Source organism: Trichomycterus rosablanca, chromosome 8 (genome assembly GCF_030014385.1).
Source record: "Trichomycterus rosablanca isolate fTriRos1 chromosome 8, fTriRos1.hap1, whole genome shotgun sequence".
NCBI lineage: Eukaryota > Metazoa > Chordata > Actinopteri > Siluriformes > Trichomycteridae > Trichomycterus > Trichomycterus rosablanca.
In genome coordinates, this window is record NC_085995.1 from 14597076 (window position 1) to 14724781 (window position 127706).

At 40.5% G+C, this 127706-nt stretch overlaps 2 protein-coding genes across 2 annotated transcripts; one reads left to right on the forward strand and one right to left on the reverse strand.

The window, feature by feature from the left end:
• The first annotated feature begins 14352 nt into the window (after positions 1–14352).
• On the forward strand, positions 14353–44866 carry si:ch211-203d1.3 (protein phosphatase Slingshot homolog 3). The gene is made up of 15 exons (XM_062999875.1): positions 14353–14432; positions 18029–18066; positions 23368–23536; positions 29898–30013; positions 30187–30255; positions 31378–31443; positions 31666–31939; positions 34174–34302; positions 36037–36083; positions 36170–36316; positions 38208–38408; positions 40448–40622; positions 41345–41425; positions 42222–42317; positions 44386–44866. The coding sequence occupies exons 1-15, from the start codon at positions 14385–14387 to the stop codon at positions 44542–44544; spliced, it is 1815 nt and encodes a 604-aa protein (XP_062855945.1). The 5' UTR covers positions 14353–14384; the 3' UTR covers positions 44545–44866.
• Positions 44867–55396: 10530 nt separating this feature from the next.
• mrpl18 (mitochondrial ribosomal protein L18) lies at positions 55397–61214 on the reverse strand. Its single transcript, XM_062999876.1, has 4 exons — positions 61001–61214; positions 59000–59168; positions 58572–58806; positions 55397–55547 (listed from the first exon to the last, which is right to left on the reverse strand). Exons 1-4 carry the CDS (start codon positions 61080–61082, stop codon positions 55476–55478), a joined length of 558 nt encoding a protein of 185 aa, XP_062855946.1. The 5' UTR covers positions 61083–61214; the 3' UTR covers positions 55397–55475.
• Positions 61215–127706: the final 66492 nt, after the last annotated feature.

Sequence of the window (127706 nt, forward strand, 5' to 3'; positions counted from 1 at the left end):
TTATTAGAGCAGAGAAGTTTTAAAGTCTGGGTTGGGGACAAGGCCAAAGTTTAAATGTTTAAATCATCATAAAAAATAGAAATAATAATTATTTTGGTATGTAATTTTTTTTTAGTGATGCAATGAATGATCTTTTTAATACCTAAAATATTTGTTTTGTAATAAAGTATTGTTAACACAAATTTATTGTCATGTAGCTATGAGTGATTTTACACATGTACACAGATCTTAGCGCTTTTATACAATTTTAAATAAACTGCTGACAGCTGGGGTTGCTCAGAGGGTAGCACTGTCACCACACAGCAAGAAGGACCTGGGTTCAATTTCCAGTTGAATTGGTCTTTGTCTTCTCTGTGAAGTTTGCATGATCTTCTCATATCTGAGTGGATTTACTTTGGGTGCTCTGGTTTCCTCCCACAGTCCAAAGACATGCAGTCAGGCTAATAGGTCTTTGTCACTCACGTGTGTTTAGTGCCTGTGATGTCACCGATGCGCCATTTTGGAGGTATTGTTTTAGTCAGCGATACAGTGAAAGTAACAGCAAAGACACGCATTACATTTATACTTTTTCGTAGCAGTGAAAACTGGAGAGACATAAGTGAAATGAGAGGATACAATACCGGGACAAACTCAGCATCAATAGCAGGAATTGTTATTTGGATAAATTATCATCTATTGACAGCAGTGATGAGCTAAGTAGTTTGTGAGTGGGTGGAACAATGATGATGTTGCCACTTGCAGGGGTAAATGTTTGTATTGTTGATGCTGCTTATTTTGCACAAATATGTGCTGTTCTTTACAAGGGCAAATAAAGTACGGATATTTATGTTACTGTATTTGATTACTGTCCACCACTGATGTGTACACAAATTTAAAACGATGGTTGTTCAGTCAAGACCTATCATGTCTAGTGCTGTAAATGAAAACGGTTCTATGTAGCACCTAAAGGGGTTTTGTTATTGTTATGGTGTAACAACTGGTTTCTTTAAGAAAACAGCAATGCTCCAGCTTTAATACATAACTACTATGTGAAGAGCAAAATCTGTACCCATGGTTTAGTAATCTGTACTCTCAGTTTACAAACTGTACCCTTAATTTAGCAAAACAGTGCTCACGGTTGTGTAAATCGTACTCTTAGATTTAAAATCAGTGACCTACATAACCAGCTGGTTCTTCTAAGATTTCAGTGCATCCGTGGCCACATATGTACGTATAATACCCTAATATTTAATGATACATGTATTTATATTTATTATTGCTTACGTATAGGGGCGGCATGGTGGCTAAGTGGGTAGCACTGTCACCTCACAGCAAGAAGGTACTGGGTTCGATCCCCAGGTGGGGCGGTCCGGGTCCTTTCTGTGTGGAGTTTGCATGTTCTCCCCATGGCTGTGTGGGTTTACTCCGGGTGCTCCAGTTTTCTCCCACAGTCCAAAGACATGCAAGTGAGGTGAATTGGAGATACTAAATTGTCCATGACTGTGTTCGATATATAACCTTGTGTGAACTGATGAACCTTGTGTAATGAGTAACTACCGTTCCTATCATGAATGTAACCAAAGTGTAAAACATGACGTTAAAAAAATCCTAATACACAAACAAACAAACAAAGCTTACGTATTAATTAACGTAAGTCTGCTATAACCACCATGTGAACCTTAGAATTGGTGACATAGTGGGTACAGTTTATAAACTGAGAGTACGGATTAAACCATGGGTACAGATTTTGCTCTTTACTAATTTTTTTCTCGTAAGTGACCCCTAAGGCACTCCGTACATAACAGACTTGACCACTGAATACCTCCAAAATGGCATCTAACCCACAATCCACTTCGGTTTTTACCTCACTGTAGTAATTGCATTTAAATTTGTTAAATTCCTGACACCAGTTAATCATGGGGCTTGATTTAAAATCTCAAGAAGGAGTACAAAGAAATGAAACAAGACATTTTTACATAACCTCAGTGTATGCCAATAAGAAACCGTGCCCCTTTAATGGCGAAGCATCGCTCCTGAACCGCCTCTTCCATTTATGGCTATACGGGTGCGTACACATTCGTATACTAACATACTACGTAGTATTTGAACATACTACGCCACCCAAACCCCCATTAGTATCGTAACATTCTACTTAGTATGCTAGTATGTCGCGTTGGACGTAGCCTGCAAAACCCGAACGTTAAAAGTGACGCGTCATTATCGCTCGCTCGTTTAGGCGGGTGTGAGTGACGGTAGGAATAGTGTAAGTAATGCTGTGGATACTACTTAGTATGCTAGTACGCTGTTAATAAGACACGCATACAGTCGTAGTATGTACGAGTGAGTGTGTAAGCATGTGAGTGCGCGTCTCGGCTGTATTTTGCTTCCTGCTTTCATGAGCTGAGCTTCACTCTCCTTTAAACGCAGAAGTTTGGAGAGAAGCAGCTCGTACAAACTGAGGATTATTTATATGAGATTATATTTGATTAATTCTATTTATCAGGTAAGAAACACGCGTTTTATGTTTATATATTTTAGGATTTTTAATGAGAAACTGAAATAGCAGCTGCAAGACTTCGACATTAAAGAAATCATTCAGAAATGCAAACCCTTACCAACGTTACCTCATTGACACATACATTATGTCGTAAAACACCCTGTATTATTATTATTATTATTAGAACTGTACATTGTTGTTACTGTACTGTTACTTATTTGCATCAGAGCTGTCAGGGCTGGACAAAATGACCATCATATTGCGATATCACACGCATTGCTCTCTTAAGACGTCGCAATACAATTAAAAAACCTTTTTAATAAATACATAAAAACTGTATGCCTTAACACACACACTTTTTATTGTATACACTGTATGTGGACTCCCCGACTATTAGCTGGTTGGCTTCCAATTCCAAAATAATAATAATAATAATAATAATAATAATAATAATAATGCATTAACGTGGGCATTATGTGCCCCCCTGTCTTTATTCAGCAACAACAGACCACACTGTTTTATAAAAGCATCCACAAGCTTTCAGGACGTTTCTGTGAGGTCAAAATGACCAAGCTCCTGATGCTGGTGCTAACCTTTCTCAAGGGAGGCGGGTCTGGACTGCAGACATGACATTCTAGCACCTGCACTCTAATACTGTGAAGCCTTACTATAGGAATGTACAGTACAGATTGTCTCCTGAAACAAGGCATATTGTTTCTCCAAAAACATTGTCTAGATGGCAGCATGTTTTTCAAAAAATGTGTACGTACCCCTCAGAAATAATGGTGCCTTCAGAAATGTGCAAGTTTCTCATGTCACTGGCACTCAGACATGCCAGTTTAAATGACTTTTAAACTTTGCGGTGGTAACAATTATGGTGGTCCCAAGGGCTGGGCGGTGTATGACAGTACATTCTGTATACCATCTTTAATTCTTCATACCGTATGGATTTTTTTTGAAATACCGTTATACCGTAGCATAGTTAATACAACAGCTGTAGGCTTTAGTAGGCAGCAAATCGTATAATATTCCTCTATAGACAGTCAAGAAAGGAGCTTTCAGAGCAATAATCACAACAGTGGATTCCAGGTATGTCTTATGGGGCGAAAATACTTCAGGTCAGTTGTTAAACCAACGTTATAAGTGAACATTTATTAACCAAAGCTTATAGTACTGTACTGAAAATCTTCACTATATACATGGTCAGTTTAACTTTTTATATTCTATGTACTTATGAAGGTAGGATAAGCCACATACATAAAAAGTCCCAGTAATACAACTAAAAAACATACCGTGTGGTCCCTTATATTTTTGCCTGGGGAAAACATTATTTTCAAAAACAATTTGCAAGACCACAACACACACTTCTATTTAGTATTCATGAGTTTCAGATAAGCTTGAGCCCAGAGTAGATGGCCATTATATTTCTGGGTTTTGTTGATGTACCACTTCATCTCTGCATAGTAAAATTATGTACTTTGATTTTGTATTTGTAGAAGTACCAAAGTATTTTTTAATGCTGTGCCGTCTTAAATATAAATAAGTCATGGGAGTACAAGATTAGTTTTTTGCCAGTTGTTTAGTCTTTTATGGACAGATTTCTCTGGATTTACTGTAATTTATAGACTGTAGATTTGTCATTTTTTTATCAGCACAGCTAAAATTTCGTTGACTTCATCCCATGTGTTACAGACATTAAATTAGGAACTGGCATATATTTACAGTGGTTAAGATACTTGACTAGTAACCAGAAGGTTTCTGGTTCAAATTGCCACCATTGGACCCCTAAGCAAGGCCCTTAACCCTCAGTTGATTTCATTGTATTCAGTCACAATTTTAAGTTGCTTTGGATAAAATCTGTAAATGTTATCCCATTCTTTATGTCCTGTGATGGACTCGGCCAATGCGTTAGACAAACCATGACACTGACCAGGATAAATAAGTGGCAAAACAGACAACGAATGAAAAAGGTCAATAAGGAACTGTTACTGTGGGTCTGTTCGAAAACCTAGTGAGCTGCCTTGCTGTCTTACTGACTACATAGGCAGCTGCCTAATGCACAACGCGCTAGCAGGTCAGCTAACATCTCCCTCCGTGTACCGAAAATGGTTAAATTGACTGACAAGCCTGAATTTACAAATAAAAACACTTGTGCAAGTTTATACAAATGCGTTAAAAAAAAAGTCAATGATAATTTTTTACGTTTGAAAATAACTTATTCAATGCTCTGCACTGGCTGGCATATTTCTAAATTTTTTTGTGAGAAAAAGTGTGCCACACTGAATGCTGGGATTGCCTTTACTGCTAAGGTAGCATCAGATGCTCCCTCATTATTCAGTCAAAATACTGTTCAGATTTAAGGTGCCTAATTAGACAGCATTTAAGGCATGTAAGAATTTGAACAGCCTCCTTCTGGGGAGCGCGCGTAGGATGACGTAAAATGCGTCTATGTAGAGAGCTCACTAGGTTTTCGGATACACCCTTACTGTCCCCAGTTTTTGAAATTGAGTTTGTTGCAAACATTACACCTGTCTACACTTTATTGCTGCTAAATTGAGAAAAGATCTGTAACTTGCACATGAACATTAACAAATATATAAAGCATGTACACACATACATTCATAAATAAAACATTTAAAACTTTTGCACATGCCAAATTTTTAGCTTGTTCTCGGAAGAAGGGTATGAACAAGATCTTGTGGTCTATTTAAATTTGTCCACTGTGGACTGTCATTTCATGTCATTTCATATATAACTGTGACAGTGTTGAAGTACCAACTGTCATTTCATATTTAACAATGACAGCATTGAAGTACCTGCTGAAGGTCCAGCTTGTAAATGAGCCAGGAGTGGGTGCGTATTGTATTGTTACAATTGTTACGTATTGTTACGTATTGATAATGTTATAACAGCTGTGTTGAGTGTTAGTGATAATAAGCCATAATAGGGTTGGTTTGTAATATATTCATATAAACTGTTGCATAAAATGATAATAAACTTAAAGCACTTTATTTGGTCCCACTGTGAACTGCAAATTGTGTAGAAATGAGGGTGGAAAATTGGATCACAGCACTAGAATGGATAGGACACACTCATGGACACCCACTGATTCCTCTGAATGCATTTTCAGAAATGAGACCTTAAAGATGTACAAATTAAAGATTGAGCTATGGATTAAAGAGACATTATTGTTTTGCGTATGCACCCATTGTTGGCAAATTTTAACCTCTAGCCTTTTATACTGGACACATTTCCAGTCTTGACCACTTGTTGATCACCAGCCCATGGATATCACAACCAAGACTGAAGACATGACACACCCTTGACATAGTCTAACACCTGTCTTAAACAACGTAAAATTCTGACACAGCCTTCACTGCACTTAAACCCCATGTTCAGAAAAAATGGTGCATTCTGTCAAATGCAATAAAAACAAGTTTGATAACTCTTTTGAACCTTACAAAAAAATGGCTGATTGTATTTTGTAAATAAAAAACAATGAATTTGATGCCTTACTCAAACTAACTCAACTAACTTACTCAAAAAGGTGTAATGGGGCAAACATTCCACTATAAGCAGGTAAATTGGTAACAAGGGAAGCTATTATGACTGGTTATAAAAAAAGAGTCCAGAGAACTCTCAGTCCATGTAGAGCAAGGCCAGAAACTGACCTCTGAGCCTGTACTGGTACTGGTACTGTGATAAATTCCATGGAGTTCTTTGGAAAATAGTTTTCACTTAACATAATCTGATGCTGTAACAGGATATTCCTTTGTCAAAACAAATAATAGCAGGTGTGACACCCTTAACAAAAGCATGGTTTTGTCTGGTTTACTCAAGAAAAACTATGGATTGCTTGATGTAAAAAAAAGTACAAATTACAACACTACTAGCCTTGACACAAGTTCTGCATGTCTTAGGTACCTATGCTGAATTCTCTGTGCCAGTGATACAATTTGCATATTTTGGGAATTATTTAAGGTAATAGGTCAGTTAATCTGCCTCCCCTTTCAATATCTTTTATGCTGTTTAATTTAATGTATTGTTGATCTAAGTTGGGGCTTGTATGTGTTGTTGACTTATTATAGTGTAGATTGTGAAATGGCCACAAAGAAGGAATGTGTGGAATGTAGTGTGTGAATGCTGCAGGTGAGGATTTTCCTTACCTGATCAGGTGTGATGAACAGATAGTACAAGAGAGAGCAATAGGTTCTTAATCAGGTTTAATAGAAATGCTACACCCAAAGATGTAATATGCAAAGCACAACGATTTATTTTAGTATGTGTTGCTTAAATGGTTTAAAAAAGGGACATAATCTGCTACTATAGTAAGCACTACAGCCAAAGTTCCACTTCTGAATAAATAAAAGGGTGCGTGGTATGTACTGTTCATGTTGTACTCATGTCTTATGCTCACAGTTTCTGGTAGAGCTTATTAAAGATTAATGAATGAATATGTCTGTGTATGTTTTCATTCATTCAGGTCATGGTAGTCTTGAGTGCTTAAGTTGAGGGCAGCTGGACTTCATTTTCAAGTTTGAAGACACTTTACCTTTCACCTGAAAGGCTTCTTCAGTTCTAAAGCTAATAAGCAGTTCTCAAAGATCGGAATCGGGGCCGATCAAGGCATTTTTTAACTGATCAGTATCGGCTTTACTAAGGCCGATCCTAATCCCGATCCTTCGTTTTATGTCAGCATGTTCGCTGTGTGGAAAAACTTTAAATTGGAAAGTGAAACAAGTCCAACAGCGAAGTGTAATGTCTGCAATGCGAGCGTTTCACGAGGCGGTAGTAGCAGAGCTGCGTTCATTACTGTAGAATTTTACTATTTATATGGTGTGTGTGAGTCAAGGATCACACCGGTTTACAAAACAACGTAGTGATGCACTTGCTTAATAAAGAAATAAATACACGGTATATTCACAAAGAGTCATCGCGTTAGCCAAGCACGCTATTCCATGCACTATGTAAGCCCCAAAGGGTCAAAACACACTCACTTTGCGTAGAAACATCCATCAAACCATTGGCACAATACAACCACAGAAAAGTTTGTTACAGTTACACCACGCATACAAGTACGGTGGCTCATAAGAAACAAACCAGATATCATTTAACCAAACCATCTACAATTACTACCAATCTGATTCGGCACCTAAAAAATAAACACTCAGTCGAATACAGCGAGTTTATTATTATATGATGAGAAGAAAAACCGGCTGTCCGCTAACACGGCAGAGATGCTGATTTTTCCTCTTCATTTTGAGTGTTCTAGTTTTACTACTACAATGCTGCACTAAGTTTGTTTACTTTTATTTTGTAAAAATAAAAGAACATTAAGCAATAGCTTGGATGCAGGCCATTCTTTTCCTACAGCACTGCAGAGCTATTCAGTTGTTACACATATACATTGGATTAATTTGAATAACTGTAATGTACTTGAAGTGTGCACTGTGTGAACAGTATTATCTAGGTTTTATCTAGACAATATTTAGAAAATACAAGTATCGGTTTGAGACTCGGTATCGGATCGGGATCAAAATTAATGATCGTGATCGGGACATCCCTAGTCGTTGACCCAGCCTGCCAACATGTGAGTCGTTAAGATCACAAAACAACATGTGAAACAACCCACTTGTGATGGTACTTTGATTTTGCCATCCTGGAGGAGCTGGACTACCTTCTAACCTGCAAGGACTGCAGGTACCACCTCATACTACTAGTAATGTAAAGGACACTAGCAAAACGCAAAACTATGGAAGAAAGAATAAGGAGAGAGAAATTGTTTGTGGTCATCCCCTTTAAAACCCTTCATTCTTTTATGGCGGTTGTTTTGCTGTCACTTTCATGTTCACCAAAGTAAATGAACTTGATTCACACTTATGTTTCCTACCTGGACATCCTCAAAGGGGAGAAATCTCATTCAGTTTAGGACAAGGCCATAAAGCACTGTCAAATGTGCCTGACATTCGAGCCCTCAGACAGCAGTGCCTGGTAAATGTTATGCTACTCTGATAAATATAGTTACATGGGCTCGGGAGTACTCTAAAAAACCATTGTCTCATAACACAGTTCACCGCTGCATCAGGAAATGCAACCTAGGAAATGCAACCTAAAACTCTGATGCAAAAAAAAAAAAGCCATTCATCACCTTAGTGGAGAGCATAGCTTTTAGACCTCAGATAGACTGAAAGACTGGATAAACGTGTGCTGTGGACAGTTGAGTTCATGTTTCAGCTGGTTGTTTAGAAATGCAAATGCTGAATTCTCTGTGCCAAAGACGAAAAGGTCAATCTAGATAGGTGGCACTGAATAATTGTGTCATGGCAGTAGTAACAACATCCTGCTACTCTAAAATACTACATAATTTGTTTACTTTGTTAATTTGCTGGTTTATTCATTTAATAAAGGCTTAATTTAAAGCCAAATCTTGCTCCGCAGAAAAGTTTCAGTTGTAAATCCTTATTTTCTTTGGGGGGTTAAAAGTTTTTTATTTTAACCGTAGGACAGTAGGATTAACTGCGGGTTGTAAGTAGGGCTGGGCGGTATGACGGTACATTCGGTATACGTCTTTGATTCCTCATACCGTATGGATTTTTCAAATACCATTATACCATAGCATAGTTAATACAACAGCTGTATGCTTCAGTAGGCAGCAAATCATATAATATTCCTCTATAGACAAGAAGCTTTCAGAGTAATAATTAAAACAGTGGATTCCAGTTATGTCTTACAGGGCGAAAATACCTCAGGTCAGTGGAGATATATAAAGTTGTCCACTTTTCTACAACAGACCAGTTTTGCAAAGGGAGAGCTAAGGGTAATTGTACAATACTTAAATATTAAATAAACACTAAAAACTGTATTTATTGCAACAGTTTCACTCGTACTGATCCCATCATATATTGTCATTTTGTGGGGCCAAGTAAACCTTATAGTACTAAAAACCTTCACTATATACATGGTAATTCTGAACCTTTTTATATTCTATGTACTTATGAAGGTAGAATAAGCCACAGACATATAAAAAGTCCCATCATACAACTAAAAAACATACCGTGATATACCGTGAAACCATCAGAATCTTAAAAAATACAGTAATACAAATTTTTGGTCATACCGCACAGCTAGTGCTGGACAATAATTCGATATCGATATATATCGCGATAGAAAATGTTTCAATAACGGTGATATGATTTTTAAACAAATTCGATGGATATACATGATGTCAGTGCGTGATGACGTACGCCACAGGCACGAAGCCAGTGCTCAGCATTACCGCTCTGATTACACTCCGCTACAACACGGTGGATATTAGCGGCTAAATGAGTTCAACAGCTGTGAGTGAGTGAACGAGCATCCACAGTTAAAAAAGAAGCAGTAGAAATAGTTGATAAGAGAGGAAAGACTAGACTCTTTTTTTCTGTGTTCTTTAAGCACAACACCTGCTGCAGCAAATTCTGCAGCAACTCTTAAGCACTTTTTCTATTATTTATCCTGGTTGTTCGAAAATGTTTACATACAAATAATAATCAGTCCATGTTGTGGATTAAAGTTAGTTAAGACCAGAGGTGGAAAGTAACGAATTACATTTACTCGCGTTACTGTAATTGAGTGTACTTTTTTGTTTTTTTGTGTACTTATACAGTAGTGTTCAAAAAAATAGCAATGATTTTAAAAAAGTGAATAAAGCACAAAATCATTATAATAACTTTTATTTCCATAAATGCAAATGCACTGAAAATACTACACTTTTAATTCTAAATCAAACATTAACAACATTTAGCCAGTTTGTGTTAATCCTTTACAGAAAGTTAAGAAAAATGAATATTAGGCTGTTCAAAATAATAGCAGTGCCAGCATTTTTCTTTAAAAACTCAAAAAATGTATCTATAAACTGAAAATGTTTGAGGTTTCACTTTACTTTAAATTACTGAACTAATATTTAGTGGCAGAACAATTGTTTCCAAGATCTGTGTTGCATGGAGTCGACCAACTTCTGGCACCTCTGAACAGGTATTCCAGTCCAGGATGATTAGACTACATTCCACAATTCTTCTGCAATTTTGGGTTTTGCCTAAAAAAAACACATTTCAGATATCAGCCCACAAGTTCTCTATGGGATTGAGGTCAGGGGATTGGGCTGGCCACTCTATTACCTTAATCTTGTTTGTCTGTAACCAAGATGTTTTGGGTCATTGTCATGTTAAAACACCCATTTTAAGCGCATTTCTTCTTCGACATAGGGCAACATGATCTCCTCAAGTATTCTGATATATTTAAACTGATCCATGATCCCTCGTATGTGATAAATAGACGTAACACCATGGTATGAGAAACATCCTCATATCATAGTTTTGTACCACCATGCTTTACTGTCTTCACAGTGAACTTTGGCTCGAATTCAGTGCTCGAGGGTCCTCTGACATACTGTCTACGGCCACTAGACCCAAAAAGAACAATTTTGCTTTCACCAGTCCACAAAATGTTGAGCCATTTCTCTTTGGAACAGTCAATGTGTTCTTTGGGAAATTTGAACCCATTCAGGACACGTCTTTTTCTTAACAACGGGACTTTGCAAGGAGTTCTTGCTGGTAAATTGGCTTCACTTAATCATCTTCTGTACTCACTGGGAACTTCAGATGTTCCTTGATCTTTCTGGAGGTGATCACTGGCTGAACCTTTGCCATTCTGGCTATTCTTTGATCCATTCAAACAGTAGTTCCACGCTTCCTTCTGCATCTTTCAGGTTTTGGTTGTCACTTTAAGGCATTTGAGATCATTTTAGCTGAGCAGCCAATAATTTGCTGCACTTCTCTGTATGTTTTTTCCCTCTGAAATCAACTTTTTAATCAAAGTACGCTGTTCATCAGAACAATGTCTGGAACAACCCATTTTACCCAGTATTTCAGAAGGAAATGCACTATGACCAACCTGTGCAACATTTGCCACCCTCCTACATTAAATAAGGGCCAAAATTGACACCCGTTCTTCTGCAGAATGAATGACTTCACCAACTGAACTCCTTACTGCTATTATTTTGAACAACCCCCTTTCAATCAATGCTTCGATTACTCAGAATGAGCGGCATGCATGTCCTAATTGTTGGGTTTGTTTTGTTTTCAATACTCTACTACACTTTCAAGTAAATTTTTTGCTATGTAGAAATAGCATTTCTACTAAAAACAGTGATTTATCAAGTTAATGGTGTTGGACTGCTATTTTTTTGAACACCACTGTACTTTTTAAAGTAGATTTCACAGCCTGTAATTGTATGTTTTGTGTTAAGAATTGTTATTCGCTACATTTTAAATAACATCCGTTACTGAGTAAAATAATAAACGCTAAAGAAATCGCGTCTGGGAAACTGCTGCAGTGAATTCTGCGACGGGGAGTCGGATCTTTTGTCTCGGTTCCTTTTAAAGAGCCGTATATATACAGGGGTTGGACAAAATAACTGAAACACCTGGTTTTAGACCACAATAATTTATTAGTATGGTGTAGGGCCTCCTTTTGCGGCCAATACAGCGTCAATTCGTCTTGGAAATGACATATACAAGTCCTGCACAGTGGTCAGAGGGATTTTAAGCCATTCTTCTTGCAGGATAGTGGCCAGGTCACTACGTGATGCTGGTGGAGGAAAACGTTTCCTGACTCGCTTCTCCAAAACACCCCAAAGTGGCTCAATAATATTTAGATCTGGTGACTGTGCAGGCCATGGGAGATGTTCAACTTCACTTTCATGTTCATCAAACCAATCTTTCACCAGTCTTGCTGTGTGTATTGGTGCATTGTCATCCTGATACACGGCACCGCCATTGGATGCACATGGTCCTCCAGAATGGTTCGGTAGTCCTTGGCAGTGACGCGCCCATCTAGCACAAGTATTGGGCCAAGGGAATGCCATGATATGGCAGCCCAAACCATCACTGATTCACCCCCATGCTTCACTCTGGGCAAGCAACAGTCTGGGTGGTACGCTTCTTTGGGGCTTCTCCACACCGTAACTCTCCCGGATGTGGGGAAAACAGTAAAGGTGGACTCATCAGAGAACAATACATGTTTCACATTGTCCACAGCCCAAGATTTGCGCTCCTTGCACCATTGAAACCGACGTTTGGCATTGGCACGAGTGACCAAAGGTTTGGCTATAGCAGCTCGGCCGTGTATATTGACCCTGTGGAGCTCCCGACGGACAGTTCTGGTGGAAACAGGAGAGTTGAGGTGCACATTTAATTTTGCCGTGATTTGGGCAGCCGTGGTTTTATGTTTTTTGGATACAATCCGGGTTAGCACCCGAACATCCCTTTCAGACAGCTTCCTCTTGCGTCCACAGTTAATCCTGTTGGATGTGGTTTGTCCTTCTTGGTGGTATGCTGACATTACCCTGGATACCGTGGCTCTTGATACATCACAAAGACTTGCTGTCTTGGTCACAGATGCGCCAGCAAGACGTGCACCAACAATTTGTCCTCTTTTGAACTCTGGTATGTCACCCATAATGTTGTGTGCATTGCAATATTTTGAGCAAAACTGTGCTCTTACCCTGCTAATTGAACCTTCACACTCTGCTCTTACTGGTGCAATGTGCAATTAATGAAGATTGGCCACCAAACTGGTCCAATTTAGCCATGAAACCTCCCACACTAAAATGACAGGTGTTTCAGTTATTTTGTCTAACCCCTGTATATATATATATATATATATATATATACATAAAGCGCGAATTGATTCCTTTATTTCAGTTTAAAGGGCCGTTCAATAGATTCAAATAATTCTACGACACATCACTAGTGGTTATACAGTTTAAAAAAGTTTTATGGGACTAAAATGACACATTACACACCCCTAAATGTTTTAAATGTTGTATCAACATGTTTCTTCTATTATATTTGAATTAAAAACAACAATTGTGAGATTAATATCCACTTGTCCTGTTTGCATTACACAGGAGAGACCCCACCTGCTGTTAATAAAGTAACAAAGGAAAGTTTACTCTGATTTTAAATGAGTTACCTTTTACTTGAGTAGATTTTTAGACTAGTAACTTTACTTGTACTTAAGTAAAAATTCATTAAAGTAATAGTACTTTTACTTGAGTACAATATTTTAGTACTCTTTCCACCTCTGGTTAAGACATATGTTAATATATTATATTATATATTGTCAAAGCTTATGTTTATTTGAGAATGATGTCGTGTTTTTGTCTGTATACAAATGCTGAATACAAGTAAAAGGTGAAAGCTAATTAATTTGTATTATTATTATTATTATTATTATTTCTAAAATATTATGTAGTTGTAAAGGGTGAGATTTCATAGACTTTCCAAATAAATTTTTCTAAGGTTTGCAGGTACAGCCTTTCAATGTTGGTGTTCCTGGCAGTTTTTCTGATATTTGTATTATTCATATCGATATCGGAATTATATCGCACAGCCCTAGTTGTAAGTAAATAATTCAGCATATCTAATGTAAATATGGTTTGGTTTTTAGAACTCTGACAAAAGCATATCATTCAAGCAGCTGTTTCTACCTGTTATACAAAAGTACTATAATGTGAATTGTACAGTTTACATGAGCTGGTTGGAGATCCCAATTTAAAACTGTCTTGCTATGTTGTGACAGATACTTAAACACTCCTAAATTAGGAGTGGTGTCCACATAATTTTGGCTATACCACTTATACTCGTTAACAGTGATTAAAGCTTAGACAGTTTTCAAAATATAAGATGTCCTATAGAACAAGTAAAAAGTTCTGCTACAGTACCAACATCATTGTTGCATTTAAAACATGTAGTGAAGTTATTATTATTAACTCTTTGCTGAATGTTTTTTCTGACTGTTCCTAAACAGGTGATTGAAGTCCTTCCTATGAGCCACAATCCACCTGAGAATTGTTCTGCTAGTTAGAATGGCGTTAATGACTGTGCATAGAACACCGTCTGTCTGCACAACAACAGTAAGTTTTACAATGGAACAATAGCTCATACACAGTTGGGTTTGTATTCATTTATTTATTTTATTTAATCAGCAAAGCAAATGTAGATTCTCAGACATTACATTATTCTAAACACCTGTGGGTACTTCTTGAATTTACTGACCTGAGGCTTTTCAGCCACACCCATTATTAACAGTTGAATAAAACCAATTATGTTTTTAAAAATCCATATAAAAGTCCTTTCCTGTTCCAGCATGACTGTACCCCTGTATACACGGTCCATTAAGACATGTTTAAGAAGTTAGATTTTCATTCAAAATGCAGCTGCTCGCCTGGTTTTCAACCAACCTAAATGCTGCCATCTCACCCCATTGCTGCCTTCTCTTCACTGCCTTCCTGTAGCTGCGTGCATTCAGTTTAAAACAATGATCATCGCCTACAAAGCCAGAAATGGACCAGCTCCAAACTACCTTAGAGAACTCATCACACCCCGCTCTGAACCACACAACCTCCGAGCCACTTGTCTTGCTCTCATTGATCTTCTACCCAGAACTCAGGGAAGACGTGTATCAAGGCTTTTTTCTGTACTAGCATCCAAGTGGTGGAACGAACTTCCCCTGTCTGTCCGAACAGCTGAGTCTCTCATTGTCTTCAAAAGATGATTAAATACCCACCTTTTTACTAAACACTTAAGCTGAGAAATAACATGTACTTACTAATGCTCTTATTCATTTCTTATTTCTTTAAAAAAATGTTCTAACAGGGTTTCAGCAGATTTGTGTTCTTGGACTGTTGTCTACTTAAACTAGAGTAGAGAAATGTTTACTGTGGAAGCACTTCTGTAAGTTGCTTTGGATAAGAGCGTCTGCTAAATGCCGAAAATGTAAATGTAAATGATATAGGCTTTCACCTGCCCGAACAAAGTGTGCCCTCCGAAATGCCCTTTTAACTGAATGGGCACTTTTAACTGTATCTCCATGCCAATAGTAATGACTTTAAATTGGGATGCCCATTAGCTCATGGTGAGGTGACCACATACTTTTGCCCATATAGTCCAAAACAGTGTGTTGTTACTGACTGATAACACTAGGGAGCATGGAAAGACCAAGTTCGGGTTTAAACAGAAACACCTTAAGAAACCTAAATGTAAAATAACTTCTTAATGATTTTATTTTTGGTCTTGTGAGTTAACATTATACCATCTAAAATAATTGATGTCTTTTTAAAGCCTACTATTGTACCATTGATAAAGCTGTGAATTACTGTTTGAATAGCCTAGAGACCTACCAAGCAAAAACTGTTTATCATCCATAAGAAGGATCATTTGTAGATTTGCTGAAGTCAGTCTTAATTATTTTATAGTTCTAAAGTGGTACAATAGGTTAAGACAGACGTTTTCATAAATATTAGGTGGACAAGACACCTCACAGCTGTATTTTTAGCAGTGCTTTATATATTTAACATAGTTACATTTTTAACTTTTTTAGCTGTTTAAAGAAGTAAATTAAAGAATACTAACTTATACTTAAAATCTACTTAAACGTCTATGTAAAAAATCACCCATTTTGCTGCTGATTCACTATGACAATATGATCTGAGAACATTAAAAATGTAAATAAGGTTTTTTATTTACTAATCTTTAACATTTACACTATATTTACACACACAAGCTCCTATTAAATTAGGGTAGTTTTTGGTATCTTGCAAACATACGAGGTATCTTCAAAAAGTTTTCACACTTTCTCATTTTTCCCAGCATCATACCCACTTTGTAATGCCATCAGCAAAAAATGTTTTTGGTTGAGCATGTAGCCACTGATGCACCACTGCTTTCACATCATCATCACATAGAAATCTTAATCACATAGAAGTTTCTTTGAGCTGTTCAAAAAGGTGAAAATCAGATGGTGCTAAATTCGGACTATAAGCTCTCTCAGTCTCTCAGACCAATTACTACTCCTCCCACCCTCAACGTTTCCAATCAAACTATAAAAGTCCTTTTTGATCGTTTTGAAGATCCCTAGTTTCGTTAAATACAAATTTAAATTAAGACTTTAGAAGATGAAAAATAGTATTGTTAGCAGCATAAACAACTTTTTCTATTGTGTCAGTGTAAACAGATTTAATATCTGTATGTAATATGCAACCAATATGAATTAATGTCTATACCAAAATATCTGCAAAAGCAGATGTCCAAATTATGTTTTAGCAAAACAAATTTCTGCGCTGTCACACATATACAGTATGTTCTTATCACAGCATGTAATTTGCAAGAACAGATGTTAGTACTCTAGTATAAATAGATGTTGTACAGTTGATGTACAGACGCCAACAGATACACAATATTAGCATGTCCAGATGTCAGTACAGTGTTTTTTACTTAAACAGATGTTGGCAGGCGTGATCCATGTAAACAGCGCAACTTGTTGCATTGAGGGTTAATAGATCCAATAAAATATATTTACATTCACAGAATTTAGCAGATGCTTACAGTAACTTGCAGTATACAGTCTAAGCAACTGAGGGTTAAGGGCCTTGCTCAAGGGCCCAACAGTGGCAACCTGGCAGTGGTGGGGTTTGAACCAGCGATCTCCTGATTACATCATGTATTTTTAAACTAAAAACCGAAACTAGTATGTTAAAACTGATAAAATATATGCAGTTAAGTAGGATTTGTTGATGCATTATTGCCGATGTAATCATTAATTAATATAATTAATTAATATAATATAATATAATGAATATAATCAGTATTAAAATAAACAACACACCACATCATTTCAGTGTAAAGAGAAGTGCGTAGTTACAGTCTCATTTGTCTGAACATTTGCACACCCATCCCATCATCTTCATTTGCTTCCGTCATCTCTTTCTACCTGTTTACTTTTGAATCTATTACTTTATTGCTTTTTTGTACAACCATTCGGTTTGTGTTTTATCGGACACACATTGGAACCTTATTATGTTGCACTTCTCCTTGGTATGTATTAATGTTACCATGTGACATTCTATTTTCTTTAAACATGTCTGTTGTAATCAAATTTGTTTTTTCCCCCCTTTGTTCCAATATGTTTGCTTCCCTGCAAATGTTTGTTTCAAGACATACCTGTTGACTTGCTGAGATAAATGTTAAGTGCATGTTGCTTAGAAGTGTTCACCATATTGGATTAAGTTAGTTTCCTGCTGGATTTATTGCATGTAACAAATAGGTCTTGCATGTGTGTACTCTTCCCCTCTCCGTTCTTATTCTTGGCCTCTATGTCTGGACTTGTCAGTTGCATAACAGGTAATGTTGCTTTCTTCATTCGATTCTGTTTTCCTGCTGCTTACTTTATCTTATCTTTTTTCTAGACAGGTTTCCTTGGAGCCACGTCATACTACGCTTTGTAATCATACCACACTATTAAACTTGTGACATATTTGTGGTTTTCTTAGTTTTTCTTTTTAGTGCTCCCTAAAAAGTCTTGCCCCAGCCTGCCCTTTTACTTAACACTGACATACTCAACTGGTTGATACACCAATTTTCATACTCGGTTTACCTGTTACAGTATTCTGTGTACTAGCTCAATGCCAATCCCTGAATACTCTTCATAAATACACTTTTTTTTATTTTTTAGGATGAAAGCATTACAAGAAGAGGGAAACTTCAGAAGAGGTAAATATTTAATATGCAAAATTATTGTACAAAACATATATACAGTAAAGAAAATAAAAAAAATGTTAAAAACTTACTATCATTCCCACTCCAAAGCCTTATTTAAACATCAACCTAATAATCTAGTAACACAGTGTAACAAAATCAGATCTAAAGAAAGCCACAAATAGTTTGAATGATGTAGTTAAAATCCTAAAGTTTCAGCCACACCCATTGCCAACAGGTGTAAAAGATCAATTCTCTAAAAGTATATATAGAAACTCGGTGTTGCCACCGGTCAGCTGGGTGCCATCTAGCAAGCATAATTGGCAGTGCCTGCAGCAGACACGGTTCTGCTAGGGTGGGATGACTGGACTATGTGGGTGGGGTTTTTAAACGTTATGTAAAGACCCTAATTGGCAGAGAGAGAGTCTGTGCATAGTGCATAGGTGAAAAAGGATTCTGCGTGTCGGTTGGAGGAGGTGTGAGCAGCAATATTCCCACCTCTACTGCAATCAGGGATCCCCCAGCAGCAGAAGACAAATTCACTATGCTACATTTGGAGAAAATGGGAGGAAATGCATAAATAAAATAGAAAAAAAGAAATAAATAAAAGTATACAACAGCTGTTTTCTTCTTCTAGAATGCCTGTGCCCCTGTACTTTTAATATCTTGAAGCATAAGCATGGTTCATAAAACCTTGGTTCGAGTGTGGTGTTGTGAACTGCACAACCCTTACCTCAAATAGACACGCTTTAAAGCTGTTGTCGAAATTATTATTATTATGATTATTTTTTTGCAGTTGTAAATACAAGCAAGAAATTATACAATAAGCTCTTTGTGATTTTTTTTGCACTGTTGCCCAGTTGCGGATTCCAAACAGGGAATGAAACTCAGCATGACCTACTCAGTCAAGTTACCAACCATGGTTTAAATAGATTTTAACAACTGTAGTTACTACAGAATTGCAATGCCATGTGTCAGGTTTTATAGGGAGATTTCAGCTTGTCAGGAGCACCAGTCAAAGGCTGTGCAGGACCAAGATACAACATTTACATTAATATTCACTAAAGACTACAAAAAGAGCAAAGCAAATCCTTTGTCATGCTTGTGCATTTGAATCAAGAAATGGTAAAGTTTTAAGTCATCAGTTACTGACATTGCTTTAAAGTGACATTTTAGTGAGCAGGGATGTCTCATATAGAAAACTTACGAGACATTTTCTCATCCTTTGCTCATGTCCTTAGCAGAAGGAAGCACATTTAAAGCAAACAGGAACTTCTGATGAAGAAAATGATTTCGACTTCAGTATTGCTGCTGTTTTTAGCTATGTTAGTACAGTTTTATTAAAAATGTGGTATACAGTACCATAATCCACACAAGCAAAACTGGGTGTGAAATGCATACGAATTTGGTTTTTAACCATGTTTGGCCAGAGACCCAATTCCCATAGCTTTTTAGTCTATTGCTTTATAGTAAAAATTTATATTTTAAAATTTTTTATTTTATTTAAAGATTAAATGTAATAATCCCAACAAATCAACCTATTATACGAGGGCTCTTCAAAAGTTTCCGGACTTTTTTTGGTTTTGGTTGGAAACGGTGAGCGTGGGAGTAGTAGTAATTGGTCGTGTCAGAGACTGAGAGAGAGCGTATAGTAAGTGGTGTGCGATACTGCAAAATTTGGTATCGATCCAATACCAAGTAAATACAGGGCCACTTATTTTTCTTAATAATTAAAGTAGATGCATCATCAAATTGCTAAATCTGAATGAATTTTTATGACCTTTAAGTGTATTATTGTAATATATGCATGTACAGCAGCTGCTCTCAGTAGGGCTGTAAATAAATTCAGTTCTGTTTACATTTATAAGCACAAAGTCAAAAGAAAAGATCTCTCAACCACCAAAACACAATCACACAGAATGAGAGCCTGACTACATGCTCCAATTTATTTGCGTAGGATGCGCAAACTGCATAAGGTACGACCTTATAGTTTACAGTATTATTTCCATAAAATTTACCCTATTTCTGCATCTGCAAAGCAAAGTATTCAAAAACTTACAATCTTCCAATGCCTACCAATGTACTGATGTCTGTTAGGATTTTAACAACGTGACGGTACCACAACAAAACACAGCAGAGCAGGAGGGGAGGAGCGAGGTGTGCATGTTAGATGTGAGAGGAGCGCAGTCTGTACAGACATGGTCTTGACTTTCTGATGAAATGGGAGAAACATGCTGAATGTTGCAGAGAAAAAGTACAACTAAAGTATCGATCCCATCACACTAGTATTGATCCAATACCAACGTTGGTATCGATAATATCGATATTTGGATCGATCTGCCCACCATTACTTATAGTCCGGATTTAGCACCATTTGATTTTCACCTTTTTGAATGCTCAAAGAAGCTTTAAGGGGAAGAAAATTTTATGTGATGATGATGTGAAAGCAGCGGTGCATTAGTGGCTACACGCTCAACCAAAAAAAATGTTTGCTGATGGCATTAAAAAAGTTGGTAAGAAGCTGGGGAAAACGCATTGGAGGGTGACTAGAAAAGTGGTCATTTTATTTATTTTTTAATTTTTTATAAATAGAGTTAAAAAAGTGCAGAAACTTTTTGAAGAATCCTTGTATAATGAAACAAACTTCATTTAAAATAGGTGATATCATGAGTATGAAAATAGCATGGCATTAAATGAATTGCTTCAATTATTAAAATAAGATTCTTACCAAATATTTAATAACATTGTCCATCTAGTAATCCATATTAAATGTTGTCCAAATAACATCTGTGAGCCGATATGCATCTCAAATGACAGTACATTACTACTACGGTTGATGTTTAGGCTTTCTTTACTAGTTACTTATATTAACTTAACAGTACAAGAACAAAACGTGATTGACTAACATTTGAGTAAAGGAAATTTTGTAAACATTATCCATCAATTGATTCAGCGGCCTAATATGCTAGTCCATCAACACATACCCAGGTCTCATTTGTTTTAGCTGATTGACTATACTAATGCAATCCTTGTTGTGATTGAATTAACAGGTACAACTGGAAATCTGAGGGGAGGGAGGCAGTTAAATTGGGATGCAACTTAGCGAATGCTAAAAATACTTGATAAACAAACAAAGAAAAAGCAAAATACTCAGTTTTTGAGTCATCAATCAGCTTAAAAAGAAAGACAAATTTAACTTAGCTTTACATTTATTTATACATAAACAATGTTTAGCTCCCGGTTTCATCCCTGACACTACAGTAATGTCACTTCAAAAGTGCTTTCATGCTCGATATATTGCCATGCTCTAATGGCTTTCTGCCACGTTGCCTACATACTATAACGTTTTTTCCACCACCTTCCTCCATCAGTATATGTTACAGGGAGGCCAACATGCTTCCATACATGTGATTTAAACAACACAGGAGGCTTTTCAATTTCTTTCTCTTCCCTAGCAGCCATTACTGACATTGTTAACTGCTTATGTAAAAGTGGGCACTTTGTCTGTATCTTTCCACTGCAACTTTGTTACTAGGTAACAATTGTGTGCCTTTAACTAAGTAATATATTTGTAAAATGGTTTTAACACTAACACTATAAAACTGTATTCCACACTATTATGGTTAAACTGGCTATTTATCTTCAGTTGTTGTGTAAACCGAACCGTGGGGGTGATCTGTTTGGATCACAGATTATCCATGGCCCGTTACACCACTAACTGTTAGTCTGTTAGGTTAAGTTAGGTTAAGTAAATTAGGTTACACAATGATTAAACCACTGTGAACTTAATAACCACACTTAATTTGCTTCAGCTGTGATGTGCTATATAAACACTGCCCAGAAATGTGTTTGAGGTGTGATGGAACTATTGTGAAAACTAAGGAGCTGTCACAGATAATTTTATTGCACTGTAAGGATTCTAACACCTTGAACATTCCCAGATACAGAATTGGGAGTGCTGTCTAAAAACTTATGACACAGCAGCAAACCTGTCAGGCTATGTGAGAAATCTCATTGTTACTGCAAAAGACAGAATAGCTTAATGAAGGCTGGGATAAATGTGTTAGTGGCAACTATAAAAACCATTACTTATAGTTTGTTTGTTTATTAGGATTTTAACGTCATGTTTTACACTTTGGTTACATTCATGACAGGAAATGATAGTTACTTATTACACAAGGTTCATCACTTCACAAGGTTTTATTGAACACAATCATGGACAATCTAGTGTCTCCAATTCACCTCACTTGCATGTTTTTGGACTGCGGGAGGAAATCGGAGCACTCTGAGTAAACCCACGCAGACACGGGGAGAACATGCATACTCCACACAGAAAGAACCCAGACTGCCCCACCTGGGGAACGAACCCAGGATCTTTTTGCTGTGAGGCGACAGTGCAACCCACTTAGCCACCGTGCTGCCCCATTACTTTTAGACAACCACTGACTTCATGGCTGGACTCTACTCTTGATCAAAAAGCACAGAAAGTGTCAAATGGAACTTGGATAGGCCTGCAGTTTTGGGACACCATTTCTATGGAGTGACGAATCAAAACTGGAGCGTCTTTGCCAGTTCCTGCAGCAGAAAAACTCAAATCATCACTGACCAAGCTTCTATGTTTCTGGTCATAAGCCTCACCTTTCTTGTTCCAAATCACTGATCAATATGGCAATCTTGACCATGTAATCGGCCTCATGGATTCAGAATAATGCCTTGGTATTTTGGTAAAATTGGAAATGATTGGACTTTGATCAAGACAGTGATCCCAATTACATATCTAAATACCAAATGCTATACACATCCCCATAATACATTTTAAGGTGAGAGGTGTTGATTATTTCTGATTGGAACTGTATGTAAACACTCAAAGCATTGTAAGACAGCAGTATTGGAAGGATTATTGTCTACTATTGTCTTGCAATAGTTATGGTGTGACAGTAGTTTATGCATAAATATGTGGGTACATTTAGAATGTAGGAGAGCAAAGTTTGTTAAATTATGGTTTAAATTATAATGATATAAAATATACACAATAATGACATTATTTTGTTAAGGAATGTTATCTGTTATAGAGCAGCAGCAGGTAAGCCAGTATAACAATGAAAAGTGCATAACCCTGTTGTTTCTATAAGGCTCAATTGGTGTTTCTGGTGCATTTTGTAAGTGTTAAGAAAGCAAAGTACCAGTAGGAAATAAACACAGACACAATAAACGAGTCAAATTTCCAGAGGTGGTTAAAATCCAGTCACTTAAGATAATTATTGTTTATAGTAATTGACTTCAAACGAATGCTTTCTGTCTTCTTCTTTTTTTAAGGGAGAGTTTTGCCTTCATCAAGGGTGCAGTACTTCTGCTAGAGGAAGGAGCCAGGGTGGGGCCACATGAGGATCCAAGCACTTGCGTCGTGGGTGGAGCCTCTAATTCTAAACAAAGGCATTTGCATGCCATGGTTTCATTGCTAAGGCCAGAAGACACTGTCAAACTGGTGAGGCATGTTTATTAAAGCACATACAACAATGTTTTGACCTACAGTTAGGTGCAAAAGTCTTGCGATTGAGAGCTGTTTGTGTTTATTAAATAATAATAGATTTATAATATTATGAACAATGTGGTGAAGAAACAAAGCATTAGTTAAATAGAAATGCACAATAAAATTTGGCATCACATTGGTATAGGATCATAAAAAACTGATTTGCATTAGTCCGATGTATAGAATTGGTTGATATTTGTATGTGATGTGCTTATTGTATTTTGGGAGAGATGTCAGACAGTGCATTGTTCTTTTACTTAAATGTGACGTTTTGCAGTTTTCCAAGCAGAGTTAAACAGAAATAAAATTGCGCTGTACAGTGGTACCTTGTAACTCAACGTCCCTTAAACTCAAAATCTCTTAAAATCTTTGAAACTTGACGCTCTTCATCGAGAAATTTGTACCCTTAAACTTGACGTGTGTGGGATTGCCGTTTTGTTTAGCGCTTGGCTTGAGTGGTGTGGTAAAACGTCATCAAAGTGCGAATATGAGACGAATCTGCATTTGTGTGGAATAACTGTCAAATCCACTCCAAAAGTGTCCGCATGTATTGGTGTTAAGCTGGATTTTCCCCGTTTCACTTTTAAACTTGTGTTATAACTCGGGGTTCTGAGAAATTGTGAGAATCAGCTTTTTCGAGAGAGTCTAAAATGCGTGAATGTCAATAAGTCACGTTATGCCGCTTCTCACATGAATGTGCCTTTACTGAACGAAATATGCTATTCCAAGATCAAGCTTCTCCACAATTAAAAAGCGTTAGGAAACAATAAAGAAGTAAAGGTAAAGAGCAGGTTTTATTGTATTTTGCAGTTGTATTTGTGTTTTTTATACGGAGTGTCTATTTGCACCCGGGTACACATAGCATTCCCCACACAGTACAGCTATTCGTACCCCAAAAAGAAAAAGAGCAAACAAACTCAACTGCGCATGTCTACCAACAATATATAAACACTATACAGGTACATGGACATGCTAAAGGTCAAGGGATAGCAGTAAATTGATCATGAAGTGGCGTTATCTGGGGACGGCTTGGAAATGCCCATATCTGTATAAGTTGTGAGGTATTATCTTGTGAGTAAGGCTGACCACTGGTGCTCATGGCAAGGCGATGCAAATTATTGGCGTTTGAGTGAGGCAATATTGTGGGTACCAGACGGGTGGGACATTTAACATTCCTTAATCCAGTGTCACATGTACTGGGAATATGTCATAGAGGGACCAGAGATCCTGCACCTACAAATACCACTGACCTGTGGGTGGGTGTCCAGATGGCACGGGTCAACACCCCTCCAGATATTTCCGTCCACTTGTGGAACCAATGCCTGCTGCACTTAGCCAGGCTAAAGGGGTACCTAACATGATACTAGTTCCTGTACCAAGACTTTTGGCATGTCAGTATATATTGCTATTTTACACCTGGGTGTAGATAATGTATAATGTAAATAATACAATCTGAAAATATTATACAATCTGAAAATAATATAAAAAATAGTGAAATTATTTGTAATCTTGTGATATTTACACCTGGGTGTAAATAGTATAAATTGCTGTTTACACCAGGGTGTAAATTGTACACTTTGCTGCTTACACCAGGGTGCAAATAGCATCTGCCTTTTTTATATTATATTTGTGTTATTTTTAGTGTTTAAGTGTCAAAAACAACCCCATTATTTTACATTAGGCTAAAGCATACACAGTTCCATGGGACCATGGAGTTAACAAGTTTCCCATACATACTTATTGAAAAAAATACCTTGAAACTCAACACCTTTTAAACTCGACGGCACTCCCAGAACCAATTGACGTTGAGTGTCAAGGTACCACTATATAATCCTCCCTACTTTAAGTAAACATCAGCATTTTTTATTGTATAATGTTAAAAAGCAATAGACAAGCAGACATACATACTGCTGTACTCATGTGGCTTTTCTTTTCTACACCCTGTAACATATTAATAATTCATGACATGTCACTATGCCGTCATCACTTAGTTGGCTGCACGGATGGGTCAGCTCTCTTCACTGTCCCCTGTCTTGTGTTGATTGTAGCAGTCTAGTCCCTGATGATGCAATCATTGTTGTGATATTGTCAATCCAGCTCATTCTTGGTCTTTCTCATCTTCTGCAAGTCCTGTCATAACACTGCCTTCAGTGTTGTCATGTGGGTGCCTCAGAGTTGCTAGAGTTCTCTTTTCTTCTAAATAGTGAGCTCATATCAGCCTGATTCTTTATCATCTATTCTGGCTACCTGTCTCGCTCAGAATTCAGTTGAAAGTTCCCCTGCTGAATTTTCAGTACATAAATCTACCAGTGTCTGACCATTTTATTTTTTCACACCGTGACCATATCTCCCAAAGACGTCACTTTCTCCTTCATCTTCTCCAATTCTTGCATTGAAATCACTGGTGATCACAAGTAGGTTTTGCTTGGGAGTCACTGCAAATACACCTTGACTCTCTTTGTAGAATCTTGTTTGTCAGTAGTTAGTGCGTAGGAGTGGATAACAGTCATATCTCTTGACTTCGTAGCAAATGTGGCCGATATGAATCCCAGTGTGCTCACAGGGCTGTCGGACGTTAGGCATCTAGCAACCCAGACAGCAATTTTATGATGTTCACATCTCTCTTTGCCTGAAAACAGCACAGTGTGTCAATTCAGCAGCTTGAAGTGCCCAGCGCCTGTCCACTTTGTCTCAGACAACCCACAACTGCTGATATTTAGTCTCTCCAATACACTATCAAATACTGATAACTTGCTAAATGAATTGTGATGCCAAATCCTAAACTGTCCTATTTAGTGTGTCTTCTCATCTTTTTTCTCATGTGCTTTACTGCATCTCCTCTCTCTTTTGCAAACTTGGATGAGCCAGTTGTACTTTTTCAATGTCTCTCACAACAAGTACAGTGGGCAATTTATCCTGGGTGATGCCCAAGCCAATATGGCATAGTTTCCTGGACTACTCATTTGTGCTCTGTCATATATCTGATCATATAGCCTGACTGAGCATCCCAATCTGTTATCAACCCTGCAACCGACTCAACTTTGCGCTAGATTTACCCAGCAAGTGCCTTGTCATGAAAAGCAACAGAAGTTTTTAAGAACTGTACTGAAATCCACAGTTGTAGTTCCCCATGTCTGGGGCTGTAATCACTCTTTGTCTGGAACTTCCTCATTGACCTTATCTTCAAGGGAGACTTTGCCAGGAGCACAGGTCCAGACAGTATATTGCTCTCAGACTTGTAGGTACAGTCAGGCCTTCTCCAGGAGAAGAATAAATAATGCAGAATGTGCAGAATACTTAATAGGACTGGGTGTTACAATCAGCGAAAACGTATCACAGCTTTTAATTTCAGTGGGGTTGAAGATGTCCTCTTGGGAGGGATTTAGTGATCTCTCAGAGTTGTTTCCATCACTATGACACATCATTTGTGAACCCCTGCCTGATAGGGTGTTTCAGCCTTTTATGATAAGACATCTTCAGCCTAGTCCAGCCCACCATAGGCTGATCAGACCTGGGTGTGTGTTGCATGGTGAGTGAGTGATCATTTGCCAGCCCATTCGTTCAACACAGCCAACCCACCAGGATGTACATTTATAATGTAATTGTATCATTAACATTGGTCTACACAAGGTTAAGGACAAACTATTTTTAGAGAACAATAAACTTACCTATGCCATAATTGAAGTTTAGGTGTGACATGTAAAGACGTATCCTTTATCAAGTCTGGGTTCATTTCATTAAAGAAAATCTTTCTGTAAATAAAGTATAATTCTTGAAAAAATGAAAAATTATGTTAAATGCTAATCTGTGAATTGTATATCCACTTTGACCTGTGTTTAAATGAAAACAAAATGTTTAATGTTCAACTTTATTATACTTCAAAGAAGTCTGTACAAAAACAAAAACCACTTTTAAATGCCAGTGACATTTAAACTTTTAGACAGCATTGCATTAGAAATGGCATGCTTCCCGAGATTCTGAACTCCTCGGTTTGAAACTCGGCCACAGGTCGGCTGGGCGCCATCTAGCAGGCATAATTGGCAGTGCCTGCAGCAGACGCGGTTCTGCTAGGACGGGATGAACAGACTATGTGGGTGGGGTCTTTAAATGCTGTGTAAGGACCCTGACTGGCAGATAGAGAGGCACCTGTGCAGAGTGCATAGGTGAAAAAGGGTTCCGCTAAGGGCTGCGCACGGGTCGGAGGAGGCGTGAGCAGCAATATACCCACCTCGACCGCAATCAGGGATCCCACAGCAGCATAAGACAAATTGACTACACTAAATTGGGAGAAAATGGGAGAAAATGCATAAATAAAATAGAAAAAAAAGAAAAAAAGAAATGGCATGTGTCTATCACAATCAGTCTAAGAAAACTTTAAACTGAACAGCAATCTATCAAATCTGTTTTTTTACGTGAGTTCAATTAAAAGCAGTTTTAGGGCAAGATATTATTATAATATTTCATCAGAAAGATTTTATTTCTTATTGAAGATGTACAGTGGATTCAGAAAATATTCAGACCCCTTGAATGTAGATTTTCATGATTCAGCTGTGGCAAGGCATAGATCAAAGCAAGGTTATAAAGCAATGTCTAAGGCTTTGAGTGTTCCCGGGGCCACAGTGGACTCAATGATTGAAAAGATTGACATAACTTTGAATTCTTTCTAGTCTTCAAAGAGTTGGTCATCCAGGCATTTTGGGCATCCTGACAAGAATGGCCTTGGTATGGATGTCATCACATTACCACCACCATTTACTTTTAATATGACGTTCTTATTGTGGAATGCTAGCCTTATACCAGATGTAAAAGTGCTCTTTTACTGTTGACTCATCAGTCCCAAATAAACTGTATTGAAAGTCTAAGGAGTTTGGATGTTTTTTGGCAAATGCAAGATGAGCCTTTATGTTCTTTTTTATGTGAGTGGTTTTGCCTTACAACTCTCCCACTGATGCCATTTTTTCTGTGTCTTTGTTATTGTGGAATCACTTAACTGAAAAATGTGAGGCCTGTAGTTTTTCTTATGTCCATTTGTGTTCTGTTCGTAACCTCCTGAATAAGTTGTCTTGATAACATTTTGGTAGGCTGGCCACTCCTGGAAAGGTTCACCACTGTTCCATGTTTTTCCATATGTAGATAAGGGATCTAACTGTGGTTTACTGGAATCCCAAAGCCTTAGCAATGGCTTTATAACCCTTTTCAGATTGGTAGATTTCAATAGCTTTGTTTTACATCTGTATTTCTGTAGAACGTGGCATCATGTGTTGCTTTTAGACCTTCCAGCCTGCTGCACATTGCCAGACAGGTTCTATTTAAGTGATATTTAGATTTGTGGCAGTAATCATGCGTAGGTATGGCTAATGAAGTCGAACAAAACTGTCAATTAAAGTTAGTTAGTGAAGCTGGTTGATTAAGTAGCTAATGGGGCAATTACTTATTTACGTAGGGCCACTTAAGGCTGAACAGGACTTTTTTTATTCAAAAATGAAATTGAAAACAATAAAAGAAAAAATGTGTTTACTTGGGATATTTTTTGACCGGTTTTAAAAGCAGTTTGATGATCTGAAAGACAATTGTGAGAAATATGAAAAGAAATAGAAGAAATTGGGAAGGGGATAAAGTCTCAAAATTCCACTCAATAGTCAAAAGAAAAGAAAAAGAAATTGTTCCTAAACTGTTGGTTATTTGTTTACACATGTTGTGGCAAATTCAGCCCAATTGTACTTGTAAATGCATTCCTGGTGGGCGGCACGGTGGCTAGCACTGTCGCCTCACAGCAAGAAGGTCCTGGGTTCGAGACCCAGACGGGGCGGTCCGGGTTCTTTCTGTGAGGAGTTTGCATGTTCTCCCCGTGTCTGCGTTTCCTCCGGGAGCTCCGGTTTCCTCCCACAGTCCAAAAACATGCAGTCAGGTTAATTGGAGACACCCTGAATTGCCCTATAGGTGAATGGGTGTGTGTGTGTGTGTGTATGTGTGTCTGCCCTGCGATGGACTGGCACCACGTCCAGGGTGTTACTGTGTGCCTTGCACCCATTGAAAAGCTGGGATAGGCTCCAGCAACCCCCCCCCACCCTAATTGGATAAGCGGTTAAGAAAGTGAGTGAGCATACCTGGTCTTAATTTACCCCTGTTCCAACTTTTCGGAATCAAATTTTTAATAAGCAAAAATGTATGTTTAATTAAAACATTTCATGTTTAATTGAAACCGCTTCTTTTTGCTTTTTATCAATAAAGTAGCTTGATGACTAAATGTAATTTGATTATTCAGATTATATAGTTGCAAATATGTAAGTAAAGTGTTCTCTTATGTCTCTCCTAGGCTGTTTGTTTGGAGTCAGCAAGTCCAGTCAGAGTAAGATATTTAATTGTTGTTACAACTGCCTCTCGCAAACATGAGAGCCTGCTGCTCGGCATGGACTTCCCAAATGTGCTTAGGTCAGATAAACAAACATCACACATTTTAATGCTTTTGTTATTGGATGCACTTGCTTGTTCTGAGTTTGTGTCATGGGACTAATCTTACATGTTGATTTAATAACTAAGGCACCATTTATACAACCTATTTTAACCTCTCTGTTTATCTGTTCCCCTTTGTCTCATTCTCTTAGTGATGAATGCACAATTGGTCTTGTACTACCTGTATGGAGTGACACACAAGTGTATCTGGATGGAGATGGGTAAGAGCAATCAATGTAAAGATATTGTTTAAAAACAATATCCAAGGCTTTGAGTTTTCTTAAACAAGAATGGCCTTGGTCAGACAATTGCAGTTAAGGCAATTAAAGTTTGGACAGTATGAAAAATGCAAAATAAACCCCAGTGTTTCTTACATTTACCTTGATTTTTATTTTACTGCACAGAGTAAACAGTATAAACTTAAGATATGTCATTTTTTCTGGTCAACTTCATTTCATTTGTTAATATACATGCATTTCAGGCCTGCAACACATTTTAAAAAGGTTGGGATGGTAAAGCATTTACCACTTTGTAGTTTTGTCATTCCTTTTCACAACAGTTAATATGTGTTTCAGGTTTTATTTTGTCCCATTCTTCCTTCAAACATATCTTAAGTGTGCAACAGTACAGAGTTGTCATTGTTGCATTTTAAAATTTTAAATACTGGGGACAGGTCAGGACTGCAGGCAGGCCAGTCCAGTACTTGTACCCTCTTCTTCTGCAGCCATGCCTTTGTAATGTGTGCAGCATGCAGTTTTGCATTGTCTTGTTGAAAAATGCATGAACGTCCCTGGAACAGATGATGTCTTGAAGGCAGCATATGTTGCTCTAAAATGTACTTTTCTGTATTAATGCTGGCATCACAGAAGTGTAAATGACCTTTGCCAAGGGCTCTGACACAGCCCCATACCATGACAGACCCTGGCTTTTGAACTTATTGCTGATAACAGTCTGGATGGTATTTTTCATCTTTGGTCCGGAGAAACTCCTTGCCTGTGTAGGTATATCAGCTATTAATGAATGGTTTTGATAGAGTGCTGTCTGAGGAATCGGAGATCACGGGTGTTCAGCTTAGGCTTGCGTCCTTGTCCTTTACACACTGAAATACCTCCCGATTCCTTGAATCGTTTAATAATATTATGCACTGTAGAGGGAGAAATATGAAACATTATATTAAAACAAAAGTTCAATTATTTTCTCATGCATTTGTTGACAAACTGGAGATCCTCTGCCCATCTTTCCATCTTGGACTTGTTCCTAAAAATAATAATACATATTTTTTAATCATTTCTGTGTGATGTCTATTTACTTATCCTTTTTTTATGCCTCCCCCTCTCTCTTAGTGGTTTCAGTGTAACTTCTGCAGAAGTATCAAGAATATTCAAACCTGTATCTATTCAGACAATGTGGTACGTTTAACTATTAGCTTGTTTGACTTTCTAGAACCAAGATGTTGGTCTGTGATGTTGGGACACCTACACATTACACCAACATGTTGGCATTAATATGCTCCTCAGCACTCGGTGACCCCACTCTGTAAATGTGTGAGGTCTGACACTTTGTGGCTATGTTGCAGTGGTTTCTAAATGCTCATGTGTATATGTGTGTACTGTCTGTGTGTTGGTGTCTAGGTCAGTGTTACAAGCTCTGCATGGTTGCTGTGAGCGGGCGGTGAAGGGGGCTGTGATTCCAGGCTGCGGGTTGGATTGGGCTCAGCATTACACGCAGCATGTTGAGTCCAACCAGCACTGCTTGAATGAGTGGAGGGCCATGACTGGTCTCGAGTCGGTACGCAGAGACACCAAAGGCCATAGCACAGAGAGAGAAAGAGTGGAAAAAGAGATCAAAATCCAGCTTAGAGACATCATGAGGACTGAGGACCTGGAGAACATCACCTCCAAACAGGTACAGTGAGAAAGATATTTTACTAAATGAAAACTAACACTCCGTTTAAAGATTGTTGTATACCAGTTGGTGAATAAGTGTAAAAGATTATATCAATATAATATTGTTTTTCATACTGCTACTGCTACACTGCTACTTAGTGTAAGAAAAAATAAACAAACATATACACTGATCAGCCATAACATTAAACCACCTCCTTGTTTCTACACTCACTGTACATTTTATCAGCTCCACTTACCATATAGAAGCACTTTGTAGTTCTACAATTACTGACTGTAGTCCATCGGTTTCTCTGTATGCTTTTAGCTTACTTTCACCCTGTTCTTCAATGGTTAGGACCCCCACAGGACCACCACAGAGCAGGTATTATTTAGGTGGTGAATAATTCTCATCACTGCAGTGACAATGACATGGTAGTGGTGTGTTAGTGTGTGTTGTGCTAATATGAGTGGATCAGGCACAGCAGCGCTGCTGGAGTTTTTAAACACTGTGTCCACTCACTGTCCACTCTATTACACACTCCTACCTAGCTGGTCCGCCTTGTAGATATAAAGTCAGAGACCATTGCTCATCTATTGCTGCTGTTAAAGTTGGTCATCTTCTAAACCTTCACCAGTGGTCACAGTACACTGCCCATGGGGTGCTGTTGGCTGGATATATTTTTGGTTGGTGGACTATTCTCAGTCCAGCAGTGACAGTGAGGTGTTTAAAAACTCCAGCAGCGCTGCTGTGTCTTATCCACTCATACCAGCACAACACACACTAACACACCACCACCATGTCAGTGTCACTGCAGTGCTGAGAATGATCCACCACCTAAATAATACCTGCTCTGTGGTGGTCCTGTTGGGGTCCTGACCATTGAAGAACAGGGTGAAAGCAGGGTAAAAAAGTATGCAGAGGAACAAATAGACTACAGTCAGTAATTGTAGAATTACAAAGTGATTCTATATGATGAGTTGTGGAGCTGATAAAATGGACAGTGAGTGTAGAAACAAGGAGGTGGTTTTAATGTTATGGCTGATCGGTGTATATTTTCAAGTGTTCATCCAGCACTATAAAACTATGTAAGTTGTAAAAGCAGTGTCATAGGCATATCTAATGAAAATGAGTCCTAAAGACGACATTTTCACAAACAAAAAGGCCCTATCAGAGTAAGTTACAAGTTATCAGCTCTCAGGTGGCACCATGGTCTGTTACGTTAACCACAGCTGATTGAAAAAGGATCTCAGGATCTCAGCTATTGGCCATCTGGACATCTATACAGACATGTTTGGCTATCTTGGTGGGAAGAGGGGAGATTGCCATGCACTCCTGACAAGGAGCATGTACCTGATGAGATGGCGGACAGTTCCCTGATGTGGATCAGGGCATCAGTGAGCTCCTGGACAGTCTGTGGTGCCACTTGGCAGTGTCAGATGAAGTTGCATGCAGCCGGACAGCAGGAGAAACCCAGAGCCCACTGAACCACTGCACTAACAGTGGCTCTATAGATTTCATTCCTGTACTAAAAAGCAGTCAGGGTACTGTTGGCTATCACATGGAGGTTTGTGTGACCCTCTAATGATATGCCTTCTGAGACCATCCCTGGCTCACCAATAAACGGGTCATACTGGATCCCACTAGCACAGGTCCCATTAGAGGGTGTCGGGCCCTCATGCCACAGAGAGTCAGAAACATGCAGACCAGTATCCTGCTGGAAGTCATTTTTAGGGCTTTGACAGTGTTCCTCCTGTTCCTCCTTGCACAAAGGAGCAAATATCACTCCTTTTGGCTTGATGCCCTTCTATGGCCCCGTCTAGCTCTTCTTGTTTAACGGCCAGTGTCCTGGAGGAGCTGAACTACCTTTGCAACCTGAATGGGCTAAACATGTATCGCCTTCAGACACTAGCAAAACTAGAGAAGAATCAGTCAGGAAGAATAAGGAGGTAGTAATTGTCTTTGGTCACTATCTGGGTTTGACTTGTTGAAGAAAATGGATTTCCTGCTTCTTTGTGCAGAAGGCATCAAACAGGCTGCTCACAGATAATCACCCCTAAAGCAGATGTCTTCCTTCAAATAAGTAAACTCTATTACTGATTTTAAGAAAAACACCTTTAAAAGTCTTGGTTTTGTGTGATTAGAACGTAAAGGGACATTGATTAAAATGTTTCTATTGTAAAGAACAAAAGTACATTGGGATGCCAATTCCTTCCTGGTATAGAATATTAAAGATTTTCTTTTTTTAAATGCAGGTTCGATGTGCACTAGAGGAAAGACTCGGCTTGGACATGAAGAATTACAAGGAGTATATTGACAATGAAATGATGGTGACCATGGCACAGATGGACAAACCATCCAAAATCTTAGACTACCTTTACTTGGTAAGAATAAAGCAGCTCTGCATATTGTTACTTTTTTAACGTGCTTCTTATGTCCCCATCATTGAATCTTGGATATTGGCTTTTAATTTGAATTTGTCTTCATGGAAACAAATTACATGGATTGAAATGCAGTGAAAACATCCCCCTAGCATTTGCAAAATGTACAGTCTGTATGGAACTGAATGGAAATCAGACCTTGCTATACATTAGGGAAATAGCAGTAGGCAGCCTTTCTAGGTTATTCATTGTATATGTTACAATATAGAATGATATAAAACTCTGAAACTTTAAAAAGTGTGATTTCTTTTCTTCCTCTGGCTGATCATGTAGGTATGTTTAGAATGTTTATGCATTCTGATCTGCATATCTGATTTGGCATAGCTGACTCATCTGAGATTCCTCATGGTGATAAATAGGGTAGTGTGTGACCCCCTATCCTTGATCTATCGTGTAGTGTGAAAACCGCAATGACTTACAAGACTCCCGATTACAAGAGATCATTTCACTGTCAAGCTTGGAATGACATTGTTGATATTTCATTTCAGTCATGTATTTTATTCTGTTTATTGGAACCAGTTACTATTTAGTATGAGTTACCAGTTATACCAGTTAGTAACTGTATACTCAAAAAGTGCATCTATAAAGTAGCTCCTAATATGTCCAATACATGTACACTGATCAGCCATAATATTAAAACCACCTTCTTGTTTCTACACTCACTGTCCATTTTATCAGCTCCACTTACCATATAGAAGCACTTTGAAGCTCTACAATTACTAACTGTAGTCCATCTGTTTCTCTACATACTTTTTAGACTGCTTTCACCCTATTCTTCAATGGTCAGGACTACTACAGAGCAGATATTATTTAGGTGGTGGATCATTCTCAGCACTGCAGTGACACTGACATGGTGGTGGTGTGTTAGTGTGTGTTGTGCTGGTATAAGTGGATCAGACAGAGCAGCGCTGCTGGAGTCCACTCACTGTCCACTCTAATAGACACTCCTACCTAGTTGGTCCACCCTGTAGATGTAAAGTCAGAGACGATCGCTCATCTATTGCTGCTGTTTAAGTTGGTCATCTTCTAGACCTTCATCAGTGGTCACAGGACGCTGCCCACGGGGCGCTGTCGGCTGGATATATTTTTGGTTGGTGGACTATTCTCAATCCAGCAGTGACAGTGATGTGTTTAAAAACTCCAGCAGCATTGCTGTGTCTTATCCACTCATACCAGCACAACACACAATAACATACCACCACCATGTCAGTGTCACTGCAGTGCTGAGAATGATCCACCACCTAAATAATACCTACTCTGTAGTGGTCCTGTGGAGGTCCTGACCATTGAAGAACAGCATGAAAAAGGGCTAACAAAGCATGCAGAGAAACAGATGGACTACAGTCAGTAATTGTAGAACTACAAAGTGCTTCTATATGGTAAATGGAGCTGATAAAATGGACAGAGAAACAGAGAGGTGGTTTTAATGTTATGGCTGATGGGTGTTTATGGAAAGTGAATGTACCTAATCAAATGGTCTATTGATTATGAACACAAACCACACATACACTATAGCTCTAGTGGGCCATGCATTTTTTAGCAAGGCTTACCTGTCAACAAATTTAACAGCCCTGCTTAACAAAAAGGAAAATACTGCTTCTGCGTATGGGGAATTCCTTGTAGAAAAAGGGCAGCACAATGACACAGTTGATATATTTGTCCTTTTGTTGTGTGTAGGGCTCAGAATGGAATGCTGCAAACTTTGAAGAGCTTCAGAAAAACAAGTATGCGCTTTACTTTGCATTACTGTTAAGTAAGTAACTGGATAAAAATGTATTTTCAAACAGTGTTATTTGATTTGTTTTTGCAGTGTTAGCTACATTCTCAATGTCACCATGGAGATTGATAACTTTTTCCCAGAATCCTTCACCTACATGAATGTCCGGGTTTATGATGTGGAGTCAACAGACCTGCTCTCACACTGGAACAGCACATATGTGTTTATTAATGAAGCCAGGTAAACAACAAACTAATAGCTGTGACCTCGTCAAAGGTTAAAATCGTAAAAAAAAGTTGGGACAGCATGAAAAATGCAGATAAAAAAGAAAAATGTAGTGTTTCTTACATTTACTTTGATTTTTATTTAATTGTAGACAGTTTGAACCCAAGGTATTTCATGTTTTGTCTGGTCAACTTCATTTCATTCATTAACAAACATCCATTCCTGCATTTCAGGAACAACACATTCAAAAAAGTTGGGACGGTAAAACATTTACCGCTTTGTTATGTTGCCATTCCTTTTTACCACACTTGAAACACATTTTGCCAACAATAATACCAAACAAAAAAGTGTTTCAGGTGGTATTCACATCTTAATGCAGTTGTAGCCTAGTGGTTAAGTTACTGGACTAGTAATCAAAAGGTCGCTGGTTCAAACTTCACCACTGCCAGGTTGCCCCTGTTGGGCCCTTGATCAGGGCCCTTAACCCTCAATTGCTTAGACTGTATACTGTCACAGTACCGTAAGTCGCTTAAGTCGCGTCTGCTAAATGCCAAAAATGTAAATGTTAAGGTGTGCAACAGTACGGGGTTGTCATGGCATATATATTTTTTTTTATGCATTTGTCTCCCCATTTTTCCTTCCGATTTAGCGCATCCAATTTGTCTTCCGCTGCTGACAGACTCCAGATTTGCATCCAAGGAGAGCACGCAGCTTCCCACGCCTTCTTTACACGTGTACAGCCCTCCACTTCTCGTCCGTGCTTCCTGCACGGGTGTCTCTTCTGCCAATCAGGGTCCTTACACAGCGAAGACCCACCCACCCACACATAGTCCGGTCCCCACCCTGCAGATACGGTGGCCAATTTGTATCTGCTGCAGGCACTGCCTATTATGCCCGCCAGATGGCGCCCAGCCGACCGGTGGCAACAACGAGCCTCGAACCCGGGAGTTCAGAAACTCGGTGCTGGTGCATCAGTGGAATATCCCGCTGCGCCACCTGGGCGCCTGTCATGGCATTTTTGTTTTAAATTCTTCACACATTCTCTTTTGAGGACAGGTCAGGACTGCAGGCAGGCCAGTCCAGTACCCGTACCCTCTTCTTCCGCATGGCTTTGTAATGTGTGCAGCATGTGGTTTTGCATTGTCTTGTTGAAAAATGCTTGAACGTCCCTGGTAAAGATGACGTCTTGAAGGCAGCATATGTTGCTCTGAAATGTCAATGTACTTTTCTGAATTAACGCTGCGATCACTGCAGTGTGACTTACCTTTGCCAAGAGCAGATGCCTCCTTTTTCCTGTACTGTTTCTGATTTGGGGTTGTATATAGTAAATAATCTAAATTCTCACTTTTAAATTTGAAAACCATCCACATGTATCTAAGTATAGCTATATTTTTCCTCACTGTGTTGTGCTACACTTTAAAGTTGTGTTATACAGCTTAGATACTGAGAAATGTTGAGAATCAGCTTCTCCTCAATGTTTGTACTGCTGGCTATCAAACAGTCATATCACTTTGTCTCATTGTAGGCAATTTGAAAAGGTTAGTTGCAAACTGGTTCAAAGTTCAATTAGATTGAACAGCAAAGAATTCCTACTAAAACTTTAACATTAATAGAGAAACACACTATGTTCTTTGTATTCCTTCAATGCTTAAGTTGAAGCCAAGACTAGACAGTAGGTGTCACTGTTGCAGCAACAGTGTGGTGACTCCCAATTACTTTATTTCAGACACGACCAATTGTGCCTTTTAAGTGCCCCACTAAGCCAGTGGTACAGCTAAAACTTGAACCAAGGTTTATAAGTGGTGGCTTAGCTCATTAGACTGTTTTACTGCTTGATTTATTGAGTTATTTAATCTATGCTGTGTGATGTGTTATGGTAAATATTTACTGTCTTATATTAACATAGGAAGCGTGGTCAGGCTGTACTGGTGCACTGCAAGATGGGAGTGTCTCGCTCTGCCTCTACTGTGATTGCATTTCTAATGAAGCAGCAGGGCTGGACATTTGAAGAAGCATACACCCATGTCAGAGAATGCAGGCCCATCGTTCAGCCCAATGATAGCTTCCTCAGACAGTTACAGACGTACAGTGGCATCCTCAGTGCCAGGTATCTCTCACACGAACACACGCATGCATACATACACTCACCCAAATAGATGTTTTGTGTTTTATTGTCATGATAAGCATGTCTAGAGTTTTATTCTTGGGGTCATAACCCCATGTGGGATTGCCTGAGATACAGTTGGAAGTTTTAGTTAGAAAAAAGGACAAGACATATTTTGGGTAATTATTTAGGTTAATGCTGATTATTTACAGTACTGCACTGAGTTTAAAAGCCTGTTGGGTGGACAGTAGGGTTTTGTTAGTTGTGTTATACAGCTCAGGTACTGAGAAATGTTGAGAAGTTTTATGTTTGTACTGCTCGCTTTCACCAAGTCATATCAAACAGTTTGTCTCATTGTAGGCACTTTGAAAAGGTTAGTGGCAAAGTGGTTCAAAGTTCAATCAAATTGAACTCGAAGATCTCGAATATCTAGCATGCTAAATATCTGGACCTTCAAGAGAGTCCAAATTCTATAGTTAGGGCCCTACTAAGTTCACAGCAAAATGTGCTTCATTTTACAGACCTTGTTTTGCAAAAACCAAAAAAAATTTCACAGCAGTCATTATATAACACTCTAAATTTTTACTAAATTGAACGATAAAATAAATGGAAGCTACAATACACAGCACAGCCCACTTTAATAGATGAAAGACGATGAAATTTGCCCATGTTTTCACACCACCGCCCCTTCTGCATCCACAGAATTGGTTGAGAGTTTTCCAAACTCAGGTACCCGAGTCGTGTTTTTAGCTGATTTACACTTCAACATCTTGGACATTTCGTCTCACCGATTTCTAGCGTAACCAAGCATCTTCAAAGTTTGCTGAGTTTATAAAGTAAGAAATAAACTGTACATAGACAAACTATTAGGAACATAATATTTTACTGAACTTGTTCTTTTGAGGCGCAGCACATTAAATCCCCCAAAAGGACAAAATGCACATAATGCTTAAACACTTACATCAAACATTGTCAGCACACTACACCACAGAAAAGTCTGTTACACTAACGTAATTACCATATGATTGCTAGGAGCGTCTCATATTGCATATTGCACCTCACATTTCAGACGCTATGCGAATTTCACAGCAATTTGCATATTACACGGGAAACGGTTCATTTCATGGGAAACAGGTCATTTACGGCCGTAAATTAGGTAGGGCCTAATTACCTGTAATGTAAAGTGTTGCTACCAGGTTATGAGTAGTGTTGATCTACAGCCAATGAGAACACAAGTTATAGAAGACAGGGAAACCCGAAATAGAAGTTGTATAAGCATCAACAGGCATGTCTAAAGAAAAACATAGTTTCTATCTGAAGAGATTGGCATACACACAAGCTTTACAGTATGTGTAACCTTATCGTCCATGCCAAACCATAATACCTATGTTTTCACAGCAGAACAGACAACTCCTGTTGGCTGCATATCCCAATCCCCTGCACCCATATTTTTATCCCCCCCCCCTGTTTTTGCTGCATATCAGCGCACAAACAACTTGCATCGCTCGCTTCTTGCTGTTGTCCATATTTGGAAGGAAAAAATCCAGTCTCCTGCATGATATTGCGTCATACTTTGTCACTTCTTGCTTATGTGACAAAACCTATTTTGTAGACCAGATAGACTTGTTATTATTCCTGGTGAAAGATTGTGTAACCCCCATCTCTGATCAGTCAAGTAGCATGCAAACCATAATGACCTAAAGATTCCCTATTACAAGATAGCAAGTTGTGTAGTGTGAACAATACAGCGATCTGATGACCTTTAAAGTAGGGCTGCCTTTAACAACTATTTTTCTATCGATTAATCTATAGACTATATTTTATCGATTAGTGGATTAATCTAAACGATTAATTTTGTATAAAAAATGTATAAGCTTCTTTTATTTTAACAACAAACTTATTTTTATATTTTTATCAAATTTGTGGCAAGGTTTGTAGCAAACTGAAAGGTGTTATCGTCGACATTCTTTGTGGTGTGGCTGAAATGCTTTCGGCTGGGCGATTTTAACGATTTTAAATATTCATCTGGTGAATATTTGCAGCAGACAACGTCACAGCGCCCTCTGGAGGCGAAAGTCTAAATCGGATTCTCAGGTTAAAGCAGCCCAAAAGCAGGGGCAGAATGAAGTGAGTGAGGAAGAGCAAGGTGATGATGAACAAGAAGAAGAAAGTCCAGAGGAAGAAGAAAGCTTTGAGGAGGATGAGGAGGAAAAATATGTAAGTATCATGTAACTGTCTTCATGTGATTTACCTGTGAAAAAACACGTGGAAGTAAAACTGGAGAGGGTCGAAAACCTAGTGAGCTACCTTGTGGTCTAAGCTGCCTAAGTAGAGAGGATTCTAATAAATCATTGACTTGCAATAAGGCAGATTATTCAGACACACTACTTAGACAGCGATTACCACAATTACATCACCATAGTTTTTGCCTGCTAAGCTAACACAGTTAGCCTAAGGCCATATAAACCAGTGGAATGAGGCGGCACATGCCAGCATGCCAGCTAACATCTCCCTCAGTTTATCGAAAACGGTAACTGTCACTGACAAGCCCGAATTTGCAAATAAATAACACTTGTTCACCTTTATAGAAATTAAAAATTGTTGAGAATTTAAGCTGGGATTGCCTTCACTGGTAAGGGAGCATCGGACGCCCCCTCATCATTCAGTCAGCTTATCGCTTCAGAGTAAGGCAGCATTTTAAGGTATCTAAGAATTCGAACAGCCTTCTTCTCAGGAGCGTGCGTAGGATGACATAAAATGCTGTTTATGTAGAGAGCTCACTAGGTTTTCGAACACACCCCTTGTATATACAAGGTTGTTGTTCTTTTTTCTAACCTTTTAGTAATATTAGTCTTCTGAATATCCATAACTGGATCACTGTTAATCATGTTTCACTTCATTTGTACCTACTCCGTTTTAACCTTTCTCATTTTTTATAGGTATTTGAGGAGTCAAGTGTCTGTGATATTGCAACACAAGAGGTAGTCACACCTGTGATCACTGTCCATGAGAGTGACAAGGTAAACTGTTCAAATCACAACATTTTTGATTTTGTAATATTTATGTACTATTTTAGTATTTTATTTAGCACACTGGGGTGGCTCAATGGGTAGCCTTGTTACCTCACAGCAAAAAGGTCCTGGGTTCAATCCCAAGGTGGGGCGGTCCAGGTCCTTTCTATGTGTAATTTGCATGTTCTCCCCGTGTCTGTGTGGGTTTCTTCCTGGAGCTCCGGTTTCCTCCCACAGTCCAAAGACATGCAGTCACATGATTTGGAGACACAAAATTTTATGACTGTAACGTTTATGTAAGTTTATGACTGTAACGAGTAACTACCGTTTCTGTCATGAATGTAACCAAAGTGTAAAACATGGGGTTAAAATCCTAATAAATAAATAAATATTTAGCACACTGCACTATGAGAGGGTGACAGGATCCTGCTGGTGTCTTACTGTTTCAGTTTCCCCTGATTCTATCCTAAGTTCCAGTTACTGTGTGGAGTTTAGTATATTCTCTTTGTGTTGCCTTGCTAAACATGCCAGTAAATGGATTAGATACTTTAATCCACTTGATTCCAATGTTCTCTGCGAAAGGAATGCATTCATTGTTTACTGAAAATAAATAAATAAATATGAAAAAACTAATTTCAATTGTCATGTTTAGTCAGACACAAACTATATTTTTACATTCTGTTTTTTGTCCTCATTTTGCTTTATTAATACTAAGCACTGTGCAGCTAAAATATTAAACAAAGTGCGAAAATTCTGTCTCACTGAAAATCTAAAAGGTTGTATTACTTGAACTGTTTTTTCTCAGGTGACGCCAAGTCCCAGCAGAAGTGGAAGAATGGATCTGTTTTCCCTTATGCAGTCCATTCAGCTGGATGATGAGGAGAGACTAAGTGATAAAGAGGTATTAATATCAATTTTTAAGCAAATTACTGCCAAAAATATGTCTACCATTTCTTTTTCTGTACATTTCTTGAATTCATTGTGGATACACATCAACCTGTGCAAGGAAAAATACAAACCTAATTTCTGAGAAATTTAAAAATTGATGCCTGCAGCACACTAAAAAAATTTGGAATTATGTGAAATAAGAAAAAAAAAATTGTTTAGGACAGGGTTTTTAAAACCCTGGGTCAGTGGGTTGCAGAGAAAAATAATAATAATTAAATAAACTTGTACGCGAATGCCCCCTTATGGAGGCTGTTTTACATCTTGTAAACCACAGAGAGGGTAAGATGCATTGCTTGTGTTGCCTGGGTCACGTAAAAGATCATCGACAAAATGTGGGTTTGAAAAACTCTTATTTAGGATACTCATTTTGATTGGATATAAAAAGAAGGTACACTAAAGGTTCAGTCTTTGCAAGCAAATATAACTTGTGGCCTACCACTTTGTGCCAAAATTCTTAAACATTTGTCAATGCACTATTGCAAATAATTTAGGTCATTTGCCACCTACAATACATAATATTGTGGAAGGATTCAAGAAAATATTCTTAATAAATAAGTGTAGGGCAAGGCCAGTAATCACTGTTGAATGTGCAAGATCTTTGAGTTATTGAATGGCATTTCATGAGAAGCTGTCATGCTACTGTGATAAACCTGGGCTCACTAGTACTGTGATAAAACACTGAACACTGAGAAAGAGAGTCCGCTGAGAAAGTGAGTAAGAGAAATGAGAAGAGAAAGCCATACATAAATTCTGTACAGACACCCTGCCACGTTTCAGTTTGTTTTGGCAATAAAAACTTGATGTGCATTTTTTTAAAGACAAAAAGATATATACAGACTTTTATGAGCAAAAGGTGCAGAAGCCAACTTCTGTCATGGCATGTAGTGCATCATTAGACTTGCATATGTGCATATAAACAGTCAAGTCACATATGACACTTCCTACTTTCATCTGAGCCAGCACGTAGCTCTCGAAGGACCCTTCAGCAGTTGTGGGGTGCACTGCATGGCTTCAGATACCTGTGACAACCTAGCAGGACCTTTTTGAGTCACTCCCAGCCCAGCTAGCTGCTGTCAGTGCTGCAAACGGCTCTGGACGATTTAAGGACATTTTTGTATTTGGATGCATTACTTTGTTCCTTAATACATTTGGATGGTTGTCCATCCATCCAACATATTCTTCAATCTTTGCACATGACTTTTAGAGCCCTTTAAAATGGCTGTTGGTTTGATTCTTACCTACCTGACCAGGGATCTTCTAACATACTGTGTTGTTAGGTGACCATCTCAAGGAAGGTACAAGGTGGTACCAAACTTTGAGATTACTGTGGTTCTGCGAACACCTAAAGCATCAGATTTTGGTTCATATCCTTGCCTTAACTCCACAGACAGGTCCTACACTTCATGGCTTGGTTTTGTATCCTGACAGTGCATTGTCAATTATATGCTGTTTGTCCGATCTGTTCAAATTGCAGTAGGTAGACTCCAATTCTAGTTCAGCTACATCTTCATAATAATAATAAAAAAACAGGATGCCCCTGACCACAATTTGGAGTTCCACAGCAAAGGATCTGAATACTTATGTGAATAGGGTAGCACGGTGGCTCAGTGGGTAGCACTGTCGCCTCACAGCAAGAAGGTCCTGGGTTCGATTCCCAGGTGGAGCGGTCCGGGTCCTTTCTCTGTGGAGTTTGCATGTTGTCCCTGTGTCTGTGTGGGTTTCCTCTGGGGTTTCTCCAAAGACGTGCAAGTGAGGTGAATTGGAGATACAAACATGACGTTTAAATTCTAATAAATAATAATAATAAACTTTTGTAAATAGGAGATTTTAGTTTAAAATTTTTTTACTTTGTCGTTTCCCGTTCAGGGTGTTACTGTGCCTTGTGCCCATTGAAAAGCTGGGATTGGCTCCAGCTTATTGTCAGTCTATATACTGTACTGTACTAGTAAAATATACTCTACAGAAATCTGTGTAATGTAGTAACATGTAGTTAATTAATGCAACAATTTGTCTTGATACAGAACACAACAGCTCAGATGAGATCACCAGCCCAGAGGAGACGCAGTTACAAACGAAGAGCTCTGACGCACCAGAAAGCTCATGTGGACGTTTCTCCAGGACCAAGCACCATATCACAGAGCCAAAAGCAAGAGAAGTCGGAGCATGGAGCCAGTGGGTAACAAATGTAGGAGAGGTATGAAAGAAAAGATACTTTAATAAGGAGTTACGAAGAACACTCTTCATGAGGAACACCAGACCAATTCTAATGGTTTGTTTGCACGTACTGGTGGTGAGCTCTTGGTTGCTAAGTTTGTCTAAACAGACAAATTTATACATGCACACATTAAATAATTTCAATGCAGCCAATGCAGGTTTATGAACTTATTAAATGATTTATCATCGACAAACTTTGTAGAGTGAACAGTGATAAAAGAACCAGCACTCAGAATAGTGTGAAAGCATTCTGTCACTATGTGCCTTTGTTTTGTCTTTTACACAGTCACAGTCTGAGCCGTACATTCACACAGTCTGATTTTGGTGCAGTATTAAAGATTTTGGTTTAAAACCTATGAGCATTTCCTACAGATTTAAATGCCCTTCTGATAATATTAATATTGTGTCCCAAATTTCTCCCAATCTACTTATTTTCAATTCCCTCATTGCAGTACTTTTAGTGCTTGTACCTCTTCTGCACTATGTTGAGCCACAGACTTTCAGAGGCTTCCTCCCAAAAGGCGCCTGAGAGTCTTATAAAGAGCTGTATCACATTGGGAGATCATGCTTTAGTGATCAGCTAGCAGAAGGCACTTTTTTTGCAGCAAAAAGGAACCCAGTTGACCTCCATTCCTCCCCCTGTTTTATCTGTTGGATGCCTAGCCAGCTCAATAGTACAGCTAAGATTCAAGCTCAGGATTGCAGCAGTGGTGGACTAGTGGATTAAATCACTATGCTACCCGAGTGCCCCAGATAACTTTCTTTAAACTTCATTCTGAGATGCATTGTGATACATTGGTTACATTAGGTGGTGGCTGATTTAGGGTTAGATGAATGATGTCTTTTGATTTTTTTTGCTTAACCATAATTAATAATACCCCTGTTCTATGCAAGTGTCTGTTTGAAATGGCATACTATGCATATTCATACTAAACTCTAGTAAACTGGCTGGCGTACTACTTATGCCAAATGTTTTAATACTACAAGAGGTATTTACAAGCCCCATTTCTGGAAAAGTTGGGACGTTATGTAAAATGCAATAAAACAAATTGAATCACTTTTAATCAGTTCGAAAATTCAAGATTTTTCAAAGCAAGATCGCAAATAATTATGGTCTTTGGAAAATTATGGATGTAGGGCAAGAAAAGAAACCACTGTTGAAGCCCTCTGATAGCATTGCTTGAGAAACCGTCTTGATACTGTGATAAATAAAGCCACGTAGGCATGGGAATACAACGGAAAATGCAACCAGAAACACTACATAGAGGAAGCCATACATCAATTCTATGCCGTATGAGTTCTTGTGACCCAAGCTCATCTTTGATGGACCAGTATACAGTAGAAACATGTCCTGTAGTCTACATTTACATTTTTGGCATTTAGCAGAAGCTTTTATCCAAAGTGACTTAGAGTATACATTCTAAGCAATTGAGAGTTAGGGGCCTTGCTCAAGGGCCCAACAGTGGCAACCTGGCAATGCAGGGGTTTAAACCAGCAACCTTCTACTTACTAGTTCAGTACCTTAACCGCTAGGCTACAACTGCCCTAGTCTCATTTTACTTTGTGTTGAGGAAAAATGGACATCATTGTGCCATATGTGCCACAAAAAGGACCATCCAGACTGTTACCAGTGACACATCTGGCATGGAATAGGAGTGTCTGGATGACTTTCAAATGTGTAAAGGTGCCATTGTCTCAGAATTTGCAAAAATTCTATTTGCAGAACTGCAACAATTATTACCCTTAATTCCCAAACGATTAAAAAGTGTATGTAATAGGAAAGGTGATTTAACACAGTAGTAAACATGCCAATGTCCCAACTTTTTTTTTCTTTTCTCAATAAAAGATATATAAATGCCTTTTTTCAGTTAATTAAATTATAAAAATAGGTTACATTTAATATTAGTATTTTTTTTCCAGGGCTTGATGTAAATAGAAACGTGCAGGGCCAGTAACATTTAGTCTGATATGTTTTTCTTTCTAAAAAGCACCAAAATAAAAAAAAAGAGGAAAAAAGAAAAGCAGGTGAGGCGGGGTCACAGGTTTTTCAAAACAGTTTTCTTTTAAACTTGATCCTTAGCTTCCTCAAAAATCAGACATCCCAGTTCCCAATATAGCAGTAAGAAATTAACTAAATTAGCTATGCAAATGACTAATATATATATATATATATATATATATATATATATATATATATATATATATATATATATATATATATATATATATATATATATATATATATATGTTGCACCCTTACCAAAATAAAATCCATTGCAACAATAGTTATAAAAACTTGCGTCTGATAAACGAGTCTGATATTATTCTCAGGAAACAGCATTCATATTTTTTTTACAGCTAATGTCTTTTACAATGCCATGACAGACTGTTCCCAATAGGGATTTTAATACTCAGTGGCTAGCCCCATCGCCTCACAGCAAAAAGGTTCTGGGTTTGATTCCCAGGTCGAGCGGTCCGGGTCCTTTCTGTTTGGAGTTTGCATGTTCTCCCTGTGTCTGCGTGGGTTTCCTTCAGGAGCTTCGGTTTCCTCCCACAGTCCAAAGACATGCAGTCAGGTTCATTGGAAATATTAAAGTCCCCCTACGTATGAGTGTGTGTGTGTGTGTGTATATGTGTTTGCCCTGTGATGGACTGGCAACCTGTCCCGTGTGTTTTCTGCCTTTCACCCAGGGAATTCAGCCCTGAGACAATGAATGAATGAATGTTAAATTTATGGGTGTAACTTTAGTGCAACATTGGAGTAGCCCTAGTTAGATATAATATCTGCTACGCTCATGGGGCCAGACTGTTATTAACAAGATAATCTGGACAGACTTGAGGGACTTTTGCTAAAACGTGGATGGGAATGAAGTCTGTGACACTCAAAAGATGGTTAAATAAATTAAAAAAAAATATATATAATATATATATATATATATATATATATATATATATATATATACAGTGAAGCCCGAAATTATTCATACCCCTGGCAAATTTTGACTTAAAGTTACTTTTATTCAACCAGCTATTTTTTTTTTGACCAGAAATGACACAGGTGTCTTCCAGAAGATAATAAGACGATGTACAAGAGGCATCATTATGGAAAAAAATATTTCCCAGCTTTTATTTACATTTGAAGAAAAAGTGGCATGTCCAAAATTATTCATACCCTTTGCAAACTGTCACAGTCTATGGGAAAATCCAAAGTTCTATACCATTCCAAATAGTCCAAGCTGTTCTAAAGCATCCTAATTACCCTGATTCATTGGGAACAGCTGTTTTAATCAACTCAACAGGTGAAAAACAGCAACTCTCTGCAGTTGGTTTGTGGACAGTCATGGCTAAGACAAAGGAGCTCACTAAGGACCTGCGGCTGTGCATTGTGGCAGCTCACAAGTCAGGAAAGGGCTATAAGGCCATATCTAAATGTTTTCAAGTTCCAGTGGCTACAGTGCAAAGTATTATTAAAAAATACAAGACATTCCGCACTGTGGAAAATCTCAGAGGACGTGGTCGGAAGCCAAAAGTGACACCTGTGCTGGCCAGGAGGATAGTGAGAGAGGTGAAAAAGAATCCAAGGATCACCACCAAGGCCATCCTGGTGAATCTGGGCTCTGCTGGTGGCAACGTCTCAAGGCAGACAGTCCAACGGACACTGCACACTGCTGGGTTCCACGGACGCAGACCAAGGAGGACGCCACTTCTCCAGAAAAGGCACACAAAAGCTCGCTTGGCCTTTGCAAATGCTCATCTGGACAAAGAAGAAGACTTCTGGTCTTCTGTTTTATGGTCAGATTAAACAAAAATTGAATTGTTTGGCCACAATGATGTATCCTTCATTTGGCGTAAAAAAGGAGAAGCCTTCAACCCTAAGAACACCATCCCCACTGTCAAACATGGTGGTGGGAACCTAATGATTTGGGGGTGTTTTTCAGCCAATGGACCAGGGAACCTAATCACAGTAAACGGCATCATGAAAAAAGATCAATACATCAAGATTCTCAACAACAACATCAGGCAGTCTGCAGAGAAACTTGGCCTTGGGCACCAGTGGACATTTCAGCACGACAACGACCCAAAACACACAGCAAAAGTGGTGAAGAAATGGTTAGCGGACAAAAACATTAACATTTTGCAGTGGCCCAGCCAGAGTCCTGACTTGAATCCAATTGAGAATCTGTGGAGGGAGCTAAAGATCAGGGTGATGGCAAGGAGACCCTCCAACCTGAAAGAGTTGGAGCTCATCGCTAAAGATGAATGGGCAAAAATACCAGTGGAGACATGCAAAAAGCTGGTCAGCAATTATAGGAAGCGTTTGATTGCTGTAATAGCCAATAAAGGCTTTTCTATTAATTATTGAGAAGGGTATGAATAATTTAGGACATGCCACTTTTTGTTCAAATGTAAATAAAAGCTGAGAAATATTTTTTTCCATAATGATGCCTCTTGTACATCGTCTTATTATCTTCTGGGAGACGCCTGTGTCATTTCCGGTCCAAAAAAAAAATTGCTGGTTGAATAAAAGTAACTTTAAGTCAAAATTTGCCAGGGGTATGAATAATTTCGGGCTTCACTGTATATATATATATATATATATATATATATACAGTATATATACAGGGGTTGGACAAAATAACTGAAACACCTGGTTTTAGACCACAATAATTTATTAGTATGGTGTAGGGCCTCCTTTTGCGGCCAATACAGCGTCAATTCGTCTTGGAAATGACATATACAAGTCCTGCACAGTGGTCAGAGGGATTTTAAGCCATTCTTCTTGCAGGATAGTGGCCAGGTCACTACGTGATGCTGGTGGAGGAAAACGTTTCCTGACTCACTTCTCCAAAACACCCCAAAGTGGCTCAATAATATTTAGATCTGGTGACTGTGCAGGCCATGGGAGATGTTCAACTTCACTTTCATGTTCATCAAACCAATCTTTCACCAGTCTTGCTGTGTGTATTGGTGCATTGTCATCCTGATACACGGCACCGCCATTGGATGCACATGGTCCTCCAGAATGGTTCGGTAGTCCTTGGCAGTGACGCGCCCATCTAGCACAAGTATTGGGCCAAGGGAATGCCATGATATGGCAGCCCAAACCACCGTAACTCTCCCGGTTGTGGGGAAAACAGTAAAGGTGGACTCATCAGAGAACAATACATGTTTCACATTGTCCACAGCCCAAGATTTGCGCTCCTTGCACCATTGAAACCGACGTTTGGCATTGGCACGAGTGACCAAAGGTTTGGCTATAGCAGCCCGGCCGTGTATATTGACCCTGTGGAGCTCCCGACGGACAGTTCTGGTGGAAACAGGAGAGTTGAGGTGCACATTTAATTCTGCCGTGATTTGGGCAGCCGTGGTTTTATGTTTTTTGGATACAATCCGGGTTAGCACCCGAACATCCCTTTCAGACAGCTTCCTTTTGCGTCCACAGTTAATCCTGTTGGATGTGGTTTGTCCTTCTTGGTGGTATGCTGACATTACCCTGGATACCGTGGCTCTTGATACATCACAAAGACTTGCTGTCTTGGTCACAGATGCGCCAGCAAGACGTGCACCAACAATTTGTCCTCTTTTGAACTCTGGTATGTCACCCATAATGTTGTGTGCATTGCAATATTTTGAGCAAAACTGTGCTCTTACCCTGCTAATTGAACCTTCACACTCTGCTCTTACTGGTGCAATGTGCAATTAATGAAGATTGGCCACCAGACTGGTCCAATTTAGCCATGAAACCTCCCACACTAAAATGACAGGTGTTTCAGTTATTTTGTCCAACCCCTGTATATATAAAACAGCACTACATACCATTAAATAAATAAAAAAGAATAATTAAACTATTTTAATTAGTTGCTTTTTAAAAGCTTTATTAACAAGTCCATGTAGGTTTTTCAAAAAGTTTGAAAAATAAATGACATCACTTTTCTACATAGTCACCTTCCAATGCATTTTCCCCAGCGTTGTACAATTTTAATGCCATCAGCAAAAAAATGTTTGTTTTTTTTCTCTCAGTGTCTCAGACACGACCAATTACTACTCCTCCCCCCTCACCGTTTCCTACCAAAAGTGAGGAAACTTTTTGAAGATCCTTTGTATAAGAAATGCAATTTGTATGCAGTAATACACTATTAAACATAGACTATTAAAGGGCTTTTTTGCTTACCCCCCATTTGTTCTCTAACATTTATTTCTGGAGACCCCTATGAGTCTGGCCCCAGGCATAGTAGGGGGACGTATTTGATCACCTTTCTTTTGGTATTTATATTTGCAGTGCATAAATCTATTTACAAGTTAAACCAAGTAGGATCAACTGTGACCAAGTAACCAAGCAAAGCAGAATGGCAAAATCAATCAAAAATAGAACTGCTAAATTAATTTACTAATAAATTATGTGTGTTATCTATATGTTTCTAAGAACACTAGACCCACAGTAAAGTACGGAGGCGGCATTAAGATATGGGGCTTTTCTCTGGATGCAAAACTGGCACATTACACAAACGTACTAGTTTCTTAAAAGAATTTGCTTATGCAAATGCCTCAAAGTTGTAATTGCCAACAATGTTTTTTGCAATGAAGTACCAATATTTGATTGTAGTGTCTGAATACTCACCCAGTTCATATTGTTCGGAGTTCAGAGATGATATACAGTATTTATAGAAAATCATCACACCCCTTTTTGTCCGACAGCCTGAAATTAAAACCCATTAAAATCTACTTTGTTTAACACTATAAAGCGCTGACTTTAATTACAGCCACTCGTTTGTTTGGAAATGTCTCTTGGACATGAACTCCTTTAGTCCTGACCAATTCCCCAGTTCCCACTGAAGAGAAAAGAAGATATACTTTATTTGTCATATATACATATACAGGTGTACAGTACAATTAAATTCTTTCTTCGCATATCCCAGCTTGTTTGGAAGCTGGGGTCAGAGCGCAGGGTCAGCCATCGTACGCCGCCCCTGGAGCAGACAGGGTTAAGGGCCTTGCTCAAGGACCCAACTGCATAGCAGAGCCTGGATTTGAACCGCCAGTCTTCCGGTTGATAGCCCAAAGCTGTACACACTAGGCTACCACTGTCCCCCACAACTATGTTGCCATCACCGTGCTTTACAGTAAGTATGGTGTATTTTGGTTGGTGTGATGTGCTTGGTTTTGGCTATCTGACCATATCTTTTCCTTATCTTGCCACATTGGCATCATATTTTTTTTTAGAAGAGACATCCTTCCCGCAACTGCCACTACTATTAGAAATAGTTTGCATTATGCCATTTCAAACATGCCAGTTAATAAGTAATATATTTTTATTAGTAGTTGTTTTTGAAACATGCTGCCACTTTTTAGGATGTGGGATTTTATTTGTATCATGTGTCAAACAAAATAGTCATACTACTGTTCCATTACAGCAATATAGTCATGATGGTTCTGTTCCTAACAGCATTTTAAAACTCATTATAGAAAGCATAGAAATAATATCTGTGTAACATGTTTCTAATATACAATTTTAAGTTTGTTAATAGGGGACATTTTCTGTCTATTTTGAGAGAACAGCCCGAAGAATTAGTCTATGTAGTGGTTCAGAATGAATGACTATGTATTTCCAGATGTGCCAAAATTAGAGTGCAAGTGGCTGGATACATCTATGCTTTCTGCTGGATACATTTCTGCTCTCTACTGTAGCAGAGTCTCTGTCTTCAGTGCCTTTGGTTTAGGTGTTTGGACCAAAACTTTATTATATGTATATATAGCTGCACACCGGTTGTATGTCCCACTGAGTGAGTTTTTGGTGTTCATGCTGTTTGAGTATTGCACAATGTGCATGCTTTATGTACTGTTGGCCTACCCTTATATATAAGCATGTCACCCAAGTATTTATTGTGTCTGAGTTTGCATTATAGTATTTTTCACAATGCAGTATTTTACTGTGGTTTGTAAAACATGCTGTTTAAGAGCAGACTAATCGCCACGGTTGCCAAATTACAGCCAAACCAAAGTAAACTGATGCAATGTCTATGTGTAATGTGATTGCACCGCTGGCTAATTGAGAACAAACAGCTTTTTAAAATATGTGCAGTACACAGGGGAGGAAAATACCTGTTGTACTTTTCACTTGTAAATCCAAAAATGTGCCATGAATCATCATGTATCCTGATGCTGTTTGTATGACTCCTGTGGGTGACAGACCAGAGATCAGGTAATGATTGCTGTTTTTATTTAACTCCCTGATCTGGTCATGTATTATCTTGTATCCTATTTGGTATATCAATGTATACACATCTTTGCTGTATGGATTAAAAATAAACTTTTGTTTTATTAGGATTTTAACGTCATGTTTTACACTTTCGGTTACATTCATGACAGGAAACGGTAGTTTATCTTCACACAAGGTTCTTCAGTTCACAAGGTTACATCGAACACAGTCTTGGACAATATAGTGTCTCCAATTCACCTCACTTGCATGTTTTTGGACTGTGGGAGGAAACCGGAGCGCCCAGAGGAAACCCACGCAGACACGGGGAGAATATGCAAACTCCACACAGAAAGGACCCAGACAGCCCCACCTGGGGATCGAACACAGGACCTTCTTGCTGTGAGGCGACAGTGCTACCCACTAAGCCACCATGCCGCCCCTATAATACAGACAGAACGTTTTTGAACAAGCAAATGCAGCAAACAGGGTGATGAGGTTGCTTTGCTGCATCAGGACCTGGTCAACTTGGTAATATTAAAAAAAGAATTAATTTTATCAATAGAAAATGACAAAAAATTTTACATAATCTTTTTATAATTAGAGGTAAAATTGGAGACAGCAGGGCAATTATTCAAAATGCAAATACAAGTTCTCAAAAGAAACAAGACTAACGTGTTGAATTGGCCCAATCATAGTCCTGACTTGAACCCAACAGAAATAAAAAACCTAGAATGAGCCGTTAATTCCTGATAACCTATCAGTGTGATTTAAAGCAGTTCAGCATTTTAATAAAATTAATTCAGTGATGTAAAACACTGATAGTGATTCATTAAAAAAAGATTTAACCAAAAGGGGAATTTATTTTTGGATGATATGGGTGTTGAACTTTGTCCCTAAAATAAATAATGATGTACAAAATGTGTTGTGTTTTCACTTGTTTCATTTCAACTATATATGAATCATATACTGTATATCACCACCCGGAGACAAAGGCCCAGGGCACCCTGGACAGAGCATTTCATACAATTTATTCAATCGCCTAATGCCAAGTTCACACTACATGACTTTCAAGGTGTTCAGATGACTGTACAGTTCACACTACACAACTTGATCTCTTGTAACTGGGAGTCTTTTAAGTCGTGGTTTTTACATTACACGACTGATCGGCGATAGGGGATCACACACTACATAATCCATCACCATGAGGAACCTTAGATGAGTCTGTGTGGTCTCCCAAACAATGTTTTGTCACAAAAACGTGAACAGTGACAGGGGGTTTAACCCTTTGATGCACAAGCTAAACAAACCCCTTCTAATGCACAACATGGGTGGAAAATGACCCATATTCATCCATTCAAGAATATTTTCATATGCACATTATTCAGTTATTCATGTATTTACTGTCTTAGCTAATAAAAGCTATCTATACTAGAATATGTAAACAGCTTGCAAGCAAATAGTATTGGACATATTCAAGATTCAAGGGCCTAATCTTTGGTTGTCTTTCAAAAGATCAGTAAATATGTTTTTGACTACAAACACTTACAAATGTCAGTAGTTTCTGTCAAATTCCATAGTAAATACATAAGGGTCATTTTTGACCCATGTTGTGTATTAGAAGGGTAGTGATACAAAAATGATTTTTATTAAAAAAGTAAAAAATATAAAACTGAAATAAGGATTTGTGATGATCAAAAACAAGTTGATTGAGGAATTCATGGAAGCTTGAATGACAAAATTAATTTATTGCAAAGATATAGAAAATAAAAACTCAGTTGGGTCACGTTTGACCCAGGTTGTGCATCAAAAGGTTAATGATATTATGTATAAAAATGCATGCCAACAAGAAAAAGCGAGAGATCAAATTTGTTTGTGTGCTGATAGGAAAGTAGGAATTAAGTAAGAAAAACAAATGAATCTGGATAAAAGAGTGGATTTGGCTACACGGCCAGCAGGGATGATCTGTTCTGCAAAGAGAGTTGAACGTCATTTTTATTATGGATTGATGTGGACGATAAGTCACAAATACTGTAAAGCTTGTGTGTGCCAATGTATTCTGATAGGAACTACATTTTTCCCTGTTCCACATATTTACAACTCACTCTCCAAGGGTACCTCTTCTGTATCGTGCGTTCATAACAATCACAACCTGATCAACACCTTTCACACTACATGATTTTGAGTGGCCGACTAGTCCAGATATTTAGCATGCTGCGTAGTCTTCGAGCGATCGGTGAGGCGCTCGGATCTAGTCATTAAACAGTTCACACATAGCGACCGAGAGCCGATTTTAGAGCCCCGAGTAAACGCAGATTACACATCTAGCGACCACCTGTCAGCGAGTGAAAATCAGGGCAAAATTTGTGTAGTGTTAACTAGGCATTACGTACACCTAGGGACAATCCACCTACAGGACTTTTGAGGGTGGGAGAAACCCAGACTACACAGAGAAATCCAATAAAAACACTGAGGGAAATAAGTGGTGGAGAAACAAAGAGAGGACAGTGTACATATTAAAATTCTCTGTAAATCCACTGCTGGTCAGTAAAAAAGATGCGGCTGTGTGTGTTGAAGGAGACGTGTGCTAGAGCAGAGGGAAAAACATCCAAACAAAAGAAATGTCAAGCTCATGTTAGTACGTGTGTACTAATGTTTATTCACATTTATACACAAATTAATTATAAAAGGAGGAAAAACATTTTAATTAAATTTGCGTCGTGGTTCACTGAGGACTACACCCCCTTCTTTCATGGCTGTCCAAAACGTCTGGACCTGAAACACATAAAAAAATATATATACAAAATTATATTTGAAAACACTTTGAGTCTACATTTTAAATATGATTTTATATATATATTTATACAACAGTTAGTTCCGACCTGGTTGAGAAGCGTTCTAACCGTGCTGATATTTGTGATAACAGCACGGCCTTTTCACACCACAACTGTATTACTCCGCTGACGCGTTGCCAGTAACGACAAGCTTCATGCACACAAGCCGCCAGTTGTTTCAGGTCTGAGGGCTCGTTTAAAAGCTATTGGAGACCCACACTAGCTGACAGAAAAAGGTGGAGTGCAGTCCTCAGTGCAGAACATGACCAAGAAGACACAGTACAGAGGTCACCAGCGAAGCGAGCCAGACTGTTTGATGCCGATGCACATCCTACAGAGCAGCCTTTTTTTTTTTCTAACTGCACAATGAACGGAAGTGTGCAGATTAACAAATACAAATAACGCAATAACTCTAATAAATAACTAAATTCTATCTTTTAATTCTTAATTAATTTTATTTTTAGCTTTTTCTCCTTTTCCTTTCATCTTCGCTTATTCATATTCGCTTATTATTTTTATTCCAAACTAGCGTTACTTTGTAGTGTTAAACTATATGCCTTTTTTAGCCTACTGTGTTAAGGCAGGGTAGGGAATTTTTACCGTTGCATAGCAGCAACTCATTCGTTGTGGAACTACTTTTTGGTGGAAGGTATTGTCAATATTAAAGCATATTCAATATGAAATTCAGGGCTTCTTTGATTTATTTTCTGTCTTTATTTTGTAAAAACTGTTGTATAAAACCAATAGAACACTTGAGGTCATGATGTTATTCGCGATAACACACTCCCTCTTGTGTTCTATTGCTTAAATATGTATCATGCTTCCTCTCCACCAATGCTGATCACCGCTCTGATTGAGGAGAACGAAGCTAACCCACACCCCCTCCGACACGTGGGCAGCAGCTGTATGCATTTTGTCACCTACACTTTGACAAGTGCAATGCAGATCAGCACTGTGTACGGCGAGACCCACCCTGACAGCAAACTTTTCCCGTCTCTGTGCAGGCGCCAACAATCAGCCAGCAGAGGTCGTAATTGCATTAGTTATGAGAGAGAACCTATCTGGCTTTTTTTTTATATCCCACCTAGGGCTGGGCGATTTTCACGATTAATTCGGTTCATTCGCATGAACGTTTTCACCCGATGTTAGAATGTGACAATCGCGATTGTTTACATACTTTATATTTTAATTAAAATACCAACATGTCACGAGGCAGAAACTGACCAGACGCTCGCGGAATATAAATCAGAGAAAGTTTAATATCAAAAGGGCAAAAACAGTGTACAAAATCAGGTAAAGTCCAAAACCAGTGGATAAACTAAAACAGTAAACGGAAGACAACAAGGATTATACACGGTAACGGTTAGATTTAGAAATAAAGAGCGCAAACATGATCGGCAAAATGAGACACAAACAGAAGAGTTTAATTAAGATTCACTGAATCAAACACCGCTGAACTGAATCAAAACTCCGGAGACAGTGAGCCCGATCAGGATTGGCTGACCGGGACATGTGACAGTCACGTGACAGTCCGTGAGAGCTTGGGATTTGTAGTCCATATTGTTAGAAGCAGAACTGGCCCCCTCCATCCACCCCCCAATCACAAGAGGACAAAAGCTGAGCTGAGTGATTACTTGATGCCCCCCAATGTAGATACTGATACAGACTCACTTAGTGGTGGAAACAGCACAGTACAGGCTTGTGTTCCTTTTAAGAAACCTGTAAAGAACTTTTTGTAAGGTGGTTCTGCTGCACAATATTTAAAACAAGAGTTGTTTGTGAGCTATTCTTATAAAGCATATAGATAATTTAGATTTCTATTTTGTTTTAATTATTGTGATATCGTTATTATAAAGTTTGAGTCCCTTACAAGGATAATTATAGGTGGTGCTGTTACTATTTTTGCACTTCTGCAGTCTTTTAAATTACAATGCAAAAAAAGAAATTTAAGTCTTATTTCAATTGCATTATACAAAAAAATAATAATCGTAATCGACAATCGGTTATAATTTTAAAATAATCGAGATTTTTTTTGGGGGGCAAAATCGCCCAGCCCTAATCCCACCCCTATCTGAACAACAGGTCAATCGTTGTTCACGTGGCTGCTCAGCCCAGACGGCAGGCAGAGCTGGGACTCAATACGATTTATTCGAGATCCCAGCTCTGGTGTTCCAGAGTGTGTCTTTACCACTGCGTCACCTGAGCGGCAATGTTCTATATATTTAATAATTTTCTGCAAATAAATGATAGTGCATGGGCCGTTTAAAGAGACAGCCACACTATCATACACTATATGAACACCTGAACTTAAGCTTGTTGGACATACCACTCCAAACCCACGAGCATCAATGCCCTCTCCATTCACTTGTTGCTACAACAGCCTCTGCTCTACCAAGAAGGCTTTTCTCAATATATTGAAGTCTGGCTTTAGGAATTTGTGCACATTCGGTTAAAAGCACATTTGTGAGGTCTGGCACTGTGTGGTGGCTTCTGGCTGCGCCCGATTTCTGACCCCTGGCGGGAACCTGGCGTGTATGCACCAAGAATGTCCAAAACTCATTACAGACTTTATCACAGACTGGACTGAATAATGAAGAACTCCAAATGCTTACATTATTATTATGAATATTTTTCTTGCTAGTTATAACTTTTAGTTCAATTTAATTTTGTGTATGAATGATTTGTGTAAATCCTATTCATTCAAATTATTCTCCAGGTCACCCAAGGAGGATGGGGGTTCCTCTGAAGGTTTCTTCCTGTATTTTTAAGGGAGTTTTTCCCTGCCACTGTCACCCTTGGCTTGCTCAACAGGGGTTTTTGGTCTGTCGGTCCTGGATTCTGTAAAGTTGCTTTAAGGAATATTGTAAAAAGCACTATACAAATGCATTTGACTTGACTCTGACGTTGAGCAAGAGGACCTGGCTGTGTTGTGTAGTTATTATTTTCTATATACAGGCTGACTTACCGCATCAGAACGGAAGGTCCATGGCACCTCACGGTAAACTAGCCTCGTGATTCCAGCCTCGCAGCACCTCTGAGCCAGAACATCTCCTACAGCTCGGCATGCTGCTACCGAATGAGTGGAACTGAGCTGCTTTTTCAGTGCCCATTCCTGTGTGGAGCATGTGATCACTGGAACATCACAGTCCCATGAAAACACAGCCACCGATACGTGATGCTGCGTGCGCTTAAACACCAGCCTTAGGAAAAAAAAAAAAAAAAGACATTCAATACATAACACTTACTAACAGTAATTAACATGAAGAGCCTGTGTTTATTTAAATCAACCCTCAGCATTCATCGAACAACGATGGCTGTTATTCACTAACATCTGAAAAAAGGAAATTGAGAGTAACATTCATTCTACGTATTTATTAATATAAACACACAAACCTGTGGTAATATTCTCTCTTGGGCCAGATAGTGCTCCAGCCTCTGTCCTTCACAGCAAGGGCCATCTGTTCCAGGTTTCTGGGATTTCTATTCACAAATGTTTCATTAATATCTTCATTCTGGTTCGTCTCTGGTTCTGGTTTAGGTGCCGCCTGACTCAAATTCCGAACTGGAGAAAAGAAGGGAAAATAAAACATACAATGTGCAAAAGTGTTAGGCAGCCATTAGATTTGTTGTTGTTTTAGCAATGGTAGAATACCATTATAATTATTTCTCTTATTATTTCTCTTTATTAAAATACAACAAAAATACAGGATATGTGTATACAGTACTAAAAACAGAAACAACTCTGGAAAAAAACAGCTTATATAGGCTAGAGTGACAAATATTTAGTGTTATATCCCCTCACACTTGATCAATAGCAGGAACATGGCTTTCAAACCTAAATAGAATGAAACCCTTATTTATGCAATTGCTAACATCTGTATTAGTCTTACTATTTCATATATAATATCATAGAGGCAGTATGGGATCACCTGAACAGAGAAACAAATAAGACAGCCTAAAACTAAAGAACATCAGTCAGACACTGATGTTGAAAGAAAGGGCCTGGCTCACAATCTTCATTCCAGTTTATCCCAAAGGTGTGTGGGTTTTCACTACTAAGTCACCAAACCATGTCCTTATGGGCTATGCTTTGTGCACTTCCCAGACTGTTCCCCACAAAAAAGTACACAATTGTCAAAAATGTTTTGGTATACTAAGGAATTTAGATTTCCCTTCACTTAAATTAAAGGGCCTAGACCAACCCCTGAAAAACAACCCCATAGCATTGTACCTACTCCTCCAAACTTCAAAAATGGCACAATGCAGTCAGACAGGTAATGTTCTTCTAACAATCGCCAAACCCAGAAACCTAGAGAAGCATGATGTGTCATGCCACACAACACGTTTCCACTGCTCGAGAATCCAGTGCTGGCGTGCTTTACACCACACCATCTAGCGCTTTGCATTGTGCTTGGTCATGTAAGGCTTGGAGCTCCTGTTGCACAGGTTTTATATCTATGTTAATTCCATAGAAGGTTTGGGATTCTGGACTATGCAACTCAGCACTTGCCAACACCTCACTGTAACTTTATGTGGTGTGCCACCTCATGGCTGAGTTGCTGTGGTTTGTAAATGTTTTGAATTAAAATTGAAAGTGCATTTTTTTCAGTGCATTTGCATTTATGGAAATAAATATTCTAATGAATGTGCTTTATTCGCTTTTTTAAAATCACTGCTATTTTTTTGAACACCACTGTATATATATATATATACACACACACACACATATATATATATATATACAGTATGTATATATATAACTACAACTTCAAAAAAAGTGGAGCTGATAAAATGGACAGTGAGTGTGGAAACAAGGAGGTGGTTTTAATGTTATAGCTGATCACTCACTCACTGAACACTTAATAAGTTACACCTCTGCAGTATGTAAATTCATTTTTAGGCTTCACCCACAATACAGACACACTGTGGGTATACAACCACTGAATGTAGCCCAATGTCACTCAGTACACTTCGTAACCCCACTTACCAGATGATGTTGGGCTAATATCAGTACTGCAATGATATTAACATGACATTGACACGGCAGTGTGTTTTTTCTGATATGTATCAGGTGTAGCATAGTTGAGATTTTTTAAATATAGTTTAATCTCACTGGACTCTTCAGCAGGAACACATGCCCTGTGAGCACTCGTTTCTTGCACAATATGTGTTACTTTCTGTTTTTTTTTTTTTACTGGACTAGCAAGCAGAAGGTTGCTGGTTCAAGCCCCACCACTGCCAAAGTAGCCACTGTTTGGCCCCTGAGGAAGGCACTTAACCCCCAATTGCTCAAATCGTAATAGACCATAATTGTAAGTCATAACAGCATATTACTAAACATGTTTACTACATCATCAGACTAAACAGTGTAGTAAAACACAGTTATTTACTCACCCGCTCTGTCCTGACTAAATGTGTGTTTTTGTCCAAGCGCCAGCAACCGGACAGAACGATACATTCTCATCATCGCGGCCATTACTAAACTATTCACTTATAAACACATATATATATAATAAATACTCTGCTGCATAAAACAACTCAATAACACAATAAACCATCCACTGTCGGACTAATGAACTAAACCTGACACAGTACTGTAAGCAGCCATCTTTCTGTGTTACACTACTCACTGTCCGTGTCAGACTGAGGAGCATTACCTACGTTCCAGTAATATTGTAAGACGCCATTATGTCGTTTCAGGTTGTAAGGCAATTATAAACAGTAAAACACGATAAAAAGCTAAAATGTATTATACTTGTGACTTGCGAAATTGTGGCTTTACGGTCCGGGTCCTTTCTGTGTGGAGTTTGCATGTTCTCCCCGTGTCTGTGTGGGTTTCCTCCGGGAGCTCCGGTTTCCTCCCACAGTCCAAAGACATGCAAGTGAAATGAATTGGAGGTACTAAATTGTCCATGACTGTGTTTGATATAACCTTGTGAATCTTGTGTAACGAGTAACTACAGTTTCTGTCATGTAACCAAAGTGTAAAAACATGACGTTAAAATCCTAATAAACAACAAACATCTTAAGAACAATTAGGCCTGTCATTTTTGTTTACATTTTAATATTTTGTTTATACCTAAATGAACTTGAAAGCACCTTTTTCAGATACTGTAGGTAAGTTAATTATATATTAATCTCTTATAAAGGTGGCATGATTGCTCGGTGGGTAGCACTGTCGTCTCACAGCAAGAAGGTCCTGGATTCGATTCCCAGGTGAAGCGGTCTGGGTCCTTTCTGTGTGGCCTTTGCATGTTCTCCCTGTGTCTTTGAGGGTTTCCTTTGGGAGCTTCCTTTTTCTCCCACAATCCAAAGACATGCAAGTGAGGTGAATTGGAGATACTAAATAGTCCAAGACTGTGTTTGACATTAAAAAAACTTTAACTGATGAATCCTATGTAACCAGTCATTACCCGTCCTGTCATGACTGTAACCAAAGTGTGTAAAACATGATGTTAAACTCCTAATAAATGAATCTCTCATGAACTTTAATCTTTACTTCCACTAAATAAAAGTGTTTTGTGACACCTTGTATGGCTTTGGCTTACAACTGTTTGTCCCACACTTCATAATAATATTGAGATATACTGTACATTGTATATTACCATTCAGCTAAAATATGATAAGATTTTTGGGGATTTTTTGTCCAAATCATCCAGCACTATACTCGATTCTCCCTCATCTGTTTCGGGAGTTCAACAGGTTCTTTACCTGGTATGCTAATTGTCCATCTATCTCCTTGGGAGGTGGAGGCTCTGTAGCTGTGAAGTCTGTGACTAGAGGACCTGGAATGTATGGTCTCAGAGCAGAAACATACAATACTTGGTAGTTCAGGTCTATATATCATTTTATTATTTTCCTTTACCTTAAAAGGTCCCAGATACTTAGTTTTGGGCATCCAGAGATATTATGAAGTCACCTGTCGCCTGGTTTATAGATTGGCGCTTCCCTTAAGGGTGTCAATGAATAAATGACAGTGACAAACAGCTAATAGATCACAAGTGAACAGTTTTATAGGTCTTCCAGTTTTAAAGTAAAGTTGCTTTAGGGTGGGGAATTGTTTAAAATAGGTAGTCAGAGTTGGGCATTTTGGCCATTATTTAGTTCCACAGCTTGCAATAGCACACACACTGCTCCTATCCCTAACTTAATGAATAAACCATTCAATTTATGTCTCTGTCTCTATGTCCCACAAGTCCAAAGACATATCAGGCCAATTGGAGCTACTAAAAATTGCCCTAAGCGTGAGTGATTGTGTGTTTGTGTGTGTGTGTGTGTGTGTGTGTGTGTGCGTGTGTGCTTGCCCTGTGATGCACAAATGCCCACAAACACATCCAAAATATTGTGAAAAGTCTTTACAGTCTGTCTTAGAGATGCAAATTTGTTTCCTTTTACTGATTTTGGCAGCAAAACATTTATTACATTCATTCTGCATGTATTGTTTTAAGTGTTTGTTCTTTTTTTTAATAATGTGACAATTATGCAATAAAAATATGAAAAAAGGCCCTTTTTCATTCTTCAGTTAGAAAGGCTTGCCATATATTTTGTGAAGCTTGTGTACATTTACGAGCTCTGAAACAGCGGGTAGATTTAAAGTACATCTGATGTGCCAGACTAGGAAATGCCTTTGGCTGAGAGGAATAATAAAACTTGCTGGTTTTAGAATTCTATTACCCAGACTGATTAATAAATCTCATCTAAAGACAGGCTTATAGACTGAGTGCTGTATCCACATAGAGGCTGGTACCACAAAACTAAACATATATTCAGTGATTTTCACAGTTACTTTTGGAGTGATTACATATACATTTTCAGCATTTAGCAGACACTTTTATTCAAAGTGACTTACAGTACTGTGACAGTATTGTCTGAGCAATTGAAGGTTAGGGGCCTTGCTCAAGGGCCCAACAGTGGCAACCCAGCAGTGGTGGGGCTTATATCAATGACCTTTCAATTTCTAATCCAGTACCTTAACCACTAGGCTACTGCCCTGATTAATAAATCTATGAAGAAAACCCATAAGCTGTAATAAGATTATTGGCAATAGAAATTTATTAACAATTTAATTATTATTTAATATTATTAATTATTATTTAAAAATTCTATTTAAATAATTATGCATGAGTGAAATTGAACCTGCTTGATTCTGATAACAGTCTGGATGGTCCTTTTCATCTGTGACTCAGAGAACTCGATGTCCTTCTTTCCCCAAAAACAAGCTGAACTGCAGACTCATCTTACTGTCCTCAAGTCTATCTGAGATGAGCTTGGGCCCAGAGAACTCAGCAGCATGTCTTTATAGAATTGATGTATGGTTTTCTCTTTGTAAAACAGAGTTTCAGCTTGCATTATTTAATGCAGTGGTAGTGGTGTGTTAAGTGAGAGTGGTTTTCTGAAGGACTATACTGTATTTATCACAGTAGCAAGACTTTAAGAGGTCACACATATTCAACAGTGGTTTCTGGCTTTGTCATACATGAACTGAGATCTTTCCAGATTCCCTGAATCTTTTTACAGTATTATGTAAGGTAAATAGTAAAAGACAATAGTTATTTGCAATCTCGCAATAAGAAATGTTTTTTTTAATTGATTGACAATTTTCTGAACAGACTGAGAGTGTGTTGCAGGCATCACATTCTAAACACATTTACAGTAAAAAAAATACAATGAAGTTTATCAGTAAAAACACTGGAAATCTTTTCTTTCTACTTTTCCAGTTAAATAAAGATTCAAGAGAATTAACAAAAAAGATTCTTTTTTTTAGTGAGTTGTATTCTCTTAAATGGTCAAATCAGAAGATATCAATAGTCTGTATAAATATCTGAGCCATTTCTGTTTATGGAAATGCTGTATTCTGAGATATAAAGTTATGTGTCTTCTACAAAGCAATGACCTAATCACCAAACCTTATAAATTCACGTACAAGACGAAAAGGAGTGGACCAATAACTAACCCATGGAAAATGCATTGAGGTTATGAGATAATGAAATCAAATCCCTTTAATATGTGTGACGGAATGGTCTTCTAGCTATAAGGAAAACCAGTTGAGAGTCTGACCACCAGTCTACACTATATGGTCAAAAGTATGTGGACACACTTTCCAATTGTTGACACATTTAAACTACAACCTGTGCTAATAGATGTAGAAAAATAATTATATTAAATGAATTTCATCTTCATGTCAAAAGCCTTAAAAAAGTTAAGACAGTTATCACAGCAAACAACTCTATATTATTGTCCATAGTTTAAAAGGGTATGTACAACATGATCAATGTCCAAATACTTTTGGCCATTTATTGTATTTATGTGGATGGTGATAAAATTACTTATTTATTTATGTATTTTCTCCCTTTTCTATTGATTTTAGCATAGTCAATTTGTCTTCCACTGCTGTGGATCCCTGATTGCGTTCAAGGAGGGTATATTTGCTGCTCACATGCCCTCCAATGCGTGCACAGTCCTTCTTTACACCCGTGCTTCTGCACAGATGCATCCATCTGCTAATCAAGGTCCTTGCACAGCGTTTATAGACCCCACCCACTTAGTCCGGTCAATTCCCCAACCCAGCAGACACGGTGACCAATTTGTGTCTGCTCTAGGCACTGCCAATTGTGCCGGCTAGATGGCGCCCAGCCGACTAGTAGCAGAGCCGAGACATATGATTAGTTTTCACTCCATGAATTTGCTAGATTATTTCAGGAGATTGATCTTGAACCTATATAGAAATATTAGAAATAATAAATCTGAGTTTTCTTTCTGTTATCAGATGTATAGGTTTCCACATGTATTCCTGCATGTATGGCAGACGTTTGATGGATGGGAACTCACTGCCTAAAGCTAAATCCCTGCAATACTGAGCTGCTGTATATTCAAGATATGTGCCTTGATTTTACTGTCAACTTCAAGAAATCCCTGCTTTCTTTCTAAAAATGTACAAAGCCTGAGGGTTAAATGTACCACGCTTTTTGCAGCTGTTTTCAGGAACAAGTCTGTGGGGAAAAATGTGTATTAACAGTTTACGTTGAACTCTCTTGATAACACTGTCTTAAGTAACTGACATTAATATATATATACAGTATATATATATATATATATATATATATATATATATATATATATATATATATATATATATATATATATATATATATATATAGTATATTAAGTCAGATGTTAAATGCTGTCATTTAAAATGTATGTATGTATGTATGTATGTATTATATTTATTCCATGTGCAGAATAAATTTGGAGCCAATCAGACACCTCTCTGATGGTATTGCATGATAAATAAATATCTGTATGTATTTCTCAGATTAGGGACACCATTAATCCTGACCGAATCCCCAACTTAATTTGCTGAAATTCAGCAACTTGCAAGAAACCTCCACCATGCTTCACTGTTGCCTGCAGACACTCATTATTGTACTGCTCTCCAGTCCTTTGGCGAACAAGACTTGGCCTTGATTCCACATCAGAGGTATGGCTTTTTTTTTCTAAGAACAGTAGATGGGTGTACCTGCTTCCCACTAGTCTCTGCCAGTAGAGTTGATGGCACTGCTGGACATCTTCTGATTCTTTGGCTGACCACTGCATCTATGATCCTCAGCAATGCCCATTTTATTGTGATTTTCTAAAGAGCTTGAAAAGCACATTTTAAAACACCCAGTTATGCAGTTGAATGAGAATTAAGTCAAGACTGTAAAGTACTGCATGCTACACTGATTACACCTTGAAACACACACCCTCACCCAGCCAAAGTAAGACTTTGAAGAATTATAGGAGATGACAGGTCATTTTCTTACACTGATTAATAATGGCATTATTAGGAATGTAGTTGATCAAGTGCCCAGGCTCAGTTTAAACTGTCTTCTGGGCAACTTTCTCCTTTGTTAATCCTCTTGAGAAAATTCTGTCGGTATTTGGCCAAAAAATCTGTAAAGAAAAGGGCAATGTGATTTGCAATATTTATTTACTTTCATTCATTGTCTGTTTAACCACAGCATTATCCTGGTCAGGGTCCCTGTGGGTGAAATTTATTGACTGCATGTCTTTTGACTGTGGGTGGAAACCGGAGCTCCCGAAGGAAACCTACGCAGACACAGGAAGAACATGCAAACTTCACACAGAAGAGACCCAGACCACTCCACCTGGGAATCAAACCCAGGTCTGAGCCACCCTATTCATTTACTTGTAAATGTTAAATATATATAACTGAATGACATTCGATATTTTAAGTAAATATAAAAAAATAGTTGTACAACATGATAGGTGTGTAAGTATTAGAGATAATTTATTACAGATGGTTGTAGCCTATATAGTGCAAGCATATACAAGGGAAAATCATTTGGGATTTGGGATCGCCACCAAAAACTGCTATAAGGAAATCTGTGTATCCTAAAAAATAAAAAAATAAAGACTAAAAATGTAAAATGTCTTTTGTTCTTTAATTTTAACATTGTAATTTTATCGGTTTTGCCATTGTAGATCTATTCGTAGACAGATATAGACAGGTCTATAATGTGTTTAATGGTTTGAGATCAGGGTTCATTGTAGGCAACTTGATCTACACCAAACTTGTTGAGCCATAAAGCTTTGTTCAAAAAGGCAGTGTTACTGGAACAGGAATGGGCCTTCCCCAAACTGTTGCACTGTAGCAATCATAAACATTCAACTAAAAGACAACTTTACTGCAGATCTAGATTTTGCTGATCAATAAAGTCTTGATCAGTTCGATAATGCAGCAAACAAACAAAGAAAATCTGTGATGTTGTAACAAGCTTGGATTTAGGGTTCTCTATCGTTTCCTTTTTCTGAGAACTGGAACGTTACAGACAGTCAGAGCAGCCTGTCATATTGTGACAACCAGTTCTCAGTTCTGCGCTCTTTTTCTCTTTCACTTCCTTTCTCCGGCAGCGGGAACTTGGATAGGCCAGCAGATCTCTTTGACACAGTTCAATGGAATGACTAATTAAAACTTGAACTGTTTGGCCATATGAATCAGCGGTTTGTCTGATGCATGAAAAGTAAGGCCTATGACCAGAAAAATACTATTCCTACGGTCAAGCATAAAGAGAGTAGTAATTAGGGCTGGCACCGATTCGATACTCTGTATTGGTATCGGTCCAATATTGGCCCAAATCACTGGATCGGATATCGGAAGGAAAAAAGCGTGTAATCCGATCTGATACTGTTGCTTAATGTAAATAACACTTAATGTAAATAAGGCCATTGTTTGTGTGTAAAGCAAATAACACGCAAATATACGTTCCAACAGAGTGCTGTTTATTGCCAGCTCACTCGGCAACTGCCGTAACAAGGTGCATCTTGATGACATCATTAACATGTGTCACTGATCTACAACTCATCTGCAGCAGCCATTCAGAGATTAAAACACACTGATCTACTTAAACTTTTAGCATTAAAAAAAAAAATCATCTACTACTGCCACATCTAAAAACACTGTTTAAACACAATAAAAATGGCTATGTTGTCCCGGCTTGGAGATCTCTCACATCCTCAACGATTAATCCATTAGTGTTATGAAATAAAACAAACTACAACGTTTCCCGTTTAGCCACAGATGTCCTCTTCAAAATCCAGCAGGGTTTAATAATCTAAAAACATGACAGAACTTTAACAGAAAATCTCAACTCTGCGTCAATTCTGTTAGGATCCGCCAGCACTTACCTTTTATTTTCAGGGTTTCCCAGCGTTTTGTTTTTATTCCGGGTTGTATTTTGTTTTTCTCGGTTTTCTTTAGTTTCCCCCGATCGCTTTTGTTCTTGGTGTTGTTTGCGTTTGTTTTCCCGTTTTGCTCCCTGCTCCCCCTAGCGGCCTGGAGCGGTACTGTTTTCGGAGGTTGCTGCGGTAACCAGCCAATAGTTCGCTGGAGGGCGGACTCCACACACACCTGCGCCTCATTCCTCATCTCATCAACTCCTGCATTTAGACGCCGGCTTTTCCTGCATTCCTCGCCAGATTGTCTGCTTGCCATACGACCATCTCCCCGCTCCTGGTTCCACCGCTCCTGGTTCTCCTGCGTTCCTGCGGCTTCCTCTTTTCTGGTTCCCCCGTTCCTGGTCTTCCTGCGTTCCTGCCATCCTTCTGCATCCGTTCTCCACCTGTGTCCTGCACTCCGGCTCCACTACTCATCGTTCGTTCCCTGCATCCCGGTTCATCGCTCCTGGTCACCTGTCCCGCGCTACCAGTACCGCTCCTGCCGCTCCCCTCTCGTTTCGGTTTTCCTTTTGGTTGTTGTTTTGTTTTCATTTATATTGTTTAATAAAACGTTGTGTTCTACGTTTGGGTTTTTGGTTATTTGTGCACTCGCCTTTTGGGTTCCTCCCCCCCTGGTCCTTGGTGGGCTACGACCCCACCGTAACAGTACAATCTGGCCAACCTGGAACCCACGGGTGCACAAACGGGTGAGGACCTGACCGTTGAGATGGTCCTGACCCGCCATAACCAGATGCTGGGGACAACAAGTAGCACGTCTAATACCTCCTAACACTGTACCTCTTGCTCCTTCCCAGGTTCCGGTCGTACCTCCGACGGGTCCCGTGGTTCCAGGGTCCTCCGTGGAAACACCTGTCCCCAGCCCCGAGCCTTTCAGTGGAGACCTGGAGAGGTGCAGAGGGTTTTTGTTCCAATGCGAGTCCATTTTCCGTCAGCGTCCCACTACCTTTGCCACCGAGGCCAGTAAGGTGGCCTTTATTATTGGTCACCTGAGAGGCAGGGCCCTGACCTGGGCTGAAGCGGTACAGTCACAGACGGACCCTCGAGAGGGCTCGTTTGTTGACTTCCTCGCCCGGTTCAGAACAGTGTTTGACCACCCGGATTATTCGGGGAGTGCTTCTTCCCGACTATTTTCCCTGCGTCAAGGTTCCCGGTCCGTGGCGGAATACTCTATTGAGTTCTGGACCTTGGCCGCCGACTCCGGGTGGAACGACGAGGCCCTCCGGGAGGCCTTCCAGCGGGGCCTCATTGACTCCCTGAGGGATGAGTTGGCGGTAAGGGACGAGAGTCCCGACCTCCACTCCCTGGTAGCTCTGACCATCCGCCTGGATATCCGCGGCCGCCGCCATGAAAGGGCGGCCAGACCCGGTTCCGGGCTACCTTCCCTTTTGACCTGTTCGAGCCCCTCAGAGCCCTCAGGTGCCTCCAGTTTTGTCCCTAGACCCTTGGTACCCATGCCTGAACCCATGCAGTTGGGGCGTGCCCGGTTAACCCCCCAGGAGCGGGCTAACCGCTTCAGGGCCGGGCAATGCCTTTATTGTGGTCAGGCAGGCCATATTCTCCGGGCATGCCCGGTCCGGCCAAAAGTGGGCGCCCGTCAGTAGCCGTGGGGGTACTGGCGGGCGACTCTCAGCTATCCCCTCTCCCCCACCTATTCCATTCCTCCCGGCAACGCAACCTCCGCATGCAGGCAACCCTCTGCTGCCATGGCTGCTCGATCCCTCTCCAGGTCTTAGTGGACTCGGGTGCGGAGGACAACCTGTTAGACGAAGGGCTGGCTAGTCAGCTGGGGGGGACCCTGGAGCCCCTGGACCCTCCTATCACTGCGCGAGCCCTGGATGGACGGATCATTGCCCGGGTGACCCACCGTACCGCGCCTTTGTCCCTGATCCTCTCAGGGAACCACCGGGAGACCCTCTCCTTCGTACTTATCAAGGCTCCTCAGACCCCCCTAGTCCTGGGCTACCCCTGGTTGGCACGTCACAACCCCCACATCGACTGGGCTCGTGGACGAGTTGTGGCTTGGAGCGACTTTTGCCACGTCAACTGTCTGGTCTCTGCCATCCCTCAGCCGGGGAACGGGACAAGCACCACCCCCTCTGCAGCATCCCCTGACCTGTCCAAGGTGCCCCGGGAGTACCACTTCCTCCGCGAGGTGTTCAGCAAAGACCGGGCCCAGTCTCTACCCCCTCACCGACCCTACGATTGTGCCATCGACTTGCTGCCTGGTGCTCCACTGCCTACCAGCCGGCTCTATAACCTCTCTCGTGCCGAGAGGAGCATGATGGAGAGCTACATCTTTGAGTCTCTGGCCGCCGGGATCATCCGCCCCTCATCATCTCCCTTAGGAGCTGGTTTCTTTTTTGTCGAAAAGAAGGATAAGACCCTGCGGCCATGCATCGACTACCGGGGCCTCAACCAGATCACGGTCAAGAACCGGTATCACCTGCCTTTGATATCGTCGGCCTTTGAACCCCTGCACGGTGCTACCATCTTCACAAAGTTGGACCTGCGTAACGCGTATCACCTGGTGCGGATCCGAGAAGGCGACGAGTGGAAGACGGCGTTCAACACCCCGCTCGGCCACTTCGAGTACCTCGTGATGCCCTTCGGGCTTTGTAACGCCCCAGCAGTCTTCCAAGCCTTGGTCAACGATGTGCTCAGAGACTTCCTCAACGATGTGCTCAGAGACTTCCTCAATCGGTTCGTGTTCGTCTACCTTGATGACATCTTGATTTTTTCCAAGTCCCGGGAAGAACACGGAGCGCATGTCCGGAGGGTCCTCTCTCGGTTATTAGAGAATAGATTGTTCGTCAAGGTCGAGAAGTGCGAGTTCCACGTCGGCTCTGTGAAATTCCTCGGGGTCGTTCTGGAGAGCGGCCAGGTTAGAGCCGACCCCCACAAGATCCGAGCGGTCACAGAGTGGCCTACCCCTACCACTCGGAAGGAGCTCCAACGCTTCCTGGGTTTCGCTAACTTCTACCGACGATTCATCCGAAACTACAGCCACGTTGCAGCACCTCTCACTCGCCTCACCTCTACTAAGATTTCCTTCACCTGGCCCCGGGAGGCAGAGGAAGCTTTTCTCCGACTCAAGACCTTATTCACTTCCGCCCCCATCCTCATCCAGGCCGACCCCGACAAGCAGTTCGTGGTGGAGGTAGATGCATCCGATACGGGGGTAGGGGCTGTGCTCTCCCAGCGGGCGAGTCCCGAGAACCCTCTGCACCCTTGTGCTTTTTTTTCACGTCGCCTTTCTCCTGCTGAGGCCAATTACGATGTCGGGGACCGTGAGCTACTGGCGGTGAAACTGGCCTTGGAGGAGTGGAGGCACTGGCTGGAGGGGGCCGCTCAGCCCTTTGTCGTCTGGACGGATCACAAGAATTTGTCTTACGTCCAGACGGCAAAGAGGCTGAACGCCAGGCAAGCCAGATGGGCACTGTTCTTCGCCCGTTTTGATTTTACTTTGACCTACCGGCCTGGATCCCGGAACATCAAACCGGACGCCCTCTCTTGCCAGTTTGCCCCGAAGGAAGCCCTCACCTCTTCCGAGACGATCCTCCCGCCGAGTCGACTTGTTGGGCTCCTCACTTGGGACGTTCGCCGTCTAGTCACCGAAGCCCAGGCCCAGGAACCAGACCCCAGGACAGGAACCCAAACCCGTCTCTTCGTCCCGGCCACAGCTCGCTCGCCGGTCCTTCAATGGGCCCATGAGTCCCGCGTCGCCTGCCATCCCGGGACGAGTCGTACCTTATCCCTCCTAAAGAGGCATTTCTGGTGGCCATCCTTGGAGAAGGATGTTAGGGAATTTGTGGCGGCCTGTACCACCTGTGCACGCAACAAAGCATCCCATCAGTCTCCAGCGGGGCTACTCCAGTCTCTCCCTATCCCGGGTCGCCCATGGTCCCATATTGCCTTGGACTTCGTCACGGGCCTTCCGGACTCCAACGGGAACACAGTCATCCTCACCATTGTGGACCGGTTTTCCAAGGCCGTGCATTTTGCGGCTCTGCCGAAGCTTCCCACAGCCTTCCAAACAGCAGAACTGTTAGTTAATCTAGTTTTCCGTGTGCACGGTATTCCGTTGGACATTGTGTCGGACCGAGGGCCCCAATTCACCTCCCAGGTTTGGAAGGCTTTCTGCAGGGCACTGGGCGCCACAGTCAGCCTTTCCTCCGGCTTCCACCCACAGTCCAACGGTCAGGCGGAGAGGACCAACCAGGGCCTGGAGTCGGCCTTACGGTGCATGGCTGCTCGCAACCCCAAGGCCTGGAGCTCCCACCTGGCCTGGGTCGAGTACGCCCACAACTCTCTAGTGTCATCTGCCACAGGACTGTCCCCCTTCGAGGCCTCCCTAGGCTACCAGCCACCCCTGTTCCCCGAACAAGAAGCCGATGTGGCAGTCCCCTCTGTTAGGCACCACCTTCACAGGTGCAGAAGACTCTGGCGCGCCACCAGGACCACCCTCCTGCGCACTCGGGACGCCAACCGGCAGTCGGCCGATCTTCATAGAAGACCGGCCCCCCCCTATGCTCCTGGTCAAGCTGTCTGGTTGTCCACCCTTCGCATCCCCCTGCGTGCTGAGTCTAGGAAACTTTCCCCCCGCTACATCGGCCCCTACACTGTCGAGAAGATCATCAACCCCACGTCAGTGCGACTGAAACTCCCCCGCCACATGCGCATCCATCCCACATTCCACGTCTCCCAGCTCAAACCCGTGGTTTCCTCTCCCTTGAACCCTCCGGCCGAACCCCCACCACCCCCCCGGCTCGTCGATGGGCATCCGGCGTACACGGTTCGCCGGTTGCTGGATGTCCGTAGGCGTGGTCGGGGCCTCCAATACCTGGTGGACTGGGAGGGTTATGGGCCTGAGGAGCGGTCGTGGGTTCCCCGGGTTGCCATCCTTGACTCCAACCTGGTCCGTGAGTTCCACCGTCTACATCCCGATAGACCCGGTAGGCCACCTAGAGGTGGCCGTTGAGGGGGGGGTACTGTTAGGATCCGCCAGCACTTTTCAGGGTTTCCCAGCGTTTTGTTTTTATTCCGGGTTGTATTTTGTTTTTCTCGGTCTTCTGCATCCGTTCTCCACCTGTGTCCTGCACTCCGGCTCCACTACTCATCGTTCGTTCCCTGCATCCCGGTTCATCGCTCCTGGTCACCTGTCCGCCCTGCAGTTCCCCGGCGCTACCAGTACCGCTCCTGCCGCTCCCCTCTCGTTTCGGTTTTCCTTTTGGTTGTTGTTTTGTTTTCATTTATATTGTTTAATAAAACGTTGTGTTCTACGTTTGGGTTTTTGGTTATTTGTGCACTCGCCTTTTGGGTTCCTCCCCCCCTGGTCCTTGGTGGGCTACGACCCCACCGTAACAAATTCTAACTGGTCCATCACGTTTGATTGACATTCACATCTTCCAATTGTAGACACTTTGGATGACACGCCGTGAAGCGAGATGTGTCACGTGAACAACAGCTCGAACGTAAGTGAAACCAAAAATGCTGCTAAATGTTCTGTGTGTAAAAGTTACAATAAAAACAGCAGTTTTGCATAAGTGTGATGTTATAGCTTCTATATTTATTCCTTTATAATATTTGTTTCATGGTCTGAGCATTGTTATTTAGATAGCTAGTTTAACCATGGTGCATTGAGACATGTATTATTACTGCTAAGTTGTTGTTTGAGAGGAGAAAGGACAGTATCGGATTGGTATCAGTATTGGCAGATACTCAATTTGCAGTACTGGTATCAGACATAAAAAAGTGGTATCGAACCAGCCCTAGTAATAATGTGGGATGTTTTTCTGCTGCAAGATCTTGCAATGCGTGACTGGCATCATGGATTTATGGAAATATCAAGGCATTTTTAGGAGGAATGCTTCTGTGGTGAAATTGAACCTTGTTGATACTTTGGACTTTAAAACAAAACAATTATCCCAACCATATTTACAAGTCAACCAAAGCTTGGTTAAGGAATCAGTCCTGGAATGTTCTAGAGTGGCCTTTTTGGTCTCTAGATTTAAATACCATAGAGAATTCAAGCCATTAAACCTTCTATGTATCAGTAATTATACGAGGGTTCTTTAAAACGTTTCTGCACTTTTCAAAACTCTATTCATTAAGAATTTCAGAAACAAATTACATCAATTTTCTACATAGTCACCTTCTAATGTATTTTTCCCAGTGTCATACCAACTTTTTAATGCCATCAGCAAATTTTTTTTGGTTGAAAGCATAGCCACTGATGCACCGCTGCTTTCACATCATGATCACATAAAAATCTTCTTCTCCTTAACTTAAAGCTTCTTTGAGAGGTCCAAAAAGGTGGAAATCAGATGGTGCTAAATCCAAACTATAAGCTCTCTCTCATTCTCTCAGACACGACCAATTACTTCTCCTCCCGCCCTCAACGGTTCCAACCAAACTATAAAAGTGCGGAAACTTTTTGAAGATCCCTCGTACATTTTTCTGTTTACAGAGACTTCTTCTTGTATATTTTTATTCAATTCTATATAAATCACCATGCCTTTTAGGGTGAGAGGTTGAACAGTTCTGACTGTAAGTTAGCTTATATAAATAATTTACATATATATACACCTACTATCAATGGATGAAGCTGAAACATCCATGGGGCAGTGTTGTAATTTTTTTTGTCCTGGATGACAACAAATCTTTTATGTAATTTTCTGAAATATGTTGAAATGTAGTAATAAAACAAATTTAGTAAACAGTAATATCTCTTCAAAAAGGCCCAAAATCTGTATCTATGACTTAAGAACAACATATGATGAATGATTATTATATTTGTATGGCCTTTTTTGGGAGCTTTCAGATTTTACTTAATCAAAGTCCAATAAAAGAAATGCTGAAATACTGATGCAGGTCTATAATTTATTTCTAAGACTCCGGAAACTAATTTGTTATCTGATGAAATAGTTTGGCAAGAAACTATAATATTTGCAGTGATTTTTTAACTTCCAAATGTTGCTGATCATGTTTGCTTTATCTTTTTGCACAAACAGTTTGGCAGTGGAAAAAATGTGGTGCCTCATAGCTTAGGAGACCCAGATTTGATCTCCGGTTACTGTTTGTATAGAATATTATGTTTTACTCCCTCTACACCCATGTGGATTAACTTCTGTGTACTCTAGTTTCCTCTGAACTTTCAAAAACATCAAGGTTGACTGGCTACTCACAACTTATTCCAGGTATGTGTAAGTGAGAGGCAGCAATGTACTTGTCTTGTGTCCAAACATATTTCCACCCTCTAATCCTCTGTTTTTTCCCCAGAAAAGTCTGTTGATACACTGCCACTCAGATCAGGATACACTGGTACAGATTTGCATCAGACTAAAATGCAGTCTTAAAAATTATAAAAATATTTGGATTAACAGCCTCTAAAACGTAGATAAGATGAGATTTGAGGTTTGGATTGTAGATGTACCCATTCCTTTCAGAGATCCATTTAAAATAAATTTGTACATATACATGAAGCTGGAAAACATACAAAAATGTGCATGTACCACACCAACAGCACTGTTAAAGGAGGTAACAAACAACAGCAAAATGTATACAAATATCTTTCACTGCAGTCTCATTGTATTTGTCCACCAGGGATAAGGAAAGACTGTCCAGATAGCCAGAACCTTCATGTGCAACTGTATAATAATATGATTTACAGAATGAAATATTTGCAGTTGGTGGTGATATTTTTTTAACTGAACATTCAAAAGCAAAAACTGTTCCAAAGGGAAATGAACAGAACAGTGTTTTGTTTTTATTCATTATTAATTTTCACTTATCACTTTATCCTGTCCAAGCTCTTGGTGGATTCTTTGCAGTAGCCAACCATGACTCTTAATCCTCATCCCTCTAGATCAGGGGTGTCAAACTCACGGCCCGCAGGCCAGATCCGGCCCGCCACGTCATTTTATGTGGCCCGCGAGAGCTTAAACGACTGTATGATTGTTGTGATGGTTCGAGTCGTTACAGAGACGCGCTTATAATTTAATGGGACACCTGCGCCTTTAAGAGACAACCGTGACATCGTAGTCATGGCAACTAACTTTAACCTTCGCTAAGAAGCCATGTGACTTTTACGGCAAAGAGAACGCGAAGTAGCGTAGTCAGTAATGTAAACAATAATAAATAAATACAAATAATTATCTTTCAGTATAATACCAAAGCATCGTCTGTAAGCAGTGGCGTTTATATTCTCAGTTGTTTGTAAATGTTTAGTGAGTATATCACAGCGTTTTAGTTACAAATTTACCATAATTAAATACTGTTGTTACGTTACTATAGCAATTAGTATCTTTACACAAAATTTTAACTCGTTAGCGCTATTTTACGTTTGGTTAAATCTCATATTGTACCAGATGTAACACTTGACTACAGCTGTGTGCTTGTACTGTATTAAGTTCTTTATTGTTTTTATTGTTTGTATTTTTACTTCATTTTGATGCACACAGTGTATCACACAGCTGGCGAGCAAATAAACCGACTGTATTCTGAAGGGAGCTGTCTGTCTGTCTAGCTGGGAAAGGGGGATAAACTATTAGTGAGGGCAGAATGATTGTCTTAAAAATACACTGTAAAATCCTAAACAAACTGCATCTTTCAAAATGCATGCTGATTTTGTGACCTGCAAAGTGACACAGCCCGCCAGTAGATGATGTTACACATATTTACACATGATCCTAAAATGTACAAGAAGATAAGTATGAAAATTAAGCATAAGGAGGAAATGTAATGAAAGTGAAAACAAGTTTGTGCTTTAGGAAGAGAAACCGGTGCGTCTCTTGTGTTATGAGGCCGTGTCTGTGGTAAAGTAGGACAATATAAATGCAGAATTCGGACTCCAAGAAAAACAACAGACTGCAATCACAGCAGGATACATTACAATCGGCCCTTTGAGGGCCACCATAATGCTGATGTGGCCCTCGGTGAAAATGAGTTTGACACCCCTGCTCTAGATGGATGGATGAATAGATACTTTATTGATCCCAAAGGAAAGTCCCAGTAGCATGATACAGCAATGAAAAATATTTAAAGATGCTAATGTGACAAGAGATTGACTATTTATTTATTTGTTCTTTATCCTCAATGTCCCTTTAAAATGAGGAGGTTGCTATGTTTCTGTTGCACACCCTTCAGCTTTAGTATTTCAACTTTATTCTCAAAGTCAAATATAAAATTTAACAGTGTCTCTAAACCATTGTTGTAGTTCTCTCCCAAAGTACTGCAAATGAGACACATATTAAGAGGATAGTTCAGCCTTAGAAAAGCAAAGAGAAAAAAAAGCACAAAGCAGGGTTATCACCTGAACAAAATATCTCATTTTTAAGCAACATGCAAATTCCCTTTACAAATAATCACTTGATCACAAACGGTCTGTGTAAACTACACTGCCTGTTGTTCCATTCTGTTCTCTTAAACACTTGATTACTCAGAATAGACAGTTAAAGCAATTGTCTTTGCTTACCTTAGTACAGTCCTAACTCACGTGGTCTCACTATACTCGGGTTTTTTTTTCTGTCATCTGAAATTGGTCTTTCATAGAAAACATATTGCTAAGCACACTGTGAATTCATAGCTGGTCTGAAATTCTTTCTATCGACAGCAGAGGGCGGTACTTCTTCAATCTAACCCTTTAAATTATGAGTAGATATAGTAAAATTCAGGTTTGGACACTGTGAAGGCCAGTCCATGACTGTCAGTGTTTTATTAGCTGTTTTTCTCTCTGTGATTTCAATGCATTAGCAGTGTTTATCATGCATTTCCATAAACCAGGAACGACCCTCCACCTTGTTTCACTGAAGGCTGCAAACACTCATTCTTCTTTCTCTCTCCAACTCTTCTACTGACATATTGTTAATGACTGGACCCAAGAATTTCAAACTTGGATTTGTTACTCCATAATATTATTGTCCACTAATCTTCATTCCAGTCTTTGTAAAATTTGGCATATTTTAGCTCTGTTCCCCTTCTGTAAAAGTAGTTTTTTGGCTGTTACCTTTGTAAAAAAACCCGACTGCTGATCAAGCTTCTTCTTACTGTAGAAGGGTCAACCTGATATCTTCATGAAGCAGCCAGATGCTTAGACAGGTTCTTGCTGGAGTTCTTTCTCTCAAAGAGAATGTCTCTCAAAGAAGAAACTCTAAGAAACCTTTCATTATATTTTGTTCTTTGACCCCTCATGATTCAAATTTCTTTATAACAGCTTGAATACCACATCTTGAGTATACAGTGTGTTTCCCTTTTAGAGTGACCTTGCTTATGCAAAATTATGATTGTAAATGTAATGATGTGATTAAAAATTGGCAAATTAGCAATATTTCAATGAACTCATACAACCTGTGTATGTAATGCTCAAGCATGTCTTGCACAAACCTGGTGTAATAGATCTTTTTCACAGCAGTCAATTTGACATGAAATAGCAAGACAAATACAGGTGTAAACAATGACATAACTTAGGGTTCCATTCCATTTAGGTTTAAGAGCGCCCGGTTCCTGCTTTCTTGTTCAAGGGTAAGAAGAGGTCAGAGATGGGGGACACATGGGGACACACAGCAATTTCAGACTCGACTCAGACTCGTTTCAAATGACTCAGACTCGACTCGTGACTCGCAAAAAATGACTTGCAGACAACAAAAGTTAGCAGCATGTGTTAACATTAGTTACCTGTGACAATTATATATTCTGATCGTGTCATTTTCTGCTCTATAATAAAGCTCCAGCTGTTTTAACCCTCAATGCACACAATGGGTAAATGTTCCAACCAGCTTCTGGCGTAGCGATGAAGCGCTATTTTTTATCTGAACTTACCTTTGGAATCTCTCTTAAAATGGTGGAATGCCCTATGTAGTGCACTACACTGAAACAGCTGGGGTGAATGGTATGCTCCTACAGAATTGGCGCTAATGGTTGGAAGAACTGCTTTCTGAACCAATCAGACCTTCTGATTGTAATTTTTAGTAAGAAATGCTGTTATTTGTATTTATTTAGTTTGCAGCGTCACACTGATGTGTCAATGAAACGCTTTATTGGCTTTCTAACGAGTTCGTGTTTTACTTCACAACCGGAAAAAGTTTGGAGGTTTTTAATTATAAGCACATTTACAAACTAACGGATTATATTCCTAATGGGACACATGCTTATTTAATTTAAATATAAATTTAATAGCATCTGGATGTACAAAAGTTAAGGTAAGCAGTGGTTATGGATTTTTTGCTGTGTTTTTGGATTTTGGCCACTGTGCCTGATTTTTTGCTCGCTTTTGTTTTGCAGTGAAAACAAATCAGTTTAAGCTTTTTACTGGTACCTAGGAAAGTAAAGGCACTAAGTAAAACGGCAAAATACAGTTGCTAATCTATTGTTGTTTTTATCTGAACTGACATATTATTTGTTTATTTCTACGCTACATTTCCAATATATGTTGTGTGTATATTATATTGACTCATGACTTGATTTGAACTCTAGCCTAAAGACTCATGACTTGACTCGGACTCGTATTTTGTGACTTGTGAACATCTCTGGGAAAGGTCACACTGAATGTTAAGTGAGTGCCAATTATTGAGCTTCCATGCACTGAACTAGGTGTGTTTGGGAGCAAATATGCTGAAAACCTTGCATGGCAGCCTCTCAGACTTGATTTAAGAAAGTTTAGCTTCTGCATATTTTGAGGCGAGAGGAACATTAAGAACCAATGTTAATGCTGAAGTTTTATGCTTTGTAATTTTTTGTGTGTGCATACAACAACTGCTATCAAAATGGCCTTTGTTTCTAACAACAATCAAATATGGTTGAGTAAGATATGGCGAAGAAGCTGTTGATAGCAGTGAAGGAACTATTTTAATTGTATTTTTGTGTGTGTACCTGCACAAACATCATTAAAATAGATGCTTCTTTACAAATGAAGACAAACTCCAATTGTCCCCAATTGTAAGATGCCTATTCTATCTTGAAAAAATCATTACATCACTTATTTGGTGTTTAATCCAAACATCATCTGTTCTCAATTGACCTGAGGTGCAATACGTCATGATTACGTAAATAATTGAGATCATCTGCAATTAGCACGCACCCACTCAGCTCACAAGTGATGCTTCACTGAGCAGAGAAACAGTGCTTTAAGTCTTTTATTACAAGATTTTAACTTATTAATGCTGTTTTAGTTTTTCATTGTCTCCAATGTCTTTAGGACTTGGTAGCGCTTAGCTTCCATTTGTTAGGGCAGTGCCCACAGTCCTTCTAGCTAAAACAGGTTTTATATATTGTTCAGACAGCATTTGTTGTCCCAAATCGATAGCAAAGTGAGTCCCACTTTTTTTGTGAATTCAGGTATTCAAAAAAATTTTAAGACATCTAGTCACTGTTTATAAAAATGAAACTGATGCAATTATGACCTCTGCTGGCTGATTGATGGCACCTGCACAGAGACAAGGGATAATGTGATATCAGGGTGTGGCTCTCCATACACAAAGCTGATCCACAAATGAACTCGCCTCATGCAGGTGAAAAGATGCAGTCGGCTACTGCACACGTGTCTGAGGTTGTAAAGACAATCATTCATCCTACAAATTTCTAAAAACATCAACTGCAGTTATGTCCAAAGTTTTGAATATAGAGGAAAATGAAGTGGACCAGCTAGTAGACATCTTAGGCCATAACATACGTGCTTACAGAGAATATTAAAGGCTACCACAGAAAATGCGTCAGCGTGCTAAAATGAGTAAATTATTAATGGCAGTGCAGAAGGGAACAGAAAAACAACTGGATAAAATCACAACTAGCCCAAGAGTTGGGTTAAACGTTGTTTTTGTTACAGAATCTTTAATCAAATTCGTGATATATAGGATGTTGTTAATCAAGTAATTAGAAAATTATTAGAAAAAAACTAAATACAATAACTGACATTTAACTAAGCTGATTTTAACGCGTCCAATTTTTACCCAATTGTGTTATGCTTCTGCTCTACTGGAGCTGATTCCCGCCCCGATTAAGGAGATGATGTATTCAGAATCCCAGCTCTGGTGTGCTAGTGTGTTTTACCGCTGCACCACCTGAGAGGCTATCCTGTAGCACTTTAGAAACAACAGAAACAAAAAGGTAACCAAATCAAATTGTATGCACGAGTACAGATATTTTTGCGCTACCTAGTTGCCATGTGCGTTGGCCTACATTCATTAATTCTTGCTTTGTTTTCATATGTATCTGTAATATGCTTTACAAATGCCTTTGTTTTAACTCGCTTTACCAGCAATACCAAAGAGATAGAATGCAGGGGAGGTAAAAGCAGTCAAAAGACACCTCATAAAATTCATAATGATTTGTAAAGTACCTGTTAAGAAAGACTTATGTGTCTGCAAGCTGAAACCCATGCCCCATGATGTTAAAATCTATGTAAATAGCTAAATAACAGCATTAAAAAGAACAAGCTGTCATCACCATATATGGTAAACACAGTTTTTGGATTTCCTGCCTACAGACTGAACAGTAGCCTTACACCAAAAAGCAGTAACTAAATACATAAATAAATGAATAAACAAAACAGTGTTCTATTCCCATTTTATAAATACATTTATGTGTAGAGAATTCAAAATCACACATTATACACATAACAATTCTGTATGCAATTCTATGGTTTCTATGGAACCTTTAAAAATATGTGGATGCCCTTCCAAATTATTAGGATTAGCCCAGTGTCAGTGGCGTAACTAGGAGCTCATGGGCCCCAGTGCAAAAAGAAATTTGGGCCCCCTCAACAAATTTCATATATATATATTAGGGCTGTCGAAGTTAACGCGATAATAACGCATTAACGCGACCTCAATTTAACGCGATTAAAAAAATTAGTGCCATTAACGCAAATTCTAGTTCATGTTGACACTTGACTGGTAGAACAAACGTTTTAATGTCGGACTTGCCACCGTTTTTCATTTGCGGTTTGTTATCATAATGTAACCGATCGTGGTAGTGATGCACTTGCATAATAAAGAAATAAATACACGCTATATTCACAAGTTGTCGGGAGCAGAACACTTTATTACACTTAATTAACTTCTTCTTCTGTACTGAATACCGGAAAGCTGAGTCGAGCACGTTAGTTCATGAACTATGGAAGCCCCAAAGGGTCAAAACACACTCACTTCGTGTAGAAACGTCCATCAAACCATCGTCACGATACAACCACAGACAAGTCTGATACAATAACTACGCCTTATCCCAACTAAAGCACCGCTGATCTACAATGTTTGCTGATGGAGAAATTCTAACCTACAATCTGACATTTACTGCCTAGTATGTGAGTGAATAAACTCCCTTACAGTTTTCTCTTGTCCCAGCAGTTCTTAACATCAGTACATTTAGCATAAAATGTGTTCACCATTTTAATTGTAACATTTCACTTAAAAATCCTTGTTTTCTATAACATTTACACAGATTTTTTTAAATGCGATTAATCGCGATTAACTATATGAAATTCTGAGATTAATCGCGATTAAAAATTTTAATCGTTTGACAGCCCTAATATATATATACACGATTAAAACGAGATCAAACGATTAAAAATTTTAAGTGCGATTAATCTCAGAATTTCATATAGTTAATCGCGATTAATCGCATAAAAAAAAAAATCTGTGTCAATGTTATAGAAAACAAAGATTTTTAAGTGAAATGTTACAATTAAAATGGTGAACACATTTTATGCCAAATGTACTTATGTTAAAAACGGCTGGGACAAGAGAAAACTGTAAGGGAGTTTTATTCACTCACATACTAGGCAGTAATACTATCCAGCAGAGACCCTTGACTTTGTATATACTGTATGTCAGATTGTAAGTTAAAATTTCTCCATCAGCAAACATTGTAGATCAGCGGTGCTTTAGGTGGGATAAGGCATAGTTATTGTAACAGACTTTTCTGTGGTTGTATCGTCACAATGGTTTGATGGACGTTTCTACACGAAGTGAGTGTGTTTTGACCCTTTGGGGCTTTCATAGTTCATGGAATAGCATGCTTGGCTAATGACTCTAGCTGTCCGCTATTTGGTACCGTAACAGAAGAAGTAATAAAAGTGTTTTGCTCCCGACAACTTGTGAATATACCGTGTATTTATTTCTTTATTAAGAAAGTACATCACTACCATGCTCAGTTACATTTGAGAAACGCTGTCTTAATGAGAGATGCCGTGCACGGTCAAGTCTCAACATGAACTACGGATGACTCGCAGAGCCAAAAATAACTTCGACAGCCCTAATATATACTGTATATATACAGTGTATCACAAAAGTGAGTACACCCCTCACATTTCTGCAAATATTTCATTATATCTTTTCATGGGACAACACTATAGACATGAAACTTGGATATAACTTAGAATAGTCAGCTTGTATAGCAGTGTAGATTTACTGTCTTCTGAAAATAACTCAACACACAGCCATTAATGTCTAAATAGCTGGCAACATAAGTGAGTACACCCCACAGTGAACATGTCCAAATTGTGCCCAAATGTGTCGCTGTCCCTCCCTGGTGTCATGTGTCAAGGTCCCAGGTGTAAATGGGGAGCAGGGCTGTTAAATTTGGTGTTTTGGGTACAATTCTCTCATACTGGCCACTGGATATTCAACATGGCACCTCATGGCAAAGAACTCTCTGAGGATGTGAGAAATAGAATTGTTGCTCTCCACAAAGATGGCCTGGGCTATAAGAAGATTGCTAACACCCTGAAACTGAGCTACAGCATGGTGGCCAAGGTCATACAGCGGTTTTCCAGGACAGGTTCCACCAGGGTCGACCAAAGAAGTTGAGTCCACGTGTTCGGCGTCATATCCAGAGGTTGGCTTTAAAAAATAGACACATGAGTGCTGCCAGCATTGCTGCAGAGGTTGAAGACGTGGGAGGTCAGCCTGTCAGTGCTCAGACCATACGCCGCACACTGCATCATCTCGGTCTGCATGGTCGTCATCCCAGAAGGAAGCTGATGCACAAGAAAGCCAGCAAACAGTTTGCTGAAAACAAGCAGTCCAAGAACATGGATTACTGGAATGCCCTGTGGTCTGACGAGACCAAGATAAACTTGTTTGGCTTAGATGGTGTCCAGCATGTGTGGCGGCGCCCTGGTGAGAAGTACCAAGACAACTGTATCTTGCCTACAGTCAAGCATGGTGGTGGTAGCATCATGGTCTTGGGCTGCATGAGTGTTGCTGGCACTGGGGAGCTGCAGTTCATTGAGGGAAACATGAATTCCAACATGTACTGTGACATTCTGAAACAGAGCATGATCCCCTCCCTTCGAAAACTGGGCCTCATGGCAGTTTTCCAACAGGATAACGACCCCAAACACAACCTCCAAGATGACAACTGCCTTGCTGAGGAAGCTGAAGGTAAAGGTGATGGACTAAACCCAATTGAGCACCTGTGGCGCATCCTCAAGTGGAAGGTGGAGGAGTTCAAGGTGTCTAACATCCACCAGCTCCGTGATGTCATCACGAGGAGTGGAAGAGGATTCCAGTAGCAACCTGTGCAGCTCTGGTGAATTCCATGCCCAGTAGGGTTAAGGCAGTGCTGGATAATAATGGTGGTCACACAAAATATTGACACTTTGGGCACAATTTGGACATGTTCACTGTGGGGTGTACTCACTTATGTTGCCAGCCATTTAGACATTAATGGCTGTGTGTTGAGTTATTTTCAGAAGACAGTAAATCTACACTGCTATACAAGTTGTACACTGACTACTCTAAGTTATATCCAAGTTTTATTTCTATAGTGTTGTCCCATGAAAAGATATAATGAAATATTTGCAGAAATGTGAGGGGTGTACTCACTTTTGTGATACACTGTATATATATATAATTTCATATTACGTTAAGCAGGTTACACAGGTTCCCAAAATCCCTTGCTGTCCACTCACTGTATATTTTGAGTACATGTATTCTGTATGTCTTTTGCTGTGTGTGGTGGTGGAGGTGTGGGAATAAAGGCACATGACAAGGTTCACTTTAACTGTTTAGTCAGGACTTCAATGAGCGTTACAACACTTTAGACTGCCTAGCTCCAGCACCCGAACTACCTATTGGGTTCCATGCTGGGGCCATACGGTGCGTCTCATACACAAAACTGACTAACTGCAGAATGTCCGAACGCACATGTATAAACCGGGTGCTGCATTCTGATTGGCTGAGCTGAATGTCACTCACATATCGCTGCTACAATATTGTAATATATTAATAACAACCTGGCGAGTGCAGCCAATTGGGGGGGCAGTGCGGTGGGGGGTTGAGTTAATGTTATGGAGGCCCCCCCCCCTCGGTAGTTATGCCCCTGCCCAGTGTCTAAATGCTTTGAATGTCTAAATGCAAATTTAAACGTCATTTTAATTTGTCTGACACTGACAAATATGGACCATAAAGCTGTAGTCTGTAATTTAAAGTGTTATAGCAATTGTGCCATTGTACCATTTTCTAAAGAGATCTTTTCTTTTAATCTTTCTTGGGATGCCACACCCACATAATTCTGATGTTATGACAGCTTTGATCCAATACTTTGTCTAGACCACAAGATAAGTGGGTGGTCAATCTTTTACTTTATCAGCAGTATCTCTGTGCAACAGAGCTGGGCAGAAGACAAAAAGGTCGAAAGCCTTTCCATATGCGTCAGTCCTTCTGAGACCCAAGACAATCCAAAACATTCTCATACACACATTTCCTTCCCCAGGTCATCGCCTCTGTAATGGTGGCAACGATGTGAGCAATCTCCAGCTGTGTCCAGCTTGCCTGAGCTTTCTCACAGGAATTGGTTTGATATTTTGAACCACATGTTTTATTTGGGTTGGGTTCCTTTGATGTGAAATGAAATTCACTAAGGAATGTTGCTGCTTGGCACAAACTTCCATTGTACTAAATTCAAAGGGAAATGATAAACACTCCTACTCCTTCTTTCTTTTGCACACACAAAGATCAGGGTATTCCCAGCAGTAAGGAACACTGGTGGGCGTCATCTCTTTGAACCGTTTGAGCAGCCTGCACAAATGTCCACTAGTTTTATAACAAAATATTGTTTTGTAATACAAGCTTTAAAAAGCAAAACAATCACCAAGCAAAAACAAGTTTTAGTTTGCTGAGCTAACTCAGGCCATTCAAATCAATTAGCTGAGGCGACATAACCCGCTACCCGCTGGCATGCCAGCTAACATCTCCCTCAGTGTACCGAGAATGGTTAAGCTGTCATTGACAAGCTCAAATTGGTAATACAGTAGACCCTTGAGTTACGAACGGTTTACCATACGAACATTTTGGGTTACGAACGATCTTCGCTTAACACGTGACGTCACGAACAAGTTGACTCCTTACCGTCTCTCTCTATATATACAGTGAGCGGAGAACGGACAGTGTTTTTCCGGTGTTTTCTTTATATTTTGTAAAATTCAATATTAAAATGGCCTCAAATAATGTGCAGAGAAAGTGTAGTGGTGAGAAAATGAAAAAAATTATTATTATTTCTTGTTGTATAGCCAGTAGCTGTCACTGTTTATCGGACAGCGGGAACAGTGAGTGAGAGAGACGAAGGAAATCGCTGAGTAAAGTATTCTTTCTTTCGTGCAATTACAATATGCAACACTATTAAAATAAAGAAGGAAATAATAGAGAAATATAAGAGTTGTTGTTTCTGGTAGATACATTTTATAAAAAAGAAGGAAATGTATTATGGTGTATAGTACAGCACACGTACTGTACTGAAATGTGATGTGTGTTTATGTACAGTACAGTACTACTGTGTATTATTGTTTATTATTGTTTATTACAGTAATGTCTATTCTATAATTTAAGATTTAAGGGAAAATATACTTGTATTTATAACAAAAAAGACCATTTAAGACATTAGAGAGGTTAGGTAAGGGGGTGGTTTGGGAGGTCTGGCACGGATTAATTCTGTTTACATTATTTCTTATGGGGAAAATAGGTTTAACTAACGAACAGTTTGACTTCAGAACAGCCCTTCGGAACCAATTAAAGACCATAAGTCAAGGGTCTACTGTACTGTAAATAGTGTAATAAATTACACTTGTACGCCTTTATACAAATAAAAAATCTACGAGAATTTATTTACATTAAAAAGATTTCATTCTTTACATTACTTTTTTTGTGAGAAAATCATGCTGCACTGAATGCTGGGATTACCTTCACTGCTGAGCAAGTGTGACGGAACATTGGAAAGCCAAGTCGACAACAGCACCCCAATCTAAGGAAAAGATGATGTCAAAAGGTCACACACACATGCCCCACAATCACACATACACAGGAGAAATGATAAGCAATTAATCAGCAGACACGTGAAAACCATCCTGTTACACACCTACTGTATACATCTACAGCTAGAATGTACAAAACTACAAAATACAATCAACAAACATGGAGACAAACGTACCTGAAATCGTCCACTTGCCCACAATCCAGCTGTAGTCTCAGACATCCACCCCAATGACGTGACCCTGAAACCACGAGAACAGAAGATGGAACGGAAACTGACAGCAGAAGCAATCACCCAGACAGTGCGTTCCCAACAGCATTAGACCACTCCTATTTATAACTGCTAGGAACGTACTGATTGGATTTCGAGCAACATTAAAACAGGTGGAAACAATATATTGCTACACAAGCATTGGATGCTCCCTTCTTATTAAGTCAGACTATCACACAGAATAAGGTATCTTGGTAGGCAGCATTTTAAGGTATCTTCAAGATGAGACAGGCTTCTTCTCGGGAGTGTGCATGAGATGACGTAAAATGCTTTCTATGTAAAAAGCACACCAGGTTTTTAGACAGACCTCATGGGTCTATAGGCCTGGCACAAATACACAATAGTACACAAATACCCAATGCATCCCCAATGTACTGCAATACCCACAGTGCAGTAACTGATGCCCCAGCGTACTGCAATTCTCTATTTACAGTCTTAAGCAGTTAATGAGGCTTCAGAGTACTGTAGTTGCTACAATATCAATCCAGATAAAACCTAAATGAGGGCAGCATGATGGTGCAGTGGATAACGCTGTCACCTCACAGCAAGAAGGTCCTGGATTCAATTCGTAGCCTAGGATCATTTCTGTGTGGAGCTTGTGTGCTCTTACTGTATCTCTGTGGGTTTCCTCCAAAGACCAACTGGAGCCAGACCAATCGGAGCTACTGGAAATTGCCCTACTAGATGTGTGTATGTGTTCTCTGTGGGATGGACTTTTGTGGAGTTTCATGCTTTTCTCCCAATGAATCAGATGATCCCTGACCAGGATAAAGTAGTGGTAAAACAAAAAATGAATAAAAGAATGAATAAAACCTGAACAGACACAGGTAACTACAGTAGATATATAGACTATATTCTGCAGCACTAACAGTACTTGTCATCCCATTATGTTGTCCTGGCTGTAAGCTGTAGTATTTAATAATACAGCATGTTTAGGGAGTGTTAGGTTATGGCAGGCCTGGTAATTTGAATTGTCTTGAATTGCACCTGACCTTCAGAACAGACTTTTTTCAGTATAAATGCACAAACACACAAAAAAGTCATGTTTATATATTTATCCGAGACATCTGTGACAGATCTGACTTATTCAGTTTATATAGGAGAGAAGTGCTTTTGGCAAATGCTAAAGCCACTATTACATGTGTAGCATCAGGGAGCCTATGAGTGTCAGATGAATTGAGGCATTGTGACAGGTATGGATCTAATCTGCCACCTTTTGTGTGTCATTATCAGAGCAATGCAGTGTCCTCTGAGTCTCTCCCATGATTTACAGTATTTTGCAGACACTTTTATTCAGAGCTTTTACCTGTTATAGTGCAAGCATTTCAGGGTTCAGCTTCTTGCTCAGGGGCTCGACAATGGCAACTTGACAGGCCCATGGTACCAGTGGTATAATTACTTGTTCAGTACCTTAAGAGCCCTCCTTCCATCAGTCTGAATCTGCTTAAGTATAACTAACTTGTCTCACACTGACAGTTAGACTAAATCAAAAATATCCCCAGATATTTCTACACACATTGTCCATTTTATAAGCTTCACTTACCATATAGAAGCACTTTGAAGTTCTACAATTACTGACTGTAGTCCATCTGTTTCTCTGCATGCTTTGTTAGCCTCCTTTCATGCTGTTCTTCAATGGTCAGGACTCTCCCAAGACCACTACATAGCAGGTATTATTTTGGTGGTGGATCATTCTCAGCACTGCAGTGACACTGACATGGTGGTGGTGTGTTAGTGTGTGTTGTGCTGGTATGAGTGGATAAGACACAGCAGCGCTCATGGAGTTTTTAAACACCTCACTGTCACTGCTGGACTGCAAATAGTCCACCAACCAAAAATAACCAGCCAACAACATTTTTTGGGTCCGAGTACGCTTGGCCCTCTACAATAAATGATAATTGCATCTTTGCAATGGAGGGTTTCACAGGACAACTCTATTTTCAGACAGCAGAGGAAACCTGTACTGTTTCCATGTCTTTCCTTATAACATGGGTATTACTCTTGTAGGACTTAAACTATGATACTTCAATAGTAAATTTTATTCATATTCTACAGAGCTGGCTGAAATCAGTTCTGTATGGATTAAATTAGCTAATGGGCTTACTAAATACATCTGTTTAAACTGGTTAAACTAGTTATTAAAATACAAAGGGGTTAAAACACAGTTATTATATATAAAACAAATAACTTAGTTTATTAAATAAATTTATGTAACATGTTAAATACTCTAAAATCATGCAGTGCAACAGAAATGCTGGTACTTGAAAATTGGCCTTTTATTAAAGTAGGTCCTTTTATATGTTGCTAGGTGGATTGTCCTACAACGCATCCTGGTGCCATCTCTTCCGCTGATAAACGATGCACAAGTGTCAGGCTGTCCACATAAGAAAACAGAATTTGTTGGATCAGTGTTGTAACACTGATTAGTGCAACTTTGTATTAAAAACAACCAACAGTTTTCAGCACAGTGCTACACAATGAGAAGTTGGACCTGTGTATATTTTTTGAATTACCTTGTGCATTCATGCACAAACTCTTATTCAGAGTTGTGCTTGAGCAGTATGCAACCTTAAGCAGTATGAAGTGGTTACTATAAATGAATCGATTATGTTTCTGACAGAATTTTGCTGGAAAAATAAAGTAAGCTCTCTCTACAGTTTAGAAAAGTCCTGCATTAATAGTATCATATTGATATATTCACTAGCATCAGCAACATTAGTCAGTAGTCGGTAAAATGAGAAATATTCTCTTTTCAAACATAATGGTCTACAATCATGTTAAACACTCGGCTGTTCCATCCATTTTTACTGAATGTATTTGGTTCAGGTTGCCTTGCTATTAGACTCTGCACTTTGTTAAAACAGACCAAAGATATTTTGCCTTTTTCAGCACTTCACGGAATCTGCTCTACAGCTTTCTAAATGTTAAAGCAGTGAGCTGACTCACTTCAGAAATTTGTTATTGGAAGAAATTTGCTTTGGAAATCATAAATAGATGCTTTTAAATTCAGACAGTGTTTTTTTGCAGTGTTTGCTTATAAGCCATGTTATGTTGAGACCTTGCTGAGTGTAGGAGACACCTTCGATGACTATAGCACTGGCCCAAGTAAGACCAAAATGATAATGAAATTAATAAATAAATGTACACATTTTGTTTGCTTTCATTATCTTAGAAATGTGTCTAAAACTCAGTGGACATCCACCTGTTGCAGTTTGCATGTAGCCACTGTTGGGCCCTTGAGCAAGGCCCTTATATAATAATAATAATAATAATAATAATAATAATAATAATAATAATAAAGTAAGACACTTTCTTCATGGAGAAAAAAAGTTAGGCTAACTATACAAAACTGTATCTAGTTACAGTATACTTAAGTTTTGTTTTAGCCCTATTAAAGAATAATACACTTTTTTATTGATTTTTTATACTTTAATACCTAAAAACAGTCTAAATGGATTTGTGATAAGTGTAAACGTCAAAAAATAACTATTTTATGCATACTTAGATAGATATGCTGCTGCATATATTTAAATTCATGTTTGCCAGTATAATTTTATAAGCATCAAAATTGGAACCTTAAGTCATTCTAACTGTATTAGAAGACATTATTTAAAACTATGCTGGAAACAGGCAGCAGCAGTTGATTTTACAGCGGCAGGGAGGTGATAACACATTTAACTGTCCCTCCTTCAGAAATAGCAGAATCAGAATCAGAATCACTTTATTTCGCCAGGTATGTTACACATACGAGGAATTTGCTTTGGTGATACACTCAATGATACACACAACAGTCCACATAGTAGTACAAACAATACACATAATAGTACAGACAATTACACATGTATGACATGTAACATAGAACATATTTAACAGACCCGACAGCACACGGACTGTTAACCAGTATTTACCAACATTTGCCCAAGAGAACAACTTTGGTTAAAAAGTGTTACAGCTCTGGGGAAAAAGCTGTTAGCGTGTCTGGATGTGTTTGTTTTTATTGTCCTGAGTCTTCTGCCAGATGGAAGAGTTTGAAAATTGTGATGTCCAGGATGAGAGGGGTCTGCTGTAATTTTGCCGGCACGCTTCAGCACTTTGCTGTTGTAAATGTCCTGAAGTGTTGGCAGACTACATCCAATGATCCTCTCCGCTGTCCTGATTATACGCTGGAGTTTGGCTCGTTCATGTGATGTTGAGGAACCAAACCAGATGGTGATGGACGATGTAAGGATGGACTCTATTATTGCTGTGTAGAACTGGATCAGCAGACTCTGGGGCAGGTGGAATTTCTTCAGCTGTCTCAGGAAGAACATTCTCTGCTGAGCCCTCTTGGCGATGGAGAGTGTGTTCTTTTCCCACTTTAGGTCCCTGGATAAGTGACTCCACCACTAAGGCCATAAAGCCATTAATTGTGAGGGGGTGTAAGGAGGGCACTTGCGCCTGAAATCCACCACCATCTCTACAGTCTTTTGTGTGTTGATCAGCAGGTAGTTGTCGCTGCACCAGGAGACCAACTGCTCGACTTCCTTTCTGTAGGCAGACTCGTCACCATCGGTTATGAGGCCCACCACAGTGGTGTCATCAGCAAACTTAAGGATCTTTACAGCTGGTTCCTTAGAAACACAGTCATTGTTATAAAGACTGAAGAGAAGGGGTGAAAGCACACAGCCTTGTGGTACACCAGTACTTAGGTTCCGCTGGTCTGAAAGTGTGTTTTCCTAGCCGTACCTGCTGTGTCCTATTTGTCAGAAAGTCCATGATCCACCGGCAGATGGCATCCGGCACTGACAGCTGGGGCAGTTTGACCTGCAGCAGCTCTGGCACTATGGTGTTAAAAGCCGAGCTGAAGTCCACAAACAGAACTCGAACGTAGGTTCCAGGACTGTCGAGATGCTGTAGCATGAAGTGCAGGGCCACGTTGACTGCATCATCGACAGATCTATTTGCTCTGTATGCAAACTGCAGGGGATCCAGTAAAGAATTTGTGATGGTCTTCAGGTAGGCTAGGATCAAGCGTTCGAAGACCTTCATGACTACAGATGTCAGGGCTACAGGTCTGTAATCATTCAGTCCAGAAACGTTCGTTTTTTTGGGGACTGGTATGATGGTCGATGTTTTGAAGCATGAAGGAACAGAGCAAAGTTCTAATGATCTGTTAAAAATGTGAGTGAAGGTAGGTGCCAGTTGATTGCTGCAGTGCTTAAGGGTGGATGGAGAGATTCCGTCTGGCCCAGGAGCTTTTCTCACCTTTTGTTTCTTAAACAGTCTGTTAAAGTCCCGCTCGTTGATGGTTAAAGGAGCCGGGGACAGAGGTGAGAGAGCCAGGGTGGAGGAGGAGGATGAAGAATTAGCTGAGAAAGGCTGAGAATTGTCCTTATTGTATTCGAATCTGCAGTAGAACTCGTTCAGGTCGTTGGTAAGTTGACGGTCATTCAGGAGAAGGGGGGTCTTTCGCACCTTGTAGTTAGTGATCTCTTCGAGGCCCCTCCAGACTGAAGTTGGGTCGTTAGCAGCAATCTGGCTTTTCAGCTTTTCTGAATATTCCTTTTTTGCTGATCGGATATCTTTCTCCAGCTTGTATTTGGCCTCTTTGTAGAGAACTCTATCTCCACTCCTGAATGCTGACTCCTTTTCCCTCCGAAGCTGTCTGAGTTCAGCCGAAAACCATGCTTTATTGTTGCTGTATTTTACCCGTGTTGTAGTAGAAATACAGCTGTCCTCACAGAAACTGATGTATGATGCTACAGTGTCTGTATATTCATCCAAGCTGTCTGTCGCCTCCTCAAAGACAGACCAGTTTGTGGATTCAAAGCAGTCCTGTAGCATTTCGATGTCTTCGCTGGTCCACTTCTTCACTGTTGTAATGACAGGCTTGTTAGTTTTGAGTCTCTGCCTGTATGTGGGATTGTGGTCGGAATGTCCGAGAGCTGCACGCGTGACGGAGCGATAGGCATTTTTAATAGAGGTGTAGCAATGATCCAGAATGTTCCCTTCTCTTGTAGCACAGGTGACATGTTGCTTGTATTTCGGCATTTCTTTGGTAAGATTTGCACTGTTAAAGTCTCCCAGGATGATGAGCAGTGAGTCCGGGTTCTCCCGTTCTACTTTCATTATCTGATCAGCCAGCAGTTTCTGCGCATCTCTCGTGTGCGCATCCGGCGGAATGTAAACAGTGACCAGAATGAATGAAGAAAACTCTCTGGGAGAGTAGTACGGTCTACAGTTAATGAAAAGTGATTCTAGATGAGGAGTGCATGATTTTAACAGTACCGTTGCATCTTTACACCAGCGTTCATTGATGTAAAAGCACAGTCGTCCTCCTCTTGTTTTGCCACTGAGCTCCGCGTCCCTGTCCGCTCGGTGCAGCTGAAAGCCGGGGAGATGCAGTGCGCTATCCGGGGTCAACTCCGAAAGCCAGGTCTCCGTAAAGCACAGCGCAGATGTATTTGAAAAGTCCCTGTTAGTTTGGTTAAGCAGGAGTAGTTCTTCCAGTTTGTTGTGCAGAGATCGCAGATTGGAGAGGAAAAAAGAAGGTAACGGTGTTCGGACTCCACGTCGTCTCATCTTTACGAGGGCTCCGGCTCGTCTGCCTCTCCGCCGCTTTCTTGCCAGGTTGAGTAGAGCCAGCACGCCAGTTGTGAGGATTTCCAAAAACTCTGAAGGATTTTGAGAAAACTCCGGAATAAAAGTTGGTGAAACATTGTCTCTGAAGGTCAGTAACTGTTCTTTGCTCCAACTGACCGAGTTTGACGCACAATAAATAACATTAACAAACAAAAACCAACACAAAACATAGAGAGCTCTCACCGAGGCAGCCATCTGCGGTGCCATCCTACTACTACTACTACTACTAGCAAATAGTGTTTGTGGTGCATGTTGAGGACAGTATTAGCTTAGTGGTTAAGATATTGGATTAGATCAGAAGGTTGCTGGTTCAATTCCTACCACCATTACATTGTCACTGTTGGGCTCCTGAGCAAGACCTTCAACCCTTAATTGCTGGATTGTATTTAGTCACAATTGTAAGTCACTTCAGATAAAAGCAGTAAATGTGTAATGAGTTGGTACATCTGAGAATCCAGCTCTGACTCTGAGACCATTAATGGTGGTGGGCTAGCACATTATACAGAGTTCCCAAACTGAATCTATTTTTTTATGTTTCTCTAATTATTCATACAAAACAGATTTTAACAGATTTAATGCCAACTATATATTAAGTGTTTAGCATACTTCTTGCCTATAAAAGTATCTTTTTTGTATACACTATTATTCAATAATTACTTTAATTATGAATAAAAACATAACCAATAGACTGTATTTAAAATTAAATATTATTTAGATATACTACATAAAATGTTTTGTTAATATAGTCATGTAAAAAAGTTAAAAAAACTTTGTTTTTTTGAACATATTTAAACATATGAACATTTGAGCTTCATTTGAACAGTATTGAGAGATAAAGCTTGCCCTGATGTTTTTTGAAAGCAAGGGTTTCCTCCCTGCACACCTCCAATGAAAATCAAGCCTGTGCAGTCTCTTTCTGATGGTAGATGCATGTACCTTGCTATCAACCGTGGCAAGAGCTACCTGTAGGTTCCGTGATGACATTGCAGGATTATTGAAGACTTCTTTACGCAACTTGCGGTCTGCTCTAGAGCTGAACTTGCTAGGACAGCCTGACCTGGCCATGTTGGTAGTTGTTGTAAATGTTCTCCACTTGTAAAGTATTTTCTGGGCAGTGGAATGGCTGATTTCTTATTGTTTTGAGATCTTTTTAAATCCCTTCCCAGACTCATATGCATCTACAACCTTCTTTCTGAAGGCCTCAGAGAGCTCTTTAGATCTCACCATGGTGATAACACTCACTTCAACAATCAAGAGCAAACCAAACTAATGTATGAGGTTTAAATAAAACTCCAATGTCCTCTAACGATGGTTTGATCATTGCAGCTGATGCGGTGCACCGGATTCTAATTTTAAGTAGTAATAAATGTGAGGGTGTCCTAACTTTTTCCTCACAATAAATTTCCAATTTTCTTCATTACATTTTACAACTTGTGTTTACAAGTAATTGTTTCAGTTTTATTTGTTTAGTTATGTAAGCTCCATCTCTCAATATTGTTCAAACAAAGTTCAAATGTTCATATATTTAAATATGTTCAAAAAGACAAAGGTTTTCATTGGGTGTCCTAACTGTATATATTAATCATGCAGTCATTAAATGCACTTTCCAAAAAATGCAAAGTAAAACGTCTTTATGCCAATTTGTTAAGGTGTGCTTTATGTCAAAAAGGGTATTTCAGGAAATTTAACTAGCCAATAATAATAATAATAATAATAATAATAATAATAATAATTGGTCTGGCAGCATAATTTTACTTATGTTACTGATCAATAATGAATAAAGCTATTGTGTAGTTTACATAAAATATATTTTTTAAATAGTTGCCCAACATTACTGAGGCCTGTTAAAAGACAAAAAAAAAAAAAAAAAGACTTTTGGTGGAAGTTGGATGCTGCAGATGGAAACCTTCTTCCTTTTCAAAAGCCTTGTCAGCATTTGATAATTACGCTCCGCTCTTTATACAGGTTTGTTTGATCCATAAATCCGAGACAAACTTCAAAGGCCTGCAATGATGAGATTTGGACTTGCTAAAGAATCAAGTGTGCAGGTCTGTCTCAGGCCTGCAATGATGTCACACTAAACATTTTGTGCAGCTATTTTGAAAATTGACTCTGTAAAACCCATCAAAGTTTTCCCGGCCGAGCTTTTTGAACTGCGATCAAAGGAATCGACAAAGGCATAAACTGATGGGGTGAAATCCTACAGGCATTGCATTGAGAGCTAGTAATGATTTTGGTCAGGATTAAAAGTGGACATGAAAGGACACAGATGCATGTCTGCTTGGTGAGGGTGAGGCATACATCAGCTGGTGCTCGATTCAATCAAAGCAGCATTGTAAGACTTTATGACCTCTTAGCATGGAGCAAACCAGTGATTTAGGTCTATGGCATCCCGGAGCAGCGCCCTACCCTTGAGACATGAGGCTGCTTGGCTTGGCATGTAGCCATTTTACTGAAGTCAAGCACGTCCCACCCTGTACACACTCCCAGAGAAAGAGGGAGAGAGTGAGAGAGAGGAATGGGGTGGACTTGGGCAGATCGCTGGCCGTCATCCCTGACTGTGAATCTCAGCTAAACTAAAACAAGCCCTTCTTTAGCACAGAATATCGCTTTTATGTGAAAGGCTAAATAAAGGTTGCATGTTACACTGCAAATGAACAGCTTGGTAAAAGATGGAAAACACACCCATGTGCTAATGAGCTGAATAGAAAGATGTCACATTAGTCATGAACATTATTGATGCTGGAAAATCCCAAGGCCACCAGTCTTTTTTATATGGTACAAATAACCACTAAACTGTATGACCTGATTGTACATACAGTCAAGCCGGAAAGTCTGCACACCCCTTTCACCTTCTCCATGTTTTATTACATTACAGACTCATTGTATAATAGATTGAGTTTATTTTTGTCACAAAATTCTACACAAAGCAGTGAAAGCAGGTTTTTAGACATTTGTGCTAATTTATTATAAATCAACATGTTAAATATCATATGTACATAAGTGTGCACACCCTTTGATATGACACCCAAAAGTGAGCTGTTTTTGTTTTCACTGATACTGCTTGAGATGTTTTTACAATTTAATTAGAGTCCACCTGTGGTAAATTTAATTGATTGGACATGATTGGGGATTGCCAACACCTGCCTATATAAGGTCCCACAATTGACAGTGCATATCAGAGCAAACTCCAAGCCATGGGGTCAAGGAAATTATCTGCAGACCTCAGAAACAGGATTGTGTCAAGGCATAGATCCGGAGAAGGGTAAAGAAAAATTGCTGCAGCTTTACAGGTCCCAAAGAGCACAGTGGCCACCATCATTCGTAAATGGAAGAAGTTTGGAACCACCAAAACTCTTTCTAGAACTGGCCGCCCGGGCAAACTGAGCGATCGGGGAAGACGGGCCTTGGCCAGGGAAGTGAGTAGGAGCCCGAGGGTCACTGACAGAGCTCCAGCATATCCTTGTGGAGATAGGAGAACCAATCAGAAGATCAACCATCCAGGCAGCACTCCACAAATCACGCCTTTATGGTAGAGTGGCCAGACGGAAGCCACTCCTCAGTAAAAGGCACATGACAACCTACTTGGAGTTTGCCAAAAGGCACCTAGAGGACTCTCAAACCTTAAGAAACAAGATTCTCCGGTCTGATGAAGCTCCGGTCTCCTCCCACAGTCCAAAGACATGCAAGTGAGGTGAACTGGAGGTACAAAATTGTCTGTGACTGTGTTTGACACTGAACCTGAACTCATGAATCATGTGTAACTGATTTATCACTGATCTGCACATAAAACTATGCATAATTTTATAACATTGTTACATAATATTTAAAAAAAAAATACTGATTTTTTAATTCAGATTCCAGCCTCTTTGCAGTATCCTCCTGGTTAAGGTTACAGTGGGTACAGTACCATAAAGAATCACTGAGCTCAATGGATAAAATGATGCTAAACAGGGCAGGAATCTATCACAAGGCACCACACCCAAAGGAAATCCATGCAGACACCAGGGAAACATTCAAAACTCATTAATTATCCTGTAGTTTTGCCAATACTTGGCCACCAGTATGCCACTCACAAAAAACAAGCTCTAAACTAGGCTTTGCCAGCAGTCACAGACCTTGCCATTGTAACAGGCCTATCTGCTACAGAGACTGACTGGGCTGTGAAAAACATGCCCATCTGCCATGTCTTTGTGGCTGGCTTGGGGCATGGAGGTGCAGATGACTCACTGTGTCGATTCTTTGAACTGACACTCTCTTAATTTTCTCTTAAAGGGCGGAGGTCCCTTCGTTTCCACCCCACAAAGTTTCTGGTTTGTCAGTTTGAAACCTGCTTGTTTTGCCATTTTTCACCAGTTCAAATGTTGGCACTCTATATCTTTTTCCCAGAGAATTCAGCTGGTGTTGCTGAACTTTTCAGCCATCACAACCAAACCGCCCTGGACAGGCGAGCTGCCTATTATGAGTGGGCACGGACTGCGCAAGTACTGTAGGTGGAGTGGCTGCCCTCTGTTCTGTCCTCTGTGAACTTAGCTGTTGCATGCTGATGGATCGAGCAGCTTCCTGTTGTCATTGTGATTTTATCCCTTTTCTGTCCACTGTCTCTACTACCGACTGCAGATTTTTAAAAATATAATTATTTTTGCATTTCTTTTGATACTTTTCTGGTGTGTTGTCATTTCAATTTTGAATTGTGGCTCTTTAGCCAAAGATTTTTTTTCTGTTTTTTTCCCCTCAATTTTCTCCCTAATCTAGTTGTATCCAATTACCCCGATTGCATTATGCTTGTTCTGTACCAATACTACCCTCCACTGCAGACTGAGGAGCGCCGCAACTAACACACGCCCCCTCCGACACGTGTGCAGTACTGACTGCATCTTTTCACCTGCACAAGGCCAGTTCATATGTAGATCAGCTTTGTGTACGGAGAGCCACACCCTGATCAGCATTATTCTCCAACTCTGAGCATGTGCCATCAATCAACCAGCAGAGATCGTAGCTTGTAGCTTGTCAATGATCTCAAGGGAGCTGGGAGCAGAGATATGCTGGATATGACCCCAGAACACCATCCCCACCGGGCATTTCTTTGCCTCCAAACATGGCGAGTGGAGTTGATGCCAAAGAGCTCAATTTTGGTCTCATCTGACCATATCACATTCTCCCAAGCTTTTCTCTCCCAATCATTCAGGTGTTCATTGGCAAACTTCAGACGGGCCTGTACATGAGCCTTCTTGAGCAAAGGGACTTGGCGGGCACTGCAGAATCTCAATCCATTACGGCGAAGTGTGTTACTAATGGTTTTCTTGGTGACTGTGCTCCCAGCTCCCTTGAGATCATTGACAAGCTCCTCCCGTGTAATTCTGGACTGACCTCATCTTTCTCAGAATCATTCTTACCCCACCAGGTGAGATCTTGCATGGAGCTCCAGAGTGAGGATGATTGACTGTGATCTTGTATTTCTTCCATTTTCGAATTATCGCACCAACAGTGGTCTCTTTCTCACCAAGCTTCTTGCTGATGGTCTTGTAGCCCATTCCAGCCTTGTGCAGGTCTACAATCTTGTCCCTGACGTCCTTTGATAGCTCTTTGGTCTTGCCCATGGTGGTCGAGAGATTTGAACGGAAGAAACTGATTCTGTGACAGAAGTCTTTTATACAGGGACAGGACTAATTTGTGTGCCTCATGGGCACATAACCGGTCTGTGGGGGTCAGAATTCTTGCTGGTTGGTAGGGGATCAAATACTTATTTCCCTTAATTAAATACAAATTAATTTATAACTTTTATTTAATGTTTTTTTTCTGGATTTTTTGTTGATATTCCGTCTCTCTCTGTTAAAATAAACCTTCCATAAAAATTATAGACTGTTCAAGTCTTTGTAAGGGGGTAAACTTACAAAATCAGCAGGGGATTAAATACTTATTTCCCCCACTGTATATACTGGTGCTGGTCATAAAATTAGAATATCATGAAAAAGTTGATTTATTTTAGTAATTCCATTCAAAAAGTGAAACTTGTATATTATATTCATTCATTACACACAGACTGATATATTTCAAATGTTTATTTCTTTTAATGTTGATGATTATAACTGAAAAACTAATGAAAACCCCACATTCAGTATCTCAGAAAATTTGAATATTACTTAAGACCAATACAAAAAAAGGATTTTTAGAAATGTTGGCCAACTGAAAAGTATGAACATGAAAAGTATGAGCATGTACAGCACTGAATACTTAGTTGGGGCTCCTTTTGCCTGGATTTACTGCAGCAATGCGGCGTGGCATGGTGTACATCAGTCTGTGGCACTGCTCAGGTGTTATGAGAGCCCAGGTTGCTCTGATAGTGGCCTTCAGCTCTTCTGAATTGTTGGGTCTGGTGTATCGCATCTTCCTCTTCACAATACCCCATAGATTTTCTATGGGGTTAAGGTCAGGCGAGTTTGCTGGCCAATTAAGAACAGGGATACCATGGTCCTTAAACCAGGTACTGGTAGCTTTTGAAAAATGAAATCTGCATCTCCATAAAGTTGGTCAGCAGCAGGAAGCATGAAGTGCTCTAAAACTTCTTGGTAGACAGCTTGGACCTCAGAAAACACAGTGGACAAACACCAGCAGATGACATGGCACTCCAAACCATCACTGACTGTGGAAACTTTACACTGGACCTCAAGCAACGTGGATTCTGTGCCTCTCCTCTCTTCCTCCAGACTCTGGGACCTTGATTTCCAAAGGTAATGCAAAATTTACTTTCATCAGAGAACATAACTTTGGACCACTCAGCAGTCCTTTTTGTCTTTAGCCCAGGCGAGACGCTTCTGACGCTGTCTCTTGTTCAAGAGTGGCTTGACACAAGGAATGCGACAGCTGAAACCCATGTCTTGCATACGTCTGTGCATGGTGGTTCTTGAAGCACTGACTCCAGCTGCAGTCCACTCTTTGTGAATCCCCCCCACATTTTTGAATGGGTTTTGTTTCACAATCCTCTCCAGGGTGCGGTTATCCCTTTTGCTTGTACACTTTTTTCTACCACATCTTTTCCTTCCCTTCGCCTCTCTATTAATGTGCTTGGACACAGAGCTCTGTGAACAGCCAGCCTCTTTAGCAATGACCTTTTGTGTCTTGCCCTCCTTGTGCAAGGTGTCAATGGTCGTCTTTTGGACAACTGTCAAGTCAGCAGTCTTCCCCATGCTTGTGTAGCCTACAGAACTAGACTTAGAGACCATTTAAAGGCCTTTGCAGGTGTTTTGAGTTAATTAGCTGATTAGAGTGTGGCACCAGGTATCTTCAATATTGTACCTTGTCACAATATTCTAATTTTCTGAGATACTCAGATGGGGTTTTCGTTAGTTGTCAGTTATAATCATCAACATTAAAAGAAACTAGAGAGTGCATTTCCGGAGAAAATGCGAGTGTGATTGCCGTGTGCCGGTCGGCGGGCGTGCGCAGGTCGGGGGCGCGCATGCGTTTAGAAGTGGTGCGGTGCGTGGGGTGTGAATACTTTCTCCCAGACAGGCCACTGTATCTGTGCACAAGCTGTGGTGTGAGCACAAGTTCACTCTGTGTTTGAAAAGCTAAAAATGTAAATAAATGCATTTGTGCACGTTTTTACTGCATACAAATCACTGCTCATTCATTTATATGTGAAAATAAGTGCAGTGGACATTGTTTTTGAGCACAATCTGAGCGGGGGGGTGTCATTTACAATTTTACAGGCAGAAATGCACTAATTCTGGTGCACTTCCACATAAAATAGTTCAGGTTTCGGTCCCTGCGTTAGCGGTTAGCCCGTTACCATTGGTTTTAATGCAATCGTTAGCATTGAAGCTAACGAAAGTAAATATCTTATTTTTGGAAGCAACGCGATCGATTTAACTTTCAATCCCAAGTGTAAGTTCCCTATAATTTCATTATGTGCAGCATTTTCACCTTAAAAATCAGTAATATTGGAGTTACAGACCAAAATAAGTCTGTTTTTTGATGCGCAGCCATGTTTTTCTGTCAGAACGACCTGGAAACTTCCGGATACGTCATCACGTTGACGTGTTGTGGAATCCCAAAAGTGTCAAAAATTTGGTGCCAATTTTTGTAGAAAAGCGGGCATAACTGGCACACGGATGGGCGTATGGGAATGATTTTTTGGGTTTAAGCGCTAATTAATGACCCGGTCCATTGAGGGCTGGAACGGCGTTGATGTCTTGAGATTTTTTTCAAACTCAATGCAAGTCTATGGGAAATTTTTGTCGGAAAAGCGGGCACTACGGGCACACCGATTGGCGCATCCAAAAGCTGTATACAAGCGATCGATTCCCGTATGGGCCGGACGATTTGGCGTTGGAACGGGGTCGATATCTCGAAAACTGCGGACGAAGAAACACGGACAAAAACGGGCAGAATAATAATAATAAAAACTAGAGATGTGCATTTCCGGAGAAAATGCGAGTGTGATTGCCGTGTGCCGGTCGGGCGGGCGCGTATCCTAATGCTTTATCCAACTCGGGGTGTCATCAGTGGGATTTACGATTTAGAATTGGAACGGCGTCGATATCTCGAACTTTCAAAAATTGAATGGAAGTGAATGGGGACAAAAACCGGGCGTGGCAGTTGGGCGTGGGTTCGAATTCCCATGCTGAATCTGAGTCGGGGTTACATCAGTGAGCTTTACGATATAGAGTCGGAACGGCGTCGATATCTCGAACTTTCAAAAAATGAATGGAAGTGAATGGGGACAAAAACCGGGCGTGGCAGGTGGGTGTGGGTTCGAATCCCCATGCTGTATCTAAGTCGGGGTTACATCAGTGAGCTTTACGATATAGAGTTGGAACGGCGTCGATATCTCGAACTTTCAAAAAATGAATGGAAGTGAATGGGGACAAAAACCGGGCGTGGCAGGTGGGCGTGGGGTCGAATCCCCATGCTGTATCTGAGTCCGGGTTACATCAGTGAGCTTTACGATATAGAGTTGGAACGGCGTCGATATCTCAAACTTTCAAAAAATGAATGGAAGTGAATGGGGCCGAAAACCGGGCGTGGCAGGTGGGTGTGGGTTCAAATCCCCATGCTGTATCTGAGTCGGGGTTACATCAGTGAGCTTTACGATATAGAGTTGGAACGGCGTTGATATCTCGAACTTTCAAAAAATGAATGGAAGTGAATGGGGCCGAAAACCGGGCGTGGCAGGTGGGCGTGGGTTCGAATCCCCATGCTGTACCCCAGTCGGGGTTACATCAGTGGGCTTTACGATTAAGAGTTGGAACGGCGTTGATATCTCGAACTTTCAAAAAATGAATGGAAGTGAATGGAACAGAAAAACCGGGCGTGGCAGGTGGGCGTGGGTTCGAATCCCCATGCTGTATCTGAGTCGGGGTTACATCAGGGGGCTTTACGATTTAGAGTTGGAACGGTGTCGATATCTCGAACTTTCAAAAAATGAATGGAAGTGAATGGGGACAAAAACCGGGCGTGGCAGGTGGGCGCGGGTTCGAATCCCCGGGCTGTATCTGAGTCGGGGTAACATCAGTGAGCTTTACGATATAGAGTTGGAACGGCGTTGATATCTCGAACTTTCAAAAAATGAATGGAAGTGAATGGGGCCGAAAACCGGGCGTGGCAGGTGGGCGTGGGTTCGAATCCCCATGTTGTATCTGAGTCGGGGTTACATCAGTGGGCTTTATGATTTAGAGTTGGAACGGCGTCGATATCTCGAACTTTCAAAAAATGAATGGAAGTGAATGGAGCAGAAAAAACGGGCGTGGCAGGTGGGCATGGGTTTGAATCCCCATGCTGTATCTTAGTCGGGGTTACATCAGTGGGCTTTACGATATAGAGTTGGAACGGCGTCGATATCTCGAACTTTCAAAAAATGAATGGAAGTGAATGGAGCAGAAAAAACGGGCGTGGCAGGTGGGCATGGGTTCGAATCCCCATGCTGTACCTGAGTCGGGGTTACATCAGTGGGCTTTACGATATAGAGTTGGAACGGCGTTGATATCTCGAACTTTCAAAAAATGAATAGAAGTGAATGGGGCTGAAAACCGGGCGTGGCAGTTGGGCGTGGGTTCGAATCCCCATGCTGTACCCAAGTAGGGGTTACATCAGTGGACTTTACGATATAGAGTTGGAACGGCGTTGATATCTCAAACTTTCAAAAAATGAATGGAAGTGAATGGGGCTGAAAACCGGGCGTGGCAGGTGGGCGTGGGTTCGAATCCCCATGCTGTATCTGAGTCGGGGTTACATCAGTGAGCTTTACGATATAGAGTTGGAACGGCGTTGATATCTCGAACTTTCAAAAAATGAATGGAAGTGAATGGGGACAAAAACCGGGCGTGGCAGGTGGGTGTGGGTTCGAATCCCCATGCTGTATCTGAGTCGGGGTTACATCAGTGAGCTTTACGATATAGAGTTGGAACGGCGTTGATATCTCGAACTTTCAAAAAATGAATGGAAGTGAATGGGGACAAAAACCGGGCGTGGCAGGTGGGCGTGGGTTCGAATCCCCATGCTCAGTGGGAAGTAAGCGTATCTAAATGCTGTATGTGAGTGGGGTTACATCAGTGGGAAGTGAGCGTATCTAAATGCTGTATAGAAGAGCTACAGTGTGTGTTTGGGGGACGGGGGGGGTAAATACTTTATCTTTAAATCCTAGCTCTCGATTTGAGTATAGGAAAATCCCATTCTAAAAAATGAATGGAAGTCAATGGGACCAAAAAACGCTACAAAAGCGGGCGTGGCGGGCGAACGCGCGGGCGTATCAAAAAGTTGTATACAAGCGCTCCATTCCCGTATGGGCCGGACGATTTGGCGCTGGAACGGGGTCGATATCTCGAAAACTGCGGGAGGAGAAGCACGGACAAAAAACCGGCAGAATAATAATAATAATAATATGACTAACGGATAACAATAGTATGATTGCCTTTAGGCAATCACACTAACTAGAGATGTGCATTTCCTGCAGAAAATGCGAGTGTGATTGCCGTGTGCCGATCGGGCGGGCGCGCGTATATCAATGCTTTATCCAAGTTGGGGTGTCATCAGTGGGCTTTACGATTTAAAATTGGAACGGCGTCGATATCTCGAACTTTCAAAAAATGAATGGAAGTGAATGAGACCAAAAACGGGCGTGGCAGATGGGCGTGGGTTCGAATCCCCATGCTGTACCTGAGTCGGGGTTACATCAGGGGGCTTTACGATTTAGAGTTGGAACGGCGTTGATATCTCGAACTTTCAAAAAATGAATGGAAGTGAATGGGACCAAAAACCGGGCGTGGCAGGTGGGTGTGGGTTCGAATCCCCATGCTGTACCCAAGTCGGGGTTACATCAGTGGGCTTTACGATTTAGAGTTGGAACGGCGTTGATATCTCGAACTTTCAAAAAATGAATGGAAGTGAATAGGACCAAAAACCGGGCGTGGCAGGTGGGTGTGGGTTCGAATCCCCATGCTGTACCCAAGTCGGGGTTACATCAGTGGGCTTTACAATTTAGAGTTGGAACGGCGTTGATATCTCAAACTTTCAAAAAATGAATGGAAGTGAATGGGACCAAAAACCGGGCGTGGCAGGTGGGTGTGGGTTCGAATCCCCATGCTGTACCCAAGTCGGGGTTACATCAGTGGGCTTTACAATTTAGAGTTGGAACGGCGTTGATATCTCAAACTTTCAAAAAATGAATGGAAATGAATGGGACCAAAAACCGGGCGTGGCAGGTGGGTGTGGGTTCGAATCCCCATGCTGTACCTGAGTCGGGGTTACATCAGTGGGCTTTACGATTTAGAGTTGGAACGGCGTCGATATCTCAAACTTTAAAAAAATGAATGGAAGTGAATGGAGCCGAAAATCAGGCGTGGCAGGTGGGTGTGGGTTCGAATCCCCATGCTGTACCCAAGTCGGGGTTACATCAGTGGGCTTTACGATTTAGAGTTGGAACGGCATTGATATCTCGAACTTTCAAAAAATGAATGGAAGTGAATGGGGACAAAAACCGGGCGTGGCAGGTGGGTGTGGGTTCGAATCCCCATGCTGTACCTGAGTCGGGGTTACATCAGTGGGCTTTACAATTCAGAGTTGGAACGGTGTTGATATCTCGAACTTTCAAAAAATGAATGGAAGTGAATGGGGACAAAAACCGGGCGTGGCAGGTGGGTGTGGGTTCGAATCCCCATGCTGTACCTGAGTCGGGGTTACATCAGGGGGCTTTACAATTTAGAGTTGGAACGGCGTCGATATCTCAAACTTTCAAAAAATGAATGGAAGTGAATGGGGACAAAAACCGGGCGTGGCAGGTGGGTGTGGGTTCGAATCCCCATGCTGTACCCGAGACGGGGTTACATCAGTGGCCTTTACGATTTAGAGTTGGAACGGCGTTGATATCTCGAACTTTCAAAAAATGAATGGAAGTGAATGGGACCAAAAACCGGGCGTGGCAGGTGGGTGTGGGTTCGAATCCCCATGCTGTACCTGAGTCGGGGTTACATCAGTGGCCTTTACGATTTAGAGTTGGAACGGCGTTGATATCTCGAACTTTCAAAAAATGAATGGAAGTGAATGGGACCAAAAACCGGGCGTGGCAGGTGGGTGTGGGTTCGAATCCCCATGCTGTACCCGAGTCGGGGTTACATCAGTGGGCTTTACGATTTAGAGTTGGAACGGCGTTGATATCTCGAACTTTCAAAAAATGAATGGAAGTGAATGGGACCAAAAACCGGGCGTGGCAGGTGGGTGTGGGTTCGAATCCCCATGCTGTACCCAAGTCGGGGTTACATCAGTGAGCTTTACGATTTAGAGTTGGAACGGCGTTGATATCTCAAACTTTCAAAAAATGAATGGAAGTGAATGGGACCAAAAACCGGGCGTGGCAGTTGGGCGTGGGTTCGAATCCCCATGCTGTACCCAAGTCGGGGTTACATCAGTGGGCTTTACAATTTAGAGTTGGAACGGCGTTGATATCTCAAACTTTCAAAAAATGAATGGAAGTGAATGGGGACAAAAACCGGGCGTGGCAGGTGGGTGTGGGTTCGAATCCCCATGCTGTACCCAAGTCGGGGTTACATCAGTGGGCTTTACGATTTAGAGTTGGAACGGTGTTGATATCTCAAACTTTCAAAAAATGAATGGAAGTAAATGGAGCTGAAAACCGGGCGTGGCAGGTAGGCGTGGGTTCGAATCCCCATGTTGTACCCATGTTGGGGTGTCATCAGTGGGCTTTACGATTTAGAGTTGGAACGGCGTTGATCTCAAACTTTCAAAAAATGAATGGAAGTGAATGGGGCTGAAAACCGGGCGTGGCAGGTGGGCGTGGGTTCGAATCCCCATGCTGTATCTGAGTCTGGGTTACATCAGTGGGCTTTACGATTCAGAGTTGGAACGGCGTTGATATCTCAAACTTTCAAAAAATGAATGGAAGTGAATGGGGCTGAAAACCGGGCGTGGCAGGTGGGCGTGGGTTCGAATCCCCATGCTGTATCTGAGTCTGGGTTACATCAGTGGGCTTTACGATTCAGAGTTGGAACGGCGTTGATATCTCAAACTTTCAAAAAATGAATGGAAGTGAATGGGGACAAAAACCGGGCGTGGCAGGTGGGTGTGGGTTCGAATCCCCATGCTGTATCTGAGTCGGGGTTACATCAGTGAGCTTTACGATTTAGAGTTGGAACGGCGTTGATATCTCAAACTTTCAAAAAATGAATGGAAGGGAATGGGGACAAAAACCGGGCGTGCCAGGTGGGTGTGGGTTCGAATCCCCATGCTGTATCTGAGTCGGAATTACATCAGTGAGCTTTACGATATAGAGTTGGAACGGCGTCGATATCTCAAACTTTAGAAAAATGAATGGAAGTGAATGGGGACAAAAACCGGGCGTGGCAGGTGGGTGTGGGTTCGAATCCCCATGCTGTACCTGAGTCGGGGTTACATCAGTGGGCTTTACGATATAGAGTTGGAACGGCGTTGATATATCGAACTTTCAAAAAATGAATAGAAGTGAATGGGACCAAAAACCGGGCGTGGCAGGTGGGTGTGGGTTCGAATCCCCATGCTGTACCCATGTCGGGGTTACATCAGGGGGCTTTACAATTGAGAGTTGGAACGGCGTTGATATCTCGAACTTTCAAAAAATGAATGGAAGTGAATGGGGCTGAAAACCGGGCGTGGCAGGTGGGCGTGGGTTCGAATCCCCATGCTGTACCTGAGTCGGGGTTACATCAGGGGGCTTTACGATATAGAGTTGGAACGGTGTTGATATATCGAACTTTCAAAAAATGAATAGAAGTGAATGGGACCAAAAACCGGGCGTGGCAGGTGGGTGTGGGTTCGAATCCCCATGCTGTACCCATGTCGGGGTTACATCAGGGGGCTTTACAATTGAGAGTTGGAACGGCGTTGATATCTCGAACTTTCAAAAAATGAATGGAAGTGAATGGGGCTGAAAACCGGGCGTGGCAGGTGGGTGTGGGTTCGAATCCCCATGCTGTACCCAAGTCGGGGTAACATCAGGGGGCTTTACGATATAGAGTTGGAACGGTGTTGATATCTCGAACTTTCAAAAAATGAATGGAAGTGAATGGGGACAAAAACCGGGCGTGGCAGGTGGGTGTGTGTTCGAATCCCCATGCTGTATCTGAGTCGGGGTTACATCAGGGGGCTTTACGATATAGAGTTGGAACGGCGTCGATATCTCGAACTTTCAAAAAATGAATGGAAGTGAATGGGGCCGAAAAACGGGCGTGGCAGGTGGGTGTGAGTTCGAATCCCCATGCTCAGTGGGAAGTGAGCGTATCTAAATGCTGTATGTGAGTGGGGTTACATCAGTGGGAAGTGAGCGTATCTAAATGCTGTATAGAAGAGCTACAGTGTGCGTTTGGTGGATGGGGGGGTAAATACTTTATCTTTAAATCCTAGCTCTCGATTTGAGTCGAGGGCGGGTATAGGAAAATCCCATTCTAAAAAAATGAATGGAAGTCAATGGGACCAAAAAACGCTACAAAAGCGGGCGTGGCCGGCGAACGGGCGGGCGGATCGAAAACGTGTATACAAGCGCTCGATTCCCGTATGGGCCGGACGATTTGGCGCTGGAACGGGGTCGATATCTCGAAAACTGCGGACGAAGAAACGCGGACAAAAAACGGGTGGAATAATAATAATAACTAGAGATGTGCATTTCCGGAGAAAATGCGAGTGTGATTGCCGTGTGCCGGTCGGGCGGGCGCGCGTAACCCAATACTTTATCAAAGTCGGGGTTACGTCAGTGGGCTTTACGATTTAAAATTAAAACGGCGTCGATATCTCAAACTTTCAAAAAATGAATGGAAGTGAATGGAGCCGAAAACCGGGCGTGGCAGGTGGGCATGGGTTCGAATCCCCATGCTGTACCTGAGTCGGGGTTACATCAGGGGGCTTTACAATATAGAGTTGGAACGGCGTTGATTTCTCGAACTTTAAAAAAATGAATGGAAGTGAATGGGACCAAAAACCGGGCGTGGCAGGTGGGCGTGGGTTCGAATCCCCATGCTGTACCCATGTTGGGGCGTCATCAGTGGGCTTTACGATATAGAGTTGGAACGGCGTTGATATCTCAAACTTTCAAAAAATGAATGGAAGTGAATAGGGCCGAAAAACGGGCGTGGCAGTTGGGCGTGGGTTCGAATCCCCATGCTATACCTGAGTCGGGGTTACATCAGTGGGCTTTACGATTTAGAGTTGGAACTGCGTTTATATCTCAAACTTTCAAAAAATGAATGGAAGTGAATGGGGACAAAAACCGGGCGTGGCAGGTGGGCGTGGGTTCGAATCCCCATGCTGTATCTGAGTCGGGGTTACATCAGTGGGTTTTACGATTTAGAGTTGGAACGGCGTTGATATCTCGAACTTTCAAAAAATGAATGGAAGTGAAAGGAGCCGAAAAACGGGCGTGGCAGGTGGGCATGGGTTCGAATCTCCATGCTGTACCTGAGTCGGGGTTACATCAGGGGGCTTTACAATTTAGAGTTGGAACGGCGTTGATATCTCGAACTTTCAAAAAATGAATGGAAGTGAATGGGACCAAAAATCGGGCGTGGCAGGTGGGTGTGGGTTCGAATCCCCAGGCTGTACCTGAGTCGGGGTTACATCAGGGGGCTTTACAATTTAGAGTTGGAACGGCGTTGATATCTCGAACTTTCAAAAAATGAATGGAAGTGAATGGGACCAAAAACCGGGCGTGGCAGGTGGGTGTGGGTTCGAATCCCCATGCTGTACCTGAGTCGGGGTTACATCAGGGGGCTTTACAATTTAGAGTTGGAACGGCGTTGATATCTCGAACTTTCAAAAAATGAATGGAAGTGAATGGGACCAAAAACCGGGCGTGGCAGGTGGGTGTGGGTTCGAATCCCCATGCTGTATCTGAGTCGTGGTTACATCAGTGGGCTTTACGATATAGAGTTGGAACGGAGTTGATATCTCAAACTTTCAAAAAATGAATAGAAGTGAATGGGGACAAAAACCGGGCGTGGCAGGTGGGTGTGGGTTCGAATCCCCATGCTGTTCCTGAGTCGGGGTTACATCAGGGGGCTTCACGATTTAGAGTTGGAACGGCGTTGATATCTCGAACTTTCAAAAAATGAATGGAAGTGAATGGGACCAAAAACCGGGCGTGGCAGGTGGGTGTGGGTTCGAATCCCCATGCTGTACCCAAGTCGGGGTTACATCAGGGGGCTTTACAATTTAGAGTTGGAACGGCGTTGATATCTCAAACTTTCAAAAAATGAATGGAAGTGAATGGAGCTGAAAAACGGGCGTGGCAGGTGGGTGTGGGTTCGAATCCCCATGCTGTATCTGAGTCGGGGTTACATCAGGGGGCTTTACCATTTAGAGTTGGAACGGCGTTGATATCTCAAAATTTCAAAAAATGAATGGAAGTGAATGGGGCCAAAAACCGGGCGTGGCAGGTGGGCGAGGGTTCGAATCCCCATGCTGTATTTAAGTCGGGGTTACATCAGGGGGCTTTACGATTTAGAGTTGGAACGGTGTTGATATCTCGAACTTTCAAAAAATGAATGGAAGTGAATGGGACCAAAAACCGGGCGTGGCAGGTGGGCGTGGGTTCGAATCCCCATGCTGTACCCATGTTGGGGTGTCATCAGTGGGCTTTACGATATTGAGTTGGAACGGTGTTGATATCTCGAACTTTCAAAAAATGAATGGAAGTGAATAGGACTAAAAACCGGGCGTGGCAGGTGGGCGTGGGTTCGAATCCCCATGCTGTACCCATGTTGGGGTGTCATCAGTGGGCTTTACAATTAAGAGTTGGAACGGCGTCGATATCTCGAACTTTCAAAAAATGAATGGAAGTGAATAGGACCAAAAACCGGGCGTGGCAGGTGGGCGTGGGTTCGAATCCCCATGCTGTATCTGAGTCGGGGTTACATCAGTGGGCTTTACGATTTAGAGTTGGAACGGTGTCGATATCTCAAATTTTCAAAAAATGAATGGAAGTGAATGGAGCCGAAAAATGGGCGTGGCAGGTGGGCGTGGGTTCGAATCCCCATGCTGTACCTGAGTCGGGGTTACATCAGTGGGCTTTACGATTTAGAGTTGGAACGGCGTCGATATCTCGAACTTTCAAAAAATGAATGGAAGTGAAAGGGACCAAAAACCGGGCGTGGCAGGTGGGCGTGAGTTCGAATCCCCATGCTGTATCTGAGTCGGCGTTACATCAGTGGGCTTTACGATTTAGAGTTGGAACGGCGTCGATATCTCGAACTTTCAAAAAATGAATGGAAGTGAATGGGACCAAAAACCGGGCGTGGCAGGTGGGCGTGGGTTCGAATCCCCATGATGTTCCCATGTTGGGGTTACATCAGTGGGCTTTACGATATAGTGTTGGAACGGTGTTGATATCTAAAACTTTCAAAAAATGAATGGAAGTGAATGGAGCTGAAAAACCGGGCGTGGCAGGTGGGTGTGGGTTCGAATCCCCATGCTGTACCCAAATCGGGGTGTCATCAGGGGGCTTTACGATTTAGAGTTGGAACGACGTTGATATCTCGAACTTTCAAAAAATGAATGGAAGTGAATGGAGCCGAAAAATGGGCGTGGCAGGTGGGCGTGGGTTTGAATCCCCATGCTGTACCCAAGTCGGGGTGTCATCAGGGGGCTTTACGATTTAGAGTTGGAACGGTGTTGATATCTCGAACTTTCAAAAAATGAATAGAAGTGAATGGAGCCGAAAACCGGGCGTGGCAGTTGGGCGTGGGTTCGAATCCCCATGCTGTACCTGAGTCGGGGTTACATCAGTGGGCTTTACGATTTAGAGTTGGAACGGCGTCGATATCTCAAACTTTCAAAAAATGAATGGAAGTGAATGGGACTCTTATAGGTTAAATAAACGTTATAGAAATAACCATTCAACAACCATTCAAAGAAAATGAATGGAAGTCAATGGGACCAAAAATCGGTACAAAAGCGGGCGTGGCGGGTGAACGGACGGGTGGATCAAAAAACTTTTTTTCAATAAGTGACGCCAATAACGGGCCGGATGATCTAGAGTTGGAACGGCGTCGATATCTCAAAATTTTTTTGAAAATGAATGGAAGTCTATGGGAAAAAAAACGCTACAAAAGCGGGCGTGGCGGGCGAACGGGCGGGTGGATCCGAAAGCTGTATACAAGCCCGCGTCGCACCAACAGGCCGGACGATTTGGCGTTGGAACGGCGTCGATATCTCGAAAACTGCGGGGCGAGATAGCCGGCGACGAAAGTGGTGGAATAATAAAAAGAAAAAAAATAATAATAATATGACTAACGGATAACAATAGTGTGCTTGCATTCTGCAATCACACTAATAATATGACTTTCGGATAACAATAGTATGATTGCCTTTAGGCAATCACACTAATAATAATAATAATAATAATATGACTTTCGGATAACAATAGTGTGCTTGCATTCTGCAATCACACTAATAAACATTTGAAATATATCAGTCTGTGTGTAATGAATGAATATAATATACAAGTATATATATATATACTCTGCCTGGCCAAAAAACGGTCACACACTGTAATATTTCATTGGACCGCCTTTAGCTTTGATTACAGCATGCTGTGGCATCGTTTCCACAAGCTTCTGCAATGTCACAACATTTATTTCTGTCCAGAGTTGCATTAATTTTGTTCCCAATTTTTTTCCTGTTTTTGCTGGTTAGCCTCACTGACAATCCCTTGATTTCCCTTCGCATTGTGCGTGTGGAAATGCTCTTACTTTCACTATTTAACATATTCCTGAGTTCTACTGTAGTTTTTCTACGATTTGATTTAACCAATCGCCGACCACGATCATTCAAGATTTTTTTCCGACCACATTCCTTCCTTGAAGATGATGTTTCCCCACTGTCCTTTTACTTTTTAATAATGCGTTGGACAGTTCTTAACCCGATTTTAGTAGTTTCAGCAATCTCCTTAGATGTTTTCTCTGCTTGATGCATGCCAATAATTTGACCCTTCTGAAACAGATAACATCTTTTCCACGACCACAGGATGTGTCTTTCGACATAGTTGTTTAAGAAATGAGAAGCTACTCACTGCATCAGTTAGGGTTAAATAACTTGTTGCCAGCTGAAACATAATCACCCATGCAGTAATTATCCAATGGGAATTAAATCCAGGTGGTGACCTTTTTTTTTGACCAGGCAGTATATATATATATATATATATATATATATATAAATATATTTATATGGTTTGTGTATATATATTTTATCTACATTTACAGGGTTAAGATTTAATTCTATTGTCAAGTTATTAAAAAGAAGGATGATTTTATATATTTACACACACACGCATCTACTGAGAATTCATTTCTTTCGGACCTTTAATGCACATTTATTGAGCCACTCACATGTGAATCATTCAAATTATGACGCATAAGTCAGAAGAAGGTGGAAGAGGTGAATGGGTGCATGCTGGTAAATTACCATAATAATGTGGTAGTGTGCATGATAAAACAGGAGATTTTTCCCTGAGCCTTTACAGTTCACTTTTTTGTTTCATGCCAGTGATCTATCTGATCTATAAAGCTAAGCTATCCAACATAAAAAGGACAGTGTGAGTCCTTCTTACAGTTTTCCCAGACCAAAAATACAGAGTCGGTCTAACAGTGAACATGTCATACGCTTCTCAGACGTTGTGCCAAAACAAACAGGCATTTGTTTTATATTAGGTTGCCGTTGGGCACTGAATGCCCTCTGTGTGCTCTACCGATCTGCACAGATGCCTGTTAAAACTTTCCAGAAGCCTGCATAGGAAAAGGGCGGAAACTTCCATAGTGTTAAGCATCAGTGGTTTCCTAAATTTGTAAGCCTTTAACCATTAAATGGTGGTGGCCCCAACTGTTGTTTTTGCTCAGTGTTGCTTTTTACATTTTTTTAAGAGACCACATCACTGTGAATTAAAGGCCTGAAGGAAGGCTGGTTAGACATAAATGGCACATTCTGGATAAAGCGATGATGTGGAACACTTACATGTGGTCCATTGCCCTCTTTTTAATCAGGGGTCAAAGATATAAGTAGGACAAGAAGAAAGGGGTGGGGATCTGAAAACAAGATTCTATGTCATATGTTATTAGAAATAAATACATTTTACTCACTCACTTTCTTAACCGCTTATCCAATTAGGGTCGCGTGGGGGTGCTGGAGCCTATTCCAGCTTTTCAATGGGTGCAAGGCACACAGTAACACCCTGGACGGGGCGCCAGTCAGTCGCAGGGCAGACACACATACGTACATACACACACCCATTCACCTATAGGGCAATTCAGTGTCTCCAATTAACCTGACAGCACTCCACAATTAGTGGGTGAATTGGTAACAGGTGAGGGAATCATGATTGGGTATAAAAGGATCAGTCTTTACAAGCGATGATGGGTCATTGTTCACCATTCTGTGCCAAAGATAAGGAGAGAATTGCCAATCAGTTCAAACTGTTTCTCAATTTCTTACTGCAAGATTGCAAATTATTTAGTCTTTGACCAACTTCTGTTCATAATATTCTGAAAAGATTCAGGGAATCTGGAGAGATCTCAGTCTGTGTAGAGCAAAGCTGAAAACCACTGTTGAATGTGCCTGACCTTTGAGCTCTCAGATGACATTGCATGAGAAACCATCATACCATCATGGTACTATGATAAATATAAGTCAAATGTGCTTGGGAGTACTTCAGCAAACCACTATTACTCAGCAGAGTAACTCTATTACACAAAGTGAAAGTTAATTAGTACATTAATTCTATGCAGAAACACATTTGGGTTCTTGTTTTTGATTTCTAGATAGTAGCTTCTACTAGAAATGAATGGGAAATATAATATCATAGTGTAAAACTTCTGCAAACAGACAAACACAGTTTTCTTGTCATATTGACGGCACAGACGGTGATGCATTATGTACAGAGGAAATTTATAGACAAGTGTTTTTCTTCTATATTTTTAGCGGGTACACAGCTGATCTGTGGTAAAAACTGTGTGGGAAGGAATCTGATTTGTGATTCAAATGATTTTTATATGCTCTGTAGCTACCTTTTTTTTTTGGCCTGGCATCAGTTAAACCATGGCAACCAAACTCCCACAGGCGATAATGACGCTTTCAGTGTGATCACAGGGTGATGAGCAATTTGAGGCAAAAAATTGTTGCCGGTCTGAATGTAGGGCTAGAGTATTGCCCAGGGTGTTTTTACTGCAATGTATCCCAAAAGTGTGTGAACATTGATGTTGGTCATGAAAGTATCAATTGATGTTTCAGTTAATTCCAAAACTGTTTAGTGGGGCTGAGGTCAGGGCTCTGTGCAGGCCACTGGAGTTTCTTTAAGTAAAGCTTTTCTTCACATCTTTGTAGACATAGGGGCACAGTAAAGCTTGTTGCTGCAAAGTTGGAAGCATATACAGTGGTAACCTGAAACTCAACGTCAATCGGTTCTGGGAGTAGCGTTAAGTTTAAGTTATTTTTTGACATGATGTATGGGAAACCTGTTAATGCGTTCCATTGTCCTGTGAAATTGCATATATTTAATTACATAAATATTATATATACAGTATATATATACTGTATATACAGTGTATCACAAAAGTGAGTACACCCCTCACATTTCTGCAGATATTTAAGTATATCTTTTCATGGGACAACACTGACAAAATGACACTTTGACACAATGAAAAGTAGTCTGTGTGCAACTTATATAACAGTGTAAATTTATTCTTCCCTCAAAATAACTCAATATACAGCCATTAATGTCTAAACCACCGGCAACAAAAGTGAGTACACCCCTAAGAGACTACACCCCTAAATGTCCAAATTGAGCACTGCTTGTCATTTTCCCTCCAAAATGTCATGTGACTCGTTAGTGTTACTAGGTCTCAGGTGTGCATAGGGAGCAGGTGTGTTCAATTTAGTAGTACAGCTCTCACACTCTCTCATACTGGTCACTGAAAGTTCCAACATGGCACCTCACGGCAAAGAACTCTCTGAGGATCTTAAAAGACGAATTGTTGCGCTACATGAAGATGGCCAAGGCTACAAGAAGATTGCCAACACCCTGAAACTGAGCTGCAGCACAGTGGCCAAGATCATCCAGCGTTTTAAAAGAGCAGGGTCCACTCAGAACAGACCTCGCGTTGGTCGTCCAAAGAAGCTGAGTGCACGTGCTCAGCGTCACATCCAACTGCTGTCTTTGAAAGATAGGCGCAGGAGTGCTGTCAGCATTGCTGCAGAGATTGAAAAGGTGGGCGGTCAGCCTGTCAGTGCTCAGACCATACGCCGCACACTACATCAAATTGGTCTGCATGGCTGTCACCCCAGAAGGAAGCCTCTTCTGAAGTCTCTACACAAGAAAGCCCGCAAACAATTTGCTGAAGACATGTCAACAAAGGACATGGATCAAGATTAATTTGTTTGGTTCAGATGGTCTCAAGCATGTGTGGCGGCAATCAGGTGAGGAGTACAAAGATAAGTGTGTCATGCCTACAGTCAAGCATGGTGGTGGGAATGCCATGGTCTGGGGCTGCATGAGTGCAGCAGGTGTTGGGGAGTTACATTTCATTGAGGGACACATGAACTCCAATATGTACTGTGAAATACTGAAGCAGAGCATGATCCCCTCCCTCCGGAAACTGGGTCGCAGGGCAGTGTTCCAGCATGATAATGACCCCAAACACACCTCTAAGACGACCACTGCTTTATTGAAGAGGCTGAGGGTAAAGGTGATGGACTGGCCAAGCATGTCTCCAGACCTAAACCCAATAGAACATCTTTGGGGCATCCTCAAGCGGAAGGTGGAGGAGCGCAAAGTCTCGAATATCCGCCAGCTCCGTGATGTCGTCATGGAGGAGTGGAAAAGCATTCCAGTGGCAACCTGTGAAGCTCTGGTAAACTCCATGCCCAGGAGAGTTAAGGCAGTTCTGGGAAATAATGGTGGCCACACAAAATATTGACACTTCAGGAACTTTCACTAAGGGGTGTACTCACTTTTGTTGCCGGTGGTTTAGACATTAATGGCTGTATATTGAGTTATTTTGAGGGAGGAATAAATTTACACTGTTATATAAGCTGCACACAGACTACTTTTCATTGTGTCAAAGTGTCATTTTGTCAGTGTTGTCCCATGAAAAGATATACTTAAATATCTGCAGAAATGTGAGGGGTGTACTCACTTTTGTGATACACTGTATATATATACAGGTCCTTCTCAAAAAATTAGCATATTGTGATAAAGTTCATTATTTTCCATAATGTAATGATAAAAATTAAACTTTCATATATTTTAGATTCATTGCACACCAACTGAAATATTTCAGGTCTTTTATTGTTTTAATACTGATGATTTTGGCATACAGCTCATGAAAACCCAAAATTCCTATCTCAAAAAATTAGCATATCATGAAAAGGTTCTCTAAACGAGCTATTAACCTAATCATCTGAATCAACGAATTAACTCTAAACACCTGCAAAAGATTCCTGAGGCTTTTAAAAACTCCCAGCCTGGTTCATTACTCAAAACTGCAATCATGGGTAAGACTGCCGACCTGACTGCTGTCCAGAAGGCCATCATTGACACCCTCAAGCAAGAGGGTAAGACACAGAAAGAAATTTCTGAACGAATAGGCTGTTCCCAGAGTGCTGTATCAAGGCACCTCAGTGGGAAGTCTGTGGGAAGGAAAAAGTGTGGCAGAAAACGCTGCACAACGAGAAGAGGTGACCGGACCCTGAGGAAGATTGTGGAGAAGGGCCGATTCCAGACCTTGGGGGACCTGCGGAAGCAGTGGACTGAGTCTGGAGTAGAAACATCCAGAGCCACCGTGCACAGGCGTGTGCAGGAAATGGGCTACAGGTGCCGCATTCCCCAGGTCAAGCCACTTTTGAACCAGAAACAGCAGCACTGGACTGTTGCTCAGTGGTCCAAAGTACTGTTTTCGGATGAAAGCAAATTTTGCATGTCATTCGGAAATCAAGGTGCCAGAGTCTGGAGGAAGACTGGGGAGAAGGAAATGCCAAAATGCCTGAAGTCCAGTGTCAAGTACCCACAGTCAGTGATGGTCTGGGGTGCCATGTCAGCTGCTGGTGTTGGTCCACTGTGTTTTATCAAGGGCAGGGTCAATGCAGCTAGCTATCGGGAGATTTTGGAGCATTTCATGCTTCCATCTGCTGAAAAGCTTTATGGAGATGAAGATTTCATTTTTCAGCACGACCTGGCACCTGCTCACAGTGCCAAAACCACTGGTGAATGGTTTACTGACCATGGTATTACTGTGCTCAATTGGCCTGCCAACTCTCCTGACCTGAACCCCATAGAGAATCTGTGGGATATTGTGAAGAGAAAGTTGAGAGACACAAGACCCAACACTCTGGATGAGCTTAAGGCCGCTATCGAAGCATCCTGGGCCTCCATAACACCTCAGCAGTGCCACAGGCTGATTGCCTCCATGCCACGCCGCATTGAAGCAGTCATTTCTGCAAAAGGATTCCCGACCAAGTATTGAGTGCATAACTGAACATAATTATTTGAAGGTTGACTTTTTTTGTATTAAAAACACTTTTCTTTTATTGGTCGGATGAAATATGCTAATTTTTTGAGATAGGAATTTTGGGTTTTCATGAGCTGTATGCCAAAATCATCAGTATTAAAACAATAAAAGACCTGAAATATTTCAGTTGGTGTGCAATGAATCTAAAATATATGAAAGTTAAATTTTTATCATTACATTATGGAAAATAATGAACTTTATCACAATATGCTAATTTTTTGAGAAGGACCTGTATATGCCCAAAGTGTCAATATTTTATGTGACCACCATTATTATCCAGCACTGCCTTAACCCTCCTGGGCATGGAATTCACCAGAGATGCACAGGTTGCTACTGGAATCCTCTTCCACTCCTCCATGATGACATCGCGGAGCTGGTGGATGTTAGACACCTTGAACTCCTCCACCTTCCACTTGAGGATGCGCCACAGGTGCTCAATTGGGTTTAGTCCATCACCTTTACCTTCAGCTTCCTCAGCAAGGCAGTTGTGATCTTGGAGGTTGTGTTTGAGGTCGTTATCCTGTTGGAAAACTGCCATGAGGCCCAGTTTTCGAAGGGAGGGGATCATGCTCTGTTTCAGAATGTCACAGTACATGTTGGAATTCATGTTTCCCTCAATGAACTGCAGCTCCCCAGTGCCAGCAACACTCATGCAGCCCAAGACCATGATGCTACCACCACCATGCTTGACTGTAGGCAAGATACAGTTGTCTTGGTACTTCTCACCAGGGCGCCGCCACACATGCTGGACACCATCTGAGCCAAACAAGTTTATCTTGGTCTCGTCAGACCACAGGGCATTCCAGTAATCCATGTTCTTGGACTGCTTGTCTTCAGCAAACTGTTTGCGGGCTTTCTTGTGCGTCAGCTTCCTTCTGGGATGACGACCATGCAGACCGAGTTGATGCAGTGTGCGGCGTATGGTCTGAGCACTGACAGGCTGACCTCCCACGTCTTCAACCTCTGCAGCAATGCTGGCAGCACTCATGTGTCTATTTTTTAAAGCCAACCTCTGGATATGACGCCGAACACGTGGACTCAACTTCTTTGGTCGACCCTGGCGAAGCCTGTTCCGAGTGGAACCTGTCCTGGAAAACCGCTGTATGACCTTGGCCACCATGCTGTAGCTCAGTTTCAGGGTGTTAGCAATCTTCTTATAGCCCAGGCGATCTTTGTGAAGAGCAACAATTCTATTTCTCACATCCTCAGAGAGTTCTTTGCCATGAGGTGCCATGTTGAATATCCAGTGGCCAGTATGAGAGAATTGTACCCAAAACACCAAATTTAACAGCCCTGCTCCCCATTTACACCTGGGACCTTGACACATGACACCAGGGAGGGACAACGACACATTTGGGCACAATTTGGACATGTTCACTGTGGGGTGTACTCACTTATGTTGCCAGCTATTTAGACATTAATGGCTGTGTGTTGAGTTATTTTCAGAAGACAGTAAATCTACACTGCTATACAAGCTGTACACTGACTACTCTAAGTTATATCCAAGTTTCATGTCTATAGTGTTGTCCCATGAAAAGATATAATGAAATATTTGCAGAAATGTGAGGGGCGTACTCACTTTTGTGATACACTGTATATATATACATATACTGTATGTGTATGTATATATGTATATATATATATATATATATATATATATATATATATATATATATGCAACATACATTATTTGTACTTTATAATGTCATTATTTAATACATTTGTGCCTTTTTGGCTCTGTCTGTACACATTACATCTACCCCCTCCCCCATTTCTTCAAATCAATCTGTGCAAAATCATCACTGAATCACTGAGTAAAAATTCAGAAACAACTCTTTTCAAACTAATCATTAATTGAAATCGAATAAGTGAGCTGTGCTCTTATCTATGTTAAAGATTCATCCGTTTTGCTCAGTCTGTTTCATTATGGTGTCTTGCATAAACAACTCTATGAATCAGTGCATTTGTTTCAGAGATTCAGTCGTGGTTCAAGTCTAAAAAGAAACAGCTGTATAAACCAATCAGAGCCTCCGAATTCAGATTTTGGCCGGAATTTAAGTTGATCCTCTAATCCAAAGCAATAAATGCTAAATGCTATTTTTCATTTGGTTTCTTCAGTGTGTGTCATTTAGGTGAGCTGGCAATGAAAAAGTGACAGCTTAGTTAACGAATTACCAGTTTCAGCATTTAACAGCAAATAAATTATCTGACTAACGGTCTTCGATAGTTATGGGGACAATCACATGATCTTGGTCACAGGACTGCCAAGGGCGCAAGCTTAAGCTAAACACCCGTGATCTTTGATCCCTCAGACGGCACTGCATCAAGAACCGCCACTCAACAAAAGCTGATATAACCACATGGGCAAGGGATTACTTTGTATTGTAATGCTTGACAAAGGTTTGCCAGAGTTACATGCACAAATGCCACTTAGAACTTTACTGTGCAAAAAGAAACCTTATGTTAACCATGTCCAGAAGCGGCGTCGACTTATCTGGGCTCAGAGGCATCTAGGATGGACCATCACACAGTGGAAACATGTATTGTTGTCAGATGAATCAGCATTCCAGATCTTTTTTGAAAAAAATGGACGCCGTGTGCTCCGGACCGAAGACGAAAAGGACCATCCAGACTGTTATCAGCAACAAGTTCAAAAGCCAGGGACTGTCATGGTATGGGGCTGTGTCAGTGCCCTTGGCAAAGGTCATTTACACTTCTGCAACATATGCTGCCTTCAAGACGTCATCTTTTCCAGGGACGTCCATGCATTTTTCAACAAGACAATGCAAAACCACATGCTGCACACATTACAAAGGCATGGCTACAGAAGAAGAGGGTACGGGTACTGGATTGGCCTGCCTGCCTAAATGCTTTACTGTCCCAACTTTTTTTGCTGTTTACTGTACGCTTTCATTTTGCAATGATAACAAAGCATTATCAATTGCATTTTTTTGGGATTTTTTTAAATGCTCATTTATTTGAAGTAAAGCGACAGTCACACAAACTTTGAGTTTAAGGGAAACGTTAAGTTCAAGAGTACACTGTACCACTGTACTCTGTCCCAATACATTGTACATTTAGTGTATCTCATAAATGAGGTTAGTATTGTAAACAAAATCAATACATAAGTTGAGTGTATCATTACATTCCTTACAGTCTGACAAATGCTTTTGGTAGTGGAGTCCAACATTTGAACCCTAGTATATTTTGTCCTGCTCAGTGGGTGGTCTGATTGATTGCTTTCCCATTTATGAGAGATTTAGCAGTAGGCGCTCTTGAAATTGATGGTACAGACAATATTAAATGATGAATTGGGAGTTGAGAGGAGCCGGTTCACTCCCATTTCTCTCATGTTGCGTATTCAGTAACATCTGTCTACAGAGCAGGGTGGATTACAAAAGGCACAAAGAACTGATTTAGAACATGCTCAAAAATCAATATAAGGTCATTCAAATGTCATCTTTAGAGTACTCTACATACCACTGGTAAATTAAATTAGACGAAAAGACCAGCCCTTTGCACTTACATGTCCTTTGGAAAAAAGGACACAAAGCAAACAATAGAGGAATATAGAGAATATTTTGGAAACAGTACCCAGTTTATTAGTGTCTGTAGTTTAAAAGAAGGAACATTTCCCATTTATGTTCTCTATAGATATATTGGAAAAAAACAGCTGTTCAGTGAATCATTGTTAATGAATTAACGCAGGGGCAGCCATTGTTTGGCACCCCTGGAGCCAAGAGGGTGAGGGGACTTGCTCAAGGGCCCAACAGTGGTTGCAGATCTTAAATACAACCCCAAATCAAAAGTTGGGACAGTATGGACAATGCAAATAAAATAAAAATGCAGTGTTCCTTACATTTACTTTAAATTTAATTTGATTGCAGACAGTTTGAACCCAAGATATTTCATGTTTTGTCTGTTCAACTTCATTTCATTTGTTAATATACCTCCATTCCTGCATTTCAGTCCTGCAACATATTCCAAAAAAAGGTTGGGACAGAGGCAATTTAGGGCTAGTAATGAGGTGAAAAAAGTAAATAATGATGTGATTCCAAACAGGTGATGTCAACAAGTGATTGCTCATCAAAGACTCAGCCTTTCCTGGATGCTGCTTTTGTACCAAACCATGATTACAAAGATAAACAGAGGATCTCCAGTTTGTCAACAAATGTGTGAGAAAATTATTGAAATGTTTAAAAACAATGTACCTGAAGGGATTTGCATATTTCTCCCTCTACAGTGCATAATATCATTAAATGGTTCAAGGAATCGGGAGGAATTTCAGTGCGTAAAGGCCAAGGGCGCAAGCTTAAGCTAAACACCCGTGATCTTTGATCCCTCAGACGGCACTGCATCAAGAACCGCCACTCAACAAAAGCTGATATAACCACATGGGCAAGGGATTACTTTGTATTGTAATGCTTGACAAAGGTTTGCCAGAGTTACATGCACAAATGCCACTTAGAACTTTGAACTACTGTGCAAAAAAGAAGCCTTATGTTAACCATGTCCAGAAGCGGCGTCGACTTATCTGGGCTCAGAGGCATCTAGGATGGACCATCACACAGTGGAAACGTGTGTTGTTGTCAGATGAATCAGCATTCCAGATCTTTTTTGAGACGTCATCTTTTCCAGGGACGTCCGTGCATTTTTCAACAAGACAATGCAAAACCACATGCTGCACACATTACAAAGGCATGGCTGCGGAAGAAGAGGGTACGGGTACTGGATTGGCCTGCCTGCCTAAATGCTTTACTGTCCCAACTTTTTTTGGAATGTGTTGCAGGCCTGAATTGCAGGAATGGATGTTTATTAATAAATGAAATGAAGTTGCCAAAGTGAATGTGTTTTTTTATTATTTGTATTTTCCATGCTGTCCCAACTTTTTCTGATTTGGGGATGTACTTTTTGGGTAAATAAAGGTTTAAGAGGATAATTTCAAACCGATGCTGAGGTGATTGTAATCATGATTTGGTACCAAAGCAGAATCCACAAAAGAGTTTTTAAGGAGCAAAGATGGCCAGAGGATCTCTAGTTTGTCAACAAATGCATGAGAAAATTATTGAAATGTTTAAAAACAATGTACCTCAAAGAAACATAAAAAGTTATTTGCATATTTCTATTTCTGATGTCCATAATATCATTAAACAATTCAAGGAATTGGCGCAGCATGGAGTAGACGTGTGGTTGGTAGTCTCCACGAACACAATTTTAATTTTATTGCTTTAATTCACATTTAACTTCTTTCTTTTATGTATTAGTTTTTATTTCTATTTTCTATTTTTAAGTTTGTTTTATTGATTGTTGACACCGCAATGCCTCCAAAGCCAAATAAAAAAGTCAAACTCGACACAATCGCCTATCCAGCCTGTTGCACAAAATACGTCCTCCCCTGCAGGTGCCGCCTCATCTCCAGCAGAGGCTACAACCTGCTGCCACATTAGACATCACCTCGCTGAAATCCGAGCTGGTGCAAGCTGTCATCACTGAACTTTAAGCAATTTTGAAGGACCATCATTCTAAATTAATTCTGAGCTCCAGGACATGAAAGATAAGCTGACATGAGGCTGCAGCATTTAAGTCATAATTTGCTAATATGAAGAATACAGTCTCTGATATTGAACATTCCTTGACCATGTGCACTGATAAGACAGATGTGCTACATGCTAAAGTTGAGCTCCTGACTAAAGAGATCAACAAGCTCAATGCTAAATGTAAAGACTGAGAGGCCAGATACCAACACCAAAATCTTTGGAAAGTAGGAATTTCAGAGGGTGAATTTTTTTTTTTACTATCTACCGCTACCACATACACCGATCAGGCATAACATTATGACCACCTTCCTAATATTGTGTTGGTCCCCCTTTTGCTGCCCCATATGCAACAAACAGTGATGCACTGTGTTATTCTGACACCTTTCTATCAAAACCAACTATAACTTCTTCAGCAATTTGAGTTACAGTAGCTTGTCTGTTGGATCGGTCCACACGGGCCAGCCTTCGCTCCCCACATGCATCAATGAGCCTTGGCCACCCATGATCCTGTTGCCGGTTTACCACTGTTCCTTCCTTGGACCACTGTTGATAGATACTGACCACTGCAGATGGGGAAAACCCCACAAGAGCTGCAGTTTCAGAGATGCTCTGACCCAGTCGTCTAGCCATCACAATTTGGCCCTTGTCAAACTTTCTCAAATCCTTACGCTTGCCCATTTTTCCTGCTTCTAACATATCAACTTTGAGGATAAAATGTTCACTTGCTGCCTAATATATCCCACCCACTAACAGGTGCTGTGATGAAGAAATAATCAGTGTTATTCACTTCACTTGTCAGTGGTCATAATGTTATGCCTAGTCAGTGTATGTTCCTCAAATCAGCAATCGCTCTGGACAAAAGCTTACTGGTGAATAGAGTTCACCAATCTCTGGCACCCAGTCTGAGGCCTGATGAATTATAAAGCCCCATAATAGCAAGACTTCATTATTATGAAGGCTCCGTTGATATTCTCAAGAAAGCTCAACATTAACAGTGGGTTACTGTTTCTAGCGTGGTACTCTCTGTCTTACTTGAAAAAGGATGCTATATCTTTTAAATTAGACTCTTTTTTGTAAGGCGTATCATATTCAACTTGCCAATATTTATGTTACTACTCAATGTTATATTTAATATTTGATTTGTTATGTATATTTGTAGTTCTTTTCATTTTGTTTACCCTGATTCCTCAAATTAGGAATTTGGAGGTTGCGCAAGAGCTTGATTCACCTTTGAACTTGAAAGAAATCACCACAGCTACTTAAGCTATGCAAACTAACAAGACACCCGGTCCAGGTTTGGGGGTTCATATAACCTGTATTAGGTTATTAGGTTTACTGATTTCTAAAACTAGGAGCATATAGTTAGAAGCTTTTTTCCCCAAAATGATTAACCTTAATTTCAGTTATCTAAAATGCATACTTGTGTTATTTCTAAATAAAATACTGCTGGCTGTGGCCCACACTGAAAAATTCTAATGATGTGTCCCAGAAACAAAGTAAAATGTATTTTGGATTTGTATTTTTACCATGAATATTAATAGTTATTTTATTGTTTGATTTTTAAGCGCTCCTTTATAAGATTGTTTTACTAAGCTAAAAAAAAACTGCCCAAGCTTCTACTTTTACTTCAATAAGAAATGGCATAAGAGACCAAAAGAGCTGAGCAAGAAAGCCCTCAATTTTTATATCCAGCTCCTCTTCCTGTGCCAAACAGATAAATATTAGCCCGTACCCTTATCTAATCTAATCACTACCTGCCTTTGTATGGTAAATTCTCATGGCTATGTAGCATATGCAGTTAATAGTTGTGTGAGAGAGTGTGTGTGTGTGGGAGGGGTGTGAAGCAAAAGAAGCCATCAAGGTTGGAAAAAGGTTGAATATTTCCACTTAGCTCAGCACAATGGAGAGTTATTCCAGTCTGATTACCTGTAATGTCTGTCAAGCGTAGGTGACCTCTAAATCTGTCTATATGGAGTGTGTGTGTGTGTGTGTGTGTGTGTCTGTCTGTCTGTGGGTGGGTGGGTGTTTGTGTTGGATAGATGTATCTCAACAGTGTCCGACAGTGCCAAATGTGATAGTGAAGTTCATACAAGGTCAGAAGTCCCACAAAAAAAACACACTGAATCAGCTTAGAACTAAAATAACTAGTACACTGCTTTTCTATTCTTTTTCTAGTTTTCAATAGCTTTTAATACATGCATAGTAAATACATTATTTAAGATAATTACCACACCACACTGTAGATGTAGACGCTAAATGCTATTACCACACAATGCTGTAGCATAGGCTATTTGTCCACAAAACAGCCTTACAGTGAACAGCTCTTATGGCTTTTATTAGGAGGGTCTTTTGAGCAGACAGGTGGTGTACTGCATAGTCAGAAACAGTCAAGCACTCTTAAATTGACAATCCACCCTGAAAAGGGTATACAATCCACAAGTTTTTGTGACTATAACTTTTTACATAATGTCCTAAGAGGCTTCCCTAATACCCACCAATGTTACATTGCCCCTTCCCCCCGGTGTTTCAGGCAGAAAGTGCCTACTTAAAGTCTCTAAGCGGCCTGGGGCTGGCAAGTTTAATGGCTTGAGCTTAAGCCAGAGTGTCCCTGTTTGTTGGCACTGGCAAGTCGGGTATGTGATGACAGAGGGTGCAGTATCA

Excerpts from the sequence above, each read along its gene's own strand:
- mrpl18 (XM_062999876.1), bottom strand. The coding sequence starts at position 61,082 with ATGGCCGCGATGATGAGAATGTATCGTTCTGTCCGGTTGCTGGCGCTT. Across the intron at positions 59,169-61,000 it reads ATTTAGTCAGGACAGAGCGG|TTCGGAATTTGAGTCAGGCG; the intron begins GTGAGTAAATAA and ends TCTTTTCTCCAG. Across the intron at positions 58,807-58,999 it reads AAGAGAGAATATTACCACAG|GCTGGTGTTTAAGCGCACGC; the intron begins GTTTGTGTGTTT and ends TTTTTTCCTAAG.
- si:ch211-203d1.3 (XM_062999875.1), top strand. The coding sequence starts at position 14,385 with ATGGCGTTAATGACTGTGCATAGAACACCGTCTGTCTGCACAACAACA. Across the intron at positions 31,444-31,665 it reads GTATCTATTCAGACAATGTG|GTCAGTGTTACAAGCTCTGC; the intron begins GTACGTTTAACT and ends GTTGGTGTCTAG. Across the intron at positions 31,940-34,173 it reads AGAACATCACCTCCAAACAG|GTTCGATGTGCACTAGAGGA; the intron begins GTACAGTGAGAA and ends TTTTAAATGCAG.